Source organism: Bombina bombina, chromosome 2, assembly GCF_027579735.1.
Source record: "Bombina bombina isolate aBomBom1 chromosome 2, aBomBom1.pri, whole genome shotgun sequence".
Classification (NCBI taxonomy): Eukaryota; Metazoa; Chordata; class Amphibia; order Anura; family Bombinatoridae; genus Bombina; species Bombina bombina.
The window spans coordinates 593,896,852-594,041,030 of record NC_069500.1 but is presented as its reverse complement, the minus strand read 5'-3'; the positions used below and the strand labels follow the sequence as shown (position 1 = coordinate 594,041,030).

General features: G+C 37.9%; 1 protein-coding gene and 1 long non-coding RNA gene across 3 annotated transcripts; both read left to right on the top strand.

Annotated features, from left to right (window-relative positions):
- The first annotated feature begins 26,955 nt into the window (after positions 1–26,955).
- On the top strand, positions 26,956–61,210 carry LOC128647918 (uncharacterized). Its single transcript, XR_008400457.1, has 2 exons — positions 26,956–27,065; positions 61,052–61,210. It is a non-coding gene; the product is annotated as an uncharacterized LOC128647918 (long non-coding RNA).
- A 14,268-nt stretch (positions 61,211–75,478) lies between these two features.
- On the top strand, positions 75,479–141,991 carry LOC128649298 (annexin A1). Of its 2 annotated transcripts, none has more exons than XM_053702497.1 (13): positions 75,479–75,559; positions 89,005–89,081; positions 90,307–90,394; positions 92,656–92,750; positions 97,595–97,708; positions 101,463–101,553; positions 109,857–109,936; positions 110,046–110,102; positions 124,646–124,739; positions 134,735–134,830; positions 135,861–135,919; positions 139,445–139,567; positions 141,784–141,991. In XM_053702497.1, the coding sequence occupies exons 2-13, from the start codon at positions 89,016–89,018 to the stop codon at positions 141,838–141,840; spliced, it is 1,020 nt and encodes a 339-aa protein (XP_053558472.1). In that variant the 5' UTR covers positions 75,479–75,559; positions 89,005–89,015; the 3' UTR covers positions 141,841–141,991. The 2 variants fall into 2 exon arrangements, with proteins under 2 accessions (XP_053558472.1, XP_053558473.1); XM_053702498.1 differs by having other exon boundaries at positions 75,483–75,559; positions 90,310–90,394.
- The last annotated feature ends 2,188 nt before the right edge of the window (positions 141,992–144,179 follow it).

Sequence of the window (144,179 nt, the reverse complement as noted above, 5' to 3'; positions counted from 1 at the left end):
CAACATATAGTATTTGAAATATTTTGATATCACATTAGAAATGGAAAGTTGTCATTCTTATTCGGAAATCTATATGTAATATGTGTTCTCTCTGGATTGGTCATAGTACCCTAATGGATATTACCATTATTGTTAATAGATTAAAAACCTCTTTATATTCTCATCTTAAGGTTATAACATTATGGTATACATCTCAATCTCTCCGGATTTCATCACCATATGTATATAGAAATTTTGAATCATCTGGGGTTGTCATGTTCCTTGTTCAGAGGAGAATTGCCTGGTATTTCGGGGCTGGACTGACCTTACTTGGCGGGATCAGACTGATATACTTCAGGAAAGTTTTCCTCTGTGAAAAGCACACTGGTCTAAAAGAGGCTGCTTTCGGGTGGTAAATTGCCATAGAACTAGCTATTGAGCTGTTGTTCGTTCCTAGTAGAGCGCTTCTCTCTTTGTATGCAATTTTTTTTTTTAAATTTCTTTATTTACAATCAACAATGTATACAATGTTCCAACATAATTTAGAGCCACACAAAGGGCATGATAATGAAATACATAACACATGTGATAAACTAATTCTATTAACACAAAAATTAGATTTCTGTTCAGTTTTAGGTGTACATTGTTGAGATTTTATATTTAACAATCGAAGAAAAAAGAAGGAAGAAGGAAAAAGAGAAAAGAAGACAAAAAACAAAAAACAAACAAAAAAAAAAAATAGAGCGAGACAAGGCTATACAACACAAAACAAAAACAAAAAACAAAAAAAAAAAAAAAAAAGGGGATAAAGGGAAAAGGGAGTTAAATTACCATATCCCCAACAACACCAGGTCGGAATCCCGAAAAGGGTATATTAAATATTCAATTTCATTTGGCGGGAGTGCTTTTATAAACATTGACCATTTAAGAAAAAACCTGGTAACTTCATAGTTATTAGCTGTATTAGTATCAATTTGCTCAAGAAGACATTGCTTCTTTAGGCAATTTTTAATTTCTGGTATGCTAGAGACTGTTCGTAATTTCCATTTTTTAAAAATGAGATATCTAGCGGCCAGTATAGTCAAATTAGTAATTTTAGTGTTACTTTGCTTACTCTCCGAAAAAAGGAAAACCATATCTACTGCAGATATTGTCAGAGTGGGGTTATTCAGTATTTTGCGAAGCCAAAATTGGACTTTCAGCCAGATGTTTCTAACTTTTGGACAGGTCCATGTCATGTGCAGAAGTTTTGCGGAAGGAAAAGAGCATTTAGGACAACTAGCAAAATTAACATTTCCACATTTAAACCCTTTTTCTGGAGTGAAATATGACATGTGAATTACTTTCAAATGGGACTCCCTCCAGGTTGAGGAAAGAGTTGTTTGCATAACAACTTGAATTGAAGAATATAATAATTTGGGATCTAGTTCTTGCATTAATAGTGCAGCCCACTTAATACACAGCTTATCCAGGTTCAATGTTCCCCGGTCTGAGACTAAAGCATTATACCCTGGAGTAATTGACATGCATCCATTTTTAACTAATACCAACCAATTTTCGATATTTCCCAGTGACCAATTCCAGCCATGATCAGTTATCAGTTTTTGAGCACAATGTCTCGCTTGAAGATAAGCAAAGAAATTTCTTTGCGGGAGATTAAATTCATGCCTAAGGGAATCAAATGTTTTAACACATTGTCTTTCCAAGTCTATTATTTGTATTACATTAGCAAGACCCTCCTGCTTCCATTTTGAAAAGAGTACTGAATTTAGACCTGCTGGGAATTGAGTATTCCCCAGAAGTGGAAGATATCTTGAGACTCTGTATTCTATAACTAGCCTGTTACACATCTTTTTCCATGCCAAAATTGGATTATATATGGATCTCAATTTCTTTAGTGCAAGAGGTATGAAACCAACATTAGCGTGAATAAGTGCAACAAGAGAAACGGGATTTGTTATATTTTTTTCAAGATTGTTATTAGTAATGTAATCTTTTGAAAATATCCAATCTGTTACTATGCGGGCCAGAGAGACATAATTATAGGCCTTAAGATCAGATAAAGCTAGACCCCCATATTTAATGGGGAGATAGAGCTTCTGCAGGGAAATTCTAGACCTCTTGTTTTGCCATATGAATGACCGCAAGGCTGAGTCAAAGGATGTCAGGTCTTTTTTTCTAAGAATTACAGGAGTGTTTTGAAGAATGTAGAGTATTTTTGGAAGTAAAATCATCTTGTAAGCAGCTATTCATCCCGAAAGGGACAGCGGTAAATTATGCCAGTTTTTAAGAGTATCTTTAATTTTATTTATAATTGGTATAATATTTAGGGTGTACCATTTATCAGGGTTCGGAGATATCATAATTCCTAGATATCTAAATGAATCCTGGACTATGGAAAAAGGTATATTTATGCATGATTCCTTAGTCTGTTTAATCCAGAGAAATTCTGATTTTGTGACATTCACCTTGTATCCGGAAAAAGATCCGAATTGTTGTAAAATTAGAAGAAGTCTGGGTATATTTGTTTTGGTGTTAGTCATATATATCAGAATGTCATCTGCATAAAGTGCAATTTTTGATTCATGACTACCTATTTTAATTCCCTCTAATTGCTGTCTTATTGATATGGCAAGCGGTTCGATAGCAATATCAAAAAGGAGGGGGGACAGGGGGCAGCCTTGCCGAGTCCCTCGCCGCAGGAGAATATCCTGTGAGAGAGACCCGTTAACTATCATCCTTGTAGATGCTTTACGGCACAGATTTGTGACAAACTTAAGAAAATTCCCTTTCAGCCCAAATTGCTCTAGTGAAAATAGAAGGTGGTCGTGCTGAACCGAGTCAAAAGCCTTCTCGGCATCTATGGCTATAATTGCCTGATCCATGTTAGACCCCTCCCCTAGTGAATCTGAGCCATCATTTGTTCTGAGATAATCAATAATAAGCATGAGTTCTCTGATTTTAGCGGACGAGTTCCTATTCTTTATAAACCCAGCTTGATTAGAGTTAATAATGAGAGGTAGAACTAATTGCAGCCGTTGGGCTAAAATAGAAGTTAAAAGTTTGTAATCTGAATTCATGAGAGCAATAGGTCTATAAGATTCCTTTAATACTGGGTCTTTCCCTTTTTTTAGAAGCAACGTCGTGTAGGATGCTGAAAAATTTGCCATAGGCTCATTGCCCTGCACGTATATGTAATTAAATAGAGCAGTTACATAGGGTGTTATACTTTGTGAAGTTATTTTGTAAAATTCGTTAGGGAGTGCATCTGGACCAGGAGATTTATTAGAGGGTAAATTTTTAATTGTGTTGGCCACTTCTAAGTTAGTTATAGGAGAATACAGCTGTTCTAGTGCATCCGAAGGTATTAAGGGATGCAAAATCTTTTTCCAAAAATCATCTCTTTGTGTGATATTTGGAGGTTCAGAGTTATATAAATCAGTATAATAGTTAAAAAAGGTTCTGATAAGGTCTTCAGAAGAGTCAATGAATGTGTGAGCACCTATTTAATCGCCCAGTCAATTTAGTTATTATGATGAGTAATCCCAAACTTGTAAATCACCAAGATGGAGATGTCTCAATAAACTGACTCACCCCTGGCTGTAGACAGTGGCTTGATTTATGCCTCTTTCCGCTGCTCGCAGAGTCTGGCCCGTCCTCAGAGAGCTGGCTTTTCCTCCGGGGTAGTGGGTATGTGTAAAACAGAACCCCTTTCTTGCTGCCTCCGGCTCGTATTCCGCTCTCCTCCTGGGTCCCGCTCCACTTGCGGTAACTTGGCATCTGACGTCACCGGCTCCTTCCTTCTCAGCTGTTCAATCAGCTGTCAGAACCGTGAGATGGGCGCTGGCTGGATCAGTTGTAGTGATAGCGGTTACAAGCTACCTCTGTGCAGGCTCCGTTTCAATGAATTCAGGATAACAAAGTGATGAGCTGCACCAGGGTACTTGTTAAAAACTTTATTGTAGGTCACAATATCTTCTTTCCAGAAGCATCATTTCACAACAATAATGGACATTGTGGTGTGTATAGAAATCACCCAAAGAGCTTATTGCTGACGCGTTTCAGCCTATACCGGCCGTAATCGTAGCATAATGCTCATAATCCCAATTCACCTTTAAATCCCTTGTGCTAAATTGTGATTGGATTAAACAATTATCCTGGGCGGTTTCTAGGAACACACCTGTTGTATATACACCAATGTAAAGTACTATTCATATATGTTTTGTAAACAATAATAAGTAATATAAACATTATACATTCGCTTGTGCTCAGATGAACTCATGTTTTAGGACCAAATAATGACATTCAGCTTTAAAGTTATGATTCTAGCTAATTGTTTTAGCTTTTTAACACAATGAACTTTTATGTTTTTTGTAATTAGTTTTTCTTACTGAGCTTTTTGGTCCCTTACTCCAATGAGTAATAATTGTATAAAGAATGAGTCAATAACAAAACAGAAAAGAACTGCTCAAGAATATAGAAACTTACAAAAACTTATTTGCATGAATTGTTGTGGCTATTCCTTTACTAGGAACTAATGTTACCAGACCATATCCAAATATTGATAAAAATAAATAAATGAATTATTATATATACTTTCTCCAAATATATGCTTGTGAACTTATTTCTCATAAAATCCAAATATGTATTTTCACATTCACTTTTGAATTTCAAATTTCAAATAAGAAATTTCAAATTCCAAATTTTGAATCTCAAACAATGAAATATAAATATAAAACTTCGTATCTCTGGATCTTTTGTTATTAACCCTACTCTGACGGTGCTTTCGGACACATAGACCCTAGACCCTTTATTCCCAAAAATTAATTATGTCAAATTCCGAATTCAGACCTGTGGGGATTCTGGTTCTGAGTCTGTGTATCCAAAAGGCTTCCCTTTTGGCTAGGAGTTTATCTCTATCTCCACCCCTTGCCTTACAGGTTACTTGTTCAATAATTGTCCACCTCATTGTGTCTATACTTTTGTTGTGTATCATTTTAAATATACAGGACTCACAACTAGAGAAACACGGGACAGAATACGTGAACATGTAACTAATATAAAAGCAGGGAAATTAGCAGGGAAATTAACAACACCATTAGTGTGTGTCCGAAAGCACCGTCAGAGTAGGGTTAATAACAAAAGATCCAGAGATACAAAGTTTTATATTTATATTTCATTGTTTGAGATTCAAAATTTGGAATTTGAAATTTCTTATTTGAAATTTGAAATTCAAAAGTGAATGTGAAAATCCATATTTGGATTTTATGAGAAATAAGTTCACAAGCATATATTTGGAGAAAGTATATATAATAATTCATTTATTTATTTTTATCAATATTTGGATATGGTCTGGTAACATTAGTTCCTAGTAAAGGAATAGCCACAACAATTCATGCAAATAAGTTTTTGTAAGTTTCTATATTCTTGAGCAGTTCTTTTCTGTTTTGTTATTGACTCATTCTTTATACAATTATTACTCATTGGAGTAAGGGACCAAAAAGCTCAGTAAGAAAAACAAATTACAAAAAACATAAAAGTTCATTGTGTTAAAAAGCTAAAACAATTAGCTAGAATCATAACTTTAAAGCTGAATGTCATTATTTGGTCCTAAAACATGAGTTCATCTGAGCACAAGCGAATGTATAATGTTTATATTACTTATTATTGTTTACAAAACATATATGAATAGTACTTTACATTGGTGTATATACAACAGGTGTGTTCCTAGAAACCGCCCAGGATAATTGTTTTATCCAATCACAATTTAGCACAAGGGATTTAAAGGTGAATTGGGATTATGAGCATTATGCTACGATTACGGCCGGTATAGGCTGAAACGCGTCAGCAATAAGCTCTTTGGGTGATTTCTATACACACCACAATGTCCATTATTGTTGTGAAATGATGCTTCTGGAAAGAAGATATTGTGACCTACAATAAAGTTTTTAGCAAGTACCCTGGTGCAGCTCATCACTTTGTTATCCTGAAGGTCTTCAGAAGACCTAACTTTTTGACCATTAACATTTAATGCGTCTATCATCTGAGAGCCCTTTTCCTGTTTAAGAAGTTTTGCCAGCAGTTTACCTGATTTATTCCCATGCCTATGTAATTTTGCAGAAAATCTGATATCCTTTTGTGTTGATTTAAACAACAGCAATGAGTCCCTTTCTCCTAATGCTGCGATATACTTAGCCCAGTTTAGCTGTGTGCTTTCAATTAAATAAGAATTATACGCATTTGTCACTGCACGTAAAAGCTCATTCTCCCTTTTTTTAAGTTTTTTGCTTCATGTGATGGTGTATGCCAGAATTTCTCCCCTTAAAACCGCTTTTGCGGTTTCCCAGGGCGATTTAGAGCTTCCGAGTTAAATGTTATGTATTCCCTGAATTTTATTTCCAACCAATTTTTGAACTTAACATCTGATGCCAGGTATGTAGGAAAAAAAAATTGATTATTCCTTAAATGGGAGGCGTCTATTTGAAACTCAAGGGAAATAGGAGCATGATCTGAAATGACTATAGGTGAAATTTGAGCAAAAACTTTCCGTTTACATAAACGTTCATCCAGTAAAAGTAAATCAATTCGTGAAAGCGATTTATGCGCTTTTGACATACATGTGTAATCACATGTATCGGGGTGTTGTAATCTCCAAATGTCATGGATTTTGAGATTATTGAACATTCTTAAAAACAATTTTGCCTCTAATTTGTCCCTTTTGGTCTTTTGAGTGGCTAAATTTTGCCGCATTCTATCTAGGGGATATTGTGGGGCCATATTGAAGTCACCACCCATTATTAAGAAACCCTCCGCACATTCCATAAGCCTGGCTTGTAATCTTTCCCAAAATAACAAATTAAAAATATTCGGAGCATATACATTACATATGGTGTAAAGGGTATTGGCAATTTTAACCTTTAGTATAAAATATCTCCCTTCCTGGTCTGATTCGGTGCCTATCGTTTCATATTTGAGTTTCTTTCCCATCAGAATGGCCACCCCACCCTTACGTTTCACACTAGGTGAAGAAAAAAAAACTTCTTTTACCCAGGAAGATTTTAATTTGAGAACTTCTTCGGCTCTCAAATGCGTCTCTTGTAACAATGCAATAGACGTGTTCTCTTTCTTCAAATATGATATTATCGTTTTTCTTTTAATGGGGGATGTAAGGCCGCCAATGTTCCAAGATAAAATTTTAAATCCGGTTACCGTACTAATTATTTACACGTAGTGGAGGAAGAGGAGGAGAGGGAGAAAAAAACCCAAAAAACATAGAAGAAAGAGAAGAAAAGAAAAAAACATAATAAGAGGTGAGAGTTTTGCCACACAAACTCTCAACCAACCCAGACTGCAGGGGTTCAACCATCATTAAAACGAGATAAGGAAATAAAGGGAATTTAATGCATAGAGAGGAAAAAACAACAAGAAAAAACATAGGCATCTTTAGTTGATACCTATATCAGCATATCTCTACCTATTTTTCTGACTGGTATTTGCATAAAATTTACCTGCTGCTGTAGCTGTGTCAAAGAAATGAATATCATCATCGCATACCACTCTAAGCCTTGCTGGATGTAAAATAGTAGCCCTCAACCCATGCTGTATAAACTTTGTGCACCATGGGGCTAATTCCCTTCTTTTCATTGCAGTATCTACTGCATAATCCTGGAATGCATGTATGCAAATTTATATGACCCTGGAGAAGTCTCCCTATGTGTGTTGGGGGAAACCAAACATGGACTCCTTGCCCAGTGTGCTTAGAGGAATGTGGCTACACCTCACTGAGGAGGCCCATAGGAGGCCGAAACAATTGTCTGGGGTTGTCATGTTCCTTGTTCAGAGGAGAATTTTCTGTTAATTCGGGGCTGGACTGACCTTACTTGGCAGGATCAGATTGATATACTTCAGCAATGTTTTCCTCTGTGAAAAGCACACTGGTCTAAAAGAGTCTGCTTCCGGGTGGTAAATTGCCATAGAACTAGCTAATGAGCTGTTGTTCGTTCCTGGTAGAGCGCTTCTCTCTTTGTATGCAAATTTATATGACCCTGGGGAGTTGGGAAGTCTCCCTATGTGTGATGGGGGAAACCAGACGTGGACTCCTTGCCCAGTGTGCTTAGAGGAATGTGGCTACACCTCACTGACGAGGCCCATAGGAGGCCGAAACGATTGTCTGGGGTTGTCATGTTCCTTGTTCAGAGGAGTATTTTCTGTTATTTCGGGGCTGGACTGACCTTACTTGGCGGGATCAGACTGATATACTTCAGGTTTTCCTCTGTGAAAAGCACACTGGTCTAAATGAGGCTGCTTCTGGGTGGTAAATTGCCATAGAACTAGCTAATGAGCTGTTGTTCGTTCCTGGTAGAGCGCTTCTCTCTTTGTATGCAAAGTAATTTGGAATATGCATATAAACCATGGGAAAATATCCAATTGGTTATAGTATTTCCGACATTACTCACCATACTAAATTGGTGTTGATATGGTTTTTGAGTTAAAATATGTTATTGTTGTATATAGTGTTATTGACATAACTATCTATGCATCCTCTGCGATCATTCAGAATCTGAGCCTGGTATTGTTCTTTTTACATATGTTTTTTAACTGACATGTTTTTTTAAACTTGCATTTTCCAATTCGTAACTACCTAATAAATATCTGAACCCAGAGACTTCCGTTTCAAGAACCGAAACCCAAAGTAAACTTCACATCGAAAGTTGTCATAGGCAGAAGCGATCATGATCGGAAACAGACAAGAAATGGATATGAAGCTATGCCTTTTCCATACCGAAAGTTGTTAAAGACGGAAGCGATCTCTAACCGGAAACAGTCATAACTGGATATGACGTTACGTTCCTACTTTTTTGCCGCAAAATTCCGGTAAACTGATTGGACTATCCACCTTTTTAAGGAAGCCTTATCCCCTAGCCATTACTAGTCTTGAGAAAGACCTTGTTTTTGTTGTTGATTTTTTTGGTTTTCAAAGAGCTTTATTGAAAAATGTAAAGGTATACAACATCGAAAAAGAACATCATGTCAATATGATATACATCGCTTTGAAGACATAACTTCCTACATCGCTTTGAAAACATAACATCTTACAACTCAAGGCAATTCACTTTGTTGTGCCAGCATGAAAACCTAATCATATCTATGGAGTCTAAAACTTTGCCCCCATTTCATGGGCCACTCATGGGTCCTGTATCCTTCCTATAAACATACAATAATGGGGATGATACGCCTCAATTAGAGTAGTTAAGAAACAGACACATATGCTAGTCTCAAACTCACACTTGGGTCCCTACGAGGTTTTCTAGGCCAGAAGAATAGTTAGAATATGTGCTCTCTGAAGCAACGGCCTTATCCGAGTCTCGTTTTTAAATTGGTTCTGGCCCAGGCATGCACCCTCTGTCTGTTTCTGATCGACCAAGATGGAGAGCAGAAAGGGGAGTGAAAAAGGAGGGTAGGGGGCTAAAAGAAAAGAAAGGGGAGGGGGGCAGGAAAAGATAAAGAAGGGGCAGAGGTCGCTGTTTTGGAGAAAGGCCTTGTTTAAGGCCGAAACGTGTAGACGTTTACACTTCTTTAATGGCTCAGGTTCTTTGATCGGTAAGCATATTACCTATATTTGTAAGATTTTTTAGCCATATTGCACAATGTATTTTCATTTCTTATAGGAAGATCGACTTCTACCGCCTTGAGGATACTAACTATTCTAAAAATTGCATTAGCTTCACCATAAGGATTTTTTATATTTTTTGGATTTTTTTTGGATTTTTGGATCAATACCAATATTTATACACACATTTTTCAACAAATTTTTTCGTCTTTTATTTATTTTTTCACTCTTTCATTTTTTCACTTTTTCATTTTATTTTTTTAAAATATTTTTTATTGAAGACATACATATAAATATACATCACAGGGGATACCAAAAATAAGAATATAAAAACATGAGTCGACATCCCAACTGAGAGATTGTTTTGTAAGAGCAAATTTTTCAGTCTTCTAGTTTACATTATTTTCTTATAGAAGTCCCTTGAATATCCAAGGAAGTGAGAAAAAGAAAAAAAAAAAGAAAATGCAATGGAAGTCTGGATTACTGTAGAGTGCATAAATAAGCCTATGTCCCAATGTTAGGCGCGACGTCCGCATCTAGCCTTAGCTGGCTGCTGATGTTACAAAGCAATGGTCATCAAATTACATGGATAGCTGTTAACATAAATAAAATCGAACACAAAAGGCAAACAATGAACATCTCCTAGCGTACCTTGTATCCAGAGTGTAGTGGTTGTTAATGGTTTATGCAATTTTGTTACTGTATTGTGTCCATTCATGTAGCATGTGTTTTTGAAGTTCCATGGCCCCCCTCTGTATGTGATGGTACCTCTCCAGTTGTAACAGGGTGTCTACCGGGCCCTTCCATTACCCCACCTCGGGATATCTCTTGACTTCCATTTCCGAGGGATCAGAAGTTTAGCACTGTTTAGCATGATGAACACCAAGGCTCTAAAGGCCCTATTCTCAATTTTGGGGAGATTTAAGTAAAGAAGTGTTTTTGGGTCATTTATAATTGTCTTTCCCACCATTCTAGTGATGTGTGTTAAGACCTCCACCCAATAGGTGTCCAGTTTGGGACAATCCCACCAGATGTGGACCAGCGTGTCCTCCCCTGCGAACCCCCTCCAGCACCTCCCACTGGCAGTTCTATATATCCATTGCAGTCTGCTAGATGTGAGATACTACCTTGACAGGTACTTGTAGCTGGATTCCTGAATTTTAGTGGAAATTGATGCTTTTTTAGTTGCCTTGAACGCCTTCCACCACTCCTGTGGGGGAATGTCAGTGTTTAGCTCCCTTTCCCACATTTTTGTATACGTGGGTAATGCATGTTTGTCAGGCTGTAGGAGTATATTATATAGGATTGATATAGCATGTCTAGTAGGCCTTTGCCGCATGCACAACATCTCAAATACTATCAGGGCTCCAGTCAGAAGTTCCCTGTGTTTGTGCGTACCTATGAAGTGGGTCAGTTGAGCGTAAGAGTACCAGTTCATGCATCCATCACCAAGTGATTCCTGCAGGTCAGTTAGTGTTCGTAGTTTATTACCGTTTAGCAGGGAGAAAAGCGTTCTGTCCCTAAGGGGTATGCCCTGATCTCAGTAAGAGCTCTTAAGGTTCTATGGCAGTGTCTGGTTATCCCTGAAAGGTGTCAGTGAAGAGTGGGAAGATGAAACTCCAGTTGTGGTGTTAAAAACTCAGCCATCAACGGGTATGTTGTTACTGCACTATGTCTGTGTTTCATATGTAACCAAGCCGACATGCCAGCATTGTCTGTGCCCATGATTGCACAGTCTAGTCCAACCCACACTTTGTGTGGGTCGTTCTGGCTCCAATCTAATAGCCGCTGGAGTGCAATAGCTTGTTTGTATGTGTTAAGATTTGGTACACCAAGCCCCCCACCCTGTCTCTTGGGAGGTAGAGTGTGTGTTTTTCAACTCTTGGTTTAATCTCTTTCCAAATGTAGTGTTCTATGTGTGTTTAAAGATTGTCTAGGAAACCCGGTGGGAGAGGCACAGGGGTAGTCTGCATAACGTAAAGTATTCTTGTGAGGATGTTAATTTTAATAACATTAATCCGGCCTAGTCAGGATATTGTTTTGTTTTTCAACCTGGAGAGGTCTGCCACAATGTCACTCTCCAGGCTCTTGTAATTGTTCTGGAATATTACCTGGGGGTCTGGGGACAGGTAGATTCTCAAATATTTCATTTTAATTTGTTGTCTTTTTAACGGGCAATTATTTAGCAGTCTGGGTAAGTCCTCAGGGTTATTGGAGATGTTTAAGAATTCAGACTTATTGAGATTCAAGTGAAAGTTGGACACCCTCCCATAGTCTTCAATTATGCCTAATGCCCTTGGTAATGTTGTATCAATATTGGTAAGGGTAAGAAGGACGTCATCTGCATATAGTGCCAGTTTATGCTCTGTGTTTCCCACCCTAAACCCTGTGACATGCGCACACTGTCATATTTTTTGAGCAAGCACTTCCATTACTAGTGCAAATAAGATTGGAGACAGGGGACAGCCCTGCCGCATCCCGTTTTGTATTGAGAACTTGTCAGATAAAAGGTTGTTGACCTTGACCTGAGCTGTAGGTTGGCTATATAGTGCAAAAATTTGGGTTATGAAGTTGTCGCTAAACTTCATAGAGCTCAGGGTCCCCTTTAAGAACTGGCAGTGGACCCTGTCAAACGCTTTTGATACTAGGGCCACTGGCAGTTCCTGTCATTGGGCGTGTGTGATAAGTTACAGGATTTTTAAGGTGTTATCCTTTTCTTCCCTTCCCGGCACGAACCCCACCTGGTCTAGGTGAATTAGATTAGGTAGAAATGTATTGATTCTTGTGGCCATGACCTTTTTTTATATCTGAATTGAGAAGCGAGATAGGTCGAAAATGTTCGGGCCTATCTGGTGATTTGCCCGGCTTAGGCAGTACTGTAATGTGTGCCATCAGCATATGTTTTGGGAAGCCTCCCTCTGTAAGTAGTGAGTTAAATAGTGAGGTGAGTGGGGCTAGGACATGGTGTGAGAATATTTTGTAATATTTTATTCAAAGCCCATCAGGGCCCAGGCTTTTCCCATTTGGCATGCTTTTAATCTCCTTCTTGACCTCGTCAGTAGTGATTGGGGAGTCTAGATAGTTAGAGTCCTCTGTTGAAAGTGAGGGGATACAGATGTCAGATAGAAACCTGTCAATGTCTGTATGTTCGCTTTAGTTATCCAAGTTGTACAGTTTTTCGTAGTATTTCCTCAAAATCTCTGCTATAGCCTCACTGTCTCTGTGAGTGTTGCCAGTCTCGTCCAGTATGTTGTATATGTGCGAGTTTAGCTGTCTACGCCTAAAGGCTCGCTCCAAGGAGGTGCCTATCTTATCGTTAATGTCAAAGTATTTCTGCTGTAGCATGGCAGATTTTTGTTGGTGTTTTTGGAGGAGGTGGTTGTGTAGATAATTTCTAACTTGGTGTAGTGACTTCTTAATTGTATCTGATGTCGGGTTTTTGTTATGTTCCCCTTTCCAATACTTGATCTACAATAATGAGGTTAAGGATGATTAGAGGATTTGTGGCATTGAAACCAAGTGCTAAATTAGACACTCTAATATCTCAAATTAATTAAAAAGGAAGTTGACACTTTATTTAACATATATACAGACGAAAAAATTACCATAGATTGGATCAATAAGGAAATGGGTATATAACTTCCATTCCTAATTAGTCATTATGTTTTGATCCAACTAAAAATAAAAACAATAAGGCTAAAAATGGGGCTATGTGCCCTGGATAGAGTCCTGCAAAGATAGGGAGAAATATCAGGAGTAAAGGGGGGGATAAGGTGTAAGCAGTCATGCAGTATACACAGACTATGCGCTCAAAGGTGTACTCCTGCCTGCGTACTGCTGGGATTTAACCCAGTCAGCCAATTTCTAACTGCTTCCCTGTTGCTTTAGGGGTTTTTCCCTGTTTTGTATGCCATGTGCTGCTGGCAGCCATTTTACTCACCTCTCTTGCTGACTCTGGTGCATACTGTGTGATGCTGCTCATTTCCTGCACTTCCTTTTATGGCCAGACTGGTGTACATCATCCGTGTGAGACAGGATGCAGTCTCAGAATTGTGATGTCATCACTTATTATTTAAAGGGACTCTGTTCAGTATGCTTTGCCCTTGCTTTGTCTCAGACCTGTTTGTGAGAGCTTCTGTGTATTACCTGGCTGTCTGATGTCCCTCCTGGATCCTGATCTCTAGCTTGTTCCTGACTCTGTTGTTCTCCTTGTTCCTGATTCTGGCTCGTCTGACTACTCGCTTTGGCTCCTGACTCGGCTCGTCTGACTATTCGCTTTGGCTCCTTACTCCGCTCGTCTGACTACCAGCTCTGGTTTTTATCCTGGCTTGTTATTTGACTTTTGTACTTTTTATTATTTTTTGCTATTAATAAAGGTGTGATTATTTTTGCACTTCTCGTCTCAGTCTGATTCCTGGCATCTTGACATTACGCAAGGGCCATGAATCCTGATGGTGCTAATAATCCACATTTACCGGCCATAATTTCAAGGATGGATGAACAGGATCACCGCTTGGATCAATTTGCACTAGCCCTGCAAACCCTGCTGACTCGCACTGCACATTTGGACCAAAGTGTTCCACAAGTTATGGCTGCTCCTGTTTCCGCTGCTGCACCTAGTCCTAACAAGAGCATGTCCAGTTCTGCACCTCTACCTCAGTGATATGGAGGCAATCCTAATCAGTTCAAAGGGTTTTTAAACTAGGTGGGCATTTACTTTGAGATGTTACCTCAGGCATTTCCCTCTGACAGAGCTAAGGTGGGATTTCTCATCTCGTTACTCTCTGACACAGCTCTTACCTGGGCTAATCCCTTGTGGGAGACTAATAAACCTGTGATTTCAAATTATGCTGAATTTGTGGCCTCCTTTCGAAGGGTATTTGATGTTCCGGCTTGCTCCTCCTCTGCTGCTAAACGACTCCTGTCCATTCAGCAAGGTACAAGATCTGTTGCTTAGTATGCCATTGAGTTCTGTATGCTTGCCGCAGAGGTAGGTTGGAACAATAAAGCCCTTGTTGCTGCCTTCTTTCATGGGCTCTCTGATGTGATTAAAGATGAAGTTGCTGCAAGAGATTTACCAGAGGATCTCGAGGCATTGGTGTCTTTTTTGATCCTAATTGACATCAGACTCAGAGAGAGGTCCTCTTTCAAGGAGTGCTTGTGGAAGCCTCCTTTTCCGTTGTCTCCTATGTGTTCATTCCCACCCATGTCTCCCTTTCCTCCCATGCCTCCTGGTCCCGAGTCACCAGGTACTGCTGAGCCGATGCAGTTGGGATTCACGCGTCTCTCTGCAGTGGAGAGGGCCTTTAGGAGGAGGGGGGGGGGGGCTCTGCCTCTATTGTGGGTTACATGGCTACCTTTTGAAGTCTTGTCCTATACGGCCGGGAAACGCTCACACCTATGGTCCTGTCAGGGGCAAACCTTGGGTGGTTTATCCTCGTCCCCGGAACCCCTAAAGGAGAAACCTTTGGTCACGGTTGTCCTTTCCTGGGTGGACTCCTCCATAGTCACCCAGGATCGTGCTGGGGGCTATTTAATTGACAGTGCTTTTGTATCAAAGCACTCCATTCCTGTTTTGCCTCGGTCCGTTCTGCTTGCTATTGAGGCCATTGATGGCAGGCCCCTTCAGCCCGCACTCGTTACTCACGAAACTGCTCCGTTATCCATGGCTGTTGAGGCTCTCCATTTTAAAACCCTCCAGTTCCAGGTGATAAACTCTCCGCATTTTCTGGTTGTTCTGAGTTATCCTTGGCTCCAGAAGCACAATCCCAGTCTCAACTGGCGCAGGTCTGAAATGTTGTCATGGTCTCTGCAATGTATTTCCACTTGTCTTCAGAAACCAATGAAAGTCTTGTGCACTTCTTCAGTATCTCAATTACCAGAGGAGTACTGAGAGTTCCTAGACTTTTTGACAAGGTGCGTGCCGGTACGTTGCCTCCTCACCGGTCTTACGATTGTTCCATAGACCTACAACCCGGAGACATTCCTCCTCGGGGCCGGGTTTACCCTCTGTCTGTTGCGGAGAATTGTGCTATGGAGGAGTATGTTGCCGATGCTCTGTTGTGGGGGATCATCCGCAAATCCTGCTCTCCTGCAGGGGCTGGCTTCTTCTTTGTGAAGAAAAAGGTGGCGAGTTAAGACCATGCATTGATTATAGGGGTCTTAATCGTCTTACCATTAAGAATGCTTACCCTATTCCACTCATTACGGAACTCTTTGACCGCCTCAAGGGAGCTACGGTCTTTACTAAATTTGATTTGAGAGGAGTGTACAATCTCGTTAGGATCAAGGAGGGCCACGAATGGAAAACAGCATTTAACACCAGGAGCGGGCTTTATGAGTATCTTGTAATGCCCTTTGGCCTATGTAATGCTCCTGCTGTTTTCCAGGAATTTATTAATGATGTACTACGAGATATGTTGCAACAGTGTCTTGTGGTACTTAGAAGACATCCTCAAACACTCACCCACACTTGAAGCTCATCATTCTGATGTTACATGGGTTCTTCAGAGACTACGTGAGAACGGCCTTTTTTGTAAACTCGAGAAATGTGAGTTCCATCAGACTCAAGTAAACTTCCTAGGTTATGTTATCTCTGTTGCAGGGTTCTCCATGGATCCTGACAAGTTATCTGCAGTTCTGCAGTGGCCTCACCCAGTTGGTCTTCGGTCTATTCAACGTTTTTTGGGGTTCGCAAATTACTATAGAAAGTTTATTAAAAACTTTTCTTTTTTGGTCAAACCTATCACTGACATGACCCGTAAAGAGAATGATCCACTCCATTGGTCACCTACTGCCATTAAGGCCTTTGATAGTCTTAAGACTGCCTTTGCTGTCGCTCTGGTTCTGGCTCATCCTAACCCTGTCCTGCCTTTCGTTCTTGAGGTTGATGTGTCTGAGACTGGAGTAGGTGCCCTCTTGTCTCAACATCCTACGCCTGACAATTCCTTGCATCCATGTGGTTTCTTCTCTAAGAAATTGTCTCCAGCGGAGTGCAATTATGAAATTGGTGACAGGGAATTACTGGCTATAATTTTGGCACTCAAGGAATGGAGGCATCGACCCGTAAAGAGAATGATCCACTCCATTGGTCACCTACTGCCATTAAGGCCTTTGATAGTCTTAAGACTGCCTTTGCTGTCGCTCTGGTTCTGGCTCATCCTAACCCTGTCCTGCCTTTCGTTCTTGAGGTTGATGTGTCTGAGACTGGAGTAGGTGCCCTCTTGTCTCAACGTCCTACGCCTGACAATTCCTTGCATCCATGTGGTTTCTTCTCTAAGAAATTGTCTCCAGTGGAGTGCAATTATGAAATTGGTGACAGGGAATTACTGGCTATAATTTTGGCACTCAAGGAATGGAGGCATCTACTCGAGGGTACTAGCGTGCCAGTGCTCATTTTTATTGACCACAAGAATTTAACTTATCTATCTGAAACAAAACATTTGTCGCCCCGACAGGCCAGATGTGTGCTATTTTTGTCTCGGTTTAATTATGTGGTCTCCTACCTGCCTGGTAGTAAGAATGTTAGGGCTGAATGCTGATGCCCTCTCTCGACAATTTTCACCTCTGTCCAAGGAGGAGTCTGTACCTACTCCAGTTGTACCTCCTGACCATATTTTGGCTACCATATGTACTAATTTGACTTCTCCCTTGGGGGAGGAGATCCTGGCTGCACAAACCAATGCACCTCATGAGAAACCTAGTGGTAAGTGTTTTGTTCCTGAGAATTTTCGAACTAAACTTTTGCACACCACTATCCTAAAGCCGCAGGTCACCCAGACAAGAACCAAATAATTTGGTCTGTCACTCGACAATTCTGGTGGCCAGCTCTTCGCTCTGATGTTGCTGCGTATGTTGCCTACTGCTCAGTTTGTGCACAAAATAAGACTCCTCGATGTCTTCCTGTGGGTCTTCTTCAACCTATTGCTAAGGGTGAGCGTCCTTGGACACATCTTTCCATGGACTTGATTGTCGAGCTTCCTGTTTCCAATGGCAATACTGTTATCCTTATGGCGGTTGAACTTTTTCTAAAATGTCACATTGCAATCCCTTGAAGAAGTTGCCTACCGCTCAGGAGCTTGCTTCAGTTTTTCCCCGGTAGGTCTTCCATTTACATGGGTTACCCAAGGAGATAGTGTCGGACCGGGGTAGCCAGTTTGTCTCCAGATTTTGGCGTTCCTTTTGTGCTGAACTGTTAACTTGGGCAGTGTTTGATCGTAATAGTGCTATTAATGCTATTAATGCTTCCTCCAAGTTATCCCCGTTCATGGCGAATTATGGGTTTCAATGATCCTTGTTGCCCTATTCATTCATGTCTCAGGGTATTCCGGCTTTGGAGGAGCATCTCTGGCAATTCCGTTCCACGTGGGTGCCGATTCAGGATTGCCTTCATCGTTTTATGCAGCGCCAAAAGTACCAGGCTGATCGTAGGCGTCTGCCCGCGCCTTCCTACCAGGTTGGTGAGAGAGTTTGGCTGTCCTCCCACAAATTGATCCTTCATGTGCCTTCCAATAAACTGGCTCTCCGTTATGTTGGTCCTTTTTGAATACTCCGACGGGTCAATCCTGTGACCTACGTTCTTGACCTTCCTCCTGCAATGCGCATCTCCAATGTTTTTTATGTCTCCCTCTTGAAACCATTGGTTTGTAATCGGTTTACCACTGTGTTGACTCGTCCCCGTCTTATATCTTTGTTGACAACCATGAGGAGTATGAGGTCAGCAGCATTATTGACTCTCTTATGTCCAGGGGCCGCGTACAGTATTTTGTTCACTGGAGGGGCTACAGTCCAGAGGAGCGTTCATGGGTTCCCTCCTCTGATGTTTATGCTCCCGCCCTCCTCCGTGCCTTCCATGCCCGTTTTCCCAATAAGCCTTTTGTCCTCCCGCGGGGGAGGTGTCGTTGAGGGGAGGGTACTGTCAGGGTTTTTTCCCTGTTTTGTTTGCCATGTGCTGCTGGCAGCCATTTTACTCACCTCTCTTGCTGACTCTGGTGCATACTGTGTGATGCTGCTCATTTATTGCACTTCCTTTTATGGCCAGACTGGTGTACATCATCCGTGTGAGACAGGATGCAGTCTCAGAATTGTGATGCCATCACTTATTATTTAAAGGGCCTTTGTTCAGTATGCTTTGCCCTTGCGTTGTCTCAGACCTGTTTGTGAGAGCTCCTGTGTATTACCTGGCTGTCTGACGTCCCTCCTGGTTCCTGATCTCTGGCTTGTTCCCGACTCTGTTGTTCTCCTTGTTCCTGATTCCGGCTCGTTTGACTACTCACTTTGGCTCCTGACTCGGCTCGTCTGACTACCAGCTCCTGGCTTGTTATTTGACTTGTGGACTTTTTTATTATGTTTGCTATTAATAAAGGTGTGATCATTTTTGCGCTTCTCGTCTCAGTCTGATTCCTGGCATCCTTACACATACACAGTATCGAATCTCCTCTTTATCTTTAATCATATAACAAAGAGCGTGACTCTGTAGCAATAAATCCCTATTCTTCAATCAAATGATGATTGGATAGTTAATATGTGGTACAATATATCACAATGTATCACACCATGAGTGGCTGTCTATGTGTTGGTCCTCATATATCCATGCAGATAGAACGTAAGGGGTATAACTCTGAATCCTCCTTATCTATATTTATGGCTAATGTATCTGGACATACAGGCTATATCATTTGTACACACACACACAAAATAATATGTGAAGTTCAATTAGAAAACAAGCCGTTCATAGTTACCAAAATATAGGACCCTTCTCTCAGGCCACGCCCACCAATGCATTTCATCACTGGTACGTCACTTTGTCAGGGTATAGGGCCGACCCAGCCATTCAGTCCACTTGATATATTCTTCGGTTGCCATGGTAATAACCTAGTATACAGAAGTGCTAACCATGTTTATGGCGATCATATTTGTAGAATCTTGTTCCAAACTATTATGAGGCATTATCACATGTTTATTTTCACAGGTTTACAGTAAACATGTCGCATTCTCAGAACGACTATGTCAAGATATCTTAGTTATTTTTCAAAAGCACTGCGTTAAAAAAAACCTTGAGCCCAGAACTCAACACGGACCCACATGAAAAAATCATTTTAATTAAAAAGATGGTATACAGGGTCCCAAAATCCATGTATATTTAAACTAACGCTTATGCAATGATATGCTATAAAATACCCCATAAGAGAAGTTGAAAAAGGTCAGATATACAGTATTTCAAATTCATTACCTGAAACACCTGCCTTAGGGCAATGCTCTTTTAACATTACTAAATGGACGTGTTCAAGGTATACAGTAAAAGTCCATTTGGGTACTAGCGTATATAACTCACTTGACTAATATCAAAGCATATTGGTGTATATTTTGACCGGTAGAGGTATGTGTTTACTTATTCCCCTATCTTCCCCAGTATATATATTGGCTTCATTGTAGCCTTTGTCTGAACCGATGTCTAAGGTGCTTATTTTATTATTCCTATATGTATATTTCATGAATGAATGTTATTTATTTTGTATTCCAAAGTATTATCTATATTATCACTACCTCTATTTCATTATACTTAAATATCAATATCTTAATATAAGTTTAGGGTATTAGATATATATACTCTCTTATTCACAATATATTAAGAATTATAAATTGTAATCATCCTTATATTAAGTGCTTTTATGTCACCTAGACATTCCAAATTAAATTAGATACTGCAGGGATTTATGCCCCATCGTAAATGGTAAGGGGGTACCGTATTTATTAGTATTAAAAAAGAGCGATTATTAGGCAATAAAAATTAGGTCAAAACATACCCTCCACTGATAGTATATAATGGTTGTGTCAGGGTTTTTTCCCTGTTGTGTTTGCCATGTGCTGCTGGCAGCCATTTTACTCATCTCTTTTCCTGACTATGATGCATTGTGGGGGATGCTGCTCACTTCCTGCACTTCCTTTTATGGCCAGACTGGTGTGCATCATCCATGTGAGATAGGATGCAATCTCAGAATTGTGATGTCATAACTTATTATTTAAAGGTCCTCTGTTTAGTATGCTTTGCCTTTGCGTTGTCTCAGACCTGTTTGTGAGAGTTCCTGTGTATTACCTGGCTGCCTGATGTCCTTCCTGGTTCCTGATCTCTGGCTTGTTCCTGACACTGCTGTTTTCCTTGTTCCTGATTCCGGCTCGTCTGACTATTCGCTTTAGCTCCTGACTCGGCTCGTCTGACTACCAGCTCTGGTTTTGGCTCCTGGCTTGTTATTTGACTTGTGGACTTCTTATTATTTTTTGTTATTAATAAAGATGTGATTATTTTTGCACTTCTCGTCTCAGTCTGATTCCTGGCACCCTGACATTACGCAAAGGCCATGAATCCTGATGGTGCTAATAATCCACCTTTACCTGCCATCATTTCCGGGATGGATTTGCAGGATCACCACTTGGATCAATTTGCAGTAGCCCTGCAAACCCTGCTGACTCACACTGCACATATGGACCAAACTGTTCCGCAAGTTATGGCTGCTCCTGTTTCCGCTGCTGCACCTATGCCTACCAGGAGCATGTCCGGTTCTGCACCTCTACCTCAGCGATATGGAGGCGATCCTATTCAGTGCAGAGGGTTTTTGAACCAGGTGGGCATTTACTTTGAGATGTTACCTCAGGTGTTTCCCTCTGAAAGAGCTAAGGTGGGATTTCTCATCTCGTTACTCTCTGACACAGCTCTTGCCGGGGCTAATCCCTTGTGGGCGACTAATAAACATGTGATTTCAAATTACCCTGAATTTGTGGCCACCTTTCGAAGGGTATTTGATGTTCCGGCTCGCTCCTCCTCTGCTGCTAAATGACTCATGTCCATTCAGCAAGGTACAAGATCTGTTGCTCAGTATGCTATTGAGTTCCGTATGCTTGCCGCAGAGTAGGTTGGAACAATGAAGCCCTTGTTGCCGCCTTCTTTTCATAGACTCTCTGATGCGACTAAAGACAAAGTTGCTGCCAGAGACTTACCAGAGCATCTCGAGGCATTGGTGTTTTTTTTATCCTAATTGACATCAGACTCAGAGAGAGGACCTCTTTCAAGGAGCGCTTGCAGAAAACTCCTGTTCCGTTGTCTCCTACGTGCTTGTTCCCACCCATGCCTCCCTCTCCTCCCATGTCTCCTGGTCCCGAGTCACCAGGTACTGCTGAGCCGATGCAGCTGGGATTCACGCATCTCTCCGCGGCAGAGAGGGCCTTTAGGAGGAGGGAGGGGCTCTGCCTCTATTGTGGGTTACAGGGTCACCTTTTGAAGTCTTGTCCTACACTGCCAGGAAACGCTCACACCTAAGGTCCTGTCAGGGGCAGACCTTGGGTGGTTTATCCTCGTCCCCGGAACCGCTTAAGGAGAAACCTTTGGTCACGGTTGTCCTTTCCTGGGTGGACTCCTCCATAGACACTCAGGCTCTTGTTGACTCCGGTGCTGCGGGCTATTTCATTGACAGTGCTTTTGTATCAAAGCACTCCATTCTTGTTTTGCCTCAGTCCATACCACTTGCTATTGAGGCCATTGATGGCAGGCCCCTTCAGCCTGCACATGTTACTCACTAAACTGCTCTGTTGTCCATGGCTGTTGGGGCTCTCCATTTTAAAACCCTCCAGTTCCAGGTGATAAACTCTCCACATTTTCTGGTTGTTCTGGGTTATCCCGGGCTCCAAAAGCACAATCCCAGTCTCGACTGGCACAGGTCCAAAATTTTGTTGTGGTCCCCCCAACGTATTTAAACTTGTCTTCGGAAATCTTGTGCACTTCTTCGGTATCTAAATTGCCAGAGGAGTACCGAGAATTCCTAGACGTGTTTGACAAGGTGTGTGCTGGTCCGTTGCCTCCTCACCGGTATTACGATTGTGCCATAGACCTGCAATCCAGAGCCATTCCTCCTCAGGCCGGGTGTACCCTCTGTCTGTTGCAGAGAATTGTGCTATGGAGGAGTATGTTGCCGATGCTCTGTCGCGGGGATCATCTGCAAATCATGCTCTCTTGCAGGGGCTGGCTTCTTCTTTGTGAAGAAAAAGGGTGGCGAGTTAAGACCATGCATCGATTATAGGGGTCTTAATCGTCTTACCGTTAAGAATGCTTACCCTATTCCGCTTATTGCGGAACTCTTTGACCGCCTCAAGGGAGCTACGGTCTTTACTAAACTTGATTTGAGAGGAGCATACAATCTTGTTAGGATTAAGGAGGGCCACAAATGGAAAACAGCATTTAACACCAGGAGCGGGCATTATGAGTATCTTGTAATGCCCTTTGGCCTATGTAATGCTCCTGCTGTTTTTCAGGAATTTATTAATGATGTCCTACGAGATATGTTGCAACAGTGTGTTGGGGTGTACTAAGACGACATCCTCATACACTCTCCCAAACTTGAGGCTCATCGTTCTGATGTTACACGGGTTCTTCAGAGACTACCTGAGAACGGCCTGTTTTGTAAACTCGAGAAATGTGAGTTCCACCAGATTCAATTAACCTTCCTAGGTTATGTTATCTCTGTTGCAGGGTTCTCCATGGATCCTGACAAGTTATCTGCAGTTCTGCAGTGGCCTCGCCCAGTTGGTCTTTGGTCTATTCAACGTTTTTTGGGGTTTGCCAATTACTATAGAAAGTTTATTAAAAAAATGTCTTCCTTGGTCAAACCTATCACTGACATGACCCGTAAAGAGAATGATCCACTCCATTGGTCACCTACTGCCATTAAGGCCTTTGATAGTCTTAAGACTGCCTTTGCTGCCGCTCCAGTTCTGGCTCATCCTAACCCTGTCCTGCCTTTCGTTCTTGAGGTCGATGCGTTTGGATATTACTTTTGGACACTCTTTTAGACATTTTAATAGATGCTTCCTGTCCCTCCCTTTTTATTGCATTTCTCATTTGCGACTATCTATTTGTGATTTCAGCATCAGTATTGTATCTTTATGATTTCAGGGACGGTAAAACATACCTGTGTGCATTCATTATTGTGCATTTTTACTGTGCATTCTTTACAATGAGTATTTTTTTATTCCTGTATAACTTTTATACCTATTCCATTTCCAACCGTGCAATTTTATACTGATTATTTTTTAGAACTACTCATAATTATTAATAGTTGTGATTAATAATAAGGAAGTATTCACCATACATATTCATAATATGGACATATAGAGACATTCTTAGCTGGTTCCATATAATTTTTATGAAATAATTTTTTTCAATACCCTATATACACTTCCTTTACCTGTTTTAGCTTCTTTAGAGCTCCTCTCATTGCCACTCTATAATTTTTCTTCTAAGATCTGGTTGAGAGATCTTGCTTATAGAAGGAGCTTTTGTAGCTATACTTTGGCGCTGTGTATCACTTTTCTCTTATGCCTGCTTATAGTTGGCTTAAATGTAGCCACCAATAAGCAAGTGCTATCAAGGGCACTGAATCTAAATTGGTCAGGCTCCTAAGCTTTACATTACTGCTTTTTTAATAAAGATAGCAAGAGAACGAAGAAAAAGTTATAATAGGAGTAAATTAGAAGGTTTCTTAAAATAGCATGCTCTATCTGAATCGTGAAAGAAAAAAATTGAGTTTAGCATCTCTTTAAGTGCAATCTAACTCAACACGTGTCGATTTAGCTCTGGTTTACTGTTACATGAGACAAAAAAGTGGCACAAAGCACATACAAAACGTTAAAGTACACTTAAACTCATAATAACACTGTCTGCTAAAAACATTTTTAAAAATTACATTAAAAGTATGCATACATACACGTCTCACATGTCTAAATATGTAGATGTGTATGTATATATATATATATATATATATATATATATGTAGCAGGGATGTGCACTCTCACTTCCAAATCTTCTGCCAGGGTGCTAGTGGATTTTTTATAAAGGAATGAAGAAACTTGCACTCTCTGGTTCTTTTTCAAAATATCTTTACTGTGATAGTGTAACGTTTCAGGGATAATATATCCCCTTCCTCAGACACAGATAATACAAAGTGAAACATATTTATAATCAAAGAAATACAAACCCCATCCCCTAATTAGATCAACAAAACCGCCAAAACGGTTACAAAGGTGACCACTACGTCACTAAATCAGCACACAAAATATCTCCATACAGTGTCATTGAATACAAACTGTCTGAGTATATATTAGAATCCTACATGAAAGTGACACTATTTAAAGTCAGGGGAGGGAGGAGAACATGGAATGCAGATGCACAAAAGTAACATACAGAACCCATATAGACACAGCTAGACCGCAAGTAACAGGGACCTCAATCCGCTATCAGATAAGTAGATAGTGGCAATAGTGCTATACTAATACCCATTAAAAACATATTGCATAGGTCTGCATGTACTCATCCCTCATACAGATCCTCCAAATGACAAGCTGTCAGCCCCTGGAGCGGTACACCACCGCTCACAGAAACCAGAAGTCAAGCTTTGATCTAATCGTGGATCACGTGGTAGACATCAACCAAATACATCAAGGCATCCAGGTTGCCATGGGGATGATTGCGCCCTGTGAAACATATAAAATTCAACAAACCTGGAAACAAAAGCGATCAATATATAGAGAGCATAATTCAACAGGCAATAACATGACACAGGACACAGGCGAATAAACATTGAGTAGAGGGTATTGCTAAAGTACTAGTCTAAACACTATGGAGGGCAGCAGTCTAACACCTAGTGTTTTTTTGCTAGTAATGCCTAAGTCAATAGGGAATCAAAGCAGTATCACAATAAAGAGAGGGCTCTATGGGCTTCAGTAACTAGCGGTATATGATAATTATAGCTACATACGATCCTAATATCCACAGGTGTTACAGAAAGTGGGTATCATATTTAACAGTACAAAGGCATAAATATGCCAAATAACTCAAAATAATCCTCCAAAGGTCCACATAGACAGAGAACTAATCCGCAATATATGAGTATAAACCAAACTGGCACACAACTCACATCTGTACCATAGACCTAGCACCATTACTGAGTAGCAATAAACAATATATAGTAATAGTTCAAACAGAGGGGCAATTCTACCATAGCAAGGGAATACAAGGTATACTACCTAGACTCACAAAAGTTAATATAGCCCGGATAACATGCCTGCTATAGCTAAACAGCCCAGGGATATACTAATGGATGTGGATTGTGGGCTCTCAACTTTAATCCAATGCCCAATACATACCCATTGTCAGGGCTAAGCTCACATGAATGGGAGATGGACTCTCATGGTGGACACAACTTCAAATCACCAAAAAATCACAAAAAATCCCACAGAAAAATTACAAAAACAGTGCCAATTGAACATGGTATTTAGGCCATGGGGTTGGAGAGTGTTCAGTCGGTAAATCCACTTTGCCTCTACTTAAGAGGAGCTTCTTCCTATCGCCACTGTGTTTGAGTGGAGGGACATGATCAATCAAGGCAAATCAAAGATCATGTACCCCATGGCCTAGTTACAAAAAATGTCTCACCACTGGTTGGTCACTAGACCCTTTCTTTAGAGCACTCCTAATGGTGGACCTGTGGTTAGCAAGCCGTGTCCTTGCATCGTCAGTGGTCTTCCCCACATAAAATATGCCACAACTGCAGTTCAACAAGTACACTGCATAGGTAGTGGTGCAGGTGATGAAGTGTCTTATTTGGTATCTCTTCTACTGATGCGGCTGTCCAAAAGTGGACTCTTGGATCATGGCACTGCAAGTGGTGCAGCCAGTAAATCTGTAGGAACCATGTTTCTTTCTCTTATGGAGCCAAGTATCCTGTTTGTAATAGTGGCTGGGGTCTGTGTTCATGAGTGAATCCTTCAGACTTCTGTCTCGTCTAAAGCCCACTCTTGGACCATTGGTTAAACAGAAGTGTAGTGTCCCTCTGTACAATATGCCAATGTTGCCTGAGCACTTTCCCCAATGTCCTAGTGGATGGACCATATGTGGTAGTAAAAGTCATTCTTGGCTCAGCATCTAGCCTGGCCGTGTTGGATATTGTTCCCCCAATCTCTGCTGAGGACCTACTGTGGGTATTAGGATCGTATGTACCTAAAATTATCATATACCGCTAGTTACTGATGCCCATAGAGCTCTCTCTTTATTGTGATACTGCTTTGATTCCCTATTGACTTAGGCATTACTTGTAACACTAGGTGTTAGACTGCTGGCCCTCCATAGTGTTTAGACTAGTACTTTAGCCCTACCCTCTACTCAATGTTTAGTCGCCTGTGTCCTGTGTCATGTTATTGCCTGTTGAATTATGCTCTCTATATATTGATCGCTTTTGTTTCCAGGTTTGTTGAATTTTATATGTTTCACAGGGCTCGATCATTCCCATGACAACCTGGACGCCTTGATGTGTTTGGTTGATGTCTACCACATGATCCACTACCGGATCAAAGCTTGACTTCTGGGTTCTGTGAGCAGCGGTGTACCACTCCAGGGGCTGACAGCTTGTCATTTGGAGGATCTGTATGGGGAGTGAGTACATGCAGCGGATTGAGGTCCCTGTTACTTGCAGTCTAGCTGTGTCTATGTGGCTTCTGTATGTTACTTCTGTGCGTCTGCATTCCATGTTCTCCTCTCTCCCATGACTTTAAATAGTGTCGCTTTCACATAGGATTCCAATATACACTCAGACAGTTTGTATTCAATGACACTGTATGGAGATATTTTATTTGTTGATTTAGTGGTCACCTTGGTAACCATTTTGGCGGTTTTGTTGATCTAATAAGGGGGTGGGGTTTGTATTTGTTTGATTATAAATATGTTTCCCTTTGTATTATCTGTGTCTGAGGAAAGGGATATATTATCCCTGAAACCTTACACTATCACAGTACTAACTGGAATAAATGTGACCGTAGCCACTAGAGGGCGCTAATACAACCAATATGATATGACAGGAGGTAGAGCCCTCTTTATGTATATGTACACTAACAGTGTCAGTAACCAAATGTGGTGCTACGCCTAATAGGTCTATAACACAAGAGTGTTACTTGCTGACCCCTAACATGTGAAAAAAAGCTGCACCTCTTAATGACAAAATCCAAATATGAAAAAGCGATATGAGTGTATAAAACACACAAGAGGGCGCTAAATACCCGCTAGTGAGTTAAAGGTATTTTATGCCCTTACAGTGAATATAATATATATACAAAATGGGAATAGATCGTGGGCTCTCACCATACAGTAGATAAAGCGAATGATGTTCAGTCCCATATGTAAATACAATGTCCATACATCAAATGTCCATATGGTATTAGCAAACAAATCTCTGCCGATAATGCGGCACTTTCCTCTTTCAAGTGCCCTCTTCTCTCCTTGATGGCTGGAGGCAAATCTATGGGAGTAAAGGACAAACAGAGGCAACCAATGTGTGTATCCAATGTGATGATATCCCACCCTGCACACGTATGCTATACCCAGGGTACTCACACTTTTACTGAGCACACCAATGGATACCATCGCATGTGGTTCCATTACAAGTAATTCTCATTACCAATCCTTGGAGGGTCATTCCTCTGTGAGTTCTTGTTGGCGGTTGAGATCAACATTATGTAAGGAGACAAGCGGCCAGGAGTCGGACCGTCATGACCGAGAGAGAGTGTACCTGAGTGAGCAAGCTGGCTTGCTCTGATAGCCAGTCTGCTCCTACCAGCACATTGGTGTGCTCAGTAAAAGTGTGAGTACCCTGGGTATAGCATACGTGTGCAGGGTGGGATATCATCACATTGGATACACACATTGGTCGCCTCTGTTTGTCCTTTACTCCCATAGATTTGCCTCCAGCCATCAAGGAGAGAAGAGGGCACTTGAAAGAGGAAAGTGCAGCATTATCGGCACAGATTTGTTTGCTAATACCATATGGACATTTGATGTATGGACATTGTATTTACATATGGGACTGAACATCATTCGCTTTATCTACTGTATGGTGAGAGCCCACGATCTATTCCCATTTTGTATCTATGTTATATTCACTGTAAGGGCATAAAATACCTTTAACTCACTAGCGGGTATTTAGCGCCCTCTTGTGTGTTTTATACACTCATATCGCACTATCACAGTAAAGATATTTTTAAAAAGAACCAGAGAGTGCAAGTTTCTTCATTTTTATATATATATATATATATATATATATATATATATATATATATATATATATATATGTTTATATGTGTGTACATATGTATTTATGTATTTACAGACATATATACACACATAAACATAAAAATATATATGTTTACATAATTAAACATATATGTGTATTGGAGCCCATTGCAGGCAAGTAGCTGAAACCATAAAGATATTTAAAAAAAAGAACCAGAGAGTGCAAGTTTCTTCACTCCTTTATAAAAATCCACTAGCACCCTGGAAAGATTTGGAAGTGAGAGTGCACATCCCTGCTACATATTTCCATTTGTTGTTGCACCCACAAGTAGATTGACCTCTTCCTTTTTGGAATATTTTTCAATTTGCACTGGCACTTCACGTGCACCACATCAGGGGGTTTGGTTGTTAACATGGATGCAGATGTGGAGGATGTACAGACCCTCACTTTCACAGAATTGGACACAGCAAGGATCCGGTTTAATCCGGAGGATGAGACCACAGGGGGTGACACAGCACAAGCCATCTACCTGGCCCTACTGAAATTGAAGAAGAAAGTGGTAGACCTTAGACTTCATGGAGTCTACCTTTCGGAGTACCACAGAAAGAAGTTGATACCTAGGGGTTTTAGAATTAGAAACCTACCGACAATTGGACGTAATAACCCCCAGTTCTGTAAGCGCTGGTGCACGATCTTACATAAGTGCTCGCTCAATCTGATTCTCTTGGTCACTGAAGAAGTGAGAAATTTGCATTATAGAATCAAAACAGAGATACAAGAATGTGAGAATCACAAAACAACAATCCTGGCGGGGGATACCTCTGAGCAATGGCTTGAGAAATTAGCCACACAGATTAAAAAGTATAAGGACACTTTGGTACAGTTTAAGAACAGGAAACTACACATGGTGTGCGAGGACCATAAGGAGAAAACTGTTTATCGATGGCTAAGTGGGGGTGAAAATAGGAGACCCTTTATGCAGAGAAGAAAAAGACAGATATATTATACCAAACAGTTACTACAAACAGTTGATAGTAGCTCCAGATCAGATACGGATCTACCCCAGGGTGCAAATGGACACACCAGTAGCCAAGCCACTGGACAACAGGTTTTTCAGGGGGTCACCACCAGAGCCAGACAGAGAAGAAGAGGGGGAGGCCCCATGTTTGCAGGGGAGGCTGGAGAGAGAAAACCACCTCTACCACCCAGGTAACATCTAATCTTTGGAAAATAGAGGACCTGGTGGTTAACATCAGTGACCGGGTCCTTTCTACTTCCAAATTGAATGTTCTGAAAAGAGGTCTAAGTTTTGTCCCCTCTCGAAAAAGTGATAAATTCAATGTTTTTATCGACTGCCAGAAATTTCAGAGATCACTACGGCTAAAAGAATTCTTTAGAGATGCCCCGAATTTGGAGGGATGCCAGCCTTTCAGGACTAAGAGCTCTTTTGATCCTCTAAGTGGTAACCCTAGCATAAAAACCTTTATGAGGTTGATAACTAAGGATATTAGTGATCATCAATCCAATAACTTTCGCAACAACCTGTCGGAATCTGAGAGAGAGGCCATCCAGTCACTATCAAAGGATTTGGATATTGTGATAAGGGTGGGGCTGCAGTATTCCTTAATTATACGGACTACCGTGATGAAATTAATCAACAACTGAGTGATACCCACACCTACCAGCCTCTGAACAGGGATCCTACTAAGGACTTTCAAATAATCATTAATGAGGCTTGGATTGATGAAGATATTTCCAAATTCCTGATGATTGAACATCCATCATGCCCGATTCTATACACGTTGCCAAAGATTCATAAAGACCTGAAATGGCCACCTGGCAGACCGATAGTTTGAGCCAGAAATTCTATTACCTCTATATTGGCAGTGTTTGTAGATCATTTTCTCCAGCCATTGGTGAGGAACATGAGGTCCTATTTGAGAGATTCATCACATCTAAGTGAGGACCTCAAATCAGTCTCCATTGAGGAACCATGTATCCGTATCCTGGCAACCGCTGATGTAAATGTAATGTCTCTACACCATTATTCCCCACAAATCCGGCAAATTGTGTGTATCTGAAGCTTTCGATCGGTATCCATATGTTGGTCCCCCGAGAGACTTTCTGATACAACTACTTGATCTAATTCTCCGATTGAATTATTTCTGCTTTGAGGGCCAGTTTTACCAGAAGATCTCTGGCATGGCCATTGGATCGAACATGGCCCCCTCATTAGCAATGGAGCAATATGAAACTTAAGTGAAGCAGATCTATGACAAACCAGAGGTACTATTTTACAGACTAATAGAAAAAAGAAGAAGGCGCCACAATAGTGCAGAATCAGTGGTGTTAGATCATCACACACACATACGGGTTGTACTTACTAGAAGTAAGGCACTTGAGAGGTGCCACAAAAGCACTCTGGACTCTTTTTAGCTGCCCAGATAGCTATCCTCTCGCTTTGGCGATGATACAAAAACTCCACATTCCGGATCGTGCTGGCCTGTCTTTATTGAGTGATAAATACTCTGTAGCACAGAGAAAATTCATGGATAACTGCTTAGTTTCAAATAATGATTCCGGAACTATTTCAATATATAGTCAGTATTAAAATAAGTCGTGATAACCAGAATTGTAAAAACAACTGTGGCTTTATTAAAAACAAGTATTACACACAACGCGTTTCCCGGTCTGCTGACTGCTTCATCAGGTGTGTATAAATTAGTAAAATATCACAACTTAAAAAGGATTATTTAGAAGGATGTGTATACAATAGCAAACCTAGTATAGAAAATAGAATAGAAGATGATGGTACTTGCAATCAGGTTTCTATTATCACTAATGACACAAAAGAAAAATGGGTTAAAGTAAATTACAAAAAACCCAAAGATAAAAGAAGAAATATAGCACATAAAGAGGTAAAATATATACATCCTAAGACAATCTGATTCTCCTTGGAGAATTAGAGAGTCAAATAAGACTTTGGGACAGTATAATAGAGTGAGTAATTATACACCTAAAACATACCCCTACAACCATAGAGAGTATGAAGAAAACTGGCATGAGAGGAAGCAGCATAGGGAATATTTTGATAATAGGAATTATTCTAATCCTATACTGTCTGAACAGGAGAGTAGGAGAGATAAACCTCAGGATTTTCACTCAAACCAGAATCAAAATCATTACAGACCCTATCCAAGGCAAGCACCAATTCGGCTAAAACAGCTAGAAAGGGAACAGACCAGGGAAGAATTTATCACCCCCTCAAAAAAAAGAATTTATGCCAAAGTGGCAGCAGAGGGAGAGCAAAATCTATGAAAAAGGAGAAATTTAAGAGAATGAAAGATGGTTTTTAACCTTTCTAGCCATTCACTTACAAATGAGGAAATCTGTGTGTTAAATAGAGGTTTGTCTTTTTGCCCCTCAAATGAACATAGCTTGTTTTAACTGTTTGTTGACCTAAATAGATTTATTAGAAAACTTTCCATACAAAGATATATTAGTGAAAAGAAATTGAGCTATGAAAAACAATTACCAATAGTGACAGATAACATGGTAGAAAGACCGGTTACAGATATTGTTTTTTATGAACCTGAGAGTCTGCGTGACTCTCTATTTGATGATTATATACATTCTAATTTAATGTCAAAATCTAATTTTAATCCCACCACTACTAGCCATAGTATTTAGTTCTGGAAGAATTTGGCTCATTTGGCACTAATAATAGAAAATCCAATTTGATTATATATGAACTTAAAGCTCTATCAAGGTTAGCTAATAATGAATCTTTGGTGATTAGACAAGAGGATAAGGGAGGTGGGATAGTATTGCAAGATTGGGAGGATTACATAAAGGAGGCAAATTGTATTCTTTTAGATACTGCATACTATAAGAGACTTGTATTTAATCCTACTAAACAATATCTGATTAGTCTTAATAAACTCATTGATGCTGGATATCTTGAAGGTATTCTTACTAAAAAAGAAAAGAGTATCTGATTCCAAGTGCCCCAAATCTTGCATACTATTACCACTTCCCTAAAATTCACAAATGTACAATAAATTCACCTGGATGGCCGATTATTTCAGTGTTAGGTTTACCTTCCTACATCAAAGATACCCCTGATTTAATATGTAAATTATCTAAATTTAAAAATGCTGGCCAAAATTTACTATGGATGTCTTGTGATGTATTAGCACTGTATTCAAATATAGCACATGATCTTAGTTTAAAAGCAATAGATATTTTTTTAACAAGAGACATATATCTACCTGAAAAGCAGAGGTTGTTCCTTCTGAAGGTTATTAATTTTGTCCTGGAGCACAATTATTTTGTGTTCCAGGAACAGTTTTTTCTACAAATCAAGGGAACGGTCATGGGGACCAGGTTTGCCCTTAGTTTTGCTAATTTATTTATGGGGATATTTGAAGATAAATATATTTACAACTCTCCCCTAGGGGCAGGCCTGGTCTTCTATGGCCATTTTATTGATGATCTCTTGTTCATTTGGAGTGGCACTGAGACATCAGCCACACAGTTTGTGGAGTCGCTCAATAATAACAATATGGGCCTCTAATTTATATCCAAAATTAATAAAGATGAGATTGATTTTCTGGATTTAGTGCTGTATTAGGGAAGTGATGGTACTGTTCAAACGAAAACTTTTTTTAAAACAGTAGATACAAATAGCTACAGTACTTAAATTATAAAAGCAATCACTACTAACCTTGGAAAGAGAATAGTCAGTACAATCAATTTTGCAGAATTCGTAGAAATTGTACAGATTTGTTAGTGTATGATGAACAATCTAACATTTTGAAAGATAGATTTCTAGAGAGGAAATACCCACTGAAATTGGTAGAAAACAGTTATAGAGCAAGGAATAAGGATAGATCAGAATTTTTTAAAACTAACCGTAGTGATCAGAGCCAAAAAAAAGTGAATACTAAAGGGAAATTTAAAAATAGTTCACGGTTTATAACACGGTATAATAATAATTACAATAGAATTAAAAGAGATGAGTCTCCTATTTGTACTTTTAGGAGGGCTCCCTCTTTGAAAAATAGACTTGCTCCCAGTAAGGTAGTCATGAGGAAACCCTGTACGAAAGCAAGAAAACAATTTAATTAAGGATTCTAATCCATTATTGGGAAGAAATGATTTTTTTAAATGTAATAAAGACAATTGTGGTCTTTGTATGTACACTACAGGTAATAAAGTGGACTTTACTTCTCATTCTACTAAAGAGGAATTTAAAATTACTTCACATTTTACCTGTGATTCCACAATTTTAGTATATTTGCTGCAATGTAAATGCGTAATACTATATATTGGTAAAACCTCTAGACCCTTAAAAAAGAGATGGGGGAATATCTAAGAAATCTTAAGAAACCTCTAGTTAACCATTGTGTACCTCGCCATAAAGTAAAACATCATGAAGGTGAATCCAATATCTTCAAAATCTTCCCTATTGAACACATCATCCCAAAATGGGGAAGAAATAGGTTTCTATATTTATGACAGAGAGAGACTTATTGGATTTGGAAAATGAAAACCATAAATCCACATGGATTAAATGAACATATCGATATGGCTGCCTTTAATTAATTTTCCTTGTTTTTAGCTTTTCAGTATCAGGGCCCATTTGTATATCTCCCCTATTTTTGTTTTGAGTATATACACACTTCCACTCTGCATTCTTATGTTTTTATGATTGTATATTATTATCTCTATTAGCAAGACGTTTAGTTGTAGGTTTTGATATATCTGTGCTATAATTTTATTTTATATATATGACCTGCTCATGATGGTTAAGACATTATATTAATATGTATATAATATAGATTGTGTTTATATTGTTAATAGCCAGGTTGTATGTATTTGACAATCATGGATTTCAATTATATGTCTTATATTGTGATGTAACAATATAATTATATTTACCTTATATGTTGCCCTATTTTCTACATTGTAGATGTAACCTGTGTTATATATATATACCTTATTTGTTTTCTTTTTATGAAGTTATACATTTATTTATGTTTGGTGGTATACTATGTTGATATCGGTCAGTGTTAGAGTATCTGGCCTAACCGGCTTCTTCAAAGTTTTTAAATTGGTAAGTTTTTTAACCTAGAGTATGTATATTGGCGTGTTCTAGATATCATAAGGTTAATTTTATACAATCTCGATAGGATTGGTTATTTATACATTTCTATGATAATTATTCCCCTCCTATATCTTAGTTTTTTTTTTACACTATCTTTAAGTATGTTGTGCTATGAGGCGTTTAATTGGTCTTCTATACGTGTTAGATCATGCCTCTCCTTAATATTTTTTATCTCTTCGACAACGGCTTGTTGATCGTAGACTATTTACATTGATTGCGAATAGTAAATAGGAGTGTCATTACACACCCTCGACTTTACACCAATAGAAGAGAAGCCGGTTTTGGCTCGGGCTCCCATTGACCCAGATATTTGCATGTGCATTGTTTGGCAATAGACGCTGACAAGAGCTTTTTAAGTCGTGATATTTTACTAGTTTATACACACCTGATGAAGCGGTCAGCAGACCGGGAAACGCGTTGTGTACAATACTTGTTTTTAATAAAGCCAAAAATTCTGGTTATCATGACTTATTTTAATACTGAGTATATTGAAATAGTTCCGGAATCATTATTTGAAACTCAGCAGTTATCCACAAATTTTCTCTGTGCTACTGAGTATTTATCACTTAATACAGACGGGCCAACACAATCTGGAATGTGGAGTTTTTGTATCATCGCCAAAGCGAGAGGATAGCTATCTGGGCAGCTAAAAATAGTCCAGAGTGCTTTTGTGGCACTTCTCAAGTGCCTTACTTCTAGTAAGTACAACCTGTATGTGTGTGTGATGATCTAACACCACTGATTCAGCACTATTGTGGCGCCTTTTTCTTTCTTCTATCATTCTGCAGAGCCTTGCTTATGTGCCATTAAGCGTCTGGAAGGAGTTTTTGCAGCCTCACGTTCACCTTACTATTGGGACTCACAGCATCCAAGATTGTTAAAGATCTCCATCTGGATTACCTTGGGATTTATTTCAGGACTTCATCACTATTTCATTTAGTGACCACATTTGTTTTTTTATATACTTTTTATCACTATATATTTTTTTTTCTTATTCCTTCATCACTTAAATAGTATACTGGGTCTGACAATGAATGTATACTACAGTCACTTTTGGGTGTTATCACTAGATAGATGTAGCAACATAATTATATATTATATCATTATTGTCGAACCCAGCATACAATTTGATTTTTTTGTATCTTTTTTTGTGTTGTTAATATCCAGTTATATGGAACTTTACACTTTATTTTGATGTAGCTGTCTCACAGTTAGTGACCATTGCAGATATTGCACTTTTAACATATCATTAATAATTATCATTGACCACTAGTAGGTGCCTCTAACATTATAACTTACATTAACTATTTTACAGACGGTACATAGACGACCTCCTCATTATTTGGAGGGGGTCGTCGGTACACCTTTAGTCCTGGTTTACACATCTAAACTCTCTGCAGAATCTGGTGAAGTTTAAGTTAGCACACAGTGAAACTTCTATTGAATTCCTGGATCTCAGAATCTTTAAGCTGGAGAAAAAACATTTGGGGACTGCACTATATAGAAAACCTACCGATAGGAATTCTAAAAGTGATTCCAAAAGCTCAGATGTGCCGTGTTATTCGGAATACAGTAAAGCTTCAGGTAGAAGTTAACAACTAGCAGACATGGAACAAAGATTCATCCTCAGAGGATACAACCCACGGTTGATTGAGAAAAGTAGGTCCTCGGCAGAGATTATGGGAACAATATCCAACACGGCCAGGATAGATGCTGAGCCAAGAATGACCTTTACTACCACGTATGGTACATCTACTAGGACATTGGGGAAAGTGCTCAGGAAACATTGGCATATTGTACAGGGCGACTCTACACTTCCATTTAACCAATGGCAGAGTCAAAGAGTGGGCTTTAGACGAGACAGAAGTCTGAAGGATTCACTCATGAACAAAGACTCCAGCCACTGTTACAAACAGGATACTTGGCTCTATCAGAGAAAGAAACATGGTTCCTACAGATGTCCTGGCTGCACCACTTGCAGCACCATGATCCAAGAGTCCACTTTTGGACACCCGCATCAGCAGAAGAGATACCAAATAAGACACTTAATCACCTGCACCCCTACCTATGTAGTGTACTTGTTAAACTGCAGTTGTGGCAGATTTTATGTGGGGAAGACCACTGACGATGCAAGGACATGGCTTGCCAACCACAGGTCTGCCATTAGGAGTGCCCTAAAGAAAGGGTCTAGTGACCAACCAGTGGTGAGACATATTTTGGAACTAGGCCATGGGGTACATGATCTTTGATTCATCTTGATTGATCATGTCCCTCCACTCAAATGTGGTAGGGATAGGAAGAAGCTCCTCTTACAAGTAGAGGCAAAGTGGATCTACCGACTGAACACTCTCCAACCCCATGGCCTAAATACCATGTTCGATTGGCACTGTTTTTTGTGATTTTTTTGTTATTTTTTTGTTATTATTTTTTATTTTTTGGTGATCTGAAGTTGTGTCCACCATGAGACCTCATCTCACATTCATGTGAGCTTAGCCCTGACAATGCGTTTGTATTGGGCATTGGATCAAAGTTGAGAGCCCACAATCCATGTCCATTAGTATATCCCTGGGCTGTTTAGCTGTCTATCGCTATAGCAGGCATGTTATCCGGGCTATATTAACTTTTGTGAGTCTAGGTAGTATACCGTGTATTCCCTTGCTACGGTAGAATTGCCCCTCTGTTTGTATTATTACTATATATTGTTTATTGCTACTCAGAAATGGTGCTAGGTCTATGGTACATGTGAGATGGAGTTGTGCCAGTTTGGTTTATACTGATATATTGCGGATTAACTCTCTGTCTGTGTGGACCTTTGGAGGATTATTTTGAGTTTTTTTGGTGTATTTTTGCCTTTGTACTGTTATATATGATACCCACTTTCTGTAACACCTGTGGGTATTAGGATCGTATGTACATATAATTATCATATACCGCTAGTTACTGATGCCCATAGAGCCCTCTCTTTATTGTGATACTGCTTTGATTCCCTATTGACTTAGGCATTACTTGTAACACTAGGTGTTAGACTGCTGGCCCTACATAGTGTTTAGACTAGTACTTTAGCCCTACCCTCTGCTCAATGATTATTCGCCTGTGTCCTGTGTCATGTTATTGCCTGTTGAATTATGCTATCTATATATTGATCGCTTTTGTTTCCAGGTTTGTTGAATTTTATTAAATAGTAATTTTTATTGAGGTCTTCAAAGTCACAAACAACTTATGCATTGCATTCGAAAACATAACCTTATAACATCGTTACATGAAAACATAGTCTTTGGTTCTAGAGGTGTATCAGCACCTCTAGTGTCTATATTACCTCGTTTTTACAGAGGCCGTTGTTCAGGAGCTTTTCAACTTTACCAAAATTTTATGATTAATCTTAGTAGCAGTATGATTGAGGCGGCCCTTGATTTAGTGGGTCTGCCCGCTAGGGTGTCTCGATACTCAAGCACCATAGACTTCAACGGGTCACAGGAAGCAGAGGTTCCCGTGGCTCATTAGGAGATACATGGGGTTTAAGAGAGCCCGTGTATTTTCATCTGGGGGCACTCTCTTTTCCCACATCCGGTTTCCCTCTAAGGGGACACCAGGGGGGTTTTCTGGAAGCTCAATCAAATTCTGTACACATCTGGGGATTGGGGGAAGGGAAGATCAGTCGACTAAGTTGACTCTAATTAGTCAGAAAAGTTGTGGTTTTCTCACAGCGCCTTCTCTATATCCTACTGGCTCCCCAGGAAAACAAGACACGTAGTATATCTTGAAAGTATTTACAAATGGAAAGAGGGTCTAGGGAGCGCCTCAGATTGGGCAGAGGATAAAATAATTGCAGTATTGGGATGGTAATTAACAAATTTATTAGCACACAGATAATAGAGGATCTTGTAATGACCAATTAAAATTGGTATAAAATTGTCGCATAAAATATCACACAAAAAATAACACGTAAAAAAGTCATAAAAAAGGTATTAAAAATCACATAAAAATATACTCATGGATCCATGTTACATAAAAATTAAAATCAATACATAACTATAATAGACAAAATGTGCTATACCCCGGTTAGGAGGGATAGTAAGCTTACAGAAAATAGTTTTAAAATACAATCCTAAGTGATCCTGTTTGGCCAATCTAAAATGGAATTTTGAAAAGTCTGATGGAATAGCTTTGATTTAGCTAGTAATTAGTGCATAAAGAATAAGTGGTGTTCCAATTCTTCAAGGTTACCCAGTCAAATAAAAAACTTCCAAATAAAGTCTCTCCTGTGAATAAAAAAGGTGATGTGACAGTGTCCAAAAGATTTTGTCCCAACGGTGACACAAAAAATAGTGGAAAAAACAATGCGCTAAGTTGAGGTCGAAAAATATAAAATAGTGAAAAATAATGTAAAATAAAATACCAAAAAGAGAAAAAAATAGTGAAAAAATAGTGAAAAAATATATAAAACTCCAATTCTGTCAGTTCAATATACAATTCAAAAGGAAAAAGTTTAAAAACAGAAAAAAAGGAAAAAAATATATATTGCTTGTGTCAATATTCAGTGTATCCTGTGGTATGGTGTTGTCAAAGAATAACAAAATGATTCAATGTCCCTGTGGAATACAAATGAGAAAATAGTGCAATAACGCTAAATAAATCTTAAATCCAATTGAAATAAGGCTTACCATAAATTAGCCAACGCGTTTCGGCCCTTCCCTGGGCCTTTATCAAGACTGTAGTATGGTAAGTCATGTAAAGCCTCCTTATATACTGTAGGTGGTTAAACCCATTTGCGCTATTATCGCGACAAAATTGGTATCTCTGAACCAGAAGTAATAGCCTCCAATCCGTAAATACTAAATTCCTTTGCATATAGTACTCATAATTCTATTTTGTATATCCTAATGTACATTGTGAGTGTATTTGTTCAAAAACTATGTGCATTCATTATCCCTAGATGTCCCAAAGAAAAGCTTTATGAATCCTGTATCGTCGAAACCGGAAGTGTAATGTGCTTCCGGTTTCGGGTGAACTGCCGATAATTTATTTGTTTGTTAGATTGTGTTGTGTCTTTAAAAATCGCCTGAGAAGCATAGTGTTGTGAATATTGTCCTGTTTTTAAAGGGTGGCTGGTGTCATGTCCTGCTTGGTTAAAATGTACCGGTAGCTCCTTGCTTAAAACCGGAAGTGACATCACTTCTGGTAGCGCGATTTTTTTCGATGCAAGTTCTAATACATATAGGGATTGCCCTAATTTTAATCTTGTCCTACTAATAAATACTTGAGATCTTTTTGTATTTAATATATTAGGTTGAGGGTATGTGTTTGTCAAAAATCAGGAGTACTGACCCCATTCTCTCTGGTATCTTTCAATTCATTATGGATCACTCCATATAATGTATACAATTAGACAAATTGGGTAATGGTTTCATATTACTGACAAAGGGACAAATATTAGAAGGAGTGGTTTGCCAAACTGATTATATTGGCAGAAATAGATGTTTAATAAAAAATATATAAATAAATAAATTAATAAAATAATTAAATAAAAGGACAATTGTCTTATGCAATTTTTAGTGTGCATGAATGTTGATTGTGTATCTTTGTGGTATGAATGGAAGGCCCATATAGGGATGAGGTAAAATATGGAAGAGGTGTATTGGATGGTGATACAAGGTATAAGAGATCACTTTTCTAAATATTGTGCCTTGACAACGGTTGCAATCAATTAGCCCTAAGGGTCTTATTATTAATCCTACATTGAGGGTGTAGTTTCAAATTATTAAGTGTAATATATAGAGACTTTAGGTCAGTTGTAAAGGTTACGAATAGAGGTATCAATAAAATGGTTCTTTTCAAAAATTGGTTCTCCCAGGATGGATTCCTTATCTGTCATTTCTGGTCCTTAACTGATTAGGAATTACATTAGTTTGGGCTAATGTGTTTTAGCCACATTAATTCTCAGACTCGAAGAAGTAAGATGGATATAATGTATAAGGGAAGGGACAGATGATATAAAATGATTCTTTATAGTCCTAATGGTGTTCTTAATGCTCCTTCTATTTCTAAGGTAAACTAACTTCTGTTCTAAGACCCACTAATCAGTTACGCTAGTATGAGAATACATGCTAATAAAAGATATATGTGTGTACTTTTGTATATGTTTAGAGAGTAGTTACTTCAGATTAAATAAATGTGACAAATCTTCCTTATTGTTCAGGCCCCTTGGGTATAGGCAATCTAGATTAAAAATCCATCTAGATTCCTCTATAAGTAATTTTTTCTCTTGATCTCCCCCTCTCCAACTGGGGGTTACTAATTGAATGCCAAAGTACTTGAAATCTTTCTTATTGCCCAAATGCTGTATAGTGAAATGTCTATACAATGGAGTCTCTATGTTTTTATGCTTAATTTGTAGCAGGTGTTCCCTAATTCGATCTTTGAGGGGTCTGGAGGTCTGTCCAATGTATTGTAGACCACAACTGCATTGGATTAAATAGATGACTCCTTTAGTGCTACATCTTATATGATCTCTGATAGAGTATTCCATTTTAGAATTGTGTGAGGTAAACTTCTTCGTCTTCATACCTCTTTCACATGCTTTGCAGCTTGGGCATGGATAGAATCCCTTAATATCTCTGCCGTATATATCTCTTGTTTTCGTCCTAGGAGTTCTTGGTACACTAGGTGAGAGTATACTCTTTAAATTATCTAATTTTCAATAGATAAATCTTGGTACTTCTGGGAGTCTTTCACCCAGTATGTCGTCATTCTTCAGAATTGACCAGTGTTTTTTTATAATTTTTTCAATAATATGTCTATTCGCACTGTATCTTGTGATAAAGGGGATGTAGAGTATTCTGTCGTCCAACTCCCTTTTATCATCTTTTTGTTTGTAATATAAGAGATCTTGTCTATTTCTGGTCCTGACCTCTGATATGTTTCTCTCCAGACCTTCATTGTCATAACCTCTTTTGAGGAACTTCTCTTTCAAAACCGTTATTTGCTGCTCCCATTTCTCCGGATTGGAGCAGTTTTTCTTTAGTCTGAGCATTTGACCCTTTGGGATGTTGGACTTCCAATTGTAATGATGGCAACCAGAGAGAATGGGATCAGTACTCCTGGTTTTTGACAAACACATACCCTCAACCTAATATATTAAACACAAAAAGATCTCAAGTATTTATTAGTAGGACAAGATTAAAATTAGGGCAATCCCTATATGTATTAGAACTTGCATCGAAAAAAATTGCGCTACCGGAAGTGATGTCACTTCCGGTTTTATGCAAGAAGCTACTGGTACATTTTAACGAAGCAGGACATGACACCAGCCACCCTTTAAAAACAGGACAATATTCACAACACTATGCTTCGCAGGCGGTTTTTAAAGACACAACACAATCTAACAAACAAATAAATTATCGGCAGTTCACCCGAAACCGGAAGTGATACCAGCACATTACACTAATGAATGCACATAGTTTTTGAACAAACACACTCACAATGTACATTAGGATATACAAAATAGAATTATGAGTACTATATGCAAAGGAATTTAGTATTTACGGATTGGAGGCTATTACTTCCGGTTCAGAGATACCAATTTTGGCGCGAAAATAGCGCAAATGGGTTTAACCACCTACAGTATATAAGGAGGCTTTACATGACTTACCATACTACAGTCTTGATAAAGGCCCAGGGAAGGGCCGAAACGCATTGGCTAATTTATGGTAAGCCTTATTTCAATTGGATTTAAGATTTATTTAGCGTTATTGCACTATTTTCTCATTTGTATTCCACAGGGACATTGGGAATTTATGTTCTATTTTTTAATCATTTTGTTATTCTTTGACAACACCATACCACAGGATACACTGAATATTGACACAAGCAATATATATTTTTTTCCTATTTTTCTGTTTTAAAACTTTTTCCTTTTGAATTGTATATTGAACTGACAGAATTGGAGTTTTATATATTTTTTCACTATTTTTTTCTCTTTTTGGTATTTTATTTTACATTATTTTTCACTATTTTATATTTTTCTACCTCAACTTAGCGCATTGTTTTTTCCACTATTTTTTGTGTCACCGTTGGGACAAAATCTTTTGGACACTGTCACATCACCTTTTTTATTCACAGGAGAGACTTTATTTAGAAGTTTTTTATTTGACTGGGTAACCTTGAAGAATTGGAACACCACTTATTCTTTATGCACTAATTACTAGCTAAATCAAAGCTATTCCATCAGACTTTTCAAAATTCCATTTTAGATTGGCCAAACAGGATCACTTAGGATTGTATTTTAAAACTATTTTCTGTAAGCTTACTATCCCTCCTAACCGGGGTATAGCACATTTTGTCTATTATAGTTATGTATTGATTTTAATTTTTATGTAACATGGATCCATGAGTATATTTTTATGTGATTTTTAATACCTTTTTTATGACTTTTTTATGTGTTATTTTTTGTGTGATATTTTATGCGACAATTTTATACCAATTTTAATTGGTCATTACAAGATCCTCTATTATCTGTGTGTTAATAAATTTGTTAATTACCATCCCAATACTGCAATTATTTTATCCTCTGCCCAGTCTGAGTCGCTCCCTAGACCCTCTTTCCATTTGTAAATACTTTCAAGATATACTAGGTGTCTTGTTTTCCTGGGGAGCCAGTAGGATATAGAGAAGGCAGTTAGTTGTAGTAGGTGGCGCAAACCAAGTTGCTATTCCCAATGGGTCTTACTGTAGATATGTGTGATAATATGTGGGCTCAGTATATGTTAATGTTTTTAATGAGTCCTACTTTTATATTCACTTTTGGAAAAAATTGGATGTCGAAACTTGTTAAGAAATAAATATGATCCTTTATTTGATTATGGTAAATTACCCTATAATAGTGATGCTAAAAGTACAATTAAACAAAAATTATTACGAATTCCTTTAAAGTTTAAAAAATGACACCGGTGTCTCTATGTATAAAAATGTACATAATATGTAAAAAATATATATATATATATATATATATAAAAAATTATTAAAAATAATATCGTTGAAATCTTGCAATTTATACAGTTTTAGGTTTATCACAAGTTATAATTTCTAACAAAATGTTTGTAAATACAATTTTATAGTTGATAAAACAATAGTTGCTGTATAGTTCATATAGGATACTTTGTTTCAAGTTCAGCTATGCAATTGGGATCTTATCTTAGGCAACTATGTATCAAATGTAGAGGTATGTTGGTGCGATTTTTATCACACTGTGATATAAGTATACAAATTAGTACCTTGAAGTGTATCTGTTTGATATCACTTGTGTGAGATAATTGCGGTTAAATAAACGCCGCTATGCCAATGTTTTGCTTAGGTTTCAAGATCAAGCTGGTAGCAGTTCTAAATGAGCTGCTGGCGGTTAAATAAATGCTGCTTTGGTTTCCTCTTATTAGGTGGGCTTATCTGTTTGCTGGGAAAAAATTTCACTTTTATATAAGTGCTTGGTGGTTGCCGTAGCCGCTCTGTTATCTTATCCTTTGTCGGTCAGTGACCGATTGCGCTCTTAAGGGTTTCTTGGTAGGATCTTCGTTGCGGATCTTCGTTGCGGTTAAGTGCTAACCGTTTGTTGATGTTTCTTGAGTATCTCCGGTTTTTCTATTCTGTGGCTTGTCTGTCGGTCAGTGACCGATCACGATGGTGTGGTTGTTGGATAACCTTCTGATGTGGAATTTTTACGTGCCTCTCCGGTCTGTTGTTCCCAGGTTTCTTAGATGTCAGTCAGTGACCGATCTGGGTGCTGAAATGTGGTTGTTGGGATAAGTAGAAAGTTTGTAGGATAAGTAGAAAAAGGAATTCTAGTTATCAATGTGAGATTGATGATCTTTGCGGTTAAATATATGCCGCTCTGTGGGAACTTGAATATTTCAACTGGGTATAGCTGGTATTCTCTTTGTCTTCTCAGATCCTGTGCAGGTGTGCTCTGGTATCAACGCGTTTCGGCTGGACATCCTTTTTCAAGATACCAGATGTGGGGATTCAAGGCTATTTAAAGCCTCTATAATTTAGCAATAAATCACTAATTGATGATATACATAAAAATAAAAAAAATCAAGAACACTTATAAAATGCTGTTTAATTATATAACATAGGTATCCTTGGGTCTTATTTATAATATAGTTGGGTGGCTTTATGTAACATAAACATTTTATATGATTACTTTTAAAATAGAGAGAAATATTATATATCTTAATGTCAATCACTTTTAGAGTGTATATTTTAGTCACTCTGTGAAACAATGGATATTTTTATTTTTAAAAAGTTTCTGCAATTTAGAGCGAAATAATTAGAGTAAAATAATTTCTCTATACTAATCGTTGTATGGATATTTAACCTTAAAATATAGTTAAAAAAGGCAAATGGTGAATAAAAATTAAAATTTAAAAGGGCCAAAAGAGAATATAAATTTAAGTTAAACTTATTAATTAAGGTTTAGACTCAAGTTTGAAAATTTCTATTTGTTAACTGTGGGCTACAATTATCAGATAGTGGGTATTGTAGTTTGTAAAAAACTATAGTAAAAAAATATAGTAAAGAGCTAGATGGAATCTAAAATAGTACTTTTAGACCATTATTGAGATACAAGTGTTTTAGTAACATTCTAATATGTTAAATCGATTTATAGCTGTGCGTGTTAAGTTATCATGATCCAATAAGTGTGTTATACCAATATTATTCTAGTTTTTGTGGATATTAGTATTATTGGATGAGAGATTAACCTTATTGTATGAATTTTTAAAATTATTGTAGGGATTTTTTAAAATTTCAAGTTGTGTGTCCTTAGACTGTAAAACTATGTGGTAATTTTGTCAAATATATATATATTTTATTGTAGAATTATATTGTATTTAATCAATTGGGTTGTTAGTGTGTTTGCTTGGTTTTTGTGATCTTAATCTTTATAAAATGGCCTATATGTTAGTTTGAATTTCAAGTGGTGTGTCCTTAGACTGTAAAGCTATGTACTTATTTATGATATATATATATATTTTTTCTTGGGTAGTTTTATTATGTTTAATCAATATGTTTTAATGGTGTGTTTGTGTGTTTAAGTGATATTTATCTTATAGAATTGTATTGAGATCTAGTTCGCTATTGAGGCCTTTTGGGTGTAGAGTTTTCATTTTGAAAATCAATTCTTCTTCATGGTATAGTAGCTTCTTTTCCATATTTCCGCCTCTACCATCTGCCTTTATTTTCTTAATGCCCCAAAATGTCATGTAATTTGGGTTACCTTTATGGAATTCTTTAAAGTGGGCATAAAGTCTGGTATTATCTTTTTCTTTTTCTATGCATCTGATATGTTCTCTTATTCTTTCTTTCAGTTTCCTCCCCGTTTGACCTAGGTACTGTAGTTTACATGAGCACTGAATTAAATAGATTATATTGGTGTCACTGCATCTTATGGTGTCATTAATCTTTAGTTCTTTCTGGGTTACATTAGATTTTACCTTTTTGGTTTTGGTGCTAAATTTGCCTGATTTGCATACATGACATGGAAAAAATCCTAATAGCTTTTCATTGTTTAAGTTGTATTGCTGGGGACCTGTTTTTGATTTGAATTCACTTGGCGCTAAGATATTCTTTAAATTGGTGGCCTTTCTGAATATAACGTCAGGGCGATATTTTAGTCTTTTCCCTATTATGGGGTCACTTCTGGCTATGTGCCAGTGTTTCTTTACAATGTTCTCAATTAGTTTATGTTGACTAGAAAATGATGTAATAAATGGAATGTCATATGGATCTTTTTCTGCCTTGTTAGTCATATTGCTGTCTTCTAGTAGTGACTTCCTATCTATTTGTCTAACTAATTTGTTGGTTTCAAGTAGTTGTTTGGGGTGGTATCCTTTCTCTAAAAATCTGTTGTGTAAGATCTCTGCTTGTGAGTCATAATCTGCGATGTGTGTGCAGTTTCTTCTAATTCTTGAGAATTGCCCTTTTGGTATGTTTCTTTTCCATTTGTTGTGATGGCAGCTTTTAAAATCAATATAGCTGTTGGCATCGACTTTTTTAAAAAAGGTGGTTGTAGTTATTTCATTATTTATTATAGATATTTCTATATACAGAAAATTAATTTTTATTTTGTTATATTCATATGTAAATATTAATCCGAAATCATTGGTGTTGAAATCTGAAATGAATTGTTCTAGTAGTTCCTCATCACCTTTCCAGATAATAAATATATCATCAATAAACCTTTTGTAGAGCACGAGATTCGCACCCCACGGAGTTCCGGACAAAAAAAGTTCTTCAAAGTGCCCTACGAACAAATTGGCGTAACTGGGTGCGAATCTCGTGCCCATGGCTGTGCCCCTTTTTTGTAAATAGTAGTGTCCATTAAATGAAAAATAGTTATTCTTTAAAATAAACTCCATACAGTCTAATATGAATTCTTGCTGTACTTTTGACATTTCTGTATCTCTTAATAAATAGGAATGAGTAGCCTCTAGACCTTCCTGATGTTCTATGCAAGTATAGAAAGAACTCACGTCACACGTGACTAGGATGTAGTTATCTTCCCATTTTAAATTTTCTATTAGATTTAAAAAATGTTTGGTGTCTTTGAGATGTGATGGTATAGATTTCACATATTTCTGTAGGTAATAATCTGTGTATTGCGATAGGTTGGATGTTAGGGAATCAATTCCTGAGATGATTGGTCTGCCTGGGGGGTTGGTGATGCTTTTATGGATTTTGGGCAGGAAATAAAAGACTGGTATCCTTGGGTGATCAATTGCTAGAAATCTACTTTCTTGGTTATTAAGAATACCTTTGTTTTTTGCTGTAAGTATCATTTTGTCCAAGTTTTTCTTCATGGATTCTAAGGGGTTCCCAGTTAATTTTTTATATGTTGCCTCATCTCCCAATAGTCTATATGCTTCATTAAGGTAGTGTACAGTGTCCATTATAACCACTCCCCCACCTTTATCAGCTTGTTTAATCATTATGTCTTTGTTCTCTTTTAGATCTTTTAAAACTAAATTTTCTTTTTTGGTTAGATTCCATTTTAAGTCTTTTTTATCGTCTATTTTTTCAATATCTTCTTTTACCTTTTTTTCGAATATTTCTATTGCACTACCTTTTTCTTGTGTGGGGTTGAAATCAGATTTCTGTTTGAGATTGGTATGAATGTATGTGGAAGTATAGTTAATAGTACTTTCTAAAGGATTTTTTAGAAAATATTTTTTAAGTGCTAGTTTCCTTGTGAACTGGTTGACATGGATTAGAGTCTCAAATTTGTTAATTCTATTGGTCGGTGCGAAGGATAGTCCTTTACTTAATACAGATTTCTGTTCATTGTTGAGAGCTACTTTGCTGAGATTAAAAATGCTCTTTGGTTCTATTTGGATTTTTTCGTGGCTTTCTTTGGTTCTACCTCCTCTTCCTCTGTGTCCTCTAATCTTCTTTTGCCTTTTGGGGGGTCGTGGGTTTGGATTGGGCCCTCTTCTAAAAAAGATAGCCTAGAACTGTGTGTTTTTACTGGAACTGCTGGTGTTCTGTGATCATCATTTTCGTGGGTTAGTGTACTGTATCTGTTATTAGTTTCAATATTTCTTTCAGTCTGGTGGTTGTGTGATTCTTTGTGTCTAGGTGAATGTGTTTTCCTCTGGTGATTTATCGGTGTTTCCCAATCTTTTTGTTCTGTGTGCTGATATCTCCAGTTAATGTGAATATTGTCTTCATTGTGCCTGTTATTCCTATCTATGTGGTTAGTTGGTGTTTCCCAATCTTTTTGTTCTGTGTGTTGGTATCTCCAATTCGTGTGCATATTATCATCATTGTGTCTATTATTCATATCTCTGTGTTTATCAAAGTGCCTATTGCTGTGATTATGTGATTTTTTGTTGAAATCTCTTTCATTCCTAAAATCATCATTTCTATATTGATCATTGTTTTGATTTTGATAGTCTCATTGATTATCATTAAAATGTCTATAGCTGTGGTGTGTAGAGAAATGTGTTTGTTCTCTATTTTTCAAATCATAATTTCTATTGTGATTATAATTATACCTCCAGTGTCCTTGATTCCTATATTCGTGGTTATTTCTATATTCATAATTATGTGATTTGTGATCTCTGTAATTGTTATAGTAGTTATCGGTGTCATGTTGTCTATTGAAATTGTTTCTATTATTTCTATTGTAATCGTTGTTAGTATATTGTCTCTCATTAGGATTCCTATTTTGCATAGTGTTTCTATTTGTGATTCTTTCTCTTTGATTGTTTTGTGAAGTTTGGTATGTTGTGTTGTTTGAAGCTTCTATATCATTCATTGGTTTTCTGCTGCTGAATAGATGTTTATGATTCTCAGATTTAGTATCAGAGTCTTAATTATCTATTCCCTTGTAGTCACTTAAATCTCTGTTGAATTTCCTCCATTTTACTTCAAGAATGTCTTTGTTTAAATCGCCTAATTTTTTTGCTATTTCTTGTTGTTTTGAATTTAGTGTGTCATTCAGTGTTGTCTTATCTAGTATTTCTTTACAATTTTGGATTTTTATCCCTAGGTCATGTGTGGTGGCTTCTCTGGATTTTATGATTACATTTATAAGTTTGCTGGAAGCTGTTTCTAGAATATCGTACCATTCTTTTTGATGTTCTTCATTAAGTTCAAAGGTGCAGTCTTTTTTTAGCCTAAGTCCCCTGGGGACCATATTTTCTTTAATATACTTTTTGAGAAAAGCTAGTTCTAATTTTTGTTTGATTTCTTTAAAAAGGATGTTCTCTAGCTCACTTAATGTGTCTCTTTCATTTATGGTGTCGTTTTTATATTTATTATATGTTGAGTCTGATGGGTCTATTTTTTTGTGTATATCATCCAATATGCTATCTCTAGTACCAAAAATATCCATAGTGAGTTTATATGGTCTTAATATATGCTATATTGTATCCTTGTGTATAGAAAGTAGAGGATACCAGTTTGGACAGTCAGGGGATAATTAGTAATGAGTATTTAGTAGGGTTAGACTGTCTAGCTGGTGGGGAATCTTGCACACCTGAAGTAAACTTTATCCCAAAGTTTAAAGAGTTGCAGTTAGTTGTAGTAGGTGGCGCAAACCAAGTTGCTATTCCCAATGGGTCTTACTGTAGATATGTGTGATAATATGTGGGCTCAGTATATGTTAATGTTTTTAATGAGTCCTACTTTTATATTCTCTTTTGGAAAAAATTGGATGTCGAAACTTGTTAAGAAATAAATATGATCCTTTATTTGATTATGGTAAATTACCCTATAATAGTGATGCTAAAAGTACAATTAAACAAAAATTATTACGAATTCCTTTAAAGTTTAAAAAATGACACCGGTGTCTCTATGTATAAAAATGTACATAATATGTAAAAAATATATATATATATATAAAAAATTATTAAAAATAATATCGTTGAAATCTTGCAATTTATACAGTTTTAGGTTTATCACAAGTTATAATTTCTAACAAAATGTTTGTAAATACAATTTTATAGTTGATAAAACAATAGTTGCTGTATAGTTCATATAGGATACTTTGTTTCAGGATATAGAGAAGGCGCTGTGAGAAAACCACAACTTTTCAATTTCAGCTTTCACCTAGTATTCTCACCAGCAGCCCTCCTTCAGTATATAGACTCATATTTGTCTGCATATCGAATACATCACACGATTATTAATGGATCTAACCAAATCTATGAGACAAGATATAACATTGGAAATAAATTACTCTATCACAGACAGAGAAAATAGGGATACTGGATTAATAGATTATGGTTCAATTTTTAGGAACCTGGAGAAACTACTAATACAAGAGGTAAAATATAAAGCAGAGATCATTTTTTTTAAAAAGTGCCTAGAATATAACATTATCCCAAAAGGATTACTAATCAAGAAAGATTGTGCATTCCAATTAGAAGACCCTGAGTTTATAGATAAATGGTCCAACATTCTAATAGAGTCCTCTAGAAAGTTAATGGAGGCCATTATTGAGTACAGGGAATCTATTTTGGTAAGTGTGGATGTGAAGATTAAAAAGAATGAAAACGATTTAATAGGCCCAGATGGATCAATAACGGAAACTAAAGAATTCTTAGAGAGGAAAGAAAATCTTACCAGAAAGGTAACACAAATAAGGGAGGACATTACCAACAAGAAATCTAAGAAATTAAACAAAGAATTAGAACTTAGTAGAGAAACAGAAGAGAATAATGTAACACACCAACCTATGACAATTAATAATACCAGACATATTGACGGAGATGGGAGTGGAATACATAATGTAACTAATGAGTTGACAGAAGTACAACACAGAGGAAGGAGACAGACACGTAGGCCGCCAAATATTGATCAGAGAGAGTATCACGAATCCCGAGACAGGGAGCAACAATCCAATTATCCAACTAACAGTGATAAAGAACAGCAGCCAAGGGGTACTAGAGCCGTCTATAGACAAGAATACAATAGAACACCAAGAAGTATGTATTACCAACACAAACAGAGGAGAACCTGGGGGGTATATGATGGACACCAGGGATTTAGAACTCCAAATAATAGAACACCCCATTACAGACGCCATTATAACAGACGGGATCACTTCGAGAGGCCCAATCAAGAATATGCACCCTTTTATCACCGTAGAGGGCCCCAATCCCCTACACGAAACTTCCCGATGAGAAGACATGAAATACCCCCATATGAGGCACATTATAGAAATCATAGGTCTCAAGGGGAAAAGGTTGAGTATAATTACAACTCTTGGGACTACGAGAGACCAAGAGGCTATAGCTATAACCAGCATAGAAGGGGTGGTTGGCAAGATGGTTTTAACACAAACTATAACAGATCCACACATCCCACCCATGTAGAAAATAGGGGAGTTAGAGAGGCCCAGAGACAAATAACCCATGAGGGTCGCAAACAGGGGTATCATGAAAGGAACAATGAGACAGCGAACAGATGTAGTGATGAACAAAACACGGCCTCTGTATCAGGAAACTCTTTTTTAGGATTACCCCAAACATCAACGAAGGAACTGGAAAGGGTATTCACGAAAAGGAAGAACTCCTGGCCGGAAGACTTCCTAACGCCAACAGAAAAGAGAAAACCCACAGAGGCAAGAGAGGTGGGAGGAAAGTGGACAGAAGAAAAGATACACCCAATACACACTCGCCAAATCCATCCAAACAGGATGAACCACCTAAGGGTATCTTCAATTTGAGTTCGATCATACTCACAGAAAAGGAGTCCTGTTTCCTCAACTATGGGCTATCATTTGCCCAAGCCAAAAGTCTTAATAAATTTGACACCTTTGTAAACGCCAAAGAGTTCGTAAGAAAACTCACGCTGAAGAGACACTTCATAAAATCTCCACTAGAACTACAGTCCACAAGAACAGGCACTTCATATCTACAAGACTCTAAAACATCCAGTAGCCTCTACAAACATACTAATTTGAGACCAAGATCAACATTCTACCCAATAATGAGTAAAGGCAATGCAATAGAAACCTTTGATACTATGGTTTGCAACGAAATTAGGAACATCAGCCAGAACAAGCTGAAAACAATCAAGCACAACCTCAACAAGGAACAGTTATCAACTATAAAGTCCCTCGAGAAAAATCACAGTCTGGTCATCAAACCAGCGGATAAAGGAGGAGGATTAGTGATCCTTGATAAAGATGATTATGATCAAGAATGTGACAGAATCCTCAACGATAGAAAAACCTATGAGAAACTTGAGAATAATCCCGTTGAGGGCTACAAGAAGGACCTAGACAGAATCTTGGGGAAGGCAAGGAGCAATCGAATATTGAATGAGAAGGAACATCGATACCTGAGTATTAAATACCCGATCACTCCGGTCTTCTACTACCTCCCCAAGATTCACAAGTCTATCGAGAGGCCACCGGGGAGACCAATAATATCTGGGATAGGCTCTTTAACGAGTAATCTATCTGAGTACGTCGACAAACAACTACAACAGTATGTAGTGAAGCTACCCTCGTACTTGAGAGACTCTACTCAAATATTGAATATACTTGATAAGATAAAATGGGAAGACAATTACATCTTAGCCACCTGCGATGTAACATCTCTTTATACGAGTATCCCCCATGAGGGGGGCCTAGAAGCTATAGATTTCTTTCTGACAAGGGACAAGGATATGCCAACCCTACATAAGAATTTTATCCTGGAAGGGATCAACTACATACTGACCCATAATTACTTTTTTAATCAAGGGGTCTACTACAACCAAATATGCGGGACGGCTATGGGGACCAGGTTCACGCCTAGCTATGCAAATTTATACATGGGACGATGGGAACGTATCTTCTGGAATCGTGCCCAGCTAGCGCGGACCTGGTCCTATATCAAAGATACATAGACGATATACTGCTGATTTGGAAAGGCTCTATGGAGGATCTCCAACATACCATCAACGTTATGAACGACAATAGTTATAACCTCAAGTTCACATACGAACTAAGCATCACTTTTTTGGACTTGAAGATCGAGGTAACCAATGGGAAACTTGAAACATCTACCCATTTCAAAGAAGTAGACTGTAATAATTATATACATCAAGACAGTTGCCATCATTACAATTGGAAGTCCAACATCCCAAAGGGTCAAATGCTCAGACTAAAGAAAAACTGCTCCAATCCGGAGAAATGGGAGCCGCAAATAACGGTTTTGAAAGAGAGGTTCCTCGAAAGAGATTATGACAACGAAGGTCTGGAGAGAAACATATCAGAGGTCAGGACCAGAAATAGACAAGATCTCTTATATTACAAACAAAAAGATGATAAAAGGGAGTTGGACGACAGAATACTCAACATCCCCTTTATCACAAGAAACAGTGCGAATAGACATATTATTGAAAAAATTATAAAAAAACACTGGTCAATTCTGAAGGATGACAACATACTGGGTGAAAGACTCCCAGAAGTACCAAGATTTATCTATTGAAAATTAGATAATTTAAAGAGTATACTCTCACCTAGTGTACCAAGAACTCCTAGGACGAAAACAAGAGATATATACGGCAGAGATATTAAGGGATTCTATCCATGCCCAAGCTGCAAAGCATGTGAAAGAGGTATGAAGATGAAGAAGTTTACCTCACACAATTCTAAAATGGAATACTCTATCAGAGATCATATAAGATGTAGCACTAAAGGAGTCATCTATTTAATCCAATGCAGTTGTGGTCTACAATACATTGGACAGACCTCCAGACCCCTCAAAGATCGAATTAGGGAACACCTGCTACAAATTAAACATAAAAACATAGAGACTCCATTGTATAGACATTTCACTATACAGCATTTGGGCAATAAGAAAGATTTCAAGTACTGTGGCATTCAATTAGTAACCCCCAGTTGGAGAGGGGAAGATCAAGAGAAAAAATTACTTATAGAGGAATCTAGATGGATTTTTAATCTAGATTGCCTATACCCAAGGGGCCTGAACAATAAGGAAGATTTGTCACATTTATTTAATCTGAAGTAACAACTCTCTAAACATATACAAAAGTACACACATATATCTTTTATTAGCATGTATTCTCATACTAGCGTAACTGATTAGTGGGTCTTAGAACAGAAGTTAGTTTACCTTAGAAATAGAAGGAGCATTAAGAACACCATTAGGACTATAAAGAATCATTTTATATCATCTGTCCCTTCCCTTATACATTATATCCATCTTACTTCTTCGAGTCTGAGATTTAATGTGGCTAAAACACATCAGCCCATACTAATGTAATTCCTAGTCAGTTAAGGACCAGAAATGACAGATAAGGAATCCATCCTGGGAGAACCAATTTTTGAAAAGAACCATTTTATTGATACCTCTATTCGTAACCTTTACAACTGACCTAAAGTCTCTATATATTACACTTAATAATTTGAAACTACACCCTCAATGTAGGATTAATAATAAGACTAAGTCCCTTAGGGCTAATTGAATGCAACCGTTGTCAAGGCACAATATTTAGAAAAGTAATCTCTTATACCTTGTATTACCATCCAATACACCTCTTCCATATTTTACCTCGTCCCTATATGGGCGTTCCATTCATACCACAAAGATACACAATCAACATTCATGCACACTATAAATTGCATAAGACAAGTGTCCTTTTATATAATTATTTTATTAATTTAGGTATTTATATATTTTTTATTAAACATCTATTTCTGCCAATATAATCAGTTTGGCAAACCACTACATCTAGTATTTGTCCCTTTGTCAGTAATATGAAACCATTACCCAATTTGTCTAATTGTATACATTATATGGAGTGATCCATAATGAATTGAAAGATACCAGAGAGAATGGGGTCAGTACTCCTGGTTTTTGACAAACACATACCCTCAACCTAATATATTAAACACAAAAAGATCTCAAGTATTTATTAGTAGGACAAGATTAAAATTAGGGCAATCCCTATATGTATTAGAACTTGCATCGAAAAAAATCGCGCTACCGGAAGTGATGTCACTTTCAGTTTTACGCAAGAAGCTACTGGTCCATTTTAACCAAGCAGGACATGACACCAGCCACCCTTTAAAAACAGGACAATATTCACAACACTATGCTTCGCAGGCGGTTTTTAAAGACACAACACAATCTAACAAACAAATAAATTATCGGCAGTTCACCCGAAACCGGAAGTGATACCAGCACATTACACTTCCGGTTTCGACGATACAGGATTCATAAAGCTTTTCTTTGGGACATCTAGGGATAATGAATGCACATAGTTTTTGAACAAACACACTCACAATGTACATTAGGATATACAAAATAGAATTATGAGTACTATATGCAAGGGAATTTAGTATTTACGGATTGGAGGCTATTACTTCCGGTTCAGAGATACCAATTTTGGCGCGAAAATAGCGCAAATGGGTTTAACCACCTACAGTATATAAGGAGGCTTTACATGACTTACCATACTACAGTCTTGATAAAGGCCCAGGGAAGGGCCGAAACGCATTGGCTAATTTATGGTAAGCCTTATTTCAATTGGATTTAAGATTTATTTAGCGTTATTGCACTATTTTCTCATTTGTATTCCACAGGGACATTGGGAATTTATGTTCTATTTTTGAATCATTTTGTTATTCTTTGACAACACCATACCACAGGATACACTGAATATTGACACAAGCAATATATATTTTTTTCCTTTTTTTCTGTTTTTAAACTTTTTCCTTTTGAATTGTATATTGAACTGACAGAATTGGAGTTTTATATATTTTTTCACTATTTTTTTCTCTTTTTGGTATTTTATTTTACATTATTTTTCACTATTTTATATTTTTCTACCTCAACTTAGCGCATTGTTTTTTCCACTATTTTTTGTGTCACCGTTGGGACAAAATCTTTTGGACACTGTCACATCACCTTTTTTATTCACAGGAGAGACTTTATTTAGAAGTTTTTTATTTGACTGGGTAACCTTGAAGAATTGGAACACCACTTATTCTTTATGCACTAATTACTAGCTAAATCAAAGCTATTCCATCAGACTTTTCAAAATTCCATTTTAGATTGGCCAAACAGGATCACTTAGGATTGTATTTTAAAACTATTTTCTGTAAGCTTACTATCCCTCCTAACCGGGATATAGCACATTTTGTCTATTATAGTTATGTATTGATTTTAATTTTTATGTAACATGGATCCATGAGTATATTTTTATGTGATTTTTAATACCTTTTTTATGACTTTTTTATGTGTTATTTTTTGTGTGATATTTTATGCGACAATTTTATACCAGTTTTAATTGGTCATTACAAGATCCTCTATTATCTGTGTGTTAATAAATTTGTTAATTACCATCCCAATACTGCAATTATTTTATCCTCTGCCCAGTCTGAGGCGCTCCCTAGACCCTCTTTCCATTTCTAATTAGTCAGAAGTCAATTAGTTTATTTGGGTTTACAAGTCCAGTAAGAGTCCCACGGTTCCCATATTAAGCAGAAGTCCGTCAGTTGTCTGCGTTTTCTGTACACATAATTCTCCATATTTTTAATATGGTTAACACAGTCAATTACCCCTTGCCATCTGGGGGGTTGGTGTTTCTTCCAATTCCTGGCTATTAGCAACTTGGTGGAGATGAGGATGCTTATAAGTCAGTTTCGTTTGTATCTGGGGACAGAGTCTACTCCTAGGTGTAGTATTGCAGGGGAGAGTGTGTCTACCAGGTCCAGATCCCTGCATAGTGTCACTGCCCTGTCCCACAGGCCAACAAGTTTCGGACAAGCCCACCAAATGTGGAGTGGGGTGCCCTTTTCTCTGCATTCCCTCCAGCACATGGGGGAGTGGTCAGGGTACAGTTTTTGGAGCTTGGTGGGGACCAGATGCCATCTCGTGATAATTTTAAAGTGTAGCTCGTATAGAGTAACACAATGAGTAGCTTTTTTAGTGTGGCTGATTGCTGTTTCCCACACTTCAAGGGGGTGTACTTGCTGTAGTTCACTTTCCCAGGTTTCCATGTGTATTGATTTAGATGGGATATTATCCTCAATCAAACATTTGTAGTGCGTAGAAAGAGGTTTATAAAGTTGGAGGTTTGCTTTCCAACGTGATTCCCAAGGGGAGAGATCGCAGAGTTGATCCTCCAGAAAGCCCCAGGATCTCATTAGAGATCGGATTCGCATTAGGTCAAAATGGAACCTTGGGGTCAGTGAAGGCGAAGTTAGCATGGTGGAATGGGTTTTTAGTTGTTTATTTTCATAGAAATCTTGTATGGTATCAATGCCCGTGATAGGCCACAAAGTAGTATGGGCTTCGGGTAATCCATAGAGGAGCCCTAGTATGGAGTGTACCGTGAGGGGTGAGGGGCGATAAGTCTGCCATGCCTGAGTTTCAGCCATCTCTCTTGGCACCCTTTAACAATGCTATTGGAGATGGTAATTTTGGACTGCCAGTGTGGGGGCAGCCAGAGGAGGTCCTCTAGGTCTACAAATGCCGGGAGCGAAGCTTGTTCCAGTTCTTTCCATCTGGTTACGGGAAGACCATTGCCCCATGCGGAAGCATGGGTGATCATCGCGGCTTTGTGGTATTTCCTTACGCTTGGTAGGCCCACGCCACCTCTTTCAACGGGGGCCTGAAGAATGTGGGCTGCCACCCGGGGTCTCTTATGGTGCCAAGTGTAGGTATTAAAAAGGGTCTGTAACTTTCGTATCAGAGGCATGGGGATGGAGATCGGAATACAACGGAAGAGGTAAGTGAGTTTGGGTAGCACCATCATTTTGTTGGCTGCTACCCTGCCCAGCCAAAAGATCTCGCCGAATCTCTTGGAGTTAAGATCCAATGTGATCTCTTTCAAAAGGTTCTTGTAATTCTCTTTAATGGTTATGGTTTTGGAATGGGAGAGGAACACTCCTACATGCCTCACACCTCTAGAGGAACATTTGAAGGAGTAAAGAAGTTGGATTTTGTTCTTGTCATCGGCAGGAATGTTTATAGAATAGACTTCAGTTTTACCAACGTTGATTTTGTAGTATGAGAGTTCGCCAAATCGGCTTAATAACTGGAACAATTGGGGAAGGGAGTCTAGGGGGTCTGTGAGGAAGACTGTGAGGTCATCCGCGAACAGGGCTAGCTTCTGAACAGTGTCGTGAATTTGGAGACCTTGGATCTCATGGCATCTCCTGATGGCTGCCCCCAGGGGCTCGATAGCCAGGACAAACAGGAGCGGAGACAGAGGACACCCCTGTCTGGTCCCGTTTGTTATCTTTATTGTGGGGGAGCAGAATCCCAGACCTCTTACCACGGCGGTGGGGGAAGAGTATAGAGCCTTGGTAGCTTTGACGTAGCTGTCAGGTATACCAAAGGCTGTAAGAGTTTGAAATAGATATTCCCACCTCACCCTGTCAAAGGCCTTCTCGGCATCCAGCGACAGGGTGAGCATGGGGAGACCCAGGTCGGCTGCCTCTGTAAAGATATTTAATAGGCGGCGAATATTATCTGAGCCTTATCTATTAAGAACAAATCCCACCTGGTCCAGATGGATAAGGGTCTGTAGATGTATACTCAGTCTATTGGCAAGGATTTTGGCATAAATTTTGGCATCCACGTTAATAAGGGAAATAGGCCGATAGCTCGGGCATAGAGTGGGGTCTTTGCCTTCTTTGGGAATTGTAATAATACTGGCTTCAAGGAATTCTGGCAGAAATCTGCCTGTCTGTGCCACGCTCACGAAAAATCGGAGCAAAATTGGAGAGAGTACAGGGTTCAGGGCCTGGTAGAAGGTGACTATGAACCCGTCTGGCCCTGGAGCTTTATGGGGAGATAGACTAGCTATGGCGGCCTTGACTTCCTCTATTGTGAATTGGTTCATCAATGAGGATTTAGCTTCCTCTGTTAGTGTGGGTAAAACTAGGCTTTCTAGGAACTCACGGATGTTTTCCTCGTTGGCTCTATCTGTCGTTTCTGAGGTTGCAATATTGTACAAGGAAGAGTAATATTTTTCAAAGGCTACACCTATCTCTTTGGTCGAGTAGACTGGGCCCTTCTGTGTGTTGATGGAGGCTATCCTACTCTGCTGCTAACAATCTATCTGCTCTGTTACCTTTGTAATAATATAGCTGTTTGAGCCTATGTAGGTTATCTTGTACTTTTAGTGTTTCCCTTTTGGCTATTTCCTCTCTGATTAATCCTATCTTTTGGGCTATGTGGGTGTCAGGGCATGACTTATTAGCGGTCTCCATTTTTCGAAGATCTCTGTATAATTTAGCGAGTGGGTGGCCATTAAGTTTGCGGAGGTGGGCTGATTTTTTTATGAAATATCCCCTAAGGTAAGCTTTGATGGCTGCCCAAATCATGCTCAGGTCTGTGGCGTCTTTGTCATTATGTGTTAGAAAGTCAGTTATAGTCTGGACTAGTGCTGGGAGTTCCTCTTCAGCTAGGAGTTGTACAGGAAGCCTCCAAGGAGGTCTGGTGGTTAGGGTCTGCAGTGCGATGAAGTCTATGTACACCATGTCGTGGTCCGACTATGTACATGGTTGGATGGTAGGGTTCATACATTTATCTAGGGACCATGAATCACATAGGATATAGTCAATTCTTGAATAGGAATTGTGGGCTTTAGAGTAATGCGTGAAGTCTTTTTGGGTGGGCGCAAGACAACGCTATGTGTCATATAGGTCAAATTGGTACATGAGTTTGCGGAACGCATTAGAGGTGGAGGAGATGTTTCTGTCTGCGTGTGTGGTAAGGGCAGATTGTTTATATTTTTGAGGATCCCATACCATGTTGAGGTCTCCACCTATAAGTAGGTGTCCTCGTTTGAGTTTCTCTATCCTTGATAGGAGAGCACGAACAAACGGTATTTGTTTCACATTGGGGGTGTAGATAGAGACCAGGGTATATGGAATTTTGTTTAGTTTACACACTAGTATGAGAAATCTACCTTCAGGGTCTCTCTCTATGTGTTCTGGAGTGAATATCAAGTCTTGCCACCCCTCGCGATTTCCCATCCCTGTTGGATGCAATTTCACATGTTGGGTAATTCTGGGATCTTTTAACAAAGTGGGAATCACCCGTCCAATGTGTCTCTTGTAAGAAGAGTATGTGAACCTTGTGTGTATACATATAGTTATGCAAAAGTTTCCTCTTTGTGGGAGAGTTTAGACCTTGGGCATTTAGTGTGGCTATACGAATGGGCACCATGTAGGCAGTTTTAGTGGGTCCTAAAGGGGGTGGGAGTTGGGTAAGACGTGGAACTGGATGGCAGGGAATTTTCCCTGTTAGTCAGGTGGGGCTATTTCCGAAGTCTATGGCGCTTGCTGTTGTTAAGAGATCAAGGGCCCTAAGGGCTAGGCTAAGAAAAAGTGTCAGGTAGTCACTTTCACAATGAGTGTCTCCACTAGTACAACAACCAGGGTGGCACAACTAAATTTGTGGGGCGGAGTCGGGCAGAGCAAGGTCATGCCCCCCGCCAGTCATAAAAGAAACATTAACAGTATTGCAATATAAACATTAATATAGCATAATAAGTAACATAAACAGTACAGTAAACAATGAACGAGACTGAAACTTCAAATCAGGGAGAGACTCCTAGCTGTCAATGAACTAAGGTTCTCTATCTTAGAGAAGATGAGGTGTATATGAGGCAGTCATATGTTATAGACACCGTAGGTTTGTTGAATTTTATGTTTCACAGGGCACCATCATCCCCATGACAACCTGGACGCCTTGATGTGATGGTTGATGTCTACCACGTGACCCACTACCGAATCAAAGCTTGACTTCCAGGTTCTGTGAGCGGCGGTGTACAGCTCCAAGGGCTGACAGCTTGTGATTTGGAGGATCTGTATGGGGGGTGAGTACATGCAGACCTATGCAATCTGTTTGGTTTTGAATGGGTATTAATATAGCACTATCACCACTATCTACTTATCTGATAGTGGATTGAGGTCCCTGTTACTTGCGGTCTATCTGTGTCTATGTGGGTTCTGTATGTTACTTCTGTGCATCTGCATTTCATGTTCTCCTCTCTCCCTGACTTTAAATAGTGTCACTTTCATGTAGGATTCCAATATATACTCAGACAGTTTGTATTCAATGACACTGTATGGAGATATTTTGTTTGTTGATTTAGTGACGTAGTGGTCACCTTGGTAACCATTTGGCTTTTTTTTTATCTAATTAAAGGGGTGGGGTTTGTATTTCTTTGATTATAAATATGTTTCACTTTGTATTATCTGTGTCTGAGAAAGGGGATATATTATCCCCGAAACGTTACACTTTCACAGTAAAGATATTTTGAAAAAGAACCAGAGAGTGCAAGTTTCTTCATGCCTTATATATATATGTGTGTGTGTGTGTGTGTTTATATGTGTGTACATATGTATTTATGTATTTATATGTTTATATGTATTTACAGACACATATACACACATAAACACAAAAATTTATATGTTTACATACTTAAACATATATGTGCATTAGAGCCCACTGCAGGCAAGTAGCTGAAACCATGAAAAATCATATTTATGCAATATTCATATTTAATAAAGCGTTTTACTGTGTGAATGTACTATAAATATTTTACCTTCAAATTTTCTTCACATAGGGGAATATGTTCTAAGTAGTAGTGTCCCTTTAAAAAAACAATCAGGAACTGGAAGAAAGCAGAATACAATTCTAGAGTCTCACAAGCAAACTTTAACAATAAATTGGTTGACAAACAAATCTAAAAGTACTTATCAACACACTGAGTGCTGCTTGAGTCAGTGTCTTAGTAATACTTATAGTCCCAGGAGCGTCTGATTTAAAAAAGACTCGTAGTGTAAGTCTTCAAAACAAAAGAGGAACAAGCGCATCCCAGGCTCAAACATATTGATAGATAATGTTTATTGCAAACATAGCACAAAACATATGCACTTACAGGATTAAAATCTTTAACAAACCTTGTATGAGGAGCCCCAAGCAGTCTCCACTGTTTCACACTCTCCTTTGAACCACCTCCGGTACCGAAAGTGGTGTTGCAGGCAACTCCTAATCGGATTGTGGTGTGATGGCAAAAAAACACACAGGGCTACTCCATGAAGACACAGCTCCCTTGTAGTCCAATCCCTCTGTGAGATTCCCCTACTTGTTTTGTCCGTGCTCATTGCAGTTTTTCTTTTCTCAAGAGATAATATAAAAAGAGATTTTAAATTATCCTTTGAGAAAGACCACAACAAGTGCGGATGAAACGCAGGATGCCCTATAAGGTAGGCCATTCCATGCTGTCCAGCACTGTTAGGACGGCATGGAACATCCTAACGGCATGTTGGGGATAGAACATATTTATTAGTTTATGTTTTGTACATGGAATGGATGAGTATGGTGGATGGGGTATGTGTGAATTTAAGTAGATAAGCATCCTGGTGATAAGTCACGCATATTGTGAAGCAATTTATATAATTAAAAATTCTTTGTTGAAAGATTTTGAAGACTCAGTTGTTGAAAGAGTTCTAAGACTCATTTGTTGGGATTTTTGTATTTTATATTCCCATATGTGAAGAACATTGGAATGTGAATTATTTACAGTAAATACACACTATAACATGTTATTACATATGAATATTGCATAAATATGTTTTTACGTGTTATTATCTACTTAACTGCAAAGGGCTCCAATATATGTCTATATTTTTTGTGAATCAGAAGTTCTTAGGAATCTAGATAGCGCTAAAATAACTAAACCTTGTTTGTTCCATATATATATATATATATATATATATATATATATATATATATATATATATATATATATATATATATATATATATATATATATTTATAGTAAAGCCCTTTGCAGTTAAACACCTTGTGATATACCATATACCTTTGAACCCTTACATCTTTTTTTATTAATATTTATATGTATAATTGTTATTAGATAGTATATATATGAGTGTAAAGGTGTATTTTAATGTATTTATGTTGTGTTTAGTCTGACTTCAATTTATCCCTAACCCTTTGCGCGAGGAGTTCACTGTAAAATAGACCTCTGTGATTGGTGAATAAATAATCTAACCTGTAATACATAGAATACAGGTGCAAGAAGAATGTATAATCTCTAGAATAGGGGTGTTGTAATCTTTAATGTAACGCACCATACCGCACAGCACAAGGAGGTTTTTCAGTAACTTGTAATGGCAGCGATATGGAAAGTGTGATACCGTCAATTTTTTTGCGTTCTTTACACACCCGGGATAGCGCACAACTTGTATTCTAGGTGATTGTAAATAGTCAAACTAACAGGAACTACATGATTAGAACAGAACAGAACTCTTATCTAAAGTCAAAAGCCCTGCACATTCTAATGTCTGCCACAAACAAAAATACAAACTATTCCTAATCATTGAGTAGACTATCTATGTCCTAGCCGTCTTGGTCGCTGACAGCTCAGCATCAGCCCCACATACTACATGGTAAATGTATAAATAACTAGTAGTTGACGCATAATAAAGTCTAGAGCGATGCATACACATCAATTATTTCTCATATAGCAACAAATGAAAATATAATCGAATGCATAAGTATAAGTCATAGAAGCAAAGGGCATTAGTGAATTTAGAATTAATTCAATGGTCATTTCAAACAAATTAGATGTGTGAACACCCATAGCATATAATAGGAACATATTCAAAACATTAAAAAAAACTTATTGCACTCCCAAGTAGGAGCAAATTGCAAATTCACAGAGTATCACTGTATCTCAGGAACAGGAGAAAGTCCAATTTATTGCTATCAAAAACTCAGACTTAGGGCAGTCGTCAAGCAAGTAGGTACTTCTCAAGTGAAGCTGTAATTAAATATTAAGATATCCTTTTAACACTGGTCACCTTAAATGTGATGTACAGTGATCTACCATCCAGCAAGTACCTCACATCACACAATTAGTTGTCCCCTAGGTGCATATTAGACTCTATCATCTGACTCTGACTCCTCTGAACATTATAGTAAAATTGCAGAATGGGAGTTATTATTATTTCACATTCTAAAGTTCTTCACATACAGGACAATGTTCTTTGTATTTTAAATATATATATAAATATATACAGTGTATATATATATTTACAGTATATATATATATTTACAGTATATATATATATATATATATACAGTATATATATATATATCTGTATATATATATCCAACTTTATTTTCTTTCAAACACCAAGGTGACTGTAACAGCAGCATACAGTTTGTTCACAGGTAAGGCAAAAGGAGCAGGTTCATTCTCTGCACAAGCTTCCAAAACAGCAAATCTCTGTCTGTATTGTCTGCGGCAACACAAATGTCCTTTACAGAAATTGTAGCAGCAAAAACTTTTTAGAATATAATATTTTCACCACACAACACACCAGGGGCGCGATCAAATATACGGCGCAGGTTTTGGCGCAAGCGAGGGAACCTGCGCCCCCCGTAATTTCACCTTGCACATCGGGGTATTACATATACTGCGCCGTCAGATGCTAAACTGGTGTAAGTAGGACAAACTGGCGATCTTCTGAAATGTGCGCAAATACACATTTTAGTCGTCGCAAGTAGCTTACGCCAGTATTTTGTCCACGGAAAGTGTCAATATAGAGTAGTTTTATGCAAATTTGGCTAACACTTGTAAAAATGATCCGCGATTTCAAATAAATGCGACACATAATTCTGCTATTCAAAATTCATATATAAACCCATATATAAAGAGATGAAGGTAATACAATTATGATTTCCCATTGTTCTCACCTCCAAGTATTGTTGATTGTTTTGAGAAGAAATTTAAAGTAAATAAGCAAGTATATGTCCACAATGTGATAAAGTACCTACAAGCTCAATCCATTTCATTATGTTGTGGCTTCAAACTATTTCAAATACACAACTAAACCTTAAAAAACCAATATCATAGTATACTGTCCCTTTAACCTTGAGATGCTGCTTAAATGTATGTGTTTGTTAAGGCTTCCAGGGAGTTACGTTGCTTTTTTAGTCAGTGCAAGGGTTCCTGCGCCTGCAATTTGTGGTGAGATGAGAATGGAGTAGATTTTCTGAATTCTGCGTGCGCAAGTCCTTACGCTGTATATTGGATACCAAATTGCGCGTCTGTTCTATGTTAATCTATGGTTAAAAAAAAAAGGGCAAAGGGTGAAATATACGCGCGTAACTTGTATGCTACGCCGTATATGTAATACCAAAATCGCGTAAAATCTGGCGTCGCCGGCTTTTGCGGGCGGCGCTGCATATGTGATCGAGCCCCAGGCCTCCTGCCTTGCTGTAATCAACTTAGCTTAAGAAATGCTTATATTTTAAACCCTAGGAGCAGTAATCATGAGCCGCACCTGAGTTTAATTGGCTCTAACAGCTGTTAAGGTATTCACAGTTAGAAAAACACTATCACTTCCCTGGGGTTTCTTATCAAAATGGTGAAGTGTAATTTATTAAACTTGGTCTAATATATACTCCGTCTATCTCCAAACCAGACTTTCTGTCACAATATATACACAGATCCAAAAAACGAACGGCTAGATTTAGAGTTCTGCGGCCAAAGGGGTGCGTTAGCTATGCATGCTTTTTTTTCCCCGTACCTTTTAAATACCGCTGGTATTTAGAGTTCACAGAAGGGCTGCGTTAGGCTCCAAAAAGGGAGCGTAGAGCATAATTTACCGCCACTGCAACTCTCAATACCAGCGGTGCTTACGGACGCGGCCAGCTTAAAAAATGTGCTCGTGCACGATTCCCCCATTGGAAACAATGGAGCAGTTTGAGCTGAAAAAAAACCTAACACCTGCAAAAAAGCAGCGTTCAGCTCCTAACGCAGCCCCATTGTTTCCTATGGGGAAACACTTCCTAAGTCTGCACCTAACACCCTAACATGTACCCCGAGTCTAAACACCCCTAACCTTATACTTATTAACCCCTAATCTGCCGACCCCGCTATAGCTGACCCCTGCATATTATTTTTAACCCCTAATCTGCCACTCCGTACACCGCCGCAACCTACGTTATCCCTATGTACCCCTAATCTGCTGCCCCTAACACCGCCGACCCCTATATTATATTTATTAACCCCTAATCTGCCGCCCCCAATGTCGCCGCCACCTACCTAAATTATTAACCCCTAATCTGCCGACCGGACCTCACCGCTACTCTAATAAATGTATTAACCCCTAAAGCTAAGTCTAACCCTAACACTAACACCCCCCTAAGTTAAATATCATTTAATTCTAACGAAATAAAATAATTCTTATTAAATAAATTAATCCTATTTAAATCTAAATACTTACCTGTAAAATAAACCCTAATATAGCTACAATATAAATAATAATTATATTGTAGCTATTTTAGGATTTATATTTATTTTACAGGCAACTTTGTATTTATTTTAACCAGGTACAATAGCTATTAAATAGTTATTAACTATTTAATAGCTACCTAGTTAAAATAAATACAAAATTACCTGTAAAATAAATCCTAACCTAAGTTACAATTAAACCTAACACTACACTATCAATAAATTAATTAAATAAACTATCTACAATTAAATCAACTAAACTAAATTACAAAAAAAAACAAACACTAAATTACAAAAAAAACCAACACTAAATTACAAAAAATAAAAAAAGATTACAAGAATTTTAAACTAATTACACCTACTCTAAGCCCCCTAAAAAAATAACAAAGCCCTCCAAAATAAAAAAATGCCCTACCCTATTCTAAAATAAAAATTGTAAAGCTCTTTTACCTTACCAGCCCTTAAAAGGGCCTTTTGCGGGGCATGCCCCAAAGAATTCTGCTCTTTTGCCTGTAAAAAAAAACATACAATACCCCTACAACATTACAACCCACCACCCACATACCCCAAATCTAACCCAAACCCCCCTTAAATAAACCTAACACTAAGCCCCTGAAGATCTCCCTACCTTGTCTTCACCATGCCAGGTATCACCGATCCGTCCAGAAGAGGGTCCGAAGTCTTCATCGTATCCGGCAAGAAGAGCTCCTCCAGAGGGTCCAAAGTCTTCCTCCTATCCGGGCAGAAGAGGACATCCGGACCGGCAGACATCTTCATCCAAGCAGCATCTTCTATCTTCTTCCATCCGGCACGGAGGGGGTTCATCTTCAAGCAGCCAACGCGGAGCCATCCTTCTTCACCAACGGACTAACGACGAATGAAGGTTAATTTAAGGGACGTCATCCAAGATGGCGTCCCTCGAATTCCGATTGGCTGATAGGATTCTATCAGCCAATCGGAATTAAGGTAGGAAAAATCTGATTGGCTGATTCAATCAGCCAATCAGATACAAGTTCAATCCGATTGGCTGATCCAATCAGCCAATCAGATTGAGCTCGCATTCTATTGGCTGTTCCGATCAGCCAATAGAATGCGAGCTCAATCTGATTGGCTGATTGGATCAGCCAATCGGATTGAACTTGAATCTGATTGGCTGATTCAATCAGCCAATCCGATTTTTCCTACCTTAATTCCGATTGGCTGATAGAATCCTATCAGCCAATCGGAATTCGAGGGACACCATCTTGGATGACGTCCCTTAAAGGAACCTTCATTCGTCGTTAGTCCATCGGTGAAGAAGGATGGCTCCGCGTCGGCTGCTTGAAGATGCACCCGCTCCACGCCGGATGGAAGAAGTTAGAAGATGCCGCTTGGATGAAGATGTCTGCCAGTCCGGATGTCCTCTTTTGCCCGGATAGGAGGAAGACTTTGGACCCTCTGGAGGAGCTCTTCTTGCCAGATACGATGAAGACTTCGGACCCTCTTCTGGACGAATCGGTGATACCCGGCGTGGTGAAGACAAGGTAGGGAGATCTTCAGGGGCTTAGTGTTAGGTTTATTTAAGGGGGGTTTGGGTTAGATTAGTGGTATGTGGGTGGTGGGTTGTAATGTTGGGGGGGGGTATTGTATGTTTTTTTTTTACAGGCAAAAGAGCAGAATTCTTTGGGGCATGCCCCGCAAAAGGCCCTTTTAAGGGCTGGTAAGGTAAAAGAGCTTTACAATTTTTATTTTAGTATAGGGTAGGGCATTTTTTTTATTTTGGGGGCTTTGTTATTTTTTTAGGGGGCTTAGAGTAGGTGTAATTAGTTTAAAATTCTTGTAATCTTTTTTTATTTTTTGTAATTTAGTGTTTTTTTTTTTTTTGTAATTTAGTTTAGTTGATTTAATTGTATGTAATTGTAGTTAATTGATTTACTTTATTTATTGATAGTGTAGTGTTAGGTTTAATTGTAACTTAGGTTAGGATTTATTTTACATGTAATTTTGTATTTATTTTAACTAGGTAGCTATTAAATAGTTATTAACTATTTAATAGCTATTGTACCTGGTTAAAATAAATACAAAGTTGCCTTTAAAATAAATATTAATCCTAAAATAGCTACAATATAATTATTATTTATATTGTAGCTATATTAGGGTTTATTTTACAGGTAAGTATTTAGCTTTAAATAGGATTAATTTATTTAATAAGATTTAATTTATTTAATTAGATTAAAATTATATTTAATTTAGGGGGGTGTTTTAATAGCTATTGTACCTGGTTAAAATAAATACAAAGTTGCCTTTAAAATAAATATTAATCCTAAAATAGCTACAATATAATTATTATTTATATTGTAGCTATATTAGGGTTTATTTTACAGGTAAGTATTTAGCTTTAAATAGGATTAATTTATTTAATAAGATTTAATTTATTTAATTAGATTAAAATTATATTTAATTTAGGGGGTGTTAGTGTTAGGGTTAGACTTAGCTTTAGGGGTTAATACATTTATTATAGTAGCGGTGAGGTCCGGTCGGCAGATTAGGGGTTAAGAATTGTAGGTAGGTGGCGGCGACATTGGGGGCCGCAGATTAAGGGTTAATAAATATAATATAGGGGTCGACGGTGTTAGGGGCAGCAGATTAGGGGTTTATAGGGATAATGTAGGTGGCGGCGGTGTGCGGTCGGCAGATTAGGGGTTAATTTTTTTAATAGAGTGGCGGCGATGTGGAGGGGCCTCAGTTTAGGGGTACATAGGTAGTTTATGGGTGTTAGTGTACTTTAGAGCACAGTAGTTAAGAGCTTTATGAACCGACGTTAGCCCAGAAAGCTCTTAACTCCTGGCTTTTTTTCTGCGGCTGGAGTCTGGTCGTTAGATTTCTAACGCTCACTTCAGCCAAGACTCTAAATACCAGCGTTAGAAAGATCCCATTGAAAAGATAGGCTACACAATTGGCGTAGGGGGATCTGCGGTATGGAAAAGTCGCGGCTGGAAAGTGAGCGTTAGACCCTTTCCTGACTGACTCTATATTCCAGCGGGCGGTAAATACCAGCGGGCGGTAAAAACCAGCGTTAGGACCCCCTAACGCTGGTTTTGACGGCTAACGCAGAACTCTAAATCTAGGCGTATGTTAGACAGTTCAAATAAAATCCAAAAAATATTTTATTGATATGCTTTAAAAACATAGGAAGGAAGCCAAGAAATTAGGAGAGCGCAGCGCCGTAGTCATAGCCAATAATGCTGTGATCAACCTATCACCTTTTAAAACACTAAGACACAACCTTACTGGTTGCTGTTAATTATATGCGCTGAACCTAATTAGAAAATTTGAGTAACCAAAACTGCATGTGAGTAATAAAATCTGGACTCAGAAAAAATAGAGTAGACATTCCCAGCATAACACAATGACATTTTCCAATGATGCATATATATACTTTGTCTCATATGCTTTCATTAGGGACTTTTTGAATGCTAAATTGTATATATTTTCATATTAATGTTTTGGTACATAAAAAATGTTTGTGGATTATTATCTTATATTTGATACCAAAGGCACTTTCTAATGTATATCCATACGCCTAATTGCCTTTTAATGGATATGCATCCGTATGTCATTGCACAACCATTTTTCCTTTGTTTTTGTCATCCAGAGCTTATTAACATCATTCTGTCTCACATTTATCCCGTAATTGTATACTGTTACTTGGAAAATGTCATTGTGTTATGCTGGGAATGTCTACTCTATTTTTTCTGAGTCCCGAGTTTATTACTCACATGCAGTTTTGGTTACTCAAATTTTCTAATTAGGTTCAGCGCATGTAATTAACAGCAACCAGTAAGGTTGCGTCTTAGTGTTTTAAAAGGTGATAGGTTGATCACAGCACTATTGGCTATGACTACGGCGAAAGCCGAAACGCCTAAGCCAGGTTGTGCTGCGGTCTCCTAATATCTTGGCTTCCTTCCTATGTTTTTAAAGCATATCAATAAAATATTTTTTGGATTTTATTCGAACTGTCTAACTTCGTTTTTTGGATCTATTCACTCTCACCAGAGTGACAGTTCGAACTAGACACTTTGCTACAGCTCGCTGTTATCCACTGGCTCCGGGGCTGGCAGTCTTCTCTGCAGGATTGGTCGATGCACATGTCACTGGTCCGTCACTGAGATGGAGAGAGCGGATTGGCTGATATCCTTATTGGTCCGTTTGTACTGAGGTGAGAAGCCTAACGAGTAACGCATAGCGTTCGGCGAGGGATCGCATAGACGGTTGGGTCTCACTTACAACTGTAACCGTATTAACAGCCTTGTTGTGATATGTTTGATTTGAAGTTTTAACTACCGCTTTACAGTGACTAAGTTCAGCACACATTTGTAATGGCTATCTGGAGTGATAGGTGGCTTGCAAACTGTCTATTGTATATTAGACCTCTAGGTGATTATTGTGGGGTCTTATCCACGGTACCCAATAACCAATTTATTTACAATATATACAGAGGCAGAGGAGATTGTGACTCTCAGGTGGGGACAAATAGTATTTTTTGATAATTTTATTTAAAAAAAAAAAAAAGTTTGGTTTTCAGAATGTTTGAAATTTGAAATTTTAGATTTGGGAGTTTGTACCTGTCACCAGCCACTTTATTAGGTACACCTTGCTAGTGCCGGATTGGACCCCCTTAAGAACTGCCTTAACCCTTTAGGGACACAGCTTTCAGTTTGCTCAATTATTTTGTGACGGAGAAATTCCGTCATATGTCCTTAAGAGGTTAATTCTTCGTGGCATAGATTCAACAAGGTGTTGGAAACATTCCTCAGACATTTTGGAACATATTGACATGATAGCATCAAGCACGTGCTGCAGATTTCTCGGCTGCACATCCATGATGCAAATCTCCCAAAGGTGCTCTATTGGTTTGAGATCTGGTGACTGTGGAGGCCATTGGAGTACAGTGAACTCATTGTCATGTTCAAGAAACCAGTTTGAAATAATTTGAGCTTTGTGACATGGTGCATTATCCTGCTGGAAGTAGCCATCAGAAGATACACGGTACACTGTTGTCATAAAGTGATGGACATGGTCATCAATAATACTCTGGTAGGCCATGGCATTTAAATGATGCTCAATTGGTACTAAGGGGCCCAAAGTGTGACAGGAAAATTTCCCCCATATCATTACACCATCACCACCAGCCTGAACAGTTGATACAAGGCAGGATGGATCCATACTTTCATGTTGTTTATGCCAAATTCTGATCCTACCATCTGAATCTCACAGCTAAAATCAAGACTCATCAGACCAGGCAATATTTTTCCAATCTTCCATTGTCCAATTTTTGTGAGCCTGTGCAAATTGTAGCCTCAGTTTCCTGTTCTTAGCTGACAGGAGTGGCACTGGTGTGGTCTTCTGCTGCTGTAGCCCATCTGCTTCAAGTTTCGATGTGTTGTGCATTCAGAGATGGTATTCTGCATACCTTAGTAGTAACGAGTGGTTATTTGAGTTACTGTTGCCTTTCTATCATCTTGAATCAGTCTGTACATTCTCCTCTGGCATCTGACATCAACAAGGCATTTCCATCCTCACAACTGCCACTCACTTGATATTTTCTCTTTTAGGACCATTTTCTGTAAACCCTAGAGATGATTGTGCGTGAAAATCCCAGTAGATCAGCAGTTTTTGAAATACTCAGACCAGCCCATCTGGCACTAACAAACATGCCACGTTCAAAGTCACTTAAATCCCTGTTCTTCCCCATTCTGATGCTCGGTTTGAACTTTAGCAAGTCGTCTTCACCACGTCTAGATGCCTAAATGCATTGAGGTCCTGCCATGTGATTGGCTGATTAGCAATTTGTGTTACCAAGCAATTGAACAGGTGTACCTAATAAAGTGGCCGGTGTATATACTGTATATATATATATATATATATATATATATATATATATATATATATATATATATTTATATATATATACTGTATATACTGTATATATATATATATATATATATATATGTATATATGTATATATTTATATATATATATATATATATATATATATATATATATATATATATATGACACACAGAGAAAGGCCAGCACTCACTTACAAGCTTTCAGCTAAGATTAAAAGCAAAAATGGAAGGGTTAGTTACCACATTTGGCCAAATGGGACAAGCCTAGGTACCATGTCAAGGTCCCTTCCAAAACCTGGGACCACACAATGCAAGCTCTCAATCTAAAAAACGTTGAACAAGTGAAGGGTGCACCCCAGACATATACAAAATATAAAATATACGTATATGTAGACAAAACACGGAAGGGAACTGCACTCTCATACCGGACCGGGTACACATCCCATGACCCTGCAACATGCTCAGCCCTGGGTGCCACTGGCACTCACAGGAAGCTGTGCTGTCCCCAGAGCCACAAGCAGTTAACCCCAGACAGGTCTGGGTGCAAGAACCATAGGGAAAATTACAAAACAAATTAATACAACACACAGAGAAAACCCAGCACTCACTTACAAGCTCTCAGCTAAGATTTAAAAGCAAAAATGGAAAGGTTAGTCACCGCATCTGGCCAAATGGGACAAGCTCAGGTACCACATCAAGGTCCTTTCCAATACCTGAGACCCTAAAACAGCCACATAATGCAAGCTTCCAAATCCAAACAAACTGAAAACAAGGGAAGGGTGCACAGGAATATGTAACCACCCTAGACATATACAAAACACGGAAGGGAACTGCACTCTCATACCGGACCAGGTACACATCCCATGACCCTGCAACATGCTCAGCCCTGGGTGCCACTGGCACTCACAGGAAGCTGTGCTGTCCCCAGAGCCACAAGCAGTTAACCCCAGACAAGTCTGGGTGCAAGAACCATAGGGAAAATTACAAAACAAATTAATACAACACACAGAGAAAACTTACAAGCTTTCAGCTAAGATTAAAAGCAAAAATGGAAGGGTTAGTTACCGCATTTGGCCAAATGGGACAAGCCTAGATACCATGTCAAGGTCCCTTCCAAAACCTGGGACCCTAAAACAGCCACATAATGCAAGCTCTCAATCTAAAAAACTGGGAACAAGTGAAGGGTGCACCCCAGACATATACAAAATATAAAATATATACGTATATGTAGATACGTGTTTATATGTGTATATATTTTCTGTATGTATATTGTGAACATACATATTTACAACTATAAACACATAAATACACATGTATACACATAAATACATATATAGACATGTATACACACTTACATACACATATATAGCATGGTTTTGATATCTATCGAAAGTATAGGTTGCGCCAGATTGATGTCAGCCGCACTAATCCTTCTCTGGTAAATGGGATTTACCATGGATTCGTAATATCAAGTTGCATGATGTTAGCGTAGTCCAACGACAACTTTTTCGGAACAAATATTCAGAGAAATTATTTTATGTGAATATTTGTTGGCTGTGCTAAATGGTATTCAGTTCATTTAACTAATTATTTGTTAAACATTTACTTTCGTTTTCGTTAAATGAATGTAAATGTTCCAAAGCAACAGCTGAAAAAGACCTTCTCCTTTAGTGCAGGCCCTAGGAGCCGCATACAAAGCTTCCTATTAGAGTGGCCGGGGCTCTGTGATGAAGAGTAACGGGTTAGCACGGCTCTCCAGTGCACTAAAGGTAAGTATTTTAACCATTTACAGGAAACAAATGAATACTGACAAATTTCTGCAGTATTTATTACTTTTCTTTAAATTTTGGGGTGTATTCCATCGGATATTCATTTTGTGGATATATACACACATGTATAAAATACCTACATTCCCCAGCTCATATAGGTTTATTATGCCTGTCCAAGTTTCATTATTTATTTATTTCATTGTTGTATCAAAAGAGGTTCCGTTTAGGTTCACACATTTGTATTGTCATTCAATATTGTCTAATGGGATCCTTTACATTGCATCTTTTCTGCATATGGCGATACTGTATTCAAAGGGACAGTCCAGCCAAAATTGGAACGGACATGGATGCATTTTACGTTTGAATAGAAATTTTTTTGTAATATACATGTATTAGAAAAAATGCTTCTTGTTAAAGATATAGCTGTTTCAAGAAAGTATTTTAGTATGCACCGGGTACCAGCATTTTAAACAGAGAACTTGCTCAGAGAGCTTAAGGTGCTTGTACTATCTGGTAATTACTCAATTTGTTAATTGCTGACATGATATAAAGCCCACTTGTGCTCTGAGTAGCTGCAGGATTTATAATTTTTTTAGACACTGTTTAATATGAGTATAACTGTACTTTGTAATGTATTTTTGAAGTGTTTCGTGAGCATGTTATGTTTGCACAAAACTGTTAACTACAGCTCTTCGAATGCGGAAAGGATAAGTATGTATAAAGCGAATAAGCACATGCAATTGTAATTTTTCAAAACTTGTAATGGCTGCTCAATGGAAAATGATTGCAAAAAGACCATATCGCGTGCGAAAAAGTCAGAACGCGCAACTTGTAATCTTGCCCACTCCAATCCAACTGAAGGTCTTTGCGTGTTAAAAAAGGTCTGTGAGGAATATTAAGATGCCTATTAGTTTTGATTTTCAATAACATCAAATGCTTTATTTATTTAAACAGTAAAACTACTGTTTCAGTTACAAAGGATGCTTTATGTACTATAAAATATTATTTTCAAATATGTCATTCTTTATCCTAAGCAAAATGCTAGTTTACAGTTATCTCCTAGGAAGCTGTTTGGATGTTAGATTTACAAATAACCGAATCTGAGGCAGAGGAAAATATCCCTGCGTTGCTAGGTGTGGCTCTCTAACGTCCTTATAAAATAGAAGCCCAAGACAGCATTCTTCTCTTCTGACAACTGAGACACAGAGTTATTCTGACTCCTTTGAAAAGTGGTAAGTTTAAGTTTATTTTATTTGTCACATATACATTACACAAGTTGCACTGTATCATACACTATAAGTGATCTTTTTCTCTAACACATGCTCTTGAAGATAAATGATATGTTGAGATATCACTTACAGGAAATATATGAAGATTATTTGTTATTTAGATATTTTAGCAAATACATTTTGTATGTCTTATTTTGATTATATTTAGTTCTACCAAGAAAACAAGTAACAATTGTTGTCTTGGTTTATTTTCTTGGATTTGAATGTAACAATTTGTTTGTTTGAAAATATTTAGCTGCAACTTGCATGAATATAAATTCTTACTATGCCTACATTAAAAATAAATGCTTCACATTTGTATTATTTTATATATTGTTTTTATTTTACACTTATACTTTATGCATATTATAGGAAAAATATTTTATACAACAAAACTTTAAAAGGTTAACACTGAAAAAAAAAATGTTTTGAAAGTTACTGAATACGTTAACATTTTTGTGGTTGCAAACCATAGGAACGGATGAGCCAAATCATGAGTCATTACTGTATCTAAGGAAGTTGCTTAAGTTTTTTTTTTATATAAAAACATACAGAATTCTGTTACAGAGTATACAAACTGAGCCTTTGTATTTTTGTCACACTACTCAAATTACTGGTTTCTTTAATGTTTAGACTTTTTTTTGTTCTTGCTTTAAACATTCAGTTTTATATGTGCAAACATTTCACAGTTTTTTCATGAACAGGTTTTTCTAGTTCTGCACACACAGAGTCAATAATTGTGCATCTTGTATTGTCTGAGGAGAAAGCGCCAGCTTTATTCCTGCACACAGCTCATGTCTGTGCATAACTTAATACCCTGCAACAAGTCCACACACATAGCAATAACAGAAGCATTCCTCCCTAGGGTGTTACAGGAGGGGGATAGGGAGGTGTGTAAAGTACAGGTGAATATAGCTGGATAACTTTTAAAATAAAGCAGAATTTTATGTGTAGAATATATTATCAGGGGGCAAAATATATCACTATAGCTTACTAGTCAGGAGAAAAACAGTCACTAGTCCAGATGGATAAAGTTACATGTCAGCTCAGTGTTAAATATAGGCATACATTATATTCCTTACTACTGCAATCTCTTACTAGTCTAGGATTAAAGACTAGGAGGTGCCCATCCTTGAATACAATGTATTGTAGATGCAAATATAAAGGTAAATGGCACAAGATTAGTGGCTAAAATTTAAATCCTTCTATTGTTGCACTGTGTCACCCGAATTTTAAATGCAAAACCCATGACATTAAACAAACTTTCTAGAAGATTTCAGTTCTTTGTAGCAATCTTGGAATGAGACAGTAAAGTCAAAATTAAACTTTAATGATTCAGATAGAATGTTTAATTTTATACAACTTTCCAATTTACATCTATTATCTCATTTGTTTTGTTTTCTTAGTATCCTTTATTAAAAAGCACACTTAGGTAGGCTCCAGATTAGTCATGCACTATTGAAAGCTAGCTGCTGATTGGTGGCCACACACAGAGGCTAGATCATATGATGGCAAATAGTGGATGATGGAGGTGGTGTATGGAATACTTCACTGTTTTAGCAAGGGCTAGCTTAAAGATCACAGCTGCCCCATATGTTTTGGCTGCTGCAATGGTTTGGAATCTGTGTTACAATATCCCTTCTGCCACTCTCCATAATTTATTAACATCACAGTTTCAATATATATTTGAATCCTGTCTACAAAAGTACACATTCCATTTCTACCAACACAACCAGCCCATGAGACTGACCCAAACTTCACAACCACACCCCAGACTTCTGTACTATAATGTAGGGAAATATACAGTCTGTTACCTTACCAAAGGTTAGACATTTTTTCTGTGTAGAACAATAGACAAAAAAAGAAACCTACAATAGTTGTCAGATTATAAAGAACTAGGCACAATGATTAAATATAGGGCCGATTTATTAAGCTCAGAATGGAGCTTGATGCCCCTTGTTGCCAGCGAGCCTTCAGGTCTAAAGAGTTTCTGGTGCAATGATAAATGCTGACAGCGTATGCTGTCGGGAATTTGTCGATGTGCAGCGGACATGATACGCTACATCGTATAATGTCCGCTCACACAATGATAAATATACCCCATAATCCATAATGTCATGTCTGATTTTCAGAAATTATTAGATGAAAACATTATTGACAATATAATATTGCAACAGATACAATAAATGATTTTTCGTTGCTATTGCATCTATTATTTTACAGTATTACATTTTTTTATTTTTTTTGGAAAACGATCTTTGCACAGAGATTTCTTTGTTATGCTTATATTTGTGTGTTGTGGCACTGTCCAAAAGAACTTTGGGGACTTTGCTTTTCAACGATGTAGCTTCTATTAAGCATGCACTTAGTGTTAGTTTAATAGATAAACAGCTTTAAATGCATAAATAGTTCTCTTTAGTATGTATTCCTGAAATTGTTACAGTTTAATGTCTCCTTAAAATACTATATAGACTATATTTGTAAAGCTTTTGATGCAGCTTGAAAACCTTTGCAGTGAAAGATCACACATACAAGGCAACAACTACAAGTTAGACCCCTGTATCCTAAACTCTCTACCATCTCTGCTGGACTTTATCTCAGACTCATTCAATTGCATACAAGAGTAGGGGGATAAGCTGCACTCTGTTACTTGTTCAATTCTAAATTCCATCAGCCAAATGCTGCATCAGTAGTCCTGAACCTGGGAGGACAGGTTACTTGCCTGGGAACTTTGTCCATCCACATGTTCACAAATAGGGCCCTATATATACATTGACATAGTTATATAATAAATGTTTGAAACAAAGTAGGAAAAAAGAGGATTTTTGCAGAACTAATCAGCCTTACTAAAAAGGCATTGGTATGATGTAAGTGATATATTTGTACAACTTTCCAGTTATGTATAAATGGAATAATATTACCAATGCACAAAACATTGGCTGTGACACATTCTTAGATAGTTTACAGAGCTCCATGCTATGTTTATCAGGGAATATTTAATTTACTTTAAGCTTTGCCCGTTTATCCCAAAAATATGATTAGTTGCCTCTCTTTAACTAGGCTGCATCATGTCTTGCTCTAAATTTCGAATACAAAATTGTTACATTCAATTACAAAGAGGCACTTTTATTTCGCTGTCATGTAATCAGTTTTGTTTGATTAGAGAATTATACTCCTTATTTTTATAGATAACTTTCCAAAATGGATGCACAAAGGACAGCTAAAAGAATGTTAAACAATTGTATCAATGTCAAAGCAAGTGGCGCATGCTCTATTCTATTTTATTTTTAACTAATGGTCCATTAAAGCCCATTAAGTCCTTACAGGGCACAACTTTGCATATTGCAGTTTACTATAGATTATTTGACCTTGTAATATGCTACACAGTGATTGTTTATATAAGTGTAGAATTCTGGTTATAAATATTCACACAACAGGATCTTTGGTAATTGGTATCTTTATTTGAAAAGCAGGAATGTAAGCTTAGGAACTTGCCCATTTTGGGTTTAGCACCTGGGTAACGCTTGCTGATTGGTGGCTAAATGTAATTGAAAAAAACACCAACAAGTTGTGTTTACTCAAAAGCGATAACCCGACAGTCCAATGTTCTTTAAGAATAAATAGAACATATTCTGCTACGTAAAAGATATGAAACCTATTATTTTTCTTTCATGATTCAGATAGAGGCCTCTATTTATCAGAGCAGATCAGGTCCGACAGACATCGCTGAATATGGCGAGCAATACGCTCGCCTTATTCAGCATTGCACCAACAACTCACAAGAGCTGCTGGTGCAACGCCGCCCCCTGCAGACTCACGGCCAATGGGCCACCAGCAGGGGGGTGTCAATCAACCCGATCATACTCGATCGGGTTGATTTCCAGGGATGTCTGTCCGCTTGCTCAGAGCAGGTGGACAGGTTATGGAGCAGCGGCCTTTGTGACCTCTGCTTCATAACTGCAAGCTCGCCAGAAACACGGGGCATCCAGCTCCATTCGGAGCTTGATACATATGCCCCAGAGCATGCAATTTTAAGCAACTTTGTATTTTACTCCTTTTATCATTTTTTCTTTATTCGCTTGGTATCTTTATTTGAAAAGCAGGCATGTAAGTTTTGGAGCCGGCCTATTTTTGTTTCAGAACCTGAGTAGCGCTTTCTGATTGGTGGCTAAATTTTACACTGTTAGACTGAGTGACACACTGTTTAGAGTGTCTTCTCCAGAGGAGAGTCATGGATGAAATTGGGTGGTAGGGTACATATATAACAACAATCTGGCTTTTTAAAAAAATTAAAAACTAATATAATCCTCTTGAGAAGAATGAAATGTGTGCATGCTATGGACTCAATGGAAAACAGGGCTGGTCTTCAAATTTTACCAGGGCTTCTTTTTATTCACAGCCTAGCCTAGAATGGAGCTGAAAATACAACACTCAAAAGGCTTTTTTAAAGGGGTGTGTCCATGGACTGCAAATTAAAATACCGTTTAATAACATTTTTAATGTTATACAATTTTTATTAGGAATATCTTTGGCAATACTGTATAGTGATTCATTTCTATATACAAAATTACTTTAATGTCCCATTACATTATGCTAGTTGTTAATGTTTATATACTTATACAAAACACGGGGGTGGGGTCAGCACTCTCATGCCGGACCGGGTACACATCACATGACCCTGCAACATGCACAGCCCTGGGTGCAAACCAGCACTCTCAGGAAGCTGCACTGTTACCAGAGCCACAGGCAGTTAACCCCAGTCAGGCCTGGGTGCAAGGCCCAAACAGGGAAAATTACAAAAAAATATTTTAATATAAACACACAGAAAAAGTCCAGCACTCACTCACAAGCTCTCAACTAAGATAAAAAGCAGCAATGGAAGAATTAGTTACCGCATCTGGCCAAATGGGAAAAGCCCAGGTACCTCGTCAAGGTTTCTTCCAATAAACCTGGGTCCCTAACCAGCCACACAATGCAGGCTCACAATCAAACAACTGTGAAAAAAAAAAAAAAAAAAAAAAAAAAAAGCAACTGTGAAAAAATGGAGGGTGCACAGGCTTATGTAATTTCCCCAAACATATACAAAACACGGGGGTGGGGTCAGCACTCTCATGCCGGACCGGGTACACATCATATGACCCTGCAACATGCACAGCCCTGGGTGCAAACCAGCACTCTCAGGAAGCTGCACTGTTACCAGAGCCACAGGCAGTTAACCCCAGTCAGGCCTGGGTGCAAGGCCCAAACAGGGAAAATTACAAAAAAATATTTTAATATAAACACACAGAAAAAGTCCAGCACTCACTCACAAGCTCTCAACTAAGATAAAAAGCAGCAATGGAAGAATTAGTTACCGCATCTGGCCAAATGGGAAAAGCCCAGGTACCTCGTCAAGGTTTCTTCCAATAAACCTGGGTCCCTAACCAGCCACACAATGCAGGCTCACAATCAAACAACTGTGAAAAAAAAAAAAAGCAACTGTGAAAAAATGGAGGGTGCACAGGCTTATGTAATTTCCCCAAACATATACAAAACACGGGGGTGGGGTCAGCACTCTCATGCCGGACCGGGTACACATCATATGACCCTGCAACATGCACAGCCCTGGGTGCAAACCAGCACTCTCAGGAAGCTGCACTGTTACCAGAGCCACAGGCAGTTAACCCCAGTCAGGCCTGGGTGCAAGGCCCAAACAGGGAAAATTACAAAAAAATATTTTAATATAAACACACAGAAAAAGTCCAGCACTCACTCACAAGCTCTCAACTAAGATAAAAAGCAGCAATGGAAGAATTAGTTACCGCATCTGGCCAAATGGGAAAAGCCCAGGTACCTCGTCAAGGTTTCTTCCAATAAACCTGGGTCCCTAACCAGCCACACAATGCAGGCTCACAATCAAACAACTGTGAAAAAAAAAAAAAGCAACTGTGAAAAAATGGAGGGTGCACAGGCTTATGTAATTTCCCCAAACATATACACAACACGGGGGTGGGGTCAGCACTCTCATGCCGGACCGGGTACACATATGACCCTGCAACATGCACAGCCCTGGGTGCAAACCAGCACTCTCAGGAAGCTGCACTGTTACCAGAGCCACAGGCAGTTAACCCCAGTCAGGCCTGGGTGCAAGGCCCAAACAGGGAAAATTACAAAAAAATATTTTAATATAAACACACAGAAAAAGTCCAGCACTCACTCACAAGCTCTCAACTAAGATAAAAAGCAGCAATGGAAGAATTAGTTACCGCATCTGGCCAAATGGGAAAAGCCCAGGTACCTCGTCAAGGTTTCTTCCAATAAACCTGGGTCCCTAACCAGCCACACAATGCAGGCTCACAATCAAACAACTGTGAAAAAAAAAAAAAAAGCAACTGTGAAAAAATGGAGGGTGCACAGGCTTATGTAATTTCCCCAAACATATACAAAACACGGGGGTGGGGTCAGCACTCTCATGCCGGACCGGGTACACATCATATGACCCTGCAACATGCACAGCCCTGGGTGCAAACCAGCACTCTCAGGAAGCTGCACTGTTACCAGAGCCACAGGCAGTTAACCCCAGTCAGGCCTGGGTGCAAGGCCCAAACAGGGAAAATTACAAAAAAATATTTTAATATAAACACACAGAAAAAGTCCAGCACTCACTCACAAGCTCTCAACTAAGATAAAAAGCAGCAATGGAAGAATTAGTTACCGCATCTGGCCAAATGGGAAAAGCCCAGGTACCTCGTCAAGGTTTCTTCCAATAAACCTGGGTCCCTAACCAGCCACACAATGCAGGCTCACAATCAAACAACTGTGGAAAAAAAAAAAAAAAGCAACTGTGAAAAAATGGAGGGTGCACAGGCTTATGTAATTTCCCCAAACATATACAAAACACGGGGGTGGGGTCAGCACTCTCATGCCGGACCGGGTACACATCATATGACCCTGCAACATGCACAGCCCTGGGTGCAAACCAGCACTCTCAGGAAGCTGCACTGTTACCAGAGCCACAGGCAGTTAACCCCAGTCAGGCCTGGGTGCAAGGCCCAAACAGGGAAAATTACAAAAAAATATTTTAATATAAACACACAGAAAAAGTCCAGCACTCACTCACAAGCTCTCAACTAAGATAAAAAGCAGCAATGGAAGAATTAGTTACCGCATCTGGCCAAATGGGAAAAGCCCAGGTACCTCGTCAAGGTTTCTTCCAATAACCCTGGGTCCCTAACCAGCCACACAATGCAGGCTCACAATCAAACAACTGTGAAAAAAAAAAAAAAGCAACTGTGAAAAAATGGAGGGTGCACAGGCTTATGTAATTTCCCCAAACATATACAAAACACGGGGGTGGGGTCAGCACTCTCATGCCGGACCGGGTACACATCATATGACCCTGCAACATGCACAGCCCTGGGTGCAAACCAGCACTCTCAGGAAGCTGCACTGTTACCAGAGCCACAGGCAGTTAACCCCAGTCAGGCCTGGGTGCAAGGCCCAAACAGGGAAAATTACAAAAAAATATTTTAATATAAACACACAGAAAATGTCCAGCACTCACTCACAAGCTCTCAACTAAGATAAAAAGCAGCAATGGAAGAATTAGTTACCGCATCTGGCCAAATGTGTTTATATTAAAATATTTTTTTGTAATTTTCCCTGTTTGGGCCTTGCACCCAGGCCTGACTGGGGTTAACTGCCTGTGGCTCTGGTAACAGTGCAGCTTCCTGAGAGTGCTGGTTTGCACCCAGGGCTGTGCATGTTGCAGGGTCATATGATGTGTACCCGGTCCGGCATGAGAGTGCTGACCCCACCCCCGTGTTTTGTATATGTTTGGGGAAATTACATAAGCCTGTGCACCCTCCATTTTTTCACAGTTGCTTTTTTTTTTTTTTCACAGTTGTTTGATTGTGAGCCTGCATTGTGTGGCTGGTTAGGGACCCAGGTTTATTGGAAGAAACCTTGACGAGGTACCTGGGCTTTTCCCATTTGGCCAGATGCGGTAACTAATTCTTCCATTGCTGCTTTTTATCTTAGTTGAGAGCTTGTGAGTGAGTGCTGGACTTTTTCTGTGTGTTTATATTAAAATATTTTTTTGTAATTTTCCCTGTTTGGGCCTTGCACCCAGGCCTGACTGGGGTTAACTGCCTGTGGCTCTGGTAACAGTGCAGCTTCCTGAGAGTGCTGGTTTGCACCCAGGGCTGTGCATGTTGCAGGGTCATATGATGTGTACCCGGTCCGGCATGAGAGTGCTGACCCCACCCCCGTGTTTTGTATATGTTTGGGGAAATTACATAAGCCTGTGCACCCTCCATTTTTTCACAGTTGCTTTTTTTTTTTTTTTTTTCACAGTTGTTTGATTGTGAGCCTGCATTGTGTGGCTGGTTAGGGACCCAGGTTTATTGGAAGAAACCTTGACGAGGTACCTGGGCTTTTCCCATTTGGCCAGATGCGGTAACTAATTCTTCCATTGCTGCTTTTTATCTTAGTTGAGAGCTTGTGAGTGAGTGCTGGACTTTTTCTGTGTGTTTATATTAAAATATTTTTTTGTAATTTTCCCTGTTTGGGCCTTGCACCCAGGCCTGACTGGGGTTAACTGCCTGTGGCTCTGGTAACAGTGCAGCTTCCTGAGAGTGCTGGTTTGCACCCAGGGCTGTGCATGTTGCAGGGTCATATGATGTGTACCCGGTCCGGCATGAGAGTGCTGACCCCACCCCCGTGTTTTGTATATGTTTGGGGAAATTACATAAGCCTGTGCACCCTCCATTTTTTCACAGTTGCTTTTTTTTTTTTTTCACAGTTGTTTGATTGTGAGCCTGCATTGTGTGGCTGGTTAGGGACCCAGGTTTATTGGAAGAAACCTTGACGAGGTACCTGGGCTTTTCCCATTTGGCCAGATGCGGTAACTAATTCTTCCATTGCTGCTTTTTATCTTAGTTGAGAGCTTGTGAGTGAGTGCTGGACTTTTTCTGTGTGTTTATATTAAAATATTTTTTTGTAATTTTCCCTGTTTGGGCCTTGCACCCAGGCCTGACTGGGGTTAACTGCCTGTGGCTCTGGTAACAGTGCAGCTTCCTGAGAGTGCTGGTTTGCACCCAGGGCTGTGCATGTTGCAGGGTCATATGATGTGTACCCGGTCCGGCATGAGAGTGCTGACCCCACCCCCGTGTTTTGTATATGTTTGGGGAAATTACATAAGCCTGTGCACCCTCCATTTTTTCACAGTTGCTTTTTTTTTTTTTTCACAGTTGTTTGATTGTGAGCCAGAAATGTGTGGCTGGTTAGGGACCCAGGTTTATTGGAAGAAACCTTGACGAGGTACCTGGGCTTTTCCCATTTGGCCAGATGCGGTAACTAATTCTTCCATTGCTGCTTTTTATCTTAGTTGAGAGCTTGTGAGTGAGTGCTGGACTTTTTCTGTGTGTTTATATTAAAATATTTTTTTGTAATTTTCCCTGTTTGGGCCTTGCACCCAGGCCTGACTGGGGTTAACTGCCTGTGGCTCTGGTAACAGTGCAGCTTCCTGAGAGTGCTGGTTTGCACCCAGGGCTGTGCATGTTGCAGGGTCATATGATGTGTACCCGGTCCGGCATGAGAGTGCTGACCCCACCCCCGTGTTTTGTATATGTTTGGGGAAATTACATAAGCCTGTGCACCCTCCATTTTTTCACAGTTGCTTTTTTTTTTTTCACAGTTGTTTGATTGTGAGCCTGCATTGTGTGGCTGGTTAGGGACCCAGGTTTATTGGAAGAAACCTTGACGAGGTACCTGGGCTTTTCCCATTTGGCCAGATGCGGTAACTAATTCTTCCATTGCTGCTTTTTATCTTAGTTGAGAGCTTGTGAGTGAGTGCTGGACTTTTTCTGTGTGTTTATATTAAAATATTTTTTTGTAATTTTCCCTGTTTGGGCCTTGCACCCAGGCCTGACTGGGGTTAACTGCCTGTGGCTCTGGTAACAGTGCAGCTTCCTGAGAGTGCTGGTTTGCACCCAGGGCTGTGCATGTTGCAGGGTCATATGATGTGTACCCGGTCCGGCATGAGAGTGCTGACCCCACCCCCGTGTTTTGTATATGTTTGGGGAAATTACATAAACCTGTGCACCCTCCATTTTTTCACAGTTGCTTCTTTTTTTTTTTTTTTTTTTTTTTTTTTTTTCACAGTTGTTTGATTGTGAGCCTGCATTGTGTGGCTGGTTAGGGACCCAGGTTTATTGGAAGAAACCTTGACGAGGTACCTGGGCTTTTCCCATTTGGCCAGATGCGGTAACTAATTCTTCCATTGCTGCTTTTTATCTTAGTTGAGAGCTTGTGAGTGAGTGCTGGACTTTTTCTGTGTGTTTATATACTTATGTTCTTGTAAGAAGCAATCTTATTTATATTTCACTGAGTGAATTTCTTTATTCAGAACTAAAAATCTATTTTTATATTTAGCTGCATTGTATAAGCTTTTAATGACGAGGCCTACCAGTCTTAAATAGATGTCTCTATTCATTGTTTAAAGGGATTTTATCCTCAGGGTCCTAAGAAGCCAGTCTATAATATACCATAGCTGTGTGCAGAATGTGTACATTCCTAATACAGGCGAGCCTTTTATTATTGCAGGTTATAGGCTCTATCTATCTATCTATCTATCTATCTATCTATCTATCTATCTATCTGTCTGTCTGTCCAGCATGTATATAATTACAAACCCAAGAAAAAGTTTACAAAAGGGCCCTCTGTTGAGTAGGTCTATTACTGCTATTGAGACTCACTTTTGGTATACCCTGAAGGTGTGCTTACCACTGAGTGACAGCAGCTCTGCGTCATTAACGATAAGTATATTACAGAAGCAGACATGCGTGCACTTGTTCAATGGACACTGAGTAGTAATTTCCAGAATATAAAATGAATAACTTTATTATGAAAAATATTCCACTTTCGCCTTTCAATTTATAGCCTTATAACTTTCATCCTGCTGTGTTTGTTTATCTGCAATTACTTTTCCCCACATCCTCTATCAGTTTGCTTTTTTTTTTAAATGGTTAATATTTTCTTGGTCTAGGGGCATATGAAAAAGTTAAAAGTCTGTTGTGTCTATCGGAATGATATGCCATGCACAATCTTATATTGCACACAGCCAGTCACTTCCATGATAATGCAGTGTGTAGCGTGCTGGTTGCCTTAGCTCAATCCTTGTACATATGGAAGGGGTTCTGATTGGTGGAAAGCCATGTGACAGACCCAGGGAGAGAAAAAAAAGAAGATAACAATCTCATCAATAATGAGTGCCAGTGTCCTTCTCCTTGTAAACTTAAAGGGATTACTAAACCCAAATTTTCTTTCATGATTCGGATAGCAAAAATAGAAAGCGAAAATCCTGGGAGTTGTAATTAAAACGTCTTTATTGAAGATAGGTTAAAATTGAAAAGGCACACATATCAAAAAGAAATAGCAACCAGGTGTGGCACTAGTTGGCTTGTAGCCGTAGTCATAGCCTGTAGTGCTAAGTGTCACACCCCTTTAATTACATAAAATCTGATAGGTTAAAAAAGTTAGAACACACCTGGTGCTTAAACAGTATACATATTACTGAAACATTAACCCCACAACCTCCCTAGATGGAAAAATGTTGCACGTTGAACCCCCTTTATATGCCTGATATGTGATAAACTAAAGGGAGAGGGGGTGTCAAAAAAAAAGAAAGAAAGAGGTACCGTTAGTGGCAACAGATATAAGAAAGATACGTTAAATAGTCTATGCCTTATACTGGCAATGGGAGCCACATAGGTAATTTTAGTAATGCTTAGACATATTCATTAATTAAGTTAATCTTACAGGTACAGGTCCTGTGGGACATATAAAGAGCTAGACAAGCTAGAGAACAATATTATAATTTTTGATACAGTTAGTTGAGAGACCCTGTTTCGGATTCGGATAGACCATGCAATTTTAAGAAACTTTCTAATGTAATCCAATTATAAAATTTTCTTCGTTCTCTTGGTATCTGTATTTTAAAAGCAGGAATGAAAGATTACAAGACGGCCCATTTTAGGTTCTGCACCTGGATAGCGCTTGTTGATTGGTGGCTAAATGTAGACACCAATCAGCAAGTGCTATCCAGGGTGCTGAACCAAAAATGGGCAGACTCCTAAGCTTTCATTCCTGCTTTTTCAAATAAAGATACCATGAGAACAAAAAAAAATTGATCATAGGAGTAAATTAGAAAGTTGCTTAAAATTGCATACTCTATCTGAATAATGAAAGAAAACAAAATGGGTTTAGTATCCCTTATATATATATATATATATATATATATATATATATATATATATATATATATATATATATATATATATATATATATATATATATATATATATATATATACACTTTTAATTTCAGTTTAATTTCCCTTTAAAATGTGTATATTTATTTATTTATTTTGAGCCATGTGTTGTTGTTAGGATATACATTGAGGTGGTTATAGAAAAGATATAGAAACAAGAAAGTTTAGAAGAAATCCCATTCCCAGTGGGGGTATGACAGAGGGATATTAAAAGGTTAATTTTCCATTTTTCTCTCTGAAGAAATCATACGAAATCTTTCAAATTTTCTAATTTTTTTTATACCTTATATTGTAACATCAGAGTCTCTCCTTTTCATACATAACTCTTTATATTGAGATAAACAGCACTCAAGTTAAAGTTTGCATTTCTAAAATGTTTTAGAGACCTCACCATACTGATGAGACTTCTTAGATCATCTCGCCTGAGTAGAGAGCCTTAGTATTGTTGTTTATACATTGAGAGAAAAGATGATAATAGTGTGTCTATATTGAGAGATAAGCTAATGAGGTCTGCTGTCCCTGCAAGCTCAGCCCATTTGATTGGTTTCCCAAATTTAAGCTTTACAGCTGGTATGACAAATCACTGTAAACAAATACAGGGCACATAAGACAGGAGAGGTATTCTGATTAAACAAATATGTTCTCAGGTCTATTTACTTTATTCTGTATTTGATATTTGTCTACAAAGTTTTTTAAAGTATGTGTTTTCTCACAGCTTTTTGGTCTCTGAAGTAGCAAGTCAGGATTTTTTTTAAGCAAAACCAATTACAATAAAACAATTTTTTAAAGAAACAAACACATTATGTAATTAATAAAATTACATAATGTAAATATAACTAACATCACTAATATCATCTAGTTGTATATTAATCTGATTCATTAGATTTTAATAGGCTCAACAATGAAAAATACTTAATAGTTTAAAATAAAATGTGCTTTAAATCTGCTTTAGCCATAATGTCATTCTAGTTTTGTAGATGCCTTGTCATATTGTTTTTTATTGGAAATTGCATTTAACAATATGAAAAGCTATATATATGATATGTATGATTTCCATTAAAACACAGCCTGTAACATATATAAATGTTTCCTATTTCAGAAATAAAAACCATGTCTTTTATCTCAGAATTCTTGGCTCAAGCATGTTTCTTAGACAATCATTCGGAATATGCTACTGTAAGTATGCAGTTATTTTTCTTTATTGTTTTCTCTTTCTCAAAGTAATTGACCAAAACCCCCTATGACTTATCTAAAATGTTATAATTATTTGCCTTTGTCATATTTTTAACTGGTTTGGTCAATATAGGAGATACATATAGGTCATAATGATGATCAGTTACTTTTGTTTGTTCCAGTATTGTCTGTATGTAATATATGGTAAATCCTGATTAACAGGGCCAGCTCTAGGCCCAGAAGTCCTGCGCAGTATTTCTGACTACCAGGCTTGTGGCCACTGCCAAGAAGGAACAAGGATTTAAGTAATTAATCCCATAGTGAATTCCCATCTTGTTAAAGATTAGCCCATGTAGGGTGTTTTAGCCTATTCATGTCAGTAACACTGATGAGCATATATTGTATGTAATGTTAAATAGAAATAGTTATGTTTTAATAATGAATCCCCAGACTGCTAATTATTACTGCTTAGATGTGATGTGCTTATTAGCAGTATGTAGATTCAGTTTGCTATGGCCAGAGCCTTTGTACCAGCTCTAATTTCCAAATCAGCGTTAGGGAGTGATAAGTAGGCCCACAGAAGGGACCAAGGTTGGGATCCTTGGATGGCTGGTACTTGGAAAACTAGAAGTATATTTGAAATGGGGTGAGAAATAGTTGCTTCACCCTCTGCTGGTTCAGCCTATCTTCACCAACAATGGTATAAGAAGGGGTGAGTATAATAAGAGTGAGGAGATCTGCATGAGGTTTCTATAGGGAAGACATTGTAGAGGAGTGCAGCTGGGTTCAAGAGGAGGAAAATGATATGGCATGTAAGTATAGGCTGGGGAATAGAGGCACAGCTACTAATATGGCAAGCTTAGGAGAGTTGCAAGAGTACAGGAGCTGCAGAATAAGCAGAATCCTTGCTACAACCAATAAACTACCTTAACAGCATGTTACTCACACAAGCACAAGATGCACAGGTAGCTGATGTGTGATTCTCAAAGACAAGCAGGAACAGCAGTCTATGAGAAAAAAACAAAGCTATGCAATATAATGTATCCTTAGATGCATATATAACCAGCCATTGTGCATCATGTATACTGTCATGAGTTAAGAAACATTTCTAAACATATCTTAAGCAAAGTATGTGAACAACTACTGTAACTTCTTTATTCAGGGATTATCTTGTTATTCTGGGTTAAATAATTATGTTATGTAACATACTAAATTACTTGTTTTATAGCAGCAAGCCACCGGTGGGTTAAATGCATTTCCAGGCTTCAACGCAGTTCCAGATGCTTCTAGCTTAGAAAAAGCTATCAAGACTAAAGGTAATGTAGTCAAATAGAATAAATTCCATGAATAAATGAAGACGTTGATCATTTTTTATAAAATATATTAAAACTGAAGTAAAGCTTGTTCTAAAAAATAATATTTAAGGAAACTCCAAGCTTAACAACTGACATTTAAAGGGACAGTCTAGGCCAAAATAAACTTTCATTATTCAGATATAGCATGTAATTTTAAACAATTTTCCGATTTACTTTTATCACCAATTTTGCTTTGATCTCTTGGTATTCTTAGTTGAAAGCTTAACCTAGGAGGTTCATATGCTAATTTCTTAGACCTTGAAGCCCACCTCTTTCAGATTGCATTTTAACAGTTTTTCACCACTAGAGGGTGTTAGTTCACGTATTTCATATAGATAACACTGTGCTCGTGCACGAGAAGTTATCTGGGAGCAGGCACTGATTGGCTAGACTGCAAGTCTGTCAAAAGAACTGAAAAAAGGGGCAGTTTGCAGAGGCTTAGATACAAGATAATCACAGAGGTTAATAGTATATTAATATAACTGTGTTGGTTATGCAAAACTGGGAAATGGGTAATAAAGTGATTATCTATCTTTTAAAACAATAAAGATTCTGGTGTAGACTGTCCCTTTAATAACTACTTGGATACAACATATTTTTGCAAAGTACATATGTGACATTTTGCAAGATATTACTCACACTATTTCCAAATATTTGTTTATAGGCCAGACAATTATAATTTTGCAGAAATATTTTTGAACCAGTTACATCTGGCAAAAAGTCTAACTTATGACATAAAGGCTGATAAACATAAATTGTGAACAAATGTCATATAAATAATATCCATGTCTCAAATGTGGAGAAATTTGAAAATAACAGTACTTTGTAAACCACAATGATCATAAAGCTGTTTAAATCATTTTGACAAAGGGACAACAGTGTCTAGAAAATGTGCAGTTATATTTCCTATTAGTTATCCATTAAACAAGTGCATCAATTTTTTTTGTTTAGAATTGATTATTTTCTCAAAATCGTTAAATTTATTATACTTGCTTTCACATACCATTTAGAAGATTTGTGAATAAGATGAAAGTATTAAAACATTTGATTATAATTGCAAAGAGTGTAAGTTTTCAAATGATTTAAGCATGATGTGCATACACCACAATCTTAAATCACTGGTATCAAATTAGTTTTTTTGCACCACTTCACTGGCAAAGGGTCTGAAACCATAATCACAGATTACATTTAGGTCTCTATCACAATGAGACAGTTCGTTATCTATTTGTATTCCTTTACTTTGAAGCCTATAATTATAAATAATTAGTGGCGGATTAAGATATAACTTGGGATGCGAGCAAAAGGAATTGAAAAGTATTATTTTGTGTGTATTTACTAAACATTTCAACTTTCTATATTAAATCTCCATTTTGCATCTGTCTTTGTCCACTTTCTATGCTGTTTTTAACAGCACACATCCATCCATCTTCTCAATTTAATGTTTGCTTTAACTACAGCACTAATGCTGTTTTCCTTTTTGATCACATGATTTGTGGGTCAGTTTCAGATTAGAGGCGGCCTTCAAGGTCTTAGAAATTAGTATATGAACCTCCTAGGTTTAGTTTTCAACTAAGAATACCAAGAGAACAAAGTAAAATTGATGATAAAAGCAAATTGAAAAGTTGTTTAAAATTACATGCCATATTTTAATCATGAAAGTTTATTTTGGCCTTGACTGTCCCTTTAAGGGTAAAGAAGAGCTGTTGGTATATAGGAATGCTGTAGAAAACATGAACACTCGCTAGTATGTCTATAACTAGAAGTGTGAAGCTCATTTTTAAATGAATCCTAAATGAGCTTATCTTTTAAATGTATTTACATTTTTCCAGCACCAACTTTATTAGGAGAGTAAATAAATCTCTGCAGACTAAGTAAATTTGCTTTTCACATCGCTCAAATGTAAAAAGCGTAACAAGTTTACACATTATAGTGAGCGTGGTGTACAAAGACTTTATCTTATTACTGCAGTAATATTATTATTATTTCAGTCATGAGTCAAGTTTTTAGTAATACCTGCAACGTCTTATATTTACTTTTATATTGCGAAAACTATGTATAATGACTCCACAATGTAAAATAGTGTTTGTAAATTTGCAATAATTCTACATATTAAGAGTTAAAAAGCAAAACATGTATATATATTCACAAAGTATTATTTAAATATATTTTGTTTGAAATATTTTGAAACCTGCATAATGACTGAAACACTTCAACTGTTTAAGGTGTTGATGAAGCCACTATAATTGACATCTTGACTAAAAGAAATAATGCTCAGCGTCAGGAAATAAAGGCTGCATATCAAACTGCTACAGGCAAGGTGAGTACCACACTTTAAGCATTAAAGGGACATGAAACCCAACATTTTTCATTCATGATACAGATTAAGCATACAATTTTAAATAACTTTCCAATTTACTTCTTTTATTAAATTTGCTTAATTTTCTTGGTATTCTTGATTAAAGCAATAATGCACTACTGGGTGCTAACTGAACACATTGGGTGAGCCAATAACATGAGGCATATAGGTACAGACACAAATCAGCAGCTCCTGAGCCTACCTAGGTATCCTTTTCAACAAAGGATACTAAGAGAATAAAAACAATTGGAAAATATAAGTAAATTGGGAAGTTGTTTAAAATAACATGCTCTATCTGAATCATGAAAGAAAAAAAAAATGTGTTTCATGTCCCTTTAACATTACTATTGACAAAAGATGTTGAAATCAGGTATTTCAGTTATACTTCATTTGTAAAAACATATCATACTTTTTTCGAAATTTCAAGACTATTATTATAAAAAATACAGCCAGTTCCATCTAGTAATGTGTTTATTTTGGATAAGATTGATCAATTCATTTTCAGACACCATGGGCTACAAGACAAATGGAGTGCATTCAATAGCACGGGGTGTATTATTTATGCAACCTTACACAAAGAATAATGCATAATCTGGTATTACAAGCGGATGGTTAAATATAGGGGAAATAAATGTTGTTCCGCCGAAATCTTTCGTACCAAATATATATAAAAAAATGTTTTTCGAATATTTGTTGCCCATAGTATTTGGTACTGAATATTTGGGGACAATTTACATTTGTTTTTGTTAAACAAATATATTTGTTCATTTGTTGTAGCCTGTAGGTGAAAAATGTCATATCTTTTAGCCCTTATCTATACTATAATTGCGTTTGTAATGCGTCCGTCATTGTCGCCAGTTGCGCACGCATCCTCAAAGGAATGTTGGCAGTGCGAGGCAGCCATTTTTCGGAATCCACCAGGACGCAGCGAAGGCAAATGGAGCGTTACAAAAAAAAACCCTAACCGCTGCAATAAGAATTAAAAAAAACAACTAACCGCCTGTAAGAAATATTAAGAAAAAATAAACTAACCGCCCGCACGAAGTATTAAGAAAAAAACAAAAAAAACAACTACCAAATAAATTATTAACCCCTAAATCCGCAAACCCCAACATCGCAAACTACCTAATACATCTATTATCCCCTAATCCGCAACCCCCCACAACGCATTAAACCTAATTTACCTATTAACTCCTACACCGCCAAACCCCACAATGCAAAAAACTAATTTAATGACTAAGCCCCATAACCTAACACCCCCTAAATTAACCCATTAATTACATAATAAAACACTTCATTACAATTAAAATAAATAAAAAAAATACATTACATTAATTTAAAATTACAGAAAATAAAAAAGGCTAACATTATAAAAATAATAATTATCCACATTATCCAAAATCCAAAATAAAAAAATTAAACCTAATCCCTATGAAAACAAAAAAGCCCCCCAAATAAAAACACCCCTTAATCTAAGAATAAACTACCAATAGCCATTAAAAGGGCTTTTTGTAGGGCATTTCCCTAAGTTTAACAGCTTTCTTGCATACAAAATTACTAAGCCCCCCTCTAACAGTAAAAACCCCCACCCACCAAACGCCCCCCCCAAAAAAAATAACACTAATAAACCTAAACTACCCATTGCCCCTAAAGGCGCATTTGTATGGGCATTGCCCTTAAAAGGGCATTCAGCTCTTTTTCAAATTGCCCAAAAAACTCTAATTTAAAAAAAAAAAAAAAAAAAAAACTAACACTAAAGCCCCAAATAGGTACTCACAGTTCCTGAAGCCCAGCGGAGAATGTCTTCTTGCAGGCGGGTACATCATCTTCATCCACAGCGAAGGTGGTGCAGAGTAAAGGTCCAGAGCAGTCTTTCAAGATGCGGTGCTCCTCGGCGACGGTGGTCATCAGTGGCGGCGGTTCACTCTACAATAAACATCGGATGAAGAGGAGCCTCCATGCCACCGAGGATTGCCGCCAAAGATGGCCACAACTGGGAAGACCACTCTGGACCTCCACTGTGCACCGCCTTCGCTGTGGATGAAGATGATGGACCCGTCTGGAAGAAGACTTTCTCCGCCGGACTTCAGAAACCATGAGTACCTATTTGGGGCTTTAGTGTTAGTTAGTTTTTTAAATTTTTTAAATTTTTAAATTTTCTAATTAGGGTTTTTTGGGCAATTTGAAAAAGAGCCGAATGCCCTTTTAAGGGCAAAGCCCATACAAATGCAACATTAGGGGCAATGGGTAGTTTAGGTTTATTAGTGTTATTTGTTTTATTTTTTTTTGGGGGGGGTTTACTGTTTGGGGGGACAGTCTTTTTTGTAGTAAAAGAGCTGTTTAACTTAGCGCAATGCCCTACAAAAGGCCATTTTAAGGGTTATTTGTAGTCTAGTATTAGATTAGGGTTTTTTTTTATTTTGGGGGGATTTTTTATTTTTATAGGAGTATTAGTTTATGATTAATTTTATTATTTTGGATAGCTTTCTTTATTTTTTTCTGTATTTTTACTTTTTTGTTTTTTGCAACTGTAGCTTGGGGGTACTATAGCACTCTCAGGAAGCTGTGCTGTCCCCAGAGTCACAGGAAGTTAACCCCAGACAAGTCTGGATGCAAGGCCCATAGGGAAAATTACAAAATAAATTAATACAACACACAGAGAAAGTCCTGCACTCTCTTACAAGCTCTCAGCTCCCAGACATAAGTCTGTGAACCCTGACTTGTTCCCAGTTTGTTTGATTGAGAGCTTGCATTTGTATGGCTGTATTATGGACCCAGGTTTTGGAAGAGACGTGGTACCTGGCCTTGTCCCATTTGGCCAGATGCGGTAACTAATTCTTCCAGTTTTGCTTTAAATCTTAGCTGAGAGCTGGTAAGCGAGTGCAGGACTCTCTCTGTCTGTTGTATTAATTTATTTTGTAATTTTCCCTATAGGCCTTGCACCCAGACTTGTCTGGGGTTAACTGCCTGTGACTCTTGGGACAGCACAGCTTCCTGAGAGTGCTATATCACCCAGGGCTAAGCATGTTGCAGGGTCATGGGATGTGTACCCAGTCTTGTCTGAGAGTGCAGTCCCCTTCCGTGATTTGTATATGTCTAGGGTGGATACATAAATCGGTGAACCCTGATTTGTTCCCAGTTTGTTTGATTGAGAGCTTGCATTTGTATGGCTGTTTTAGGGACCCAGGTTTTGGAAGAGACCTTGACGTGGTACCTGGCCTTGTCCCATTTGGCCAGATGCGGTAATTAACTCTTGCAGTTTTACTTTTAATCTTAGCTGAAAGCTTGTAAGCGAGTGCAGGACTTTCTCTGTCTGTTGTATTAATTTATTTTGTAATTCTCCCTATAGGCCTTGCACCCAGACTTGTCTGGGTTTAACTGCCTGTGACTCTGGGGACAGCACAGCTTCCTGAGAGTGCTATAGCACCCAGGGCTGAGCATGTTGCAGGGTCATGGGATGTGTACCCAGTCTAGTCTGAGAGTGCAGTCCCTTTCCGTGTTTTGCATATCTCTAGGGTGAATACATAAGTCTGTGAACCCTGACTTGTTCCCAGTTTGTTTGATTGAGAGCTTGCATTTGTATGACTGTATTAGGGACCCAGGTTTTGGAAGAGACATTGACGTGGTACCTGGGCTTGTCCCATTTGGCCAAATGCAGTAACTAACTATTCCAGTTTTGCTTTTAATCTTAGCTGACAGCTTCTAAGTGAGTGCTGGACTTTCTCTGTGTGTTTTATTAATATATACATATATATATATATATATATATATATATATATATATATATATATATATATATATATAGTGGTGAGCCTTATACTGAGGAGACATGGGGTGAAGATACACTGAGACTCTGTATTCAGGTAACACTAGGTAATGCTGAGTGAGAGGCGTTACATGTTACATAGACCAGACAAGGAGACAGACACCAGTATTCCCTGCTGAACGGTAATATCCAGTCCCATTGGCATTTGTTCAGCTCTCTCTGGATTTGAAGTTCAGAGATAACTGGTGAATTATTGGCTCCCAGAAGTGTCTTAAATATTTGTAAGCATGCTCGCAACCACATCTACTATATATTATTCTGTGTATAGGATTAAGACAGAGGTGTACTTCATTTATTGTTAATCCAGTGGACGCACTGTGTTCTGGACTCTTGGGATCCCCTGGTTGTACGTTGGGTAATGAATGAACTGCATATACTTTTGATTATTTTGGATTACGAATAGAGTGGTCACTTTTTTTTATTTTTATTTATGCACCTTGTTACATTTTTTTGACATAAAATGATTTGTTTGCAACATACCTGACATCCGTATTAGTGTCTATGTTTTGAGACTCTCGCAGCTCTTACTCGTTTATTTATTAAGGCTTTTGTGGGATTGCTCGATAGGGTTTACATTTTTTTTCTTAATGTTTATATATATATATACTGTAGCTTCACATACATACACATGTATTTAGACTTGTGTTTATATGTAACTCTATGTTACAGCCCTTTGCAAGCCTTTTTCTGACACCTGAGACCTCATATCTTTGAGCCCTTACAACTTTTTAATGCAATTTTTTTGCAAGTGTTAAAATGAGTTTAATTGTGCTGTGAAATGTATTTTTTATGCGTTTGGGCAACTTTTTTTGAACGCATTTACTTTCAACCACTCAATACGCACAGTATTTCCGTCACACGAAAAAGACATACCATATATCACTCGCGTGCTACAGTTAGCGTGCCACTCGTTATCTAGCCCATAGGAAGCAGGCTGTATTTTCAGATGAAAACCTAACCTAAATCTTTATTTTTCTAGCCTCTAGATGAAGCACTGAAAAAAGCCCTGTCTGGCAACCTGGAAGAAGTTGTTTTGGGTTTGCTTCAAACACCAGCTGAATTTGATGCACGTGCTCTGAAGAATGCCACAAAGGTGCAGTGCTGATACTCTTTATAAATTATAAATGTATATCATTAGAGTCGCATTACTGATGTGCCTGTGTATTGTGTATACCTCTGTATCATAAAAGATATAGTGAAAACTGAAGTGGCTCATCCACTCTCAGCAATGTTAAATATCAGTCAAATGTCAACAGTACAGGCACAACATTAAAGGGACATTAAACCCAACATTTTTCTTTCATGATTCCGAACGAGAATACCATTTAAAACAACCTTCTAATTTACTTCTGTTATCGAATTTGCTTCATTGTATTGATATGCCTTCCTGAAAAGCATATCTGGATAGGCTCAGTAGCTTCTGATTGGTGACTGCACATATTTGCCTTATGTGATTGGCTCACTCATGTGCATTGCTATTTCTTTAACAAAAGATATGTAAATACTGAAACAAATTAGATAATACTAGTCCTAAAGCCCGTTCACACGGGCCATTTTTTGCAGTACAGCGGTCCAACCCCTTGCGCTCTCTCCCTCCCCCTCTCTTTTGCTCTCTCTCCCCCTCTCTTTTGCTCTCTCTCTCCTCCTCTCTTTTGAGCTCTCTCTCTCCCCCTCTCTTTTGAGCTCTCTCTCTCCCCCCTATCTTTTGCGCTCTCTCTCTCTCCCCCTTCTCTTTTGTGCTCTCTCTCCCCCCCTCTCTTCTGCACTCTCTCTCTCCCTCTCTCTTTTGCGCTCTCTCCCTCTCTCTTTTGCGCTCTCTCCCCCTCTCTTTTGCGCCCTCTCTCTCCCCCTCTCTTTTGCGCACTCTCTCTCCCCCTATCTTTTGCGCACTCTCTCTCCCCCTATCTTTTGCACTCTCTCTCCCCCCCTCTCTTTTGCACTCTCCCTCCCCCCTCTCTTTTGCTCTCTCTCTCTCCCCCTCTCTTTTGCGCTCTCTCTCCCCCATCTATTTTGCGCTCTCTCTCCCCCATCTATTTTGCGCTCTCTCTCCCCCATCTCTTTTGTGCTCCCTCTCCCCATCTCTTTTGTGCTCCCTCTCCCCATCTCTTTTGCGCTCTCTCTCCCCCATCTCTTTTGCGCTCTCTCTCCCCCTCTCTTTTGAGATCTCTCCACCCTCTCCTCTCTCTCTCCCCTCCTCTCTCTCTCCCCCTCTCTCTCTCCCCTCTCTCTCTCTCTCTCCCCCCTCTCTTTTGTGCTCTCTCTCTCTCCCCCTCTTTTGCTCTCTTTCTCCCCCCTCTTTTGCACTCTCTTTCTCCCCCTCTCTTTTGCGCTCTCTCCCCCGTCTCTTTTGCGCTCTCTCTCCCCCTCTCTTTTGTGCTCTCTCTCTCTCCACCCTCTTTTGCTCTCTATCTCCCCCCTCTCTTTTGCGCTCTCTCTTTCCCCCCCTCTTTTGCACTCTCTCCCCCCTCTCTTCACGCTCTCTCCCCCCTTTCTTTTACTCTCTCCCCCTCTCTTTTGCGCTCTCTTTCCCCCTCTCTTTTGAGCTCTCTCTCTGCCCATCTCTTTTGCGTTCTCTCTCCCCCTCTCTTTTGAGCTCTCTCCCCCTCTCTCTCTCCCCCATCTCTTTTGCACTCTCTCCCCCTCTCTTTTGAGCTCTCTCTCCCCCCTCTCTCTCCCTCCTCTCTCTCTCCCTCCCCTCTCTCTCTCCACCCCTCCTCTTTCTCTCTCTCCTCCTCCTCTCTCTCTCCCCCCTCTTCTCTCTCTCCCCCGTCCTCTCTCTCTCCCCCCCTCCTCTCTCTCTCCCCCTCCTCTCTCTCCCCCCCTCTCCTCACTCTCTCCCCTCTCTCTCTCCCCCTCTCTTTTGTGCTCTCTCTCTCTCTCCCCCTCTCTTTTGTGCTCTCTATCTCCCCCTGTCTTTTGCGTTCTCTCCCCCCCTCTCTTTTGCTCTTTCTCTCCCTCCTCTATTTTGTGCTCTCTCTCTCCCTCCTCTTTTGCTCTCTCTCTTTATTCCCCCTCTCTTTTGCGCTCTCTCTCTCCCCCTCTCTTTTGCACTCTCTCCCCCCTCTCTTCACGCTCTCCCCCCCCCCTCTTTTGCTCTCTCTCTCCCCCATCTCTTTTGTGCTCTCTCCCCCCTCTCCTCTCCCCTCCTCTCTCTCCCCCCCTCTCTCTCCCCCCCCTCTCTCTCCCCTCTCCTCTCTCTCCCTCTCTCTCCCCTCCCTCTCTCTCCCCTCCCTCTCTCTCTCCCTCTCTCTCTCCCTCCCTCTCTCTCTCTCTCTCTCTCTCTCTCTCTCTCTCTCTCTCCCCCTCTCCTCCCTCTCTCTCCCTCCCTCTCCTCTCTCTCTCTCCCCTCCTCTCTCTCCCCTCCTCTCTGTCTCTCTCCCCTCTCTATCTTCTGACCGTGCCGGCCACGCCCCCTTCACGCCGGCCACGCCCACTTCTGCCGCAGTAAGACTCAAAGGCCAGGTGTGTTTGTCTTCGTGCTGTCTCTACTGCGCATGACAGCTTCGGACAAACACACTTTTATATAATAGGATAAGTAAATTGGAGTTTTGTTTAAAATTTGATTCTCTGTCTGAATAATGAAAGAACATTTTTGGGTTTAATGTTCCTTTAAACTGCTGGCTATGGAGCATATGTATCAAGCTCTGAATGGAGCTTGATGCCCCGTGTTTCTGGCGAGCCTGCAGGCTTGCCAGAAACAACAGTTATGAAGCAGCGGTCACTAAGACCGCTGCTCCATAACCTGTCCGCCTGCTCTGAGCAGGCGGATAGACATTGCCGGAAATCAACCCGAGCGAGTCTGCAGGGGGCAGCGTTGCACTAGCAGCTCTTGTGAGCTGCTGGTGCAATGCTGAATATGGCGAGCGTATTGCTCGCCGTATTCAGCGAAGTCTGGCGGACCTGATCCGCACTGTCGGATCAGGTCCGCCAGACTTTAATAAATATGCCCCTATGTGTACATATATGCATTCTATAATCACAGTCTGTTCCAATCACAAATATCAATATTTGCATATAACAGCATTAAGTAATTAAACAAAAATGTAAACATTTATTGCTAAAAGACTTTTCACATGACATTTCCATACTCTGTATGTCCTTAGTTGTTTGCCGGTCATTGGTGAAGAACCTGGGTACAGTATTTGCAAGACAAAATATGTAGAAAACATATGCTCCCCGTTAAGTGAAAATAGCATGCTTATTTTACAAAGTGACTTTTTAAGTGTATGTGCAGTTTATTATATTCTCTTGTCTATAATTAATATGGCATTGCCATTTTATGGTAAGTGTCTGAAGTTATAAACCTGTATGTTTTCAGGAGGTAATTAATAAAGATGACTTTGGAACAGTCTAAATAACTCTATTATTGGTGGTGGGGGGGGGAGAGGTTATTTCCAAACCTGATTAGTCTGCAAGACTCTGGACAGTCATGTATGTAGCAATATTTATAATGTGTTAGTAGTAATTTTATGAAAAAACATGTTAACCCCTTCCCACCGTTAGGATGTTCCATGCTGTCCTAACTGCACTGGGCTTTAGCGCTGTTAAGACGGCATGGAACGTCCTAGCCATTTGGCTGTACTGAAGCTATAGCAGCTTCCTAACTGGGATTGTGGGCTGGAGCGTGTATCTAGCGCGTGTGTCTAGCGTCATATGCACTCCCCCCTGACCCGATCCCATCATTGAAATCATGCAATTGAATGAACAATCATGTGATTTCAATTTGTACTTATTTGTTTACATCAGAACTTTGTTCCGATGTAGACAAATAAGTACCGTCAGGAAAGGGTTAAACTGCATATAATAATAATGATATTGATAAATTTGTTTAAACCTCTGTCTTAAAGGGCCTTGGAACTGATGAAGATACCCTGATTGAAATTCTTGCATCACGGACCAACAAAGAAATAAGAGAAATCAATAGAGTCTACAAAGAAAGTAATTTTATTTTTTGTTACAGTTCTAAAAGTTGTTTTAGCCATATTCACTTTGCATTCCATTCTCTTTCCCTTCTATACTAGGCCAGACTCAAACGTGCCTTTAACTTTCTTTATCAGAAAAGCTTTTCAAGTTATTTAAATATTGAATCAGTGGGTGATCTCCTTTTAAGGCCTTTATTTAAGAGAAAAAAAAAATTCTTTGCTCATAATATTGATTATAGGTTTATAATAAACTTTATATATATATATATATATATATATATATATATATATTTATTTTAAAGAAATACAGTTGTTTTTAGTATAAACAGTGGCATTTTATTGGGTTAATAAACTAATGCACGGAACAAGAACATATGATACATCACACTGTGGGCTAGATTTCTTGTGGATTGCAAACGTTTGCTCCGGAGCGATAAGGGGTTTATTATGGGGGTTTGTGCTCATCGGGATCATTGCTCGTATTACGAGTTCAAAGTAAACACTAGAATGATTACAGTGGCTTCAGAGCTCTGTTTTGCGAAACATAAAAGTTGAATAGTGATGTCGCGAATAGTTTGCTGGTGAATAGTTCTCGGCGAACATAGCTTGTTCGCGTTTGCCGCGGCGAGCGAACATATGCGATTTTCGGTCCGCCCCCTATTCGTCGTCATTGAGTAAAACTTTGACCCTGTACCTCACAGTCAGCAGACACATTCCAGCCAATCAGCAGCAGACCCTCCCTCCCAGACCCTCCCACCTCCTGGACAGCATCCATTTTAGATTCATTCGGAAGCTGCATTCTTAGTGAGAGGAGGGACAGTGTAGCTGCTGCTGATTTAATAGGGAAATCGATAGCTAGGCTAGTGTATTCAGTATCCACTACAGTCCTGAAGGACTCATCTGATCTCTGCTGTAAGGACAGCACCCCAAAAAGCCCTTTTTAGGCCTAGAACATCAGTCTGCTTTTTTTTTTTTCCTATGAAATCTAATTGCATTTGCCTGCCTGCCAGCGTGTGTGTCAGGTTCACAGCGTATACTGTGCCCACTTGCCCACCACTCATATCTGGTGTAACAGTAGTGTACATTTAAAAAAAACAACACTTTTTTTACTGTGAAATAATAGCAGTCAGTTTCCTTCACACGTGTGCATTTCAGGGCCTGCCAGGGCACAGTGTCACACCAGTGCAACTCATATCTGGTGTAACAGTAGTGTACATTTAAAAAAAAACAACACTTTTTTGACTGTGAAATAATAGCAGTCAGTTTCCTTCACACATGTGCGTTTCAGGGCCTGCCAGGGCACAGTGTCACACCAGTGCAACTCATATCTGGTGTAACAGTAGTGTACATTAACCCCTTAATGACCACAGCACTTTTCCATTTTCTGTCCGTTTGGGACCAGGGCTATTTTTACATTTCTGCTGTGTTTGTGTTTAGCTGTAATTTTCCTCTTACTTGTTTACTGTACCCACACATATTATATACTGTTTTTCTCGCCATTAAATGGACTTTCTAAAGATACCATTATTTTCATCATATACTATAATTTACTATAAATAAAATTATAAAATATGAGGAAAAAATGGAAAAAGACACACTTTTTGACACTTTGACCCCCAAAATCTGTTACTCATCTACAACCACCAAAAAACACCCATGCTAAATAGTTTCTAAATTTTTTCCTGAGTTTAGAAATACCCAATGTTTACATGTTCTTTGCTTTTTTTGCAAGTTATAGGGCCATAAATACAAGTAGCACTTTGCTATTTCCAAACCATTTTTTTTTCAAAATTAGCGCTAGTTACATTGGAACACTGATATCTGTCAGGAATCCCTGAATAGCCATTGACATGTATATATTTTTTTTTAGAAGATATCCCAAAGTATTGCTCTAGGCCCATTTCACCACCAAATGCGATCAAATAAAAAAATTGTTCACTTTTTCACAAATTTTTTCACAAACTTTAGGTTTCTCACTGAAATTATTTACAAATAGCTTGTGCAATAATGGCATAAAGGGTTGTACATTTTTCTCTGGGATCCACTTTGTTCAGAAATAGCAGACATATATGGCTTTGACGTTGCTTTTTGATAATTAGAAGGCCGCTAAATGCAACTGCGCACCACACGTGTATTATGTCCAGCAGTGAAGGGGTTAATTAGGGAGCATGTAGGGAGCTTGTTGGGGTAATTTTAGCTTTAGTGTAGTGTAGTAGCAACCCAAAGTATTGATCTAGGCCCATCTTGGTATATTTCATTCCACCATTTCACCGCCAAATGCGATCAAATAAAAAAAAAACGTTACATTTTTCCAAATATTAGGTTTCTCACTGAAATCATTTACAAACATTTTGTGCAATTATGGCACAAATGGTTGTAAATGCTTCTCTGGGATCCCTTTTTTCAGAAATTGCAGACATATATGGCTTTGGCAATGCTTTTTGGTAATTAGAAGGCCGCTAAATGCCGCTGGGCACCACACGTGTATTATGCTCAGCAGTGCAGGGCTTAATTAGGGAGCTTGTAGGGAGCTTGTAGGGTTAATTTTAGCTTTAGTGTAGTGTAGTAGACAACCCCAAGTATTGATTTAGGCCAAATGCGATCAAATTAAAAAAAATAGTCAACTTTTTCACAAACTTTAGGTTTCTCACTGAAATTATTTACAAACAGCTTGTGTAATTATGGCACAAATGATGGTAAATGCTTCTCTGGGATCCCCTTTATTCAGAAATAGCAGACATATATAGCTTTGGCGTTGCTTTTTGGTAGTTAGAAGGCCACTAATTGCAACTGCGCACAACACATGAATTATGCCCAGCAGTGAAGGGGTTAATTAGGTAGCTTGTAGGGAGCTTGCAGGGTTAATTTTAGCTTTAGTGTAGAGATCAGCTTCCCACCTGACACATCAGACCCCCTTATCCCTCCCAAAGAGCTCTCTTCCCTCCCCCACCCCACAATTGTCCCCGCCATCTTAAGTACTGGCAGAAAGTCTACCAGTACTAAAATAAAAGGTATCTTTTTTTTAATATATATATTTTTTAGCATATTTACATATGCTGTTGTGTAGGATGCCCCCCTTAGCCCCCAACCTCCCTGATCCATCCCTAAAAACAGCTTCCTAACCCTCCCCCTCTGCCTTATTGGGGGCCATATTGGGTACTGCCAGCTGTCTGCCAGTACCCAGTTTGCAAATAAAATGTTTTTTTTTATTTTTTTTTATTTCATTTTTCTGTAGTGTAGCTTCCCCCCTCACAAGACCAATCCCCCACCCGCTCCCAGATCACTTAGATTTCCAAGTACTAAATATTTTGCACCCCTTTCTCCCACTTATAAAAACATTTTTTTCTGTAGTGTAGCGGTTCCCACCCGCTCCCTCCCCATGCACGTGCCCGCCCACCTCCTCCCATGCACGCGCGCGCCCACGGCGATCCCGTCCCCGATCCCGCCCCCTCTCTGACAAGGACCGCATCGATGGCCGCCCACCCGCCTCCCACTTCAGCTCCCACCCACCAACGAATGCGGCCATCGATGCCGGTGCAGAGAGGGCCACAGAGTGTCTCTCTCTGCACCGGAGGGGTAAAATTTGTTATTGCAGGTTGCCTCGATATCGAGGCATCCTGCAATAACCGGAAAGTAGGATCGCTTCCAGCTGCTTTCCAAACCGAGGACGTACGCCATACGTCCTCAGGCGTTAACTGTATTTTTTCTGAGGACGTATGGCGTACGTCCTCGGTCATTAATGGGTTAAAAAAAACTAGAAATTTTACTGTGAAATAATAGCAGTCAGTTTCCTTCACACGTGTGCGTTTCAGGGCCTGCCAGAGCACAGTGTCACACCAGTGCAACTCATATCTGGTGTAACAGTATTGTACATAAAAAAAAAAAACTAGAAATTTGACTGTGAAATAATAGCAGTCAGTTTCCTTCACGCGTCTGCGTTTCAGGGCCTGCCAGGGCACAGTGTCACACCAGTGCAACTCATATCTGGTGTAACAGTAGTGTACATTAAAAAAAAAACTAGAAATTTGACTGTGAAATAATAGCAGTCAGTTTCCTTCACACGTGTGCGTTTCAGGGCCTGCCAGGGCACAGTGTCACACCAGCGCAACTCTATCTGGTGTAACAGTAGTGTACATTTAAAAAAAAAATACAATTTTGACTGTAATAGACTGAATAGCAGTTAGTTGTCTGCAAGCGTGTGTGTCATGCCTACAGAGTCTACTCTGCCAACTTCTGCCAGTGCACAGTGCCACTCATATCTGTTGTCACAGTAGCTTGCACACATAGTACCACTAATCGGAAAAAAAATGTCAGGCAGAGGCAGGCCACCCTGCAGGGGCTGTCGTTGTGCTGTGATTCCCTTTGGCCCTAGAATAATGCAGTGCGGTGCGTTAAACGGGGAGTTTGGTCTGTCACTGTGAAGCGGGCGTAACCCTTACACTACCTGATCGATACAACATCATACCTGATGTTTTAAAGTACGTTATTCCAAACAATTTAGGAATGTTAGGTGATTTATGCCCTTTATGGATTAAAACCAAACTCTGCATCAACTATGTAATTTTCTATGGGAGTTTTGCCATGGATCCCCCTCCGGCATGCCACAGTCCAGGTGTTAGTCCCCTTGAAACAACTGTTCCATCACTATTGTGGCCAGAAAGAGTCACTGTGGGTTTTAAAATTCGCCTGCCTATTGAAGTCTATGGTGGTTCGCCCGTTCGCGAACATTTGCGGAAGTTCGTGTTCGCCAACGGAAAATTTTATGTTCGCGACATCACTAAAGTTGAACAAAACCCATCATATGTACACTTCCACTCATAATAACAATATCTAATAAAATTATTAAGAAAAAATATTGCACACAAAAGTTATAAGGGCACAAAGATTTAAAATCTCAGGTGTTAGAAAAAAAGGAAGGCAAGATTTATTTATTTATAAAATATTTTACCAGGAAGGATACATTGAGATTTATTGAGATATATATTGTACCCAAATACAATCAGATATATGAAGAAATATTTATTTATGAATAAATAGAACATATTCTGTTATGTGCAGAACATTGAAATGTGAAATATTCATATTTTCATGTTGGGTTAGCACAAAAAAGAATATGCGATCATGTTTGCGAAAGAATGGTGTGGTTTTGTTTTTACACCTTTTTTTTCTCCCTTGACTACGGGGGAATACAGGAACGAGCATGTGATATTCTAACTTCGTATTTTTGCGCTCTTAGGGTTACACAAGAACGAAAACAGTTTACTTTCAACTCATAGTACGAGCCCAACCTGACGAGTGCAAAAATCTTACTTGTAGAACAATTAATATTCAAGCGGGAGCGTTAATTTGCGCTCCACTTGTAATATGGCCCTGTAAGCTGTAATCATAAATTAGTTGCAAATTCAAAAAGAAGAAGAAATCATTGACAAGTTTAATGAAAAGAAACAAAATCTTATGACCCAATACATTTGAAAGTGTAGAGATTACCAATTGCTCATCATTCAAACAGTAATAAAAAATAAAAAAACATTCTGTCTTTCCATTTCCTGTGATATTTAAGATGCAAGGTAGTTTTTTTAAAACAAAATTACACAGGAATCAGTGGGCTATTTAGACAGCCATGGTTATCCTACATTTTTAATTTGTGATTCAGATAGAGCATGCCATTTTAACCAACTTTCTTATTTACTCCTATTATAAATTTTTTAGAAATGAAAGCTTAGGCACCGGCCCATTTTTGGTTCAGCACCCTGGATAGTGCTTGCTTATTGGTGGCTACATACAGCAAAAACAATGTTTCAAAAACAAAGATCTTGGGATCTTATATATTAATATTTCTTTTTAATAAGTGTTAGTGATACAAAAAGATTACATGATGCTGCTAACTAATATATTTTGTTTTGTACTACAATAAAATTCACTGTAATTCTACATGGCTTAATTCTTATGATGCCACATAAAACTTTCTGAGTTAAAGAGAGGGAATGGGTGATTTAGCCATAAGTACGATGCTGTGTGGGGAAATGCAGATTAGCAACACACTACACTATTATTTTATTATTAATAAACTAGTTGATAAACCTGCCCAAAGGGCAGTCTAATTTTTGTTTAAACTACCTGCATCCAGGTGGATTTTTTCATTACCCTGCTATCCAGGTGGATTCTTTCACCACCCCTTTTGCTCTCTCTCCCCCCTTTCTTTTGCTCTCTCTCCCCCCTCTCTTTTCCTCTTTCCCCCTCTCTTTTGCTCTCTCTCTCTCCCCTCTCTTTTTCTCTCTCTCTCCCCTCTCTTTTGCTCTCTCTCTCCCCTCTCTTTTGCTCTCTCTCCCCTCTCTTTTACTCTTTCTCCGCTCTCTTTCATTCTCTCTCTAGCTCTCATTTGCTCTCTCTCCCCTCTCTTTTGCGCTCTCTCTCCCCTCTCTTTTGCTCTCCCTCTCCCTTCTCTTTTGCTCTCTCTCCCCCTCTCTTTTGCTCTCTTTCCCCCTCTCTTTTTCTCTCTCTCCCCCCTCTCTTTTGCGCTCTCTCTCCCCCTCTCTTTTGCGCTCTCTCTCCCCCTCTCTTTTGCGCTCTCTCTCCCCCTCTCTTTTGTGCTCTCTCTCCCCCTCTCTTTTGCTCTCTATATCCCCCTCTCTTTTGCTCTCTCTCTCCCCCTCTCTTTGTGCTCTCTCTCCCCCTCTCTTTTGCTCTCTCTCTCTCTCCCCTCTCTTTTGCTCTATCTCTCTCCCCTCTCTTTTGCTCTCCCTCTCCCCTCTCTTTTGCTCTCTCTTTCCTCTTTTGCTCTCCCTCACTTTTGTTCTCACTTCCCTCTTTTGCTCTCTCCCCCCTTCTCTTTTGCTCCCTCTCCCCCTGTCCTTTTTTTTATTGGGGCACTCGCACTGCCTCCCCTTCCCTGCTGAGCCGCCATTTTTTTAATGTATTTTTTTACGTAGGTCACTCCCTCAGCCTCCCCTTCCCTGCTGATTCGCCCACCCGCCCACACCTCCCACAGGCAGATCAGAACGATCAGGCATCTGGCCTCATATGGAGGCGGAGCACCAATCGCGCTCCGCCTCCATATGTAGCAGATGTCTGAAGCTTCAGAAGCTCCAGCTCTCAGCTGTTATGTTACAGTTGAGAGTTGGAGCTCCTGAAGCTGTCTGTCCCCGCAAGGCGACTGCACGCGCATCCAACATTCCTTTGAGGATGCGTGCCCAACTGCTGACGGCAACGGACATTACAAACTCAATTATAGTATAGATACATATTATTACAGGGTTATGAATCCGGCTCTATAGGGGCAGTGTATTCCAAACAGTTTGGAGAACAGGCAACTCCTGCTTCTTTTATTCTGCTGCCTACTTGCAAAATGGGAATATGAGCTGTTTGGAGTATTCTACCATCATTTACAAAATTAAATTATAGTAATAATCCCAATACAAAATAATATGAATATTATAATTTATTTTTAAAGCACCAACATATTATGCCACTTTGTAACATAAAGTATACAGTTATGGAGTACAATAATCAGAAGACATTTATATAAATTACAAGGGTAAAGGGCCCTGCCCTTGAGTCACTGTAAGCTGTAAACCATCTTTACATAAAATGATCAACAGGACAGGTGGATTTGTGAGCTTACATTATAAAGGAAGTACATGGGGAAGCTGAGGGAGAGGGAAAGATAAGTAGTAGTAAGTTGTATGCTTCCTAGAACAGATAAGTTTTTAAGGAATGCTTGAAGCTTTGGAGACTAAAGGCAAGTTTGACTGAGTGAGGCAATGAGTTCCATATGATAGGTGCTCTTCCGGACAAGTCTTGCAGATGAGAGTGTGAGGAAGTAATGAGAGATAAGGAGAGACATAAATCTTGGGCAGAGTGTAGGGGGAATGTAAAACTTAGGAGCTGGCCCATTTAAGGTTCAGCACCCAGGATGGCTCTTGCTTTTTGGTGGCTACATTTAGCCACCAATAAGCAAGCGTAACCCAGGTTCTGAACCAAAAATGGGCCAGCTCCTAAATTTCACATTCCTGCTTTAAAAAAAAAAAAAGATAGCAAGAGAACGAGGAAAAATTGATATAAGGAGAAAATTAGAAAGTTGCTTAAAAATGCATGCTCTAGCTGTATCAATAAAGAAAAAAATGGGGTTAAGTGTCCCTTTTTTCACATAACCATTATTCTAATATCTGTCAAAGACCCTTTAAAAATAATCTAAATAAAATATATGGAAAATATTTTGAAACACTTTGACATGCAGTTTACACAACACAGTGATATTTTTTTTTTTGTTACTGTGTCTGTTCCAAAGCACTAATCAAAAACATCTTGTGTATATTCCAGTTTTTAAAAATGATTTAACAAAGGATATAACTTCAGACACTTCTGGAGATTTTCGGAAAGCACTGGTCGCACTTGCCAAGGTATGTCCATAAAATAATTAATATAATCTAGATATGAACATTAAAATTAAATAATCCTGCATTTATTTAACAATTGATATCTCTCAGCATATGTTTTTCTTTATTTTAGGGTGACAGGAGTGAGGATACTCGTGTAAATAACGAACTGGTTGATAACGATGCCAGGGTACGCTAGTTTTAATTTTCTTACTGTTATTACTCAAAAAATTATTTCCTTATTATTCCCAATTTGCCTTTATAGGTTATGAAAATTAGATCGAATGAGACCAAACTGAATATATGCAAAAATATAAGAACAGTTTAAAGGGAAGCCAAAATGAATATATCATAATTCAGAGAGATAACAGAAGTATATCAAACATACTTTCTTTCCCCAAGAGCATACTTAAAGGACCAGTCAACACATTAGATTTGCATAATCAACAAATGCAAGATAACAAGACAATGCAATAGCACTTAGTCTGAACTTCAAATGAGTAGTAGATTTTTTATAACAAATTTCAAAGTTATGTATATTTCCACTCCCCTTGTACCATGTGATAGCAATCAGCCAATCACAAATGCATATACGTATAGTCTGTGAATTCTTGCACATGCTCAGTAGGATCTGGTGACTCAAAAATTGTAAATATAAAAGACTGTGCACATTTTTTGTAATGGAAGTAAATTGGAAAGTTGTTTAAAATTACATGCTGTATCTGAATCATGAACATTTAATTTAACCTGAGTGTCCCTTTAAGTATGCTTAGGAGTGTGCATCTGACTTGTGTTTGCAGCAATGTTTGTAACAATGTTATACATATAAGGCTGAAAATGTTTTGACACATTATGCAAAGCAGCTAAATGTTAGCCAAAGAGACCAAGTGAAAGAGGTACATTTCAAAAGTGAATTTAATTAGAAAGTTATTTAGTTTCATATGATATGATCTAATTGCATCATGAGAATTTATTTTTGATGTCCATGTCTCTTAAATTACATATATGGACTTTTGTCAACAAAAATGTGCACTTTTATGAGATTTCTCAAACTGCTCTTCTTTTAAAGTGATGGTAAACTGTAACTGATCATATGTAATCTTTGCCATTAAAAAAGTATATGTGTTCTTTTTGTTTTGTTTTAATCAATCTGTGAAAGGGTTAAATTAGTTAATATAGAAATGCTTCTATTGCAATGTCGGACAAAGTCTGAAAGACAAAAGAGAGGCGCCACCTTGTGTGCATCAATAGGGACTACAAATCTCTCCCCAAAACGAATATCCAATGTACTCACAAAAGATGCAGCACCCAGATGTGCTGTTAGAGGCTCCCCAGCTCGCTGTTCTCCCGCTAGCCAGAACAGTGATGTTTGTGCTCTTTCCAAGGACTTTCCCAAGCCACAGTTCACTGGTCAAGCTCCACTGGTAAAGGGTTAGCAAATCTGTTTAATACAAACTGTTTGCTGACAACCAGGGTGACAAAGTGATTTTAAAACATACACACAGTATTAAAATACTGACATGTAAAAATCTATGCACCACAAGTGCAATGTGTGTAAAAAACGCTACGCATTTCTCAGCCCTCTGGCCGTTTCTTCAGGCATATTTGTTTATAACTTTGATTAACATTTAAACCTAGCTAGACCAATCATTGAATAAAAAGTTACATCACTAATTAGAAGTGTATTAGTTTTCAGGTGTGCAAAAGTAATTCTTTTAACGTAACCTACTGCAATTGGATATGTAAAAAACACATTAGATGCATTAAAGCTAGTGGGAGAACAGCGAGCTGGGGAGCTGCAAGACCTCAGTCTGGCTCTTACAGCACATTTGGGTGCTGCATCTTTTGTGAGTACATTGGATATTAGTGGCAGATCGTTTTGGGGAGAGATTTGTAGTCCCTATTGATGCACACAAGTAGGTGCCTCTCTTTTGTCTTTCAGTTTATGTCCAATCTTGATTCCACTGAAGTGTGTTGTTGGAGTGAGCTGCAAAAGCTTGTTGTCGACAGACATTAAGACTTTTTGTTATTAAATATAGGTTTCACATACAGGACTCTGCATATGTTGGTTATCTGGACACCCCCTACTATCTAAACTAAGTTTAGAAAGTGTTGCTTTTTCTATTGCACTGCTATGCTGGCCCACTTGAATTAACTCTTTTTTTTAATGACAATTCCAGGGAACATCCAATCAACATGTGTGTCAATGGACAATCGTGATAGCCTATGTAGAGAGTGGATGGAACTGCTGCCTTCTCTATATATTACAGTTGTTAGGCGTTATCTCATTTATACCAAGGGTATCACTTGACACTTAGCAGTATTCTACACCTGTTCAAATCAGACAATAGGATTTCAGTAGCTCTCATCCTATTGGCTGTTTTGAACAGCCAATAGGATTTTAGAAGCTCTCCTCCCTTTTGGCTGAATTGAATTTGAAGAATCAAATCAGCCAATAGGAATGCAAGGTACACCATTTCGAAAAGGCTACCTTGCATTAAAGCTTCAGTGTACGGCGGGGACCATATGATGAGGATGTTCCGCACAGGATGGCTCTGCTCCACGCCGCCGGGATGAAGATAGAAGACGTTCCCGAGATGGATGAAGGTGTCGCCACATGGATGAAGACATCTCGCCGCCTGGATGAAGACTTCTCGCCGACTGGATGGAGATTTCTCGCCATCTGGATGGAGATGGATGTCCGGACTTCAGGAACAGTTAGTAGATATTCTGGGTTTAGTGTTCGTTTTTTTAAAAAAATTTTGGGGTGTTTTTTTTTTAGATTATGGTTTTAGGCTTTTTTTAAAAGAGCTGAATGCCCTTTTAAGGGCAATAAAAAAGAGCTGAATGCCATTTTAAGGGCAATGCCCATACAAATGCCCCTTTAGGGGCAATGGGTAGCTTAGGTTTTTTTTTTAGAGTTAGTTTTTTTTATTTTGGGGTTTGGTTGGGTGGTGGGTTTTACTGTTGGGGGGACTTCTTATTTTTTTACAGGTAAAAGAGCTGTTTAACTTAGGACAATGCCCTACAATACTTTTAAGGGCTATTGGTAGTTTATTGTAGGCTAGGGGGTGTTTTTATTTGGGGGGGTTTATTTTTTAGGGCTATTAGATTAGGTGTATTTGCTTTTATTTTTGATAATTTTGTTTATTATTTTTTGTAAGCTTAGTGTTTTTTATTTTTAGTAATTTAGTGTTTATTATTTTTTGTAACTTTAATTTTTTTTTTTTTTTCGTACTGATATATTTTTTTTAAATATATATTTAGATTTTTTTAATTGTTTTTTTTTTTAAATTTTATTAGAATAGTTATGTTAGGTTAATTTACATCATTGCGGCGATGTGGGGGCCGAAAGTTTAGGAGTGAATAGGTTTATTTAGTGGCGGCGATGTGGGAGGCCGGAGGTTTAGGGGTTAATAGGTTTATTTAGTTGCGGCGATTTGGGAGGCCGGAGGTTTAGGGGTTAATAACTTTATTATAGTGGCGGCGATGTCGGGGAGCGGCGGAATAAGGGTTAATAGCTTTAATAGCTTTATTATAGTGTCGGCGATGTTGGGGAGCGACGGAATAGGGGTTAATAACTTTTATTAGTGTTGGCGATGTCGGGAGCAGCAGTTTAGTTGTTAATGCCTTTTATTAGTGTTGGCGATGTCGGCGGTGGTGAATTAGGGGTGTTTAGACTAGGGGTTTATGTTAGGGTGTTAGATTTAAACGTTACTTTTTTTTTTCCAATAGACATCAATGGGGTTTCGTTACAGAGATTTTTCATTCTGCACGTCAGGTTTTTTTCTAACACTCTCTCCCCATTGATGTCTATGGGGGAAAGCGTGCATGAGCAAGTCAAAGCAGCCCTTGGATTTTGTGCGGTATGGAGTTTAATGCACCATAACGCACACACTTGGAGGCTTTTCAGTAACTCGTAATGGCAGCTCTATGGGGAGTGAAATAACGCAACTTTTTGGTGTTAGTTTGTTTAACACAAAACTCATAATCTACCTGTATGAAAATTAAACAACTATATAAAAGGCACAGAAAATTAGTAAATCTATTAACAACAATGTAAGCCTAAAACTACGGTATAACATGAATCTACGTGAAAATATTGTAGAGAAATTAATTCACATTTACTACTATAATAGTTAACTAATATTAAAATGCTAAATAGCCTAATAGGGCACAATATGTCATTGAACATTAGTACAGTCTCTCTAATATTCTATGTCTACCTCCCAGCATCCCCAAACTACTGGTCTATCTGCACAAAGACCCAACCAGCCCCCTATCTACCCCCAAACAACACTGCATCTTTACTTCTCAACCTGCATAGCTAGTATCCCCCAAATAGCATTGACATCTCCCTGCTCTGTACACTCTCCACAGTGAAGCATAAGATGGGAACAGCACAAGTATCTCTGGGTGGCCTCTGATCACTTTAAGAACAGTCTTTGTCCTCTTAGAGATCCACCTCCCTCAGACACTCTGCTTCAATACCATAGTCCATTTGCAGTAGGGGTGCTTTGCACATGAGAAAGTAAATGTTCAAACACAAAGAGGCACCCAAATGTGTGTATCGATAAAGACCAAAACAAGAAGCACAACTGATATCTTTTCACAGGGTACTCACAATTTTGATGAGCACACCAATGTGCTTGTAGACGCTGGCTGGTTTTTTGAGCAAACCAGCTGGCTCACTCCGGTCTCCACTCTCTCCAAACCGAATGTATGGTAGTGACAGGCTCACACAATAAGGATATAAGGGCAATGGTATTAAAAACAAAGTCCTTTATTACAAAGTGCTGTATGCAACAGCTTTATACAGCAATCCTTAAGGCGAGCATATAGCAATATACTCTGTTTGTTATACTACGCGTTTCTCGGCTCTCCCGGCCGTTTCATCAGGCATATTTTCACAAACATTGAACCGGCTTATATTACCACTCACTACCCTAAAGGGGAGCGTGCTTTCTGACCTATCAACATTCCGTAAGTCAAAGGTGTGCACTACAGGCTGGCGCTAAAGGTCTGCTCCCTGTTAACTGTTTAACTACTAGGGAAAACCGCTCAACTTAAACTTAAGCTTAATACACACATCATATAAAAATCCACTAGCCTGATATATACATTGATATGGCTAGACAGACTTATGTGTGAGAGTCTTAACTTTATCCGTATTCTGATATCAATCCAACAATCGTTGCCAATTTATTTGAAAGTGTTCATCTGCAGATACATGCTGGAAGTATGATGGTTTGTTCATGGGGTAGACAAGGGAAACAGGTGGATCCTCATAGCAACAGACACTCAAGTCAGAAGGAGTCTAAGAAGGAAACAAAACAGCACAAGATGAGCACTCACCCTGATACAATCACAATTATGCCCAACAAAACTTTTCTCACTTTTTTTGTAAGCATCACAATTTCCTTTAATAGCTTAACTTATCCTATGTCATTTTAAACCAGGAAAACATTGTGGATATATAATACAAGTTAAATACATTTACTATACTTTTACAGAAAATAACTCACAGCTTCTCTATACAATTTAAATGATACCTTAAACATAATTACAAAGTAAGTAAAAACTGCTAGACTTCATCAGGAGACTGAATGGCTATGTTAAGTTACTTGTGCTAAGGCCTTCCCTGCAACAAAAATGAAAAGTAAAAGAGCCAATAAAAACATTTTCTTTAAAATTAATTTCTTCAAACTTTCTCTTTGAACTACTAAACAAAATAACCTTGTGTTGTTTTATTCTGCAAAGCTATTATATGTAATGTTTATAATTCTCCAAATATGATCTTAGTTGAATCAACTCTCTCATCTGATATAAGCACTACTAATTTACTTATTATTTTATGCAACCTAAATTATCTTGCACTCCTGTATGAGGAAATAAAACAATCATAACATTAATAAAACTACACAATCTTTTTTAAAGGTAAACACATCTTTATGGTAAGATAATTCCTTTAGCTGACAATTACCTAGAATTACAAAACTCAAATAGCAGATACCATACCAGTTAATAAAGGAAAAAATAAATTTGCTTTCATAATACAGATCCAATAAGAGCCATTGTAAGTATAAAATATGCCATCAATATCATTATAATTATACTACTCCCAAAACTCATATTTCTCTGTATAATTGATATAAATGTCTAGCTGAGACGTATCCTCAATCTTTTATTTCAAGTAGTTTGACAATATACTAAGGAATGATTATAATGGGGAATTCCTACAAAAACTTCCTATTCTCATACATTTCTCCACTGTAAGACACATATATCCCTTCTTCGCTTAAATATTAAGGGGCGGTATAGAAACATGGGGGAGCCTTCTGTGTTCTACAATGGTGAAGGGTCTAGAATATTCGGAGATATTGCAGCATTTTCTTTAAACTATAAAGGTGCAAACATATTGTCTATACTTAGTAAGCCATACAATAGGTTACAATACTGCAATGTTTAGAGTTACACTTATCTGGAGGGTTAGTTTGTTAAAGTAAATAAACTACAATGTGTACTAATACAAATAAGGCATACTTTTCTGCAGACAAAACTATATGACTTCTTATAACTAATATGATCAATAAAAATAACACAATTATAAGAGAATACAAAACAAGCAATATAAGTAAACAAGTTAAAACAATACTCCCCTAATTTAGCTGTGGATGACTCTGTAACAGCGTAACAGGTCCTCAACTCCAACAGTCAGGGCACAGTCCAGAGAAGGATAGTCTTTATGTTCTGAAGACACACATCATAGGAAATAGTCATAGATTACCCAGAGTCCAGTTCTGGGGTTGGTACCAGCATGCAAAGCAAAGAATGGATCCAAAAGATAACTCAGCAACTTTTACTGCAGTATGGTGGTTAAAACAAACTTGACAAAAGGTCTTTTATCTTCTTTTTCTTTCCTTCATCTAGGGGCCAGGCATCCCTTTATTTAAAAGGTTTACTTGCATTCAATCTTCAATCTTTTGGAGAGTGCACTATGGAATTTTATCTGTACAAATTTACCTAAATATGAAAATCTCAAAAATCATTTAGTGTCTTTTTTTTTTTCTTTTTTCTGGATACAGCTCTATGTTCTCATCCTGCAAATACAAATATTTTAACAACTTGTCTAAATATTTTAGCTTCATTTTCTTACTTAAAAACAATCACCCAAATCACATAAATAAAGATACTCATCAATACGCCCCCCTTTGTTCACGTGAAACACCCTATGGCCTCTAATTATCAACACATCTACTTTACCTGCCTTTGCCGGCCCAATACGCCCGCCTAAGCTCGCCTACCATTGCCGCCGCGGACCTGAAAATTTTTGCCTAAGTTATCAAAAAAGCTGTCAAAAAGCTGCGCACCAAATACGGGGCGATGAGCAGTGGACTGTGATAATTATCACTCATCCGATCTCGCTACTCTTTGGCTTTTTGACAGCTTTATTGATACCCCTGTCACTAAGCACTCACACTAACTACACTATTCTACCCCCTATACCAGTGCCCCCGGAGCCCCCCGCAACTAAATAAAGTTATTAACCCCTAAATTGCCGCTCCTAGACCCCGCCGCAACTCTTATAAATGTATTAACCCCTAAACCGCCGCTCCCAGACCCCGCCGCCACCTACATTATACCTAGTAACCCCTATCCTGCCCCCCCTATACCGCCGCCACCTATAATAAAGTTATTAACCCCTATCCTGCGGATCCTGGACCTCGCCGCAACTAAATAAATAGTTTAACCCCTAAACCGCCGCTCCCGGACCCCGCAGCAACCTATATTAAACTTATTAACCCCTAATCTGCCCCCCTACACCGTTGCCACCTATAATAAATTTATTAACCCCTATCCTGCCCCCCCTACACCGCCGCCACTGTAATAAAATTATTGACCCCTAAACCTAAGTCTAACCCTAACACCCCCTAACTTAAATATCAATTAAATAAATCTAAATAATATTTCTCTTATTAACTAAATTAATCCTATTTAAAACTAAATACGTACCTTTAAAATAAACCCTAATATAGCTACAATATAAATAATAATTATATTGTAGCTATCTTAGGATTTATTTTTATTTTACAGGCAACTTTCAATTTATTTTAACTAGTTACAATAGCTATTAAATAGTTAATAACTATTTAATAGCTACCTAGTTAAAATAAAGATAAATTTACCTGTAAAATAAAAACTAACCTAAGTTACAATTACACCTAACACTACACTATACTTTAATAAATTAATCCTATTTAAAACTAAATACTTACCTGTAAAATAAACCCTAAGATAGCTACAATGTAATTAATAATTACATTGTAGCTATTTTAGGATTTATATTTATTTTACAGGTAACTTTGTATTTATTTTAGCTAGTTAGAATAGTTATAAAATAGTTATTAACTATTTAATAACTACCTAGCTAAAAGAAATACAAAATTACCTGTAAAATAAATCCTAACCTAAGTTACAATTAAACCTAACACTACACTATCATTAAATTAATTAAATAAATTACCTACAAATAACTACAATTAAATACAATTAAATAAACTAACTAAAGTACAAAAAAATAAAAAAAGCTAAGTTACCAAAAATAAATAAAATAAGTTACAAACATTTCCAAAATATTACAACAATTTTAAGCTACTTACACCTAATCTAAGCCCCATAATAAAATAACAAATCCCCCCAAAATAAAAAAATGCCCTACCCTATTCTACATTAAAAAGTTACCAGCTCTTTTACCTTACCAGCCCTTAAAAGGGCCTTTTGCGGGGCATGCCCCAAAGAATTCTGCTCTTTTGCCTGTAAAAAAAAAATACAACCCCCCCAACATTAAAACCCACCACCCACATACCCCTAATCTAACCCAAACCCCCTTAAATAAACCTAACACTACACCCATGAAGATCATCCTACCTTGAGCCTTCATCAGCCAGCCGACCACCGATGGAACCGAAGAGGAGATCCGGAGCGGCAGAAGTCATCATCCAAGGGGCGCTGAAGAAGTCTTCCATCCGATTGAAGTCTTCATCCAAGCAGCGTCTTCAATCTTCATCCATCCGGAGCGGAGCCATCTTCAGACGAGCCGAAGCGGAGCCATCCTCTTCTTCCCGATGACTAACGACGAATGAAAGTTCCTTTAAGGGACGTCATCCAAGATGGCGTCCCTTCAATTCCGATTGGCTGATAGGATTCTATCAGCCAATCGGAATTAAAGGGACATGCCACCAACATTTTTTCTTTTATGATTTAGAAAGAGAATGCAATTTTAAACATCTTTCTAATTTACTTATATTATCTAATTTGTTTTATTCTCTTGATATTCTTTGATGAAAAGCATATCTAGATATGCTCACTAGCTGCTGATTGGTTGCTGCACATAGAAGCCTCGTTTGATTTGCTCACCATGTGCATTGCTTTTTCTTCAACTAAGGATATTTAAAAAATGAAGCAAAATAAATAATGGAAGTAAATTGTAATGTTGTTTAAATTTCTATTCTCTATCTGAATCATGAAAGAAAGATTTTGGGTTTAGTGGCCCTTTAAGGTAGGAAAATCTGATTGGCTGATTGAATCAGCCAATCAGATTGAAGTTCAATCCAATTGACTGATCCAATCAGCCAATCAGATTGAGCTTGCCTTCTATTGGCTGCTCCGATCAGCCAATAGAATGCAAGCTCAATCTGATTGGTGGTTTAGGGGTTAACATAATTATTATAGTGGCGGTGGGCTCCGGGAGCAGCGGTTTAGGGGTTAATCAGTTTATTAGAGTGGCGGTGGGCTCCGGGAGCGGCAGTTTAGGGTGTAATACATTTATTTAGTTACGGCGGTGTAGGGGGGGACAGATTAGGGGTGTTTAGACTCGGGGTACATGTTAGGTGTAGACAGCTCCCATAGGAATCAATGGGATGTCTGGCAGCAGCGAACATGAACTTTCGCTATGGTCAGACTCCCATTGATTCCTATGGGATCCGCCGCCTCCAGGGCGGCGGTTTGAAAACCAGGTACGCTGGGCCGGAAAAGTGCCGAGCATACCTGCTAGTTTTTTGATAACTAGCAAAAGTAGTCAGATAGTGCCGAACTTGTGTGCGGAACATCTGGAGTGACATAAGAATCGATCTGTGTCGGACTGAGTCCGGCAGATCGAAGCTTACGTCACAAAATTCTACTTTTGCCGGTGTAAAGGGCTTGATAACTACAGCGAATCAGCCTCGCCACAAATACGCTGCGGAATTCCAGCGTATTTGAGGTTGACGGCTTGATAACTAGGGGCCTATGTGTCATGCAAACATAGTATGACAGCAAACTAAAAGAGAACCCATACACTCCTAAAAGAAGTAGTATCCTTAAAATCAGGCAAAATTAAATACACCTCAATATTCAATATTCCATTCATACAGCACCCTTCCTCACACATTCTAACAAAACACTACAAATAATTAAAATCCTATAACAACCTTTAGCTATGGTTTCATAAATTCTACCCTGCACAATACTATGAAATCATGCTAATAATGCAATCACTTTAGAAGATCAATAAACTCTAGTTGCACATTTACAAATAAAATCCCTAACCATAAATTGACAAAGAGAACACACAATACTATATTCTGGGAAAGGTCAGAAAATAATGGCATTGCTGCTGCTCTATGGTTTCTGCTTGTATGCACAGTGAAAACCCACTGTTAAAAAAATCATGTTTGTCACAAATAATTTGGGAAAAGCTTTAGAATCCAGTCTATTGGCAGCAGTAACCAGCCACATAGCAACATAGCCGGTACATGCTATGCTATACTTTAATATAATCAGTATTTTTATAAATACACAATTATTTTAGTTTGTTTATTTTTTTATACAATTTGATATTCAACATTGTTGCAGCTCTCTGACTAAATATAACAATTGTATACAACAAAATGAAAATAATAATATTTCACTCTCCGTGGGGTACAGGATAGTAAAGCAATACAATTAAAATTTTTCATTGTTCTGTCTAAGTATTGAGCTTTGGTTTTCCAGACAAATATTAGGTAAGGACAATGAGATATGCTATGACCTGAAACTCAAAACCCATTGTAATAGGATTTGGATTAAGAGCACATTAGAAGATACTTCATATATACAAATAAACCTGCAAATGCAATTTCTCCTACATTTTATAGTCTACAGCTGGTGTAACAAATCATTGAAAATACATCAACATAAAAACAATTTTACAGTGTACTGTCCCTTTAAGGGCTGACCCTTTATTATATGTATATTGCATATATAACCTAGCCATGATTAGGAAACTTGTATTATTTACTATTACAATTCTTCTTCTTTACTGTATCATAACCTGCATATATTAAAATGAGAGCCATCACAGCATAAATAATATTAAACAGTAATATGTTACCAGATTATATTAAAACTCTACTGAATTACTCTACTTGCAAAAGAAACAGACCCAAATACTTTAGATACATTTAATAACAAAGAGCGTATAATCTTTTCTTTTCTCTTTTTTTCACAAACTCCTTGCATAAATATTGGACATACTTAAATCAACCTACTAATCACTTGCCAGAAAAAAAACTCTCTTTTGTATTTACCAGACTTAAAATCACACCCATCATCACACTTACAAAGTCCTTAGTTAGTTCACTTGCAAAAACAATATATTTATATGACTTGGACACCTAGACACATAAAATCTCTCATCAATTCTATAACTGGCACACAGAATTAAGCATTGTACACATTTGTATTATTACATGACTTTAAAATCACGTTACAGCAATAACACTTCAAGCAAATCATTACAGAGTCAGATTTCTTAGCTAAGAAACACTGACACACACACAGCTCTAGCCTGAATAATTAACAGTCAGAAAACACAGATAAAAACAAACTTATATCAACTTGCATACCGTAAATTCACTCCCAACATTCAGCAATTTTAACATACATCAAACTTTTAAAGACACAGAAAACAAATTTTATTAACATTCTATCTCTTTAAGGAAAACACACATTTCAAACATATCAGGGACATTAGAAATACGACAAGATGAACTCTCCAGCAAATTTTAAATGTATCTAAAATTGTCTGAACTTGCTAAGAATGGCCATTTCCCAGAAAATTGAGACGTAAACAAATTATTTTTAGACAGGATAACAAATCCTGTCTAAAACATCAGACAAACACTTCTTACAGATAAAATACACAGAATCTCTGTTTCATTAATGCAAAGGCCATAAAACAAAAAGAAAGGATTTCCACATACCAAGATACACCCTGTCATGTCACAATACAACATTATGTACAGGGAGTCAGGAACTTTTCTCCATGAGCACAGTATGCAACAAATAGCTACAGCACTTATCACTAATCCCTTTGAACAGACCCCACATTCACAACACAATAAGATTAGCAATGAAATAAGCAATTAAGCAACAAGCATCAAGTGACTATTCAACTCCAATAATAGTTAAACTAAACTATACTATATGCTTATATAAGGGACTTTTAACCCTTTAAAACACTTAACGTGAAAGACTTGTTATTGCAAGACTCTAACTTGCGAACAAATTAGGGAGACTTTAACTCACACTATAATTTTCCATAACTTGCACAAGGACTCAAACTTGCGCAACCTTACGCTTAATGGCAGGACTCAAACCTATCCAGGGGAGTTTAACAGCTTATAAAGGGACCTTAACCCTTTATATAGTATTAACGCCATCCAGACTTTGGGTTCAGATTTATAGAGGAAAAAGCTGAATAAAAACACTTATCTACTTACCCCTGTGTGAATCCAACGCTCTGATACTAGAATTGTTAGGCGTTATCTTATAACCGGGGTATCACTTGACACCTAGCAGTATTCTACACCTTCACCTGGAACTGAATGGGTTACTTGGAGAGATCTCAGGAAACAGCATTTAGACAGACAGCAAGTAAAGTCTAATCACTGTTCAGTTTATTATAAGGCATCACAGACTTTTATAGACAATGGTTACAGTATATGGGGTTAAACAATGACTTAATTATAATCACACCATTTCACACAGTATGCTTAGAACAAAGAACATAATTAAAAATAAGGAATTAAAAGGAGTTGTACTGAGAAACAAACAGTTTTAGATAACGGTGTATCCAGGCGCATTGCCAGGACATAGCAAGGCCATCAGACACTTTATTGAGATAAAGTGTTCAGCTTAAAACATCAGCATATTTTTTTCTCACAGCATAATACCTACCTTATAATGAACTATAATAAACTCATCTTAAAATGGTATGCTTACACAAAATAGATTACTAGAGACAAAATGGCGTCATTATGGTTATATATTCTTACAACAGCCCAAACAAGAGAGGAAATGACAATACCAATTAGGATTATAAATCTTTTATTATAAAATATATGTACACAAAAAAAATATATGGTTTTACTTGCAAACTAATATATATTTAATTGCAACATTCTTATAGTCTGAAACTTACCATCACTTTAAGTTTGAAGATATGACTCTGAAAAGAGACTCAGTTGTACTTTTTATTTCTTCTAGAGAAAATATTTGAAAGTCACAAGACACGGGAATACTATTCTTATTGGCCATTGTCTTTCAATGAACTAGGCTGACAAGAGGATAATTGTTTAATACAGACAAAGTGCTGTAGTATAAAGATTATTTTTCTTTTTAATTAAAGTACATGTGATGTTTATTTTTCTTTCAGGGTTATTATAGTATATTTCTTATTTAACCCTTTAAGGACACAGCTTTCAGTTTGCACAATTGTTTATGATGGAAAAATTCCGTCATATGTCCTTAAGAGGTTAATATATGTTTTATCTACATAATATTAGCCAACAAGTAATTTCTTATTTTTAAATGTTGTTATTAAAATGGTTCTATTCCCTGCATCAAAACTAGCCTAAACCATTTTTTAAAGTGCATTTGTTAATTTACAAAATGAGTCTTAAAGGGACATGAAATCAAACATTTTTCTTACCAAACATACTATTTTAAGCAACTTTGCAATTTGCTTTTATTATCAAATTTGCTACACTCTCTTAGTATTCTTTGTTGAAGGAGCTCCTGAGTCTACTTAGGTGTGCTTTTCAACAAATGATGCCAATAAAACAAAGCAAATTAGATATTAGAAATACACTAGAAAGTTGTTTAAAATGACATGCTGCATTTGAGTCATGGAAGTTTTATTTTTGACTTTAATGTCCATTTAACTTGACTGTATAGCCTTATTTTATCTATTTATGTTGATTTTACTCAAATCTATTGCCAAGTTAAAGTTATATGACTGCATAAAGTTAATTTTATCAATCTAAGAACAGGAATTTTGCATTGTATTTTGCAGCAGAGAGTTGCTTAAAGTGACATTAAACTCCAAATTTTTATTCCATGATTCAGATAGAACATACAATTTTAAATGAATTTCCAATTTACTTCTATTATCTATTTTGCTTCATTTTTAAGGTATCCTTTGTTAAAAAATAACAATGCATATACGTAGGTGAGCCAATGAATGGATTCATCTATGTGCAGCCACCAATCAGCAGCTACGGAGCCTATTTAGATATGCTTTTCATTATAGGATATCAAGAGAATGAAGCAAATTAGATAATAGAAGTAAATTGAAAAGTTGTTTAAAATTACATGCTCTTTCTAAATCATGACTCTTTAATGCAAACATTAACCTTTTTTCATGTTTATTAGGCCTTGTATGAAGCTGGTGAAAAGAAGAAAGGAACAGATGCAGCTGTTTTCATCGATATTCTCACTACTAGGAGCGTCCCGCACCTTCAAAAAGGTTTGTGAATCTGCATGAAGAGACTATATTGTAGCTATGTAGAAATACACACATATAATTAAAATATAACTCACAATACTTTATAAAAGCTTAAAGTGATTTATGCACAAAAATCCCCATAGAATTTAATGGTGAATGTTTTAAAATGAATCTTTAGATAAACTATTCTAAAGGATTGTAATTCACCCTTAATTAGAAAAAAAAAAAAAAAACTTCAAATAAAATAAATGCCATTAGGATCTCTGTAAACCTATTAAAATCTATAATATATATTGAATAAAAATGTTTTGCATAGTTCTATATTATGGATACAGGCCTACATTCCACTTTTTCATTCTTTAGAAAAGATTCATGAAGTTGACTTTTTATTATTTATTTTTTAACAAGATATTTTGTTTAAATGTAATTTCATCTGTAGTTTATTATATTTTTATTCTTCTTTCCTATATATATCCTTGGATTTTATTGTCTTTACATGAAATAATTGAGGCATCACGTGCAAATACATTTTGAACTGATGGATTTTTTTAAGAATTGCTCCTCAGCCTTTACTCATTTTGATCAGCCATTAAAGTGGCCGTCATTGATTGAGCATTTTAATTTATTGCTGAATTAGCTAGAACATGGCTAATCTATCACTGTTTAAATAACGTCTTTTTACTCATGTTAAAAAAAAAATTGACTTTTAATTGAATTTGGACTATTGAATACCTGTAGCAACATAATTCAAAGTTGAACATTTTATTCAACTTTTTTATTTAAAAAGTTAAAGAAAAAAAAATGGAACTGAAACAATATGAAGGATCACAAAATATTTGTGTACAAAAAAAATCTTTTCACAGACCACTTTGCTTGAGACAAAATCAGGTTATAATACTGCATCTTTGCAGTTTGTTTAATCCATGAACATTTGCAAATCAAGAAACCTTTATTTTTGACAAAGCCACTAAATTTAATGTCTCTAATTTTATGTTAAATTATAAAACAAGATATTTCAGGAGACTATTTATTTGGCAATGTGCAATCCACAAATGACTGTTATAATTAGTTGAAATGATTTTTATTGTAAAAATAAAATAAACAAAGAATAATAGATACATCACATATTGCATAATTTGTCCTATTTGTAATTCTCCAACTCTTCCCTCTATTTCTCTGGTGAGGGTCCATTAGGTAAAAGTTCATAGTAGGTTGCCACAGATTGGTTTGCTGAACCAGAAAAACTGTGGAATGTCCAAACGCTTTTGTCTGAGCATGGAGAGATTTATCAAACAGTGTGATTAATCATACAATCGGTAAGAACTACAGAGACCAAAGGGTGAGGCACATCACCAATTTCTGTGGACATTGAAAATATACATGGCAACCCTTCAGTCCCCGCTCCACTCAATTGCATTCTATTAAAACATTTCCCAATATCTATTACCCTCTTATTGCATAACAATAAACTATAAATCAACATCCCCCCCACTCGATAAAGTGTTAAACATCTACTTGCCTGTTTCAGCCTTGCTTCAGACGCCGATCTGGGAAGAGAGAGCCCCGTCTGCAGTCGGCCTGCATAAATCCCTACCCTCCACTGTCGCCTTTTGATTCTCTAAACGTATCCAGTCCTGTCTTGAACTCAAAGTTGTGTCCTAGTCAAATTCCCCAGATGTGCTTAATCAGTGTCCCCCTAATATCCAGTAATTCCACACTTTTAAGAATTGGTCATGATTGGCTTGTATCAGTGATGCTGATTCAGAGAGTGAGTATGTTATCTTGATTTTCTCCAGTACCTCCCCCCAGGAGGGCACCCCCACCTTCCAGTATCGGGCCACACAAATCCTAGTGGCAGTGCATAAAGTGTGTATGAATGTGTTTGTGGCTGAGTTAAAAGGTGTGATATGTTCATTCAGCAAAGCTTGAGTTATTGTTAGGGTGATGTTTTCGGAGAGCACCTCGCTCAATAGTTGGGATAGTTTAGACCAAATTTGCTGAACGTGTGGGCAATCCCACCACATATGACTATACGTCCCTATCTCGTTGCAGCCTCTATAGCAATTTTTGCTACCATTTTGAGTGTAATGTGATGTGATTATCGGGGTAAGGTACCATCGAAAGGTAGTTTTAATACAGTTTTCTAAGTCCGCACTGATCATACCTTTGCCTGATTTATAAAAAATCTCTGTCCAGTCCTCTTTGGAATGTGTAGCATTAGTATCTCTGTCCCATTTTTCCATTAGTGGGGATTTGTCAGTGTGTTTAGCTTCTTGCAGTGAGATGTATATAATGGAGATTAGTTTTTTAAGTCGGGATCCAGAGCCACTTAGCTTTTCTAGTGTCGTCAACGTCTGTCTAGATTGTTGAGGTAGATATTTATTAATAGCTGATGCTATTTGTAGGTAATAGTTTGTCTTGTAACTGATGGTGTGTGGCTATTTTACCCTTGTGTAGAAAGTCTGCTACCCTATAGAGTCCTTTGTTCACCCATTTATTGATCAGCTTATGAGAGTCTCTATCTAATAGAGTTCGCAGAGGTCTCAACAGTGAGTCTTGTGGGAATAATTTTAGGGCAGTGGTCACTGATTGCCACATGGACATCATCTCACCTGTAAGTTTCGAAACCCCATCCAACCCAAGTCTGTCCCCTGGACGCCCCCAAAGTATATCGTCTGAGTGGTTATATTCTGCTATCTTGGACTCTACTTTCACCCATACCAAATCTGTTTGTGGATTGCCCAGCAGTGTTGTTTGTGCTAATCTCGCCGCTTGATAGTAATTAAGCAAGTTGGGTACCCCAACCCCTCCTAGTTGTCTATGTTGCTGTAGTATTTGTGATGGTATCCTAGCTTTTTTGTTCCCTCTTATAAATTTAATCAAGTCTACTTGGAGTTTATTGAGTTCTGGTATGGGAATCTTAATCGGCAGGGCCCTGAATAAATATAGTAACCTCGGGAGAACGTTCATTTTAACAGTAGATAGACGTCCGTACCAAGAGAAACCCCCTGTTCTCCACTTGTTGATCTCTTTTCTAATAGATTTATATAGTGGGACATAGTTTAGTTTGTAGAGGTCTGGAATAGCGTTAGACAACCGGATTCCTAGATATTTTATTGCTTCCTTGGCCCATTCGAACGAAAAATTAATTTCAAGGAGCTTTCTAGTGTGGGAAGGGAGAGCGATAGGAATCGCTTCACATTTCTCTTGGTTGATCTTATACCCTGATATGTCAGCATAGTCCTTTAGGACTCGATATAGGTGGGGTAAAGACGTCATTGGATTGGATAGGGTGAGAAGGATATCATCTGCGAATAAAGATAATTTGAATTCCTCTCTACCTATCAGAACTCCGTGTATCTCTGGAGTTAATCTAATCATCGCTGCCAATGGCTCAATACAGATAGCAAATAAAAGCGGCGACAAGGGACACCCTTGTCTTGTACCATTACGAATATCAATTCCCCTAGACTGATAACCTGCCGCTCGGATGTAAGCTGTGGGATATGAGTATATACTCCTAATAGCCTGAACAAATGAGCCATTAAACCCTAACCTGTGTAGCACTTCAAACATAAAATCCCAATCTATTCTGTCGAACGCCTTCTCCGCGTCCAATGACAGGACCAGAGAAGGCGTTCGTGTCCTAGTTAGGTAGTCGACCAGGGAGATCGTACGTCTGATATTGTCGGGGGCCTCTCTACCTGAAATAAATCCTACCTGGTCCGGATGGATCAAAGTTGGTAAATGTAGTTTAAGCCTGTTTGCTAAAATTTTAGTAAAGATCTTGATATCCTGATTGATTAGTGATATAGGTCTATAGCTCTGACATAATTTGGGATTCCTCCCCGGCTTAGGGATCACTACTATTTTTGCTTGCAGAATTTCTTTTGGGATTGTCTTACCTTGTAGAATATCATTACAAAAAGCTACAACGTGCGGGATTAAAGTAGATTTAAAAAGTTTATAATATTCCCCTGGGAAACCATCCGGACCTGCTGCCTTTCCAGGCTTAAGTTCTTTAATGGCTAATAGGACCTCCCTGGTCGACACCTCTGCATTTAATTCGTCTCGGGTGGCTTCGTCTATTGGACTTAAATTAGCGTCATCTAAAAATTTGTGTAGTAACAGTTTGGTTTGGTTAGTTTTACTTGTTTTTTCTCCGTCATAAAGACCTGCGTAATATTGTGCAAAAGTATCCGCTATTACTTGTGGATTAGAGGTATAAGTTCCGTCTTGTGTCTGTAAAACTGGTATGGAAAATGATTTTGTCTGTTCCCTGAGTTTGTGGGCTAAGTACTTATCAGGTTTATTGGAATAAATAAAGTACTGTGATTTCAATCTATGAGCTGCTCTGAGAGATGCCCTGTTCATAATCTCTGATAATTCTAGTCTTTTGGCTTGTAGTTCTTGGAATACTGTGGCTGATAGGTTCTGTTGGTGAGTTTTAGTAAGGGTATCTATTTGAGTTTGTAGTAAATCTATTTGCTTTCTATTAATCTTGTTTAGGGCCGCTTTTTCTTTGATTAGCAATCCTCTAATGAAGGGTTTGTGTGCCGCCCATGTGTTGATAGGGTTAGATGTGGTTCCCTCGTTCATTGTCCAATATTCTGACATGTTCTGTAAAATAGATTCGTGTGTGCCTGGTTTTTGCAATATCATAGGGTCATAGTTCCATGAACGTGCCGCACTAACATGATAGGTGTCTTTAATGTGAATTTGGACTATGGAGTGATCTGACCAAGCACAGGCGTGTATGGTGGAGGATGTCAAGTCTGGTATCAAGATTTGGCTTACATAAACATAGTCTAATTTGGAGTATTTTTTATGTGCGTGAGAATAGTAGGTATAGTCAGATGTTTTACCATATAAGGTATCCCATGAATCTATAATATTGTGGGATAAAAAAATCTCCTTTATTTTCTTAATCATAGAATTATGTCTTAGTTGTTTGTGTGTCAATTTAGTCTGTTCTGTATTTTGGTATGGGTACATTGATATATTAAAATCGCCTCCTAGGAGTATCCTGGCTTGTGACCATTGGGTCAGTAGATGAGATATGTGTGCAAAAAAAGATATCTGTGTCTCGTTAGGTGCATATATGTTGCATAGAATAATTTGCTTGTCTCGTTGTCTTCCTCTTACTATCAGATACCTCCCTTCTGGGTCCCTAATTGTCTCCTCCACCATAAATCCCATGGATTGATGTATCAATATCGACACCCCTCTCTTTTTTTTGTCTGATGTTGAATGGTAGTGTTGTGTGAAGTGTCTTGACCAATATTTTGGAACCACCTCTTTGGTGAAGTGTGTTTCCTGCAAGAAAATGAGCTTAGCGTTTAATCTCAGGTATTGCGACAGTGCTGTCTGTCTTTTAAGGTCTGTGTTAAGGCCTCTAACATTATGTGAAATTAAGCGAATATCACTAGTCATTACTTACAATTTGGTGTTTGGGGCTCTCCCCCCCGGATCCGCCTCTTCCACATTCACAAACATTATCCCTGGATAACTCAAAAAGGGTATGTCCCCCTCCAGGGGTTTCGCCCAAGCGGGGCAAGCAATGTAGGAAAACAAAGACAACATCATTATTAGGCAAGTTACATATAGTATGCAGCATATCAACTGTGGAATATCGAGTGGCAACATTAAAAACAATAAATAACAAATGACTCCTACATTGGGTAACTATATGTAGAAGATAAACATAGAAAATTAACAAAACTATGATCTCCCCCCCCCTCCCCCCTATTACTTCAAACATTTTCTGAATATTTTGTACTCCCACTGCCAACGTGGTAGATTTGGGCACGATCAATAGTCAGAGTTATTTTGAACATATTACTCACAGTTCCCACCCCCGTCAGCCTTTGTCTAGGGGTGTGATACTAAACCTTGATTACTTATGTCTCCACAAGGTGTTTGATGGGACATACTGCTTCAGTCCAGTCCCTGGAATCTCCGAACTTGTATTGGATAAAGATGTCATGTTTTGGTTTTCTTCTTCGTGACTTTTGTCCATTTTGGTTTTTGTAGGTGGTTGTGTCTAGATGTCTGCTGCTCGGTATCCTCATCATGGTTGCTTTGCGGTAGATCTGGGATCTCCAAGTGTAGTTTGCTACAAATTGCTGGAATCTCATCCGGTTCTCTAAGACTTAGAGGTCTGCCATTATGTATGATGTATAGATTAAAGGGGAATCCCCATCTATATCTGATTTGGTGTTTCCTCAGGATAGTGGTGAGAGGTTTCAGACCGCTTCTTCTCTGCAGCGTCTTGAGACAGAGGTCCTGGTAGAACTGGATCACCGAGCCTTGGAATTTGAATGTGGGATATTTCCGTGCTGCTGTCAGGATCTCCTCTTTTTCTGGGAATCTAAAAAACTTGACCACGACGTCTCTAGGTGGGGCTCCCTCTTTTGGTTTGGCACGAAGTGCTCTGTGTGCTCTTTCCATTTGGAATTTCTCGTCGCCCCCTTCTCCCGTTATGGCTTGGAAGAGCTGATGTAGATAGATATGTAATTCTTCTGCTGTAACAGATTCAGGTATTCCTTTCAGCCTTAGGTTACATCTTCGGCTTCTATTTTCAAGATCTTCTAGTTTGTCTTGCATTTCCATAACCTCTTGTTGTTGTGCAGTAAGTTGCTGCTTGAAGTTAGAGAGATCTTCTGTTACTGAAGTGTCAGCGTCTTCTAGGATCGCCACTCTAGAGCCTAGGTCTATAACATCTTGCTTAATTTCTGCTAGACTGTTGGTTATAGTGCTTTGAAATGTGTCGATTTTTTCCCACAACTTGTCAAAGTTCTGGTTGATATCTTGCTTTGATACCAGTGTCTTGAGGTCAGCTTTTGTAGCGGGGGTAGAATCATCTACCTGGATTTGTGAGTCTGTATCAGAATCCACCTCTCCATCTGCTTCGCTGTTGATTGCCTCTATAGCCTTCTCTTTTACTGGTTTAAAAAACATAGTTGCTGTTGGAGTTTTAAGTCCTTGAGAGGATTTAGTGTGCTTTCTAGCTGTCATATTGGCTAATATATGTCACCCGGTGCGGTGGTAAGTTATTAGTTGACAGATGAGTGTCAGCGTTTATAGTCTCTTTTTTTGTGAATTAAGTGATTTAAACCTGTAAATCTTAAGCAAGGTGTATGCCTTTTGTATCCTTAGTTTCCTTGGATAGATTAATCGCTATGTAGGAATTTGTTGTTAAGGCAGGCTATTCTGCAGCATACAGATTATACATAGTTATTATACTTGTCAGGATGTAGCATCGTTGTGTTTAATGGGACCTGGGATCTTGCGCCTGTTAGCATTTCACCTTATGCATCATGCTTGCAGTCATATCTTCAGCCTCAAAGCGGTTTCTTGTTAAATACATTAATCTCTTGTTTTATAAAGATAGCTTCTAAGGATATGTATATATTTGGCAAGCTGTGGAAGGGCAGCTATATCGTATCTTAATGCAGCAGGTCACCTATTAGTATTTGAGTAGATAGTCTTTTGACTTGGAGCTAACTATGTTTCTGTGGCGCAGCACCGACACATCCACCCATAGATTTGCTGCGTCTTCTGCTGTATGCCAGTAAATAGGTCGCTTAATACTCTGCCTTTGAGCGGGGACTTAGGTGTCATGTAAAGGAGTTCCTCTATTATGCCATTCCTCCATCTCCTAATTCGCTTGCATTAATACTGTTGCAGCACCCAAGTGGCTCCCCAGTTTTATGTCTCTCTTTAGCAACCTCTCCTACAAGCATGTGGTGTCTGCTGTGTGTACGCGGCACTACGCCATTTATTTATTATTGCTTGTTCTGGGGCGGTCCGCGACCGCGCTCCCAAAGTTAATAACCACCGCTCCTTTCTCTTACCCTGTCGGTCATTCCGTTTCTTCTTGGTCCGATCTCCACGTTTATGTGGCGAGTATGTTCTAGATGCCGTGTATGCGGCTTGAAGTCTTTGCTTCTGAGTAGTTGCTGACCGCGTGGGCAAGATGGCGGATCACTCCGCCTAGCTAACGCTTCATACTTTGCTCCTTGAGTTTCACAGCGTTCAATGTGCAGCTCGGTTCCCGGTCTTAAGTTTTTGGGTTCACCTTTCCTTCATTACCTCTTCCCTTAGGTTTTTAAAGCAGCAGCAAATAAATTTATGCCCTTTGCAACTGTTTGATAAGCAGTGTTTTGCGGAGCTCCAAACCTACACCTCCATCTCTATGAAGCTCCCGGCTCCGCCCCCCATGACTGTTATAATTAAAGGGACAATCTACTCCAGAATTGTTATTGTTTCAAAAGATAAATAATCCCTTTATATACCATTCCCCAGATATGCATAACCAACACAGTTATATTAATATACTTTTTACCTCTGTGATTACCTTGTATCTACACCTCTGCAGACTGCCCCCTTATCTCAGTGCTTTTGAAAGACTTGCATTTTAGCCAATCAGTGCTGACTCATTAAGAACTCTACGGGAGTGAGCACAATGTTATCTACATGGCACACATTGACTAGGGCTGTCATGCTGTGAAAAAATGTCAAAATGCACTGAGATAAGAGGCGGCGTTCAAGGGTTTAGAAATTAGCATATGAGCCTACCTAGGTTCAGCTTTTAACAAAGAATACCAAGTGAACAAATCAAATTTGATGATAAAAGTTGTTTAAAATTGCATGCCCTATCTGAATCATGAAAGTTTAATTTTGACTAGACTGTCCCTAAAAAAAAAATAAAAAATGTATCAATTAAAAAAGGGAAATAATGTAAATATCTAATCAGGTAGCTTGTTACTCATAACAAAATTGCTAACTTAAACAATAAATGTTTTAAGATTTTAAACAGATCACACAAAAGGCACCTTTGTGCCATTTGTGTAGTTGGGTGTGGCTGACATTTTTATGCATTATCTGTTTAAAAATTCTACACAAGTGGGGTTTATAGGGCTGTTTGCTGCTCTTGAACACTGAGTGATTACAGCATTAGGGAATGAAGATAAACTAGTTATTCTCACACCGATGTGCACAATGCTTTACCCCTTTTAAGGTAACATACCCTTGTTCCAACAATTCCTTTTGTTAATATTTGCAATTAAAGCTTCCAAGGTGTTCTCCCTGATACTCAAATTGCTGTTCTTCTGGCAGATATTATATTGAACATATTATATGTAATCTAGCTAATTCCTTTCTGGAGATGATGAAATTGACAAGAAATTAGTCTTATGTAATAGAATAATGAAGTGTCTATTATCACCCCAGAAGCCAAACCTATTACTGTTGAAGTCAAATTATCATATTTTTCAAATCATGTTGCCTTTAAAAGCAGTAAAAGCCATAGCAAGGAAATGATTCCTGCATACTGTGTCAACCCTCGGATTTGACAATTTTTTTTAGAAATAACATCCATACAGGTAAAATATAAACTGGGAGGTAAATGTAATGTTTCCTAGCTTAAAAGTGTAAAAGATCAAATGTACTTTGGTAAATATTTGTTATGTAATAGGTTGGGGAAAAAAAGAATCGTATCATAGGAGAGAAAACTTTATCTAGGACAAAGGGCCCCATGTACAAATGCCGTGCGGACAAGGTTCTCAACTAGGGAACTTGTCCACACAGCTTTGCATCGAACGGGCAGTGAACCATGTGCGTCTGCTGCTGGGTTGTATCATTACATACTCTCTTGAGTGTGTAATGATGCCCCCTTCTCTCAAGCGGCCAATAGCGTGAGAGTAGAACCTTTAAATCACCCTGAGCGAGCGAGTTTGGAGTGATTTCCATACGCTATCTCAGAGGTGACTGAGTGAGTAAGAAACAGCTGTCAGGTGACCTCTGCTTCTTACATTGCTGGAAGCAGGGTTGCATGTGTGAGCCGACCTTGCAAGAGCTCAAAAGCAGTTTACGATGCTTAGTACATTGAGCACAAAGTGTTAATATGGATAAACCTGAAGGCAATTTATATTCTTGTTTTAGGTGCTTTAGTGATGTCATGATATACCAACTGCATATTTGTCAATTTTATAGCTGATTGTTTTTGTTTTTAGTTTTTCAGAGGTACCAAACATATAGCAAACATGATGTGAATAAAGTACTGACTTTAGAAATGAAAGGAGACATTGAACGTTGTCTGACAGCTATTGGTACGTCTACTTGCACTTCACATTTTACAAATGTATTTATTGAATTCTTGACATTTCTGTTGCACTGAATCTCATATACTTATTGTCTACCTTACTGGGTAAGATTTTTTTAATGAATGTTTAACATTTACACATTATATTTCATCTCTTATTTTAATTATTTCAACATTGTGATATCAAGTCGCTCTAACCTTTATCCATTCCTCTTATTGCTTTTATATTTTAAAAAATGTTTATCCCCTTACTCTGATATAAATGATCATTTCTCTGTTAGTTTAACAGCTGCATAGATAGACATTAGAAATAAAAGTGGTACATAGAGATGCATGAGAAATGGAGAAAGAGGGTAAATCTACATAGAGAGAAATGCACCACTAGGTTTTTGCATTAGTAGTGCTTGTTATGTTCCCCAGAGTACATTGCTTAAAGGGACAGTATCCACAATTTTTCGTATAACTGCATGTAATAGACACTACTATAAAGATGAATATGAATAGATACTGATCTAAAAATCCAGTATAAAACCTAAAAACTTACTTAGAAGCTCCCAATGTAACACGGTTGAGTTTAGGCTGGGACACCCACTGAAAGGGGCTGGGTAAACAAGCAGTGCAGACAACCCCTCATCCCCCCCTTCCCTGCATATAACAGATAACATAAACAGGAGCCTGCAGTAGTCTGTAAACAAGCGTATACAGCTGACACTGGGGGGCTTGGTTAAGAGTCTGAAAAGTACAAACTCTACATTTTTATAAAAACACTACCAGATGGGCTAAATAAATGGATCATCTACAAAACATGTATGCAAAGAAAAATCTAGTGCACAGTGTCCCTTTAAAAGCAATTTTACACAAAATAATTATCTTAAAATGCCCATAATAAAACTTCATGATTATGAATGTGTTAAAAAGGCTCAATTTGTAATATTCAAATTATTATTTTTGTTTGCTTTCACTAATCTGGGATCAGCAGAATCGTTTTATCTTTATTGTTATTTATTTATTTATTTATTTATTGCTTTATTCCACAGTAAAGTGTGCTTCAAGCAGAGCAGCTTTCTTTGCTGAAAAGCTTTACCTGTCAATGAAGGTAAATTACAGCACTTTAAAAAACTATAAAAATGCAAATGTAATTTATTAATGAAATAATCTGTTTGAAGCTAAACTGTAAGATTGTTTTAGCCTAGGAGCATAAAACTTAATAGATAATGTAGCTTAACATGTTATCATATGGTAAAAGTGTTTATGCTGTGCTATCAGAAACTTGTATTATATACCTCAATGTGATAGTACAGTAGGAGCTACATCCTCTTTCTTATATATGTTCCTATTTATTGGCAGCCAATAACAGTTGTTAGTTCTGTAACAAATAAAATACTTCTGTCACTCTTTTTAGCCCATATATAACAATTGTGTTCACAAGAAAATGTTAAACACATTTACATAAGGATATTTGGACAATAATAAAACTATTAAATGAATGAGTCCATTTAAATTAAGTCAAATTCTGCATTATTTATACGAGTTAACCCTTTAGTGACCAGACCGATTTTAAATTTTCTTACTATTAAGGACGAGGGCTATTTTTACATTTCAGCAGTGTTTGTGTTTAGCTGTAGTTTTTCTCTTACTCATTTACTGTACCCACACATATTATATACCGTTTTTCTCGCCATTAAATGGACTTTCTAAAGATACCATTATTTTGATCATATCTTATAATTTACTATAAATGTTTTTATAAAATATGATGAAAAATGGGAAAAAAACAAAACACTTTTTCTAACTTGGACCCCCAAAATCTGTTGCACATCTACAACCACCAAAAAACACCCATGCTAAATAGTTTCTAAATTTTGTCCTGAGTTTAGAAATACCCAATGTTTACATGTTCTTTGCTTTTTTTTGCAAGTTTTAGGGCAATAAATACAAGTAGCACTTTGCTATTTCCAAACCATTTTTTTTTTCAAAATTAGTTCTAGTTACATTGTAACACTGATATCTGTCAGGAATCCCTGAATAACCCTTCACATCTATATATATATATATATATATATATATATATATATATATATATATATATATATATATATATATATATATATATATATATATATATATATTAGTGGACAACCCAAAGCATTGATCTAGGCTCATTTTGGTATATTTCATGCCACCATAAAACTGCCAAATGCGATCAAATAAAAAAAATCATTAACTTTTTCACAATTTTAGGTTTCTCACTGAAATTATTTAACTATGGCACAAATGGTGGTAAATGCTTCTCTGAGATCCCATTTGTTCAGAAATAGCAGACATATATGGCTTTGGCGTTGCTTTTTGGTCATTAGAAGGCTGCTAAATGCCACTGTGCACCATACTTGTATTATGCCCAGCAGTGAAAGGGTTAATTAGATAGCTTGTTGGGTAAATTTTAGCTTCAGTGTAGAGATCAGTCTCCCACCTGACAGATCCCACCCCCTGATCCCTCCCTGAACCCCCTCAAACAGCTATCTTCCCTCCCCACCTCATAATTGTCACCGCTCTCTTAAGTACTGGCAGAAAGTCTGACAGTAATAAAATAAAAGGCTTTTTTTAATTTATTTTTTTATATTTATTCTGTAGTGATGGATCGCCACTTAGCCCCTAACCTCCCTGATCCCCCCCATACAGCTCTCTAACCCTCCCCCCTCTACCTATTTTCCACCATCTTAGGTACTGGTAGACAGTTTGCTCAAAAACAATGGCTTTTTTATAATAAAAACAAAACCCAATTTTCTGTAGTGTAGCTGCCCCCCCTCAATACCCTCCCTACTCCCAGATCCCTTTACGGAAATGTATTTCCCTCTCCCAAAAACTTCCCATTTTACTTCTATTCTAATTTGCATAGTTCTGTTGATATCCTTTGTTGAAAAGTATACCCAGGTAGGCTCTAGATCTGGGAGCTAGCTGCTTATTGGTGGTTGCACATATATGCCTCTTTTTATTGACCAAAAGATGTGTTCAGCTAGCTCTCTGTAGTGCATTGCTGCTCCTTCAATGAAGGATACCAAGAGAATGAAGCCAAATTGTTAATAGAAATAAATTGGAAAGTTGTTTAAAAATGTAGGTTCTATTTGATTCATGAAAGAAAAATGTGGGGTTTCATGTCCCTTTAAAATTGAATTAAAACCACAACACATATCTGCAATTACGTGTTCCATTGAAAAAGAAAGTTTATAAAATAATTTACCACTGGTATATTGTTAGCACAGTTTACAAGGCTTTGCAAATTGAGAGAAGCTTAGAGATCACAACAGCTAGAAACCAATTAGGGACATATGTAAAAGCACTTTTGCACTGAGATAATAATCGCTGTGTTAGATGTTGTAGACTCTGGAAAATTTCATCATACTTAAAGGGACATGAAGCCCAAAATGTTTCTTTTATGACAGAGCATACAATTATTAAAAACATTTCTAATGTACTTCTATTAGACATGTGCGCTTCGTTCCGAATCGAAATGCGGCCGAATTCGGAGATTCGGATCGATTCGAATTTCCGAATTACCCTAGCAACAAAACTAAACTAATCCGAATGCATTTGAAACGTATAAATCCGAATTAGTTTGGATTTATTTGTTACATTCTAAATGTAATATTCAAATTGAAATGCTACATTTGAATTCGAATGTAACATTGGAATTCCAAATACTATTTCTAGTATACAACTGTGTTTAATAAATGTAATATTCAAAATTGAATGCTACAAATTTAACTTCTATTATTAAATGTATTTTGTTCTTTCATTATTCTTTGTTGAGGAGGATACCAAGATAGGTAGCGTGTACATGTCTGGAGAACTATATGGGAGCAGTTTTGGAAGAATGTTTTTGAGCATTAGATGCCAGGAGTGTTTGCACAATGTATAGCATTGTGACAGGGACAGTCAAGTCCAAAATAAACTTTCATGATTCAGATAGGGCATGTAATTTTAAACAACTTTCCAATTTACTTTTTCCACAAATTTTACTTTGTTCTCTTGGTATTCTTAGTTGAAAGCTAAACCTAGGAGGTTCATATGCTAATTTCTTAGACCTTGAAGGTTGCCTCAAATCTAAATGCATTTTGACAATTTTTTAACCACTAGAGTGTGTTAGTTCATGTGTGTCATATAGATAACATTGAGCTCATGCACGTGAATTTGCCCAGGAGTGAGCACTAATTGGCTAAAAGGCAAGTCTGTCATAAGAACTGGAATAAGGGAGCAGTCTGCAGAGGCTTAGATACAAGGGGGGCGATTTATTAAGGGCCGAATGGCCCCTAATGCCCCTGTTTCCGCGCAAGCCTTCCGGCAAACAGGAAACAGGAGTTTTTTTTGGGGGTATTTTCATATCCATTTAAGTATGATGGAGGAATTAGAGCATCTCTGGAGGAACTGAAACTAAAACAATATTAAGAGGTATTTTACAGGCCCAAATTAATGATGTATGTATGCTTCATTGTTGTTTTATTAAACATTTTCAATATAAATCCCCTTTAAGATAATAAGACTTTAAAATCAAGTTTAACATATTTTAATTAATATAAAAATGAATATAAAAATGTGTATTTGCTTGTTTATTTTGTTTCCTTAGGGTTCTGGGACTCGTGATAAAGAATTAATCAGAGTAATGGTTACCCGTTCAGAAGTTGATATGAATGAAATCAAAGTTCAGTACAAGCGTCTCTATGCAAAGTCTCTTCGTCAGGCCATTATAGTATGTATAATTATCTCTCTTCAGCGCTGTGAGAAAAAGTGCATTGTAAATTGTTTAGGAGTGATCAGCCTTTGCTCTCTAGTCAAAACATTTAAAGTCCGATTACAAATCACCTGCAAATGATGAAATGCAGAGGGTTATTTTGCACTCAGCCTTGCACAAACAATATCTCTTGCCATTGAGAATTAAAAACATATTACTATGCTTTGCAAATAAGTTAATGAAGAGGAATTAAAGCATAAAAATAAAAAAGGGTTAAACATGTTTTGTTTTTTTGTAGACAAGTGTTAAAGGGACACTAAACCCAAATTGTTTATTTAATGATTTAGATAGAGCAGGCAATTTTAAGCAACTTTCTAATTTACTCCTATTATCATTTTTCTTTGTTCTATTGCTATCTTTGTTTGAAAAGCAGGAATGTAAAGCCCATTTTTGGTTCAGAACCTAGGTTATCCTTGCTTATTGGTTTGCTAAATGTAGACACCGATAAGCAAGCGCTATCCAGGGTGCTGAACCTAAAATGGACTGGCTCCTAAGCTTTAAATTCTTGCTTTTTAAATAAAGATAGCAAGAGAATGAAGAAAAATGGGATTAAATTAGAAAGTTGCTTAAAATTGCATGCTCTATCTGAATCATGAAAAAAAAATTGGGTTTAGTATCCCTTTAAGAAATAATATAAGGGGTGGAAATGGGAAGGGGTCAAGAGTGTATTTGTGTATCTGTGTATGTATGTATTAAGTCTTTTAACATTGAATGTTTATATCAAAGAACCAATTGAAAAACGTCACTACTTGAATGGAAGCTCGGTGTTCTATCGACTTTGTGCTTGAGCATTATCTAGCATGAATTTTAGTGAAAGCCCTCATAGAAATCTATTATCTAAGGGAAATTACACACCTACGCCATCTGACACATACTGTAGCACACACTGTTATACCATATATATTACCCATGAACTTGTAATACTAGCGAAAAATGCAAGCAGTTTGGATTGCACTCTAGTAAAGCTAATGCTTCACACTGCTTGCATTTTTGTGTTTGACTTTCATTCGGGCCTTTAGTATTTATTTTTTATTTATTTTTACTGGAAAATTCTTCAATACATTATGGACACGCAAGTATCAATATTAAGTCAAGCTGCATATACCTTTATTTCTGCTAAAGTACACACATGATGCAAAATAGAGCATGATTTCAGTAAATGATCTGTGTCTAAAATGAATTATAACAAAGCAACTTGCTCGACCTTAGAGCTCCGGTTAACTGTTTCTTGAAACAAAAAAGTGTCACAAAACACATCTAAAATACATTACATTAAGTTCAGGTAAACTCATAATAACACCATCTAATAAAAATTATCTAAAAAAAAATATTGCACAAAAAGGTGTTACATTTTTGGCTCCATTGACTTCTATGGGGGAATAGGTTATCACATGCGTGATATACTACGTTCTTCTTTTTATGTATGTTGGGTTAGCGTTTTACTTTCAACTTGTATGACGAGCACTACCTGAAGTGTGCAAAAAGCTTACTTCTAGTGGAGTTAATGCTCGAGCGGGATCATTAAAGGGACATTAAACCCACATTTTTTCTTTCGTGATTCAGATGGAGAATACCATTATAAACAACTTTCTAATTTACTTCTATTATCTAATTTGCTTCATTCTCTTGATATTCTTTCCTGAAAAGCATATCTAGATAGGCTCAGTAGCTTCTGATTGGTGGCTGCACATAGATGCCTCATGTGATTGGCTCACTCATGTGTATTGCTATTTCTTTAACAAATGATATCTAAAGGAGGAAGCAAATTAGATAATAGAAGTAAATAGGAATGTAGTTTAAAATGTTATTCTCTACCTGAATCATGAAAGAATTTTTTTGGGTTTAATGTCGCTTTAAATACTGCTCCATTTGTAATCTGTCCCTAAATAGATTATATAAGCAAATTTACCTCCTCCTTGTAGTTATGGGTGATGCTGAAATCTAGCTTTCACAGCTTTGCAGTGCTGATGTGTGTTTTCACATGTGCATTAACTTTCCTTCATATACATGCAGTCAAACCTAGGTTCTAAAATGGCAGCACCTTGATTAGAGGGACAGCTACAAGACAACTGATCACAATTTTTATTTTTATGAATATACTTGAAGCATGACATGTATTTTTAAATATAATTTATTTTATTATTTATTAATCATGAAATATTTTTATTTTATAGGATGATACCAAAGGAGATTATGAAACCATTTTGCTTGCTCTGGCTGGAAAGGATTAAACCTGATTTTTTTTTCCACTTCAACATCATAAAGAGATAATTCATATATGTGCTTCAGAAGTTAACAAAAAAGCTGTCAATAAAAATACACTATACTGCAATCCTGTTTTTTTCAAAAAGTAAAGCTTTATTAAAACAAACAGATTCTTCATTCTGATGTCTTTGTCATTCTAAAGTAAGTTTGTGATGTGAGTGTATACATAAGAAAATGTAAGCTGTGTTCTATGGGACTAAAATAAAGCTGACTTTTACTAATCATAATGTGCTCTTATACTCAAATTATATGCACAGCAGTAAAACCAGATACATAACTATTACAACAAAGCTGCATAAACCATATATATCTATCTATCATCTATCTCTATCTATCTATCTATCTATCATCTATCTATCTATCATCTATCTATCTATCTATCTATCTATCTTTCTTTATCTATCTATATTATGCATGTGCTTGATATTTATATACAGTAGGTTACTATATATATTATGCATTGTTTTTTTGTGCAACCACATTAAAAGAATAATGCGCAATCTAATATTTCAAGTGATTGGTTAAATAATTTAACCAAAGAATTTAACACGACCATAACTTTTTTAGTGCACCCTTTGATTTTAATGAATAATACAGGGAACAATATTAGCATGTTAATTGATATTTTAATAAAGTGGTGAGTCAAGAGTTGCGCTCGAGCTCAATGCAAAATACCACTGTAAAATGTATCTCTTTTTAGGACCTGCAGTAAATAATTATTATTAATAGTTTAGCACAGAGTTACATAAAGAACTCTGCCACTTGTACACATTTGACATAGCGCACCATCAGCTTAGAGTTCAAGAGATATCCAACATGAATTTTAGTTACCGGTCCTTCAAATAATAAAGTATTCTAAACAAATCTGATTTATAGGAATAAAAGAAACAGAGGAAAGAAAATAATTATTATAAAGTACCAGTAAGCTGGTTAATTGATAAAATGCTTATATTTCATAGAAGATGCAGATTCATCATGAGTTCCTGGAATCTTTACACACCAATATCATCCGATATACATTGCTGAATTTAAATAGTTTACATGGAAATGAATTAGTGGGATTTTTCAAACGTGAGCTATTTGATAAGGTTTTCTAAGATGGCAACTTAAATAGACCTCAAAATTAAGACCTCAATCTGTATAATTGAATCTACTAGGTTTTACATTATTTTACCATAGATGGTTTCAGGAAATACACAAATATACAAATATGCTTTTTTTCCAATAGATATATGTTTCAGGATTTACTAATAGTGTAGTGTTTCCCAAACTAATTCAGCCATATAATTTTTTCAGGTTTGCAAAATTCTGTCAGAACTCCAATAATATCTACAAGGAACAAATAACATCTTGTCTTATCACCTGAGTTTATACGTGCCAGTAAATATAAATGCATGCATACTATTTTACACTATGACAAAACATCTGGAGACAAGTTCATTTTTGAGGTTTTGAAAACTACATTATGTAGTATATTTATGTGAATATTAAAACAGATCTGGCCAAAGTTCTGTCAAACACATTTTGATGCTAGTGCCAGCTTTAAAAATGTTCTTTAGCTTAAACAGATAACTAGGTGGGACAGTAAACTATCAGTTTAAGGCAAGATGACTTTTTTGAACAAAAGGTATTACCTATATTATTATTATCAAACATATCATAATTTGCAGTACATTGCCATGTTCATTGCCTTCAGGAAAGGAAGAATGGTCAACATAATTTATCAATATTTTTAAACCAGAACATCTTTAGTATTGCCGAGTTTACATTCTCTTAAACACAATAATATTTGAACTAATTCCTCAACTGAATAATCTCTCTCCAATAAAGTTTGTAGACCACTTGTTTCATATGTGTTGTTTAAAAGTTGAGTCATGGATAGTTTTTATGTTTCTACTAGTGCACATGTGATAAAATCTGTATTTTTGCATTTTCCTGTTTCTTCTGCTTGTCTTATTGTACTTGCCCGCAGAGACACAAACATGAGGCTTTCAAATTGAGGCTAATACATTTTTTAAACAGTTATCACTAGCAAAATATAATTTATATGTTCTGGTTCTTAAATAAATTGAATTTACCCAAAAAGTTCATGACTTACAAAAAAATAATTTTTATAATATTTTGTGAGATACAGTTCCAGAATAGCATCCCCAGAAGGCCTAACAATTTTGTAATGTAACAACCCAAGACTCCATTAAAGGCACAGTCTATTCAAAATGTAACTTTTATGATTCAGATAGGGCATGCAATTTTAAACAACTTTCCAATTTAATTTTATCATCAAATTTGCTTTGTCCCCTTGGTG

What these genes read in the sequence shown, in the direction of transcription:
- LOC128649298 (XM_053702497.1), top strand. Translation starts at nt 89,016, where the DNA reads ATGTCTTTTATCTCAGAATTCTTGGCTCAAGCATGTTTCTTAGACAAT. An exon ending in AAAAGCTATCAAGACTAAAG is followed by an intron (nt 90,395 to 92,655) that starts GTAATGTAGTCA and finishes CAACTGTTTAAG; the next exon opens with GTGTTGATGAAGCCACTATA. An exon ending in CGTCCCGCACCTTCAAAAAG is followed by an intron (nt 124,740 to 134,734) that starts GTTTGTGAATCT and finishes TTTTGTTTTTAG; the next exon opens with TTTTTCAGAGGTACCAAACA.